At 41.9% G+C, this 142,123-nt stretch overlaps 3 protein-coding genes across 5 annotated transcripts; 1 reads left to right on the forward strand and 2 right to left on the reverse strand.

The window, feature by feature from the left end:
- Positions 1–18,929: 18,929 nt before the first annotated feature.
- THOC7 (THO complex subunit 7) lies at positions 18,930–29,675 on the reverse strand. Its single transcript, XM_066195811.1, has 8 exons — positions 29,471–29,675; positions 28,992–29,109; positions 28,044–28,171; positions 27,573–27,659; positions 26,859–26,916; positions 23,832–23,898; positions 23,638–23,707; positions 18,930–22,420 (listed from the first exon to the last, which is right to left on the reverse strand). The coding sequence occupies exons 1-8, from the start codon at positions 29,487–29,489 to the stop codon at positions 22,353–22,355; spliced, it is 615 nt and encodes a 204-aa protein (XP_066051908.1). The 5' UTR covers positions 29,490–29,675; the 3' UTR covers positions 18,930–22,352.
- ATXN7 (ataxin 7) lies at positions 29,568–116,376 on the forward strand. 3 transcript variants are annotated; one of them, XM_066195809.1, is made up of 14 exons: positions 29,568–29,702; positions 48,053–48,145; positions 55,762–55,968; positions 56,109–56,363; positions 56,886–56,954; positions 79,810–79,914; positions 104,269–104,521; positions 105,189–105,451; positions 106,183–106,265; positions 107,961–108,226; positions 108,629–108,827; positions 109,701–109,822; positions 110,106–111,057; positions 112,181–116,376. In XM_066195809.1, the coding sequence occupies exons 4-14, from the start codon at positions 56,120–56,122 to the stop codon at positions 112,196–112,198; spliced, it is 2,574 nt and encodes an 857-aa protein (XP_066051906.1). In that variant the 5' UTR covers positions 29,568–29,702; positions 48,053–48,145; positions 55,762–55,968; positions 56,109–56,119; the 3' UTR covers positions 112,199–116,376. The 3 variants fall into 3 exon arrangements, with proteins under 3 accessions (XP_066051906.1, XP_066051904.1, XP_066051907.1); XM_066195807.1 differs by lacking the exon at positions 55,762–55,968; XM_066195810.1 differs by lacking the exons at positions 48,053–48,145; positions 55,762–55,968.
- Positions 116,377–121,415: 5,039 nt separating this feature from the next.
- On the reverse strand, positions 121,416–127,929 carry PSMD6 (proteasome 26S subunit, non-ATPase 6). Its single transcript, XM_066195424.1, has 8 exons — positions 127,700–127,929; positions 126,419–126,624; positions 125,768–125,913; positions 124,544–124,763; positions 124,327–124,435; positions 123,134–123,302; positions 121,878–121,955; positions 121,416–121,731 (listed from the first exon to the last, which is right to left on the reverse strand). The coding sequence occupies exons 1-8, from the start codon at positions 127,842–127,844 to the stop codon at positions 121,635–121,637; spliced, it is 1,170 nt and encodes a 389-aa protein (XP_066051521.1). The 5' UTR covers positions 127,845–127,929; the 3' UTR covers positions 121,416–121,634.
- Positions 127,930–142,123: the final 14,194 nt, after the last annotated feature.

Below are 142,123 nucleotides of genomic sequence, written 5' to 3' on the forward strand. Positions count from 1 at the left end.
TATGTCACCTTCTGTGCACATCACGGATCGTACAGACCACATGAATCTACATAATCAATTTACTCACTGTGAAAAGCTGCAATTCAGAGGCTTGACATGGCCAAAACATGAAAACTCCCTAGAGAGGCACTCCCCACCATCTAGACAGCCAGATACCTGCAGATTCCACCCTTTCTCTGTCAAAATGGGTTTCCTTTGATGTTGCAGGTACAGCCCAGGGCTGTGGCATTCAAACAGTTTACATCTCTTTTAGCAATATGAAATCCAGTGTGTTAAATGATTTTCTCGGGAATTTAACCAAGGGGGGAAAATGTTATAAACATCTTTAGCCAGAGATGCAATCGGGGAACCTGACCCCTCTATTTGACATACAGGAGTCTGCTTGCCGTCATTTTAAACACAAAGATCCCCTGTGGAGGCAGAGATGCCTGCGGGGCTCCAGCTGCCAGCAGTGCTGTGTGGTGGGGCAGGGAGTCACTGGGAAGCAGGGGCAGGTGTCCCAGTTTGGGGAGGCTGAAGTCACAGCTCCAGCACGTTGCTGGTGGAGGAAGATCTGGAGGAATTGCAGATGGAGGAGGCCGGTGGGTGATGGTAACACCTCGAGGTGCCTCCCACGAGGTGTTTTGACCATCACCTCTCTGGTAAAGTCCAGGCAAGGCAGTCCCTGCTCATTGCTGGAACTTCTGAAATTTAGAGGTGTGTGTTTGTTTTCTCACCCTGTTAAATGGGCCCAGGAACTTTGCTGTTGCATGATCCTAAAATGAAATTGAATTCCCTCAACCTTGAAAATCCTTGCTTTAACTTCTTCTTTCTGGCCACAGCAAGAGGGGCTCCCCAGACTGTGCTTCCTCTGGTGCTCATGTGCTGCACTGAGCAGCTCTGCAAGCTGGGACACAGATATTGCAACTAAAACATTGAGGTGACAAAACGTGACATGTTTGTGTGTATTTGGGGAAGCTCTTCAATTCCCCTGCTGTGTTAGTAGGTTTTTTTTAAAAAGGATTGGCACAGTGCAGAATCTCCCAAAAGATAAAATACTGCTTTGTAGCCCATCCTAATTCACAATCCTTCCACACAGCTATCGTTTATTCAGGAAAATCAGATAGTAAAATGGCTGTGCCTGCATGCTTCAGAGTGAGTGATTAGAAGAATGTAACTGAGCTGTAGCAGAAAAGCTGAACAAGGATCCCGGAGTCTGATTGCTGGTTGTTCATAAGAATTTCTTTATCTGAGATTAATGACAGGAGGTTAGTGGCATCTTGCTCGAGACCCTTTTTTGGCTCTGGGACCCTTGCCAAAGTTTAGACTCCCATTCTGAGTGTTGACAGGCGGAGAGAGCACTTCAAAATGTGTTATGGACATAATTAGTTACTGTTATCACAGTTTTCTCAATTAGAATATCATAAAAAGGGGAAGTGTGATGATTTACACAAGGAAGATTGGAAGAGCAGCAATTCTAAAGACTAGAGACTGAATACCAGAGAGGAATATAAAGGTTATCTGCATTTGGGAAGAGGGATGGTGCTCACCTGGGACTTTCAGAGGTGCTCTCAGTATTGACTGAACTTTTCTTTTTTTTCAACTTTCCACTAACTCAGCTAAACTGTAGGAGCCTTTGTTCAGCAATTGCCCATCCATCTCCTGCAGGATGGCTCACCCCTACCAGGATCCTGGCAATGCTGATAACTTGCAAATGTTAAAAGGAAGCCTTACTTTTGAAAAGACTTCTTCCTTAAGCTACATTTTTCTTGCTGTTTCTAGACAACAGAATCCAAGACATCGAAGTTATTCATTCTCATAATTGTGGAGAGAAATTATAGCCCTTTTTAAAAAAAGAATGCAAGCAGCTAGAGAAACCCAGTCATTTTATCACTTTCTTGCCTGGCACTTCCTTATCAGGGCTGTGCCTCCCTCCCCAGCCATCCCAGCCTTTACAAAGGCAAGGTCCCAGCTCTCCCAGAGCACAGCTCAGGAACAATTGGCTGCTCCCAGCCTCCACACCTGGTTGAAAGCTGCTTCTCCAAGCTGTTTTCTACATCCCCTTGCCGGTGATGAATTCAGCCTGAGCTGTTTGCAGGCCTGGCTTTCTCTGCCACACTGAGGTTTGCTCTGCTGGTACAGGGAGGAGCATTTCTCCGGCTTTCAGGCCAGCACCCTGGAGCATGGGATGCCCTCAGTTAGTTCTTTGGGGCTATGGATTTAAGGCTTGCAACAAAATTTCCCCAAAGTGCCACAAACACAAGAGCTGTTTCTGAACAAGCTGGACTTGGAGAAGGTGCTTTGGAGGAGAAGGCGCTTCAATGCTGTTGCCACACTGCCTCCCGTGCGCCTCCCTGCCCTGCCACAGAGAAGCACAGGCAGGGGTGTAACTCACAGTCAATAAACCCGTTCCTTCTGTTGCATTAATCCTTTGTCTGCAAATAGTGATTAATTGGATCAGGCAGGGAGCAGCCCATACGCTGATCCCAGCTGGGTGTGTCAGAGGCCTTGTGCTGCACCTCAGTCAGATGGGGGGAGATGGCAGCTCTGCAGGGCCCCTGAGCCCTGGCAACAGTCCCTCTGACCCTTGTTCCTCAGGCAGGAGCCCCTAGCAATGACATGGAGCACTGTGCAATGATCAACACGCCTTGCACAGAGCCATGGTACCAGGATTCATTGGGATAAATTAATCCCCTTCCTCTTCCCTTGACAAGTAATTTCTGGTGCGACTGAACGTAAAATACCTAAATGAAATTCAGTGTGACTTCCCCCCCCCCCCCCCCCCCAATAAAGAAGTGACTGAATCATGGTTTTCTTGGAGGCAAAAACTATTCTTTTCCCTAATGGCATTCCTTGTGCATACGGCTGCACAAACTCTCCCCTCTCTGCCTGTATCCGCCCCCTCCAGCTCTGTGCACGCTCACGCTCACACAGGCACTTGTTGCACGGAGGAATGATGGTTCTGGGAGCCAGGAGGTGTCTGTATCCTTCAGAGGTAGCTGAGACTACTGCTACAAGTGTTTAATTGCTGGGAAGCTGGGATCTGAGAAGCAGAGGGGGAAGTGCTGGTTTTGGGGAAGTGCAGGTTGCCAGACACAAAACAACAAAAGTGTCGTGTTTGCAGGGACTTTCTCAAGTCCTGGGAGGCTGAAGTTCAGGCTGTGTCACAAAATAGTTACAACAAGGTATGTAGCCCTAGATGCTGAGAAGTGTCCTCTTGAGACTCTTCTGGCTCTTCAGGATTAGCTCCAGGGAAACATTGTCCCACCCTGAATGAGCGGTGGACTCAGTGTAGCTTGGTGGCAGGGGATGTTGCACCAAGTGCACAGGCCACCAGAAGTATTTCATGGTTTGTGCCCTAATCTTACCCCTCCAGTGGGAGATGAGCATGGGAGCAGGCTGGCTCACTCCAGCAATGGTGTGTTTCACTCCAACAGAAAATGCAGCTGATGGGATGGGAAGAGGAATGAGCAAATTTCTTCTTTACCTACCCCTTGTTTGTGCTTTCTCCTCAATAAGGTGAGCCCAGAGATGCTGTGGTGCTTTTTAAGACACCTTGGCATAAATCTGTGAAGAATTAGTGGTATTATTAGTAGTAGTATTAGTATTCTGTGAAGAATTAGTATTGTTCAAGCCTTCTCCCAGGGAAATGTCCCCTTTTGCTTTCTGTGCTGGGTGTTCTTCAGGTGTGGGCTACCACAGCCCCCCACCCTGCACAGCTGGCACCCAAATTACTGCAGCTGGTGATGTCCTGCAGCTCTCACCCAGAGCTGATTTGGGATTACGTGCTGTTGGTGCTGCTGCTCCAGGCAGCCCCATGCCTGTTGTGCCTTGGCTCCGCCAGGAAAGAATGGAAAATCAGGGTGGGTTAAAAATTCAACAAACTTTACACATTCATAGGGAAGGGACTGTAGTTTTTGCATTTAACACTCTGTTAGATCTAATGGAAAGCTCTGTAGGTGTGAAATTAACCTTTCAATAAAACTAAAAGCTATCTTGAGCTTTTTCAAGATGAAGTTTAAAATAGAGCAATTATGAAACTTGCTGAAAGACTGCCAAGTTTTCTTGTTGAAAACTGCTGCAAATGAATTATGTTTCCCTTGTGATTTACAGCACAGTGTGAAGGAACTATAGTTTGTATTTAAATCTGTTTCCATTAAAGACTATTTGCAGCTTATCAGCTTATTTAATCAGAAATTACTTTTTTTTTTTTTGGACAAAATTGTCAAACTCCATCAGAGAAAATTCCTTTCAATGTTTAATGCTACAAATTGCTAAACATGGCATTGTTTATGAGTGCCATGTGTAGTAATTGTATGCCTTGAAAGAATATTTTCTTTCTGAGTGAGGACGGCTGACACTAAACAAATTAGCTCAATTTCTTGTTGAGATTGCTGGAGGCAAGCAGGGGGATAAGGGTGGATTTTCTTGCCTTAAATCCCAGCAAAACTGGGATTTTCCATGCCATGCTTCCTGATCCTCATTTAGGTTAAAAAAAGAGAAGCTGAAACCACGTAGGTTTTGCACTCACACATGTCCAGGCACTCGTGGTGCCTGTGTAGGGAATGATGTTTGCCAATGGGATTGTTACAGGACACTGGAAAAACTCATTGAGTCAGCATCCTTTCTGGAAATGCAGCCAACTTTGCATCCTACTCCTAGAAACAAGAGATCAAATACGAATTAAAAATACTCTCTGCTCTCTTTCACTCAGTAGCATTCATTGCAGACAGCAAAAAAAGAAATTCCTGGGGATGTGGAGCATGGGGATGATGACTGGGCACAGTAACACAGCTGTAGTGTCTGGAGTGGAAGCTGCTCCATTGGCCAACTTTCTTGGAAATGAATTGAATTTTTGGTGAAATCCGGCTGATGGGTAGGAAGGATAGGAAAATCAGATGGGCCTGCAAAAGAGATTTTTAAATAAGGGTTTAAAATAGCTTAAAGGATTTTAAATTAAATTTAAAATATCCCTGTGTGGAAAGGCCTCATGTCACATTACAGATACCATCATTTCAAGTACATTGGCACCTGCAGCTTCAGTTGAATCCTCATAAACTCACTCCTCAGTGGCCTCGAAAGCTTGATAAAACAAACCAGACCTCCAGTTCTACGTGGTTGTTAAAAACATATTCCATACAATGACAAGGTGATTCTATGAGGTATTCATATCTGAGGTCAAAAGCAAAAGAGCATTTATGTTTGGGCCTTTTTAACTCTGAAAATAGCATGTTAGAGGCAATAATCAATCTCCTGTTCAAAGCCACCTCCATTCCCAGCAGAAGCATCCCCTTCCCCAGGTATCTCTCCTCCTTTGCCTGCTGCAGCCATGGATCCAAACCCTGTAGCACCAACTGCTCTGCACCACAGCCACCTTGCGTCCAGCTGTGTGTGGGCTTGGGTCAGGCTGGACACCACCATAAACCAGGTAGTTCTTTGCAAACAAGGCACTTGAGCTAAGTTTTACTTCACAGATGGTGTTCCCAGCCTTTATTTTGCTTGAAGAGCTTCCCCGTACTTGATGGGCTGCTCTGTGGCACAGAATGAAGTACAGCTGGGGACCCGTCCTGGTAAAGACACAAGCAGATTATTTGCAGTCACCCCTGTGGCTGTGCATCTAATTAAAAAGAAACCATTAACCTGTCAAAGTAACTGATATACTTGCAGTCTCCATAATTATCCTCCATAAATGTCTGTCAGCTGTACAAGGCTCATATTTTGCCATCCATCCTAACAGGGGACAGGCTGCTTGCCTGGCTTGTGAGGGTGGGCTCGGTGCTTGCCATGGCTTGAGCAAGGTGATTCTCATTTGCATCACTGGAAAGCTGTTCTGATAAATGTAATAGCTAGCAGGTAATTGATTTCTCAGTAAGATTTGTCTGAGTGAGTGTCATGATTCTTGAAAAACAGCAAAGCGGCTTCTGAAAGTGATGAATCACACTTGGGATTGCATTTATGTCAGTCTTGCATCAACCTAGTGGTGAAATATGCTGGCTGCAGGTTCAGCTGTTCTGGCGCTGAAGTTTAGATGGTTTAAATTATTAAAATTATTTAAATGATGCTGTGTCTCGCTCTGCTGCCCCAGAGCTGTCTGTGCAGCCCCACGAGGGGCCAGCTCCAGAAAACACAGTGGACCTGATTCACTGCTCACAGAGTCTGAGTGGGGTGAATCAAGCAGCCAGCACAGGTATTGAGGGTGGGCAGCAACTCCCAAAAGAGCAGGAAAGGGACTTTTGTCGTGGCTGTGTTGTGTGTTGAGTCAGATGACAAAAGGTGAGTCACTAACACTGCAGAATTAGAAGCTGAAGTGCAATGCTCACCATCAGTGCTCCAGCACACAGCTGTGGGCTCCTGGGGACTCAGCTTGACAGTCACAATTGTGCTGTGTAGGAACACTGGGAATTTTTTGGGTGTATTTTTAGCATGCACAAAATCACTTCAGGCTGTAGAGGAGAGAAAAACTGAAAGGTTTTTTTTTTTTTTTCTTAGGGGAAAAAAGTGGGTTTTTTTCCTCATGGAACTACTCTGCAGGAACTTGAGCTGTGGAAATGCTCCCTTCTCCACAGGTGTTCAGATGGGGAGGGTTCTGCCCTAGTGGATAACTCTGGGAAATTACTTGCTCTGCTGTCTGAAACTGTTCGACTGCACTTTCAACCATATTTATAAGTTGTCAAAAGGCTGCAACAGATATTGATATCTTGCCAAAAGTTATTCTTGGAAAATGAGCCATACCTGGGCTTGTGCTATAAACAGCAGCAAGAGTTCATCAGGAACTCCTCAGTATAATAAATATTGAAAACAGTGCCACACCAACAATCAGGAGCTTAGCAGCAGCCATGGCTTTGAACTGCTCCTGGTTTATGGTGCATTGCCAGTAACAGGGGGAGGTTTTGGCTACCACTTGATAATTGAGAGCTCCCCTGTAATACTTCTGTCTTCAGTGCTTTTCCTGCAGTCTTGTCAGAATGGCCAAATTAACTCAAAAAATAGGGAGAGGTTTTTGTGAGTCTGCTTTACCTGAGTATTTTGCTATTCGGGGATCCGCAGCTTCGCTGGGTAACCTCTCTTAGTGGGTCACTACCCTCATAATAAAAAACCTTTTTTTCTTTTTATCTAATCTGAGATGCAAGAGGGAAAAAATTTTGATGGATTTCTGAAATTACCAGATTCTTGTAAAGCTACTAATCTTGGAAGCTGATAAAAGAGATTAAAAATCCCATTTCTTATTTCATGGTATAACACTGTTCCTAAGGCTGTTAACAGCACAAGAGACATAATTTTCACAGAAACCTCCAAAGCTTTAATTTTTTTGTTAAAAAAGTGATATTTTCTTCAACACACCTCCTCTTTCCAAGGTACTTCAAAATTTCTGTCTGCATGAAAAGCCTTGCTCGATAGAACACAGTTGAGAGGTCTCAACCCACTCTTATTTTAGACAAATAAGTGACCACAACTCCCTTTACCCTGTAGGAGAGACTTTGGTATCAACTTACCTACTACTGCTGCCAAGTCTTTCTGAATTACTTGAGAGTATCTTGAGTTAGATGTGGCTGCCCCATCACTGGAATTGTTCAAGACCAGGTAGGATGGGACTTTGAGCAACCTGGTCTAGTAAAAGGTGTGCCTGCCTAAGGCAGGGAGATTGAAACTGGATGAATTTTAAGGTCCCTTCCAACCCAAACCAACCTGCAATTTTATGTTGACTGGTGCTTGCTTGGGTTATACTGTGTGAAGTGGAGCTCCAGAGAGGATAAGGGGTTGTGCAGTCCTTCACACCCACCCCTTGCACTGTTCGTGATTATTTCCTATTCTCACCACTGAATCCTGTCTAGATGCACTCATGCCACGGAGATAAAAGTTCTGCTGATTAAATTACGTCTCTGTAAAGTGGAGAAGAGAGTGTACAGTCCGAAAATTTCTAAATTTCCCATCAAAATAGGGGGCAAAATCCCAGTACCTACAGAGGTAAATGTCTGGCCCCAGCTTCCCAGCAGCAATAAGAGGCTGTTTAAGGAATTTCACGAGCTTTGTGGAGGTGGGATGACTATCATTATCAATTATTTCATGGCTAACCTTAGGGGAAAAAAAATGCCTGTTAAAAACAGATTAAAGAGAATAGGCTTCTATATTTAACAAGGCCAGATAATATTAATATGCAAGTGCAGAGACATGGCTAATGAATAGGATTTGTTATTACTAAGGCAATCTATAACTTCTTTGACTGCCACAAGTGGTAGGGAAGTCACTGCTGAAGTGACTGGAATTAATGAGCCGTCTCAGGAATTTTATCAAGTTCTCTATAAAAGTCTTTCCCTTGCTTCTGAGGAGATGGATATATTCAGAGAGAGGCAGAGAAAAATTTTCTTTGTATCTGCTTAAAGGCTGAATGATCATGAAGGCCCTGAGCTTAGGAAGATCTTCATGTTGAATTTTTATGGGGGCTTTGAACAGCACCAGGCCTGTTAACAAAGAAATACATCTAACCTCTTCAATCCGCTGGTCTACCTCCTACAGCTCCATCAGGACTCTCTGGTGTATGAGCGCAGCTAAAACGAGAGCAGTGACGTGAATAGACTAGACTGGACACAGGTTTTGATGTAGTTTTTTAATAAGGATTCTGCTCTGCAGCTTGCACAAAAGTTATTGGTTTGTGTTTTCCCAGGGCCAGATTGATTGAACCATCCTACACCAAACTGATTTTTTGTGTAGCAATTACAGGAGTTTTAGAAGAACACAAAAGCCTTAGGTTTTCAGTGTAATTTGTCAGTGACTGGGTCTCAGGAGGAGCTGCCTCCTATCTTTGTTAGCTACACTGAAAGTGAGGAAGATGTGAAACTCCACTCTCCTCTCCTGCAGAGGACAGCTGATGCACACAGTTGCCACAGAAAATAGTTACCCCTCCACATGTCCTACCTTGCAGTAATGGGAGGGTGAACGCATATTTATTAGAGTAGCTGTGCTGTGGCTGACCTGGAGACAACCTCTTCACATACCCACATCACAAAATTATCTCCTTACGTCTCTTTTGTTACGTGTTCTCGTATATCAGAACTCTTGAGGAAGACTGAGGTTCACCCCCTTTTCTGCACTCTTGGTTTGAGCGAGATGTAACAGGGGCTATCACACTTCTTTAAAAAGTATTTCCTTGAAGAAACGAAAAGGTCTCAAAGGTTCAGGGTGCATATTTGAGTGAATGTATATATGCATGTATTCATAATTTCCCGTGGCAACTGTCATCCTCTTTTTAATAAAAATTTCTCACACATATCTACAGATATATATAAATTGCATGTAGGAGTTGCTCTCTCCTGTATCCTAAGAAGAGTGCTGAATAAGTAAGGGAAGATACAGGACAGAAATGTGCTTTTCTGACATTAACACTGTGCCTGTCTTCAAAAGTGCCATCCATAATTAGCACGAGCAAAGAGCAGCAACCTTTGTCCTGGTTTTTGCTGCTCTTTTACACTCAGGACTCTGGGTCATTACTCAGCAAGTACAGGAACCTGGCAGGCTGCCGCAGGTGGATCACTGGCAGCTGAGGATCTCTGCTTCCTGCTGGGAAGTGATGCTAGAAGAGCTCTGCTCCAAATGCAGATGTGAGTGGAGAGAAGGCGGCGAAGGGCAAGGCAAGTTGCGAGGCAGGCCTATGCAGACTACACAGACATAAGCAGAGAGGAAAACATGCCCTTTCACAGGCTTGATTCTTGGTTATTTTTATTTTAAAAATATGAGAAAAGGGGCCTGAACAAAGAGCTGGAAGTAAATAAGTAAGAACCTTGAGATGCCTAAAGAGCTGTATGTGCAGAACAGATTAATTACCTCAGAGTTTTGCCATCAGTCTTTTTAAGAAGCAGCTTTAGGGTTCAAGGGTTTTTTCCAGTAAGGAAAAAAAAAAGCAAAGTACCTGTTTTCAACATTTCAAATTGTTTTTCTAAACCTCAGGTTGTTAAGCATGATTTCCTATACTGGAGAGCCCCAACACTGAATGTGCAGGGGTCTGTCATAGCATCCAGTACCTCACAAATCTGTCAGTTTACTCCAGACACAAATGAGTCTCTGCTGTCAGCACTGAGCCCTGCACAGGGATGACAGGTACATGTGAGGTTACCTGCTGTCCACAGACAAAGATAACCCCAGGGCCCAGGGCTGGGCTCTTCTGAGGGAGGAGGGGTCTGTCTCCCTTCCACAGAAGAATGCAGGCACCAAATGCACTTCAAATGCAAGCTTCTAGCAGGCACTAGTGACATTTAAGCTATAAAAAAACCACTTTTGTTTCATGCTGGAACCTTATGAACCATGATTTGACACCTTTTCCACAAGCTTTGGAGCTGTGGTGAAGGAGGGAGGGTTAGCCTTGAGGCAGGTCATAAGCAAGGACAGAAACTGGGGCTTGTTCATCACTCAGCTGATCACTTCTTATTCCAGGGCTAGTATGAGATATGTTAATTTGAACTGGCAGCAGATTTTGCATAACTACATCTCAGAACACCAGTCAGCCTAACGTTTGCCATAGAATTTTGTTTTCATATTATTAAAACCTTATAATGAAGTTTTACACTGTAGATCTTTGGTCAAGCTTTGCTGCAGTGGTGTTCAATGCTAGTAGAGAACAGACTCCCTGCAAAGGGTGAAGGCTGGAATTTTATTACTATTAACTGTCTTGTGCTTGGGCTCAATGTCTTCACAGTGCAGTACACTAAGAAATGGGGGGATTATGTCCATAGAACTTGCAGCATCCTTCTTCTCATGTATGTGATAGAACTACCTAGAGCTTTTATGCAGGAACAAAGTGTTTACTGATGATGATACTGGAACAATTTCTGTGTCATCTTCTTTTTGTTTAGAATATATGTATTTTAACTTCTCTTTGTAAAGGTAGTTCCACCAAAGTGGCTATCACTCTTCGAGGAGTCTTCTCTGGAGAGGTTGCATTTCCCTTCAGAAACCACAGACACCTGTGGAAAACATCTTCCTGTGTGCCTGTGGAGGCTGAGGCACTGCTGCAAAGAGCACAGCTTTGTTCCTGCTGTTTTATGAGGGAGCTGCCAGAGGGGAAGGGGATGCAGTGCCTGGGGAGGGCAGGCACACCCAGGCAGGAAGGCAGCAGCTGCTGGAGGAAGCAGAGTTGCAAGGTCTGGAGGAGTGGGAAGGAGCTGGATGAGTGAACTTTGTGCCCAGCAGCTCTTGCAGCTGAGGCTGATGCCTTGCCCTTGCCTGCTAAGCTCTTCTCTTGCCATCCAGCCAGATGTGGGGATCACCAGGGGGTGTGATGCCCCAAGGGAGAGGCTGTGGGTGGCAGCAGGGGCGTCGTCCATCTGAGGGACCCCTGCACTGGGTGCATTGTGGTAAACTCACTGCCTGACAGGCTTCACATCTTTATTTTCCCATCCTCGTGTTGGTGATGCTGGGAATACTGATTGTGTGTAATTGAGACACAGCATGTCTTGTTCAGCAGATTTTTATTCCCAAGGGTTGCCTCTGCTAAGCTCCCTGGGGACCTTTCCCCTGAGCCAGGCCAGCAGGATGGAAATGTGTTCTCACAAGTGCATGCCAGTGCGGGTGATTTTCCATGCAGTGAACATCTCTGTGGGAAGTGTGAGCATCCCTGGGTGCCCCTGGGCAAAGGATGAGGGAAAAGCCTGTATGCTGATCCTCACTGGAGAGCTGTGCTGGAAAAGGCAGGGAGATGAGGACATGGGGGCATGCCCTGGCTGGAGTTTTGTCCCTCCTGTAGCAAGGGCAGAGCTAACTGTGTAAGCCAGACAGCACAGCTCATACTGCTGGGTGCCAGGAGATGGAGGGGCCTGCAGACTCCTACCTTGCAGGCAGGTAACATCAGCTGCCATGAGCATTTCCTGCTGTAGCCCATATGTCCTGGGAGCAGCCAGCAAAATCCTGGGGTCTGGTACCTGCACACTCAGAGCCCATCAGTGGTGGCCTCTGAGCCATGCGCTGGGACTGCTCTGTCCCCCTGCCCTGCCCCACTGCTGGGTCCAGCCTGGGCTTGCAGAGTGGGAATCCTTGTAGGGACAGCCAGAGGGACTCCATGTCTGCAACATCTTAACACTTTGTCTGAAATCTTGAATGAAGAAAAATAAAAAGTGAACCACAGTTTCATTCTGTAGTGGCTTGGAAGCAGAAGCTGGGGAAGGGATAAGCATCATTCTGTTTTTAGTATTTTTAATATTGCAAACTGTTGAGTTCTTAGCCTTATTATGCTTAATGATGTTTCAGTGCATAAAATGTAGTTCTAAGTTTTATGTAATAACTAAACATATCCCCACTGGTGCTTGAGGTACCCTCTATAAAGGGTTCAGCCAAGCTCCATGTTCATAATGGGTAATAGCTTTGGACCAATGATTTGAAGGTGAAAAATGTTAAGGCAGCACTGAGCTGGCTTTAGTGTGATGGGGAAAGGCTGGTGAGACTTGCTGGCCTAAGGATGTCCCCACCCAATGCTGCGACAGAGGAATCATTGAAAGTGAAAGGAAAGTTCACTACTCATTCACCTAAGGACTTCACCAAAATTTCCCCAAAGCCTTTAACAAACAAGAAACACAGCTTAATAAGCAAGAAGTGCAGAAAACCTCCCTAAAAGCTTAATTGCTGGTCTGTAACTCTGGAACTGGCAATCTCACTTTTATCGGGTCTGCTGAACAGCTGGATCGTCAGCCACTGAAGATATTAATTTATAATTAAAATGCTGGCACTTCCTTAATTACAGGCACTGCTACAATATCATTCACCACTCTAATTTTTTTCCTTTCTGATGGGGAGCATGAGTAATTATTTTTCTTCAAGATTTTCAAATAAAATATTATTGGAAATGATACATTCATCGTGACGCTCTGCTAGTAGGAGTATGCCTTGCTAATACAATGCGCAGTGTGAGTGTTCAGCAGGTGATTCTGCAGGCAAAACTGCTTCACTTGGGGTGAGGTTTTCAGCCATCCAGTCTGATGGGAGAGCAGGATCTGACATGATAAATCCTGTAATTGGTCTCTCCCCTCGGCTGCTGAAAAGCTGGGGTGGCTGCACTGATGGTAGGCCGATAATAACATTTCCTGAGAGTTCAGTTTATGTCTTATGTGCAGCTCTAACTCTCCATCTCCTATTTTGCCACAAGGAAAACTAGAGCACAATCAATATAGGAGCTTTTTTGACCTGCTCAATGGTTTGTCTAAATGAGCAGTAGCAGACTTGTACTTTAACTTTGGGGGTTCAAAAAATTCCCCAGTGATCAAATATTGGAATCGGGACTCATAGAGGCAGTGGGACCTTCATCCCCAGGTTTAGGCTTAGAGCAGCCTCACCTAAATATGAAGATGGCTCTACTCTGAGCAGGAGGTGGGACTAGATACCTCCAGAAAGTCTTTTCAGCTGAAATAATGGAATGATCCTATATGGCCAGTTTAGGTACCTTATTTTTACATATGAGCAACGAGGAGCAGGTGCAGGAGGGGTTGGGGGGGGATGTGGAGCATCCACACAGCGAGTGTGGCTCCTGGTGAGCACACCAGGAGCTGCTGTGGAGCCCCAGGAACTGACAGCTCAGCGTGACTCCTTGTCTTTCTGGCTTCAGCACACCATCCACGGAGCTTTACAGCCTTTTAGCAAGCAAACACAACTTGCTGCCATTTCGCGCCCTGGGAATGGCTGCTGAAATTAATGAGCAGGAGAAGGACAGGGTGCTGAACCCAGCCTGCTGAGTCTGACGTGGTTAATCACAGGCACAGAGACTGGCAGGGAGCAATTTGGAAATAACACAACTGGGAATGTTTCTTGTCTCTTTTGCGCTGATGCATCCGTGCAATCAGTACATTTTGGTCGGTTGCTATTGTTTCTCAGCGAAATTGCAGCTCTCTGCTCCAAGTGCCCAGTCTCCTTCCCGCTGCTCCCCCAAGGGATGAGCAATCGGAAAGCAAACAGGAGGAGGAAGTTTGACAATGGGTGGTAACAGGGCAACGTGAAATAGCAAGGTAGCTGAACTTTCCAGTGCTTCCCCAAGTGTCAAGACAAATAGTACCAAGTATTTGCTTCTCCGCAGTGGCTCTGTGTTTCTGTTGTTGGTGGGAGCGTGGGAGTGGAGGCAGCAGAGGGGGCTCTGGGCTGGCTCGATTGAGAACCTGTGGTAGTGATGGGTGTGAGGCTGTGAGCTACAGTCAGAGAAAATGGGAGTCACTGAGATGTGCATGTGTTGATTTAATCAATTTAAGCTTTCAGATTTGCTTTGGCCCAGCAATCTGCAAGGTTCCCAGTTGCAGGGGGTGTGTGTGTTTGCAAATATACACATATACCTGCATATATGCACGTGGAGAGGCTATATGTCTTGTCCTGGAGAACGGGAATGAGGAATGGACAATTAACTCACAGTTCATTTGCTTTGCTTTTCCTTTCTTTTTGCTTAATTTCTGCTCTTCCAAGACAATAAGCGGGCTGGCTCTCATCCCTCCCATGGTCACTCCCTGCAGGCAGCTCAGTGGTTTGATGCTGCAGCCTGTCTTTGAGCACTCTGCCCTGAGCATTTGTTGTGTTCTAGCTGTTTGTCCCTATGGCGCTGTATCCCGTGGTTTCTGTTTGCCCCCAGCCAGGCTTGGTCTGCAGCTGACTACACGCAGGTTACAAGGGTTTTGAAATCCCCTGCTTGCTACTTGCATTAGCAGGAGAAAGTAAATATTCCCACTGCTTTTTAGCAATTCTCGTCCTCAGGCGCTGTTAGTGGCATAAACCATCTATCAGTTGGCAGCAGGCTGCAGCAGCAACTGACACAGTTGAAAAGCCCGTGACATTGGATTCCAAAGGATCCACAGGCCAAGTAAACACTGGCAGGACCTGGGCCTGTGGGAGCAGGGAGCAGGCAGCCTCGGGCAGAGCCTGCAGACCCTGGCTGTGCCACCAAAGCTGGGCTTGTACAGCACAGTCTTGCTGCTGCTCCTGCAGCCCAAACTGCAGGGAAATGCTGTGCCGCCAAACAACCCTGCTGCTTCCCTCAGGCTTTTGGTCTCTAACCATGCTGTGATGTTTTTGTTCTTTCTTACTTTTTTATTTGCGTGTTTTATCTGAATAGTTTTGCAGCCTCCCTGCACCATTTTCTGCACAGCCCCTTGCCCAGATTGCAGGAGCTGTGTGATTTCCTTCCTAAAACTCCCTTGTTGGGTGCTAGCTGCAGCCCTTATATGATATCTAGCAAATTAGCATCATGTGAGAGGCCTGAAATAAAGGTGATCAGTTTTCTTTCATTGATTTGGTGTAGGATTGGCACAGCGTTCTTGTAGAATTGGGGTCTGAGTTTAGTCCTTTCAAGCTTAGGAAATGTCTTTACCTGTATCTTGAGAGATGATGCTGTGGAGCACAAATCCCCTTTTTCTCTCTCTACATTCAGTAAATATGCTGGCTATTTAATATATCGGAACAAAATTACTCAAGGGTTTTTCCCCATGTGCCCTGAGATCCTTTGCCATTGTTTGGTGTGCTCAGTGCAGCAGCTGGCAGGTTTGGTGGGTTAGGCAGTAAAGAAGGGAAAAGGAGAGAAACTATCACAAGCTAAATACAAATATAATCTTTCTATTCAAAGAGGGATTTGCTGACTCTTATGCCATTCTCCTGAATGTGTAGTACTGGCAAGTCAAACCCAAACACATCCCAAATATGCCTCTCTGCTCCCTCAGCTTTTCAGCACTGCTTTTGTGCCCAGGCAGGTCTTGGAGAGCGGTGCCCATCTGGCCGGCACAGTTCCTGTCCCCCATCACTGCCACCCTAGGCCCCACGTACACAAGTAGGCATTGCCAGAGCCCATCCAGGGGAGAAAACCTTTCCTTCACCTTGCTCAGTGTTTTGGGCTGGGAAAGGTTGGTTGAAGTGCTGGGAAGAACCTGTTTTTCTATATAATAAATTGAATGAATATGTACCCCTGACAAAGCTGAGTCCCAAGGCGCAGCAGTTTTCTCATTCCTTCAGTGAATCCTGCTGCTGCTACATACCAGCAAAGAGTTTTGCTGCTCACACTTTATTTGACTGAGGCACAGGTCTCCCAGGGAAGGTTTCTGTCATCAAAACCACCAGTTTGCCTTCAATCACTCCTCAAGTCACCTCAATAACATGATGGGCCAGTATGTCAAAAGGGCAGAAATCTCACACAGATGTACAAGCTTTGAAAAATAACCAGCACGTGTCAGCCAGCAAGGGAAAAGCTCCAGCATGACCTGTCTCCTGACACCAGGATATTTGTGGGTGTGTGGGCAGGTAGTGGATGCTCCCACTGCAGGAGATGTTCCCAGTGTAGTTTTGCACCTTGCTGGGCACAGGGGACACTAATAACATGATGTGGTGGTCCCAGTGCTCCATGACCCTTCCCATCTCCTGCAGCCACAATAACGGAGCAAAAGAGAATTGATCTGAAAGCTGTCTGTGAATTCATGCAGAGTGAGTCAGAAGATACTGACATTAATAGGCACTAAGAAAAATACGAGACTTTTTTTTCCCTATGTTTTCTCTCATTTAAGTTAAAACATCTTCACCTCTGAATCTCCACTAGGTTGTGAAAGTTTCCTTAATGTAACTGGGAGAAGCTGCACAGGGAAGTGGGGGTTGTTTCCATGTGTTGTGTCTAAATTTGTGTCTTGTGCTGGGTAATCTACCAGAGGCTTCTGTTTTCAGCTTTGAAGCTTAGTGTTGTTTGGGAGATTTTAGCAACAATACAGCACTTTGGGAAAGACACATAGTTTGAAATAGGAGTTCATGCACGGGATTCTGGTGCAGCAAATGTGAATGTGGATTTCATTTAGGCTCATATAGGATTTAAGTGTAGTAATATTTTATGTAAGTTTTTGGGAAGGTGTCTGCAGTCAGCTTGCCCCACCAGATCATAAATTATATATTTTGTTTCTATTCCAGATGGGCTCCTAGTGGGGCCTATTTGTTACGTGCAGCACACATTATTATTTCCAGCATACACTTGTGATAAAACTTTTGTGTTGAGAAGAGCCAAATCCTTTCCTCCTTGGAGATAAACCATCATTTTAAATTCTCTTGATGGTGACTTTTCATTGTGAGCAAACTGGCAAAACTTAAAAAAAGGTTGTTTAGGTAATCTGCTTTTTATTTTCCCTTTATTGGGAAAGCAATTTAAAAACACATGTCTTTGCTGCTAAATATTTTAGGAACTCTCATGCACTATAATGCTTTTAGCAAACTTTTGCCAAGTTTCTCCCTGTGATGATGCAAATTCAGAGCAAACCAGTCTGTAATGATCCTGAAACAACTCTTGCCCTGGTTTCAGGATGATGGGGCTGGATGTGTTGGAGGCAGCAGAATCTTAGGTGCCAGAGGGTGCTTTGTTCCTGCTGCAAACACTGTCAGACTGCTCTTCCAGCCCTTGCACGGGAGAGGCAGCACAGAGGGTTTGGGATCAGTAGGAAAATGAAGTATTGGATATCCTTGTGTTACATCATGTAGTATCCCAAAGAGTACAGGTTTTGGGATTGCACCTTCTGCTCCTTGGCAGTGTTTTATGTGTTTTGGGGCATTTTAGAGAGAGGCTTTGAGATTCAGGGTTGTTCAGGCAAGAAATGAAAATGAAGTGTGGGGTGAGCAGGGGCTGTGCTGTGCAGGCCCAAGACTTGGGCTCCATGACCATTGTGGGTCCCTCAAGCTGAGGATATTCTATGATTCTGTAGGATTTAACCCCTCCAGACAGCGGTAGGACTGGCTGTGTGTGGGAAATGGTAACAAAACAAAATGAAAGGTCTGTAGAGGGCTCCCAAGGCTGGGAATTGCTGGGAACGGGGCCAGTGGGATGCAGGGATCCCGGGAAGGGCCGGTGGGATGCATGGATGGATGCAGGGATCCTAGGAACGGCTCGGTGGAATGCAGGGATGGATGCAGGGATCCCGGGAACGGCTCGGTGGGATGCAGGGATGGATGCAGGGATCCCGGGAAGGGCCGGTGGGATGCAGGGATCCCGGGAACGGCTCGGTGGCATGCAGGGATGGATGCAGGGATCCCGGGAACGGCTCGGTGGGATGCAGGGATGGATGCAGGGATCCCGGGAAGGGCCGGTGGGATGCAGGGATGGATGCAGGGATCCCGGGATAGGCCAGTAGGATGCAGGGATCCCGGGAACGGCTCGGTGGGATGCAGGGATGGATGCAGGGATCCCGGGAGGGGCCGGTGGGATGCAGGGATGGATGCAGGGATGGGTGCACGGATCCCGGGAGCGCACGGCCCGCCCAGCCCGGCCTCTGCTGCCCCCTGCCGGCGTCTCCCGGAGCGGCGCGGGGGCCGGGCACGGTCCCGGCATCGCTGCCGGCGCCTCCCTCGAGCCGCCGGGGTTTGTGTCCCCCGAACCTGCGGCCCCTCACAAAAGCTACACAGACACAAATGTAACAAGTATGGAAAAACGAGTCTGTTCCCGAGTTCCTTCCTCTTGGGTTCCTCGATTAAGACCAGCTCCTGCCACTCAACCAGCACCGGCTGCCCAACTCAACCCGTGCTGCCTCTGGCCAGGACAGACAGAGGTGCTTTTTTTTTCCATGAAACAAGCCCTCCATCGTTTCACCTGGCACAGAGGTGTAAGGCCCCTCATCCCTCCCTTCAGGACTCTGCTAGCTCACATCATACTGCATCCCCAGCTTTAGGATTACTCTTGAATATTTGTGAAACTCCTTGGTACAAGGAAGCTGAGTTTCCTTGGCTGGGATGTCCCGGTGTCCCATTCCCCGAGTGCCTTTGGCACATCACTGAGCAGCCTCACACAGCCATGCCATGCCAGCTCCTGCTGGATACCTTCCTGCTGCCAGCAGGCAGGTGAATCACACGAGGCCAGGGTGGATGAAAGCCAAAGCCAAACCTGGCTTCTCTTCCTGGCTGCTGTGGCAGTGCCCAGCACACAACAGTTCTACCCTTGCAGAGTGCCCAGCAACCCACAGCCCCGGGCTAACAAGTGGAGGGAATTCTGCAACAGTGCTAAGAACCTTTATTAAAACAGACTTGGGAAATGAAGGCTGAGGTAACCCAAGAACACGTCTGACAATCGGGGTGGAGCACTTCTCTTGCTAACTTGCTTTCCCCAGGGTCTGTTGCATATAGATCTACAAAATGGTTCATACACTGGATGTGTCCCTAATGCACCTAGTTGAGAAGGAAAAAAACACACAGGTTCTCAGAGCAGAACAAACAGTACTTGCCTGCATTTCTGAATTTTTTTTCTTAGTTTTTTAAACTCATATGAAAAGAAAACGCACCTGAGCCTTGAGTAAAGGAGGGAAAGCATGGTACAAGCCAGCCATGACATCTGAAAAACTTACAAGCATCTCAAATAACTCATAATTTCTAGCTCATAAATCTTTGGGATTTTTTTTTTTTCATTTTTCTTTGCTGGCAGCAGCTTTCTTCAAATTAACATGGTTTCAGAGATTTCCCATCATTTGACAGTGTGCCACGGTGACATTCTTTCTCCTCCTTCCTCCATCCCTTCATGAAGCTTGCTAAATCTGTCTTAACAAATCCTGCCCAAGTTACCAATTCTGTCCAATGTTCTACTCTCCCTCTGCTGCTTTCATTTGGACAGGACAGAAAAACAAGTCCTGGCATTGAAAATGTCAGTTTATCACTTCAGCAACTCTCTTTCTGCTTGTATTTTTGCGTCCACATGACAAGGGCACTGAGATGCACCATTTAGGCATATAATAATCTTTCAGTTTAGACGGGGTCAAGGCAAATCAAAAATTCAGAAAACAGCTTTTTAAGATAGTGTGGTTGTTGAGATTCTAAATTTATGTACCTAGGTTTTCATACACGTATATTTAGAGTCAATACAGGTAAGCAGCATGACAGAGGAGAGTTTCCTAGAGGGATGTAGCAGCAACCATCATGTGTGCCTTGCAAACATGACACATGGAAAACTTCTGGAACAGAAGATTAGAGGAGATGCAGATATTAATTTCCAGCATATGCAGGGCAGATTCAAAGCTGGAACCTTTCCACCTTCAAAGCTGGACATCTCGGTAATAAAGCAGGTTAAATATTGCCAGGTATATGAATTCCATTTGGTTTTGTTTCTTTTTTGGTAAAAATCTAATGTTCAAGAGGTTAGAGATACAGACACTGAAAAAAATAGGAGCAAATATTTTGGGTGTCCTACTGAGGCTGTGTTTGCAATGAATTGATGTTACTTTTTCCTTTGATTGGCTTGGTGACATCACTTTCTTGCTGCCACATTGCACTAGGGCAACTTGATTTTCTAAGGCAGTAGTTTCTTTTCAAGATTGCATCACTGCAATTTGAACTAGAATATATTTCTTTGCCATGCATTTGTATTGCTTCTCTTGTGTACAGCTTTATTTCTCTGTAAATACTCCTTACCAGAGGGATGGACTTAGGTGTTGGCATGTTTCTGGCCACAGCAGTGCAAGTTCTGAGGTAAGATACTTGAATGATCCAAGTAATTTCCAAAGAATTGTGTAAAACAATAACTGGAAAAAAATTGAGATTTTCACTGTTACAGAGACTGGTTTTAACTGGCATCATCCTCCTCTGCACCAAAATACAGTCCAGATAGCTCATGGAGACCATTTCAACCACCAAAAAAAAAAAAAAAAAGCTCTAAAACTGTCCTTGAGTCCTTGTCACTTATGATCTTCATAATTCATACATTCATGATGTTGACTCCTCCCTGATTTGGCAATAATTTTGTGTTGCTGCTTTACAAAACATTTTACCATTCCCTGTTGTTAGGAGGGGAAAACCCCATACACTTAATACTTCTTGATGGCGTACTTCTCCTATTAAATGCCTGTTGTTTGCTTAGCCACCCCTCAACCTGCCAAATTCGTAGTGCATGAGAAGCACTGCATGTCTGTACAGGCTCCATCAGGCAAACCTGAGCTTCCCCTGTGTTCTGAGCTGACCAGCTGTGAACTAGAAGACTTTTGACAGTTTATTAGCACAGCGCTGCACTGTGCTACTGAAGTTGTGTGACTTTTTATTCAGCTGGCTTACCTTTAGCAAACTTGGAATGTGAGCAAAACAAGCTCAGATCTGTCTGTTCAGCCTGATCCACATGGAATCACAGCCACTGAGAGTGGGAATTACAAAGCATCTAGCTTATATAGGGCTGAAGTCTCAATTAGGGAAATTCCCCTCAGCTGTCACCTAGTGAGACAGCAGTTCTGTTCTGTGTTACATTATTTCACTTAAACCACAGATGTTCATGGCACAGACTGTGTGAGATCCAAAATGTTTTCCTTTACCCAAACCACTGGAAGGCTTTATTTAGTGAGCGTTTTTATAACATGACCTACTACTGCCCCTTGTTCCTTCCCCCCTGCATTACAAAAGCATAGAGCATATTCCATTCTCTTCTCTTTTAGGGAAGGTTGAAACTTTTCCTACTTCCCAACAGATTGCTCAGACATCAGGATGATCCAGGTGGACGGACAGATTCCACTTTGCCTACAAATAAGTAAAGTATCTCTGATTCTCTAACATCATGATTATTGCTCTACTGCTTCAGTTTTTCATCATGAGAAAAGACGGGTTCCACCATCTGTTTCAGAAATTATGATGTATTTTGATAATAGTCAATTGACAGAAAAAATCCAGAAGCAGATTATAAATGGTATTGGGATTAGATTCCTGGTTCTTCAAGAACAAAGCTTTTAAATTGAAGTTTTAAACGTGCTATTTCAAAATGTGACTATTGATGTGGTACAACAAACACAACAGAGTAAGGCTTGGATCACTGCAGTTCTTTGCTTCACTTTGAGGGAAAAATTAAAGCTAGTATAGTATCCTTTTTGGTTTTTTATAACCCTTAACAAGAATCAATTCTACAGAAGTAATTTATTTTATATTAAACTATCAAATTCTAGTCTAGTCACAGTGAGTTCTAAAATGGCAGCTACTTTGAAAAACTAAAAGCCTACTTAGTTCAGATTTTGGTCCCATCTAGAACAGGGTATGGAAGCTGGGACTCATGAAAAGATGCACTGCCCTCAGTCTGATGTCATGTGAGAAAAGGAGCCCTTATTATAAGGCTCAATCCCCACTAAAAATAGGAAAATCTGTGAAAACACCTTTAATTGGCAAAGTTTAACAAACACCTTAGTTCACAAGTACAGTGTAAAAGCTCCATCCTTTGTGAAACAAAGTATATTTGTCACAAATGACAAAGTTTGTGGATTAACACTGACTGATTGCCTGCAAACATCTGCAACTTTTTTCCCCTGAAGCATATGTAAATCAGATTTTTCGTATAAAAGTTCACAGAAGTAGTAGAAAACTATTTCCAGCTTCATCTCTCTTACTGTTGATTTCAACAGAAGGTGAAGATACTTGGACTTTCTTAAGTAGTATTGTCAGTCTTCATATGCCATCTACTGCTTGGCCTCTGCTTCCATCTGAGTTTCTTGGGATTCCTCAGCTTCTGAAAGTTTTTCATCATCTAAAATTCAATATTACTGTTAGTCAAACATGCTTGGTCATATACACAGATTATACTGAAGACCTTTGTCCCACTTAGTATTTTATTTTGATTGCCTCAAATGTGTAGTTGAGTATCTCATTCTATAAAACGCTATGTTCAAACAAACAAAAAAATCCTTCGAAGTTTTTAAGAATGTTATTTCTAACAGCTGTTACTGGAAATACGGGGTAAATTTTATAGTATCAATTGAAGCAAATGGTACAAGAATGCTTCTAACCCCTTCCTTCTCTTTGCCTACTAATGGTTTATTCATTTTATACTGAAGATGTGCTTTGCACTAAACTGCTACCTCCTTCACAAAATCCTGAAAGGTAATCTCTATGTTCATATGAAAATGCATTTTCAAGACTAATACTTAAGCAAGTGTTAGTAACACATAATAACAATAACCTTCTGCTAAAGTGCACCTAGGATTAACAGTGCATTCCACTTAAGGAGATCTAGACGGCCTTAGAGAAGGAAAGTCTGCTCTTACAGCCATCTCTGCATTTAATCAGGTCATGCTCAGAGGCTGTACCCATTGTTCTGTCTTTGAAACACATGGCAAATATACAGCAAATAACATTTAAAACAATATTACCCGTATTAGAGCACAGAAAGTCAGCGTTGATTTGAAAATATTAAGTATTTGTATGACAAAAGATGAGTACAACTAATTCCTGAATTTAGCTCTTGTGTCTGACAGTTTTAGTCTCTGCTCTATCACAGATTCACAGTAGGTTGTCATTTACCTTCCTTGTATTTCAATTTTTTTTAGTAAAGGTTCAAATGATATCATGATAGCAGTGACATGTTCAAAATTACTGAAATAGGAATTATAAAATTAAATTCAGAAATAAGCACAAGAATAATTTTCTGTAAGAAATACTTTCTGTTAAAAAAAAACAAAACCAAAAAACAAAACCTCAAATTGCTATTCTCCCTCCTCACATTTGAAAGAATTCTGCTGCCTAGAAATTAACCTGAAGCTAGTCAGGAAATGGCACAGTGGGTAGCTTGTAGAAGAAAACCAGAGCAATCTCAGGCTCTGGACTACTACTGGGGGAAAAATTCTGCCAATGCAAGAGGTCACCAGCCTCAATTGCACAGAGCTATCCCCCCTGCTGGAAGTTGTGACTCTTTTGATCTGCTAAAACCTTACCCAGTTATACCCACTCCCAAAGAACAGCACTTACTCTCCAGGGTTTGCTGAAGTTCATGGATGGTGCTCAGGAGAACATGGAACTGCTTCCTTCTCAGCTCCAACTGGAATGATATAATACATGTTGTAGGAAACAGAGAGCACATACAGCCAAACAACACATAGCAGTCCCTACATTAATTGTATTCCTAATAGATTATTATATAACCATCTCTATGAAGGACCTACCTTATCTTCAACGTTTTCTTTAATGTGAGAAAGATTTTGCAGTTCTTTTCCCAAAGCTTCTAGCTGCCTGAAATGAGATTGTCAGAGTATTTTTTAAAAATTCTGTACAATTCTTGTAAAACAGATTTGTTCTAAGTAGAGGAGAAAGAACTGTAAAATAAACTGTTTACAATAAACCTGTAAACAAAACAAGTGAAGTTATTTAGAGGTAAGGTCACTTCATGTAATTGTTACACTATTACGTTCTAGACTTGTAATTTCAGGACTTTTACAAAAAATTAGGCCTCCAAGCTGGAACACAGTTGTACTCTGGGCATTTGTAACAATTCAGTCATGACACAACATGTTATTTACTGGACCCTACAATACAAGTTAAAGAAGCAGATTCATGGAGTCTTAGAATATCCTGAGCCAGAACAGACTCACGAGGAACATGAACTCCAATTCCTGACCCTGCACAGGATACCCCAAAAGTCACATCCTGTGCCTGAGAGCTTTGTCCAAATGCTCCTTGAACTCTGTCAGGATTGGTGCTGTGACCACTTCCCTGGAGGAAGAACTTTCTGCTGTCACTTCAACTCACCATGGACCCCCACAATCCTTTTAGAGGCTAAGAATAGCAGGCACCATAATATACCTTTCAAATGAGGATGGAGCACCAACTCTTACAGCCAAACCTCCAATTTGATCCTTCTAGTCTTAATGCCTATCATGATTTATGCACCATGCAATGAGAGCAAACCGCTCCTTTAAAGGTGAAGTGGATTGAGGCTGATCATCCCTGATTAATTAGCAGGGAGAGTCATAGAGGGGTCAGCAAGGAAATCAGCCTTTATTTCCTGAAGCCATTGACAGCTGCTGCAACTAGCCTGGACAGGGAACCACAGAAAGCCTTCCAGTCCTAAGTACCTCACTGTGGATGGAAAAAGGTCTATTTTAGTGCTACCTGAGAGTGTCTTGAGCCAGCATGCTTGGTACCTCAATGGGAATACCTGAGAGAGTCGTGTGTGACATTACCCCTTTCTTTGAAGGAAGCAGGCTAACAGCTTACAGGCCCACACACTGATTTTGGAACCAGTTGATTTCTAGTTTCTGAAAAATTTCCATTTGGCTAAATCTTGCTGTTTACACTGGGCTGTCAGGTGTAAGCAGACTGAGGATAGACTTTTTTCCTAGTAACATCCAAGCTACATCTGGAATTTTACTCCTTTTACTTTAAATTCCAGAGAATCTTTGCTTAGCCTTCTTACTTTCATACTTCCATTTCTAAGACTCATTTCTTGGTCCTCTGAACAGCTCTTCTGATACTGCATCTAATTACACTGTGGGCACTGTTGTTTAGTACTTCAGCTCCTATCACTTCCTTAATTGGCTCCTGTGCACCACTTGTGACTAAGCTGTTAACAGCTTCTTTTGTGCTGTATGACTCGTTGTTCCAAGAAAGACTCTTCAAAGCATGAAGTATTTTTCTAAACTTTGTCCTTTTGTGCCACATAACCTGCAAAAGCTATAAATGTAACTCTTGCAATAAACCCTTTCTGTTTCTTCTCACAAGAAGTTTTTTCAAGTGTTTTTAGTGATTAAGAGTTCCATGAAAAGTGTGACATTGTTAGTGAGGCTTCCTCTATTCTGAATTAAAGGTGGCCTTTGGTTCATTGTATCATTTTCTGTATACTTTCCTACAGACTGCATTCTTACCAGCCATAATTTACCACTCTTTCTAGCTTTGCTTAAGAAACTTAGGCTTGGATGTGTTAAGCAAAATTAGAATAATCCTTCCAAACCCAAACAATCCAGCATCCTCTAAGATGAAAAAGTATCATCTATCATGGAATTATAGAATAGTTTGCATTGGAAGGGACCATAAAGATACCTAGTTCCAAACCCCTGCCATGGGGAGGGACATCCTTCACTAGACCAGATTGCTCAGAGCCCCATCCAAACTGGCTTTGAACACTTCCAGAGAGTCACAACTTCTCTCATTTAGTTGTTTCTATTCTTAATTGACTGCATTTTCAGTAGTTCTTTAATAAAGCTTCACTTGATAAATATCATATGCTGATTAATGAAGTAAGAAGCAGTCAAGCCTCATGAGCATTGCCTGTAATAATCAAAGTTGGGGTAATGAAACCAAGGCACAGAAAAACAACATACAAGAAAGAAATGTGTGAAACATTGTCAGTGGCTTATAGCTATTAAAAATGCTATTATTAGAGTAATAGAATAACCAAAACACTTCCATTTGCTATGAAAGGCTTTGGAATATGAAGAGACAGCCTCCCTTGGCAATTTCACTGAAAGTGGGAACAGGATAAGTGCACAGCAGCACTTAAATGGGTACAGTAATCCCACACTGCATCTTTAATCAGTTTAAGAACAACAAACTCATAGATGCAGTAAGTCCTGGAATGTTTCTATGGCTCAGTAAAGTTAATCCCCCCAACAACTGCCCCAAAAGCACAGATAGTGATGCCAATCCAGAATGTGACAAGCAGCAGTGTGAATTACATGCAAGACAAGTTGGACAACAGGTAGGTCTGACCTGCACGCCAGGGCAGGTTATGTGTGCTGCACAACGCAGCCATTCATAACTGGGCATGCAGGAACAGCAACCAGAGGGAAAACATAAAAAAGAACCCCAGGAGCTTTCTCCTGCCTTCTCTCCTCCCACCTTGCTTGTGTGTTGAGTGACTACTGAATCTGGCTAGTGCAAGGTAAAGGACCTTCCACCATCTCCCTTTTCTGAGCAACTCACAGGTAAACTGGCATCAGATGTGCGTTTACATCTCAGTTCATTTATTCACCTTAACAGTGGAAAAATTTCAACTACAGAACAACTAGCAACGCTTCTGAGCCATACAGATGGGAGATTAAGGAAAGCTTATAAGGGCACAGAAACACAAGTTCTTATTGTGTCAAAGGAATTATATAAATGTGAGGAAAAGTCAAACTGAAATCAAGGAAATGTCAAGTCTGATGACTTCTAGTTTGCTGCTCTATTATAATTTAATGTAGTTTTATACTTACTTCAGTGTTTCATGTCTGTCTGGGTGATGCTGTATGACTTTGGCCAATGCATCATATTCTGAAAGACATTTAAATAGTTAATCTAAATACTTCTGAAAATACAGATTAAAGAACCCAAACTCAGGTACCAGAGAATGGCAGATTCTTTTTCCTTGAAAAACTGTTTTAATGTTTCACAAAACACCTTCAGATAGCTCTGCATTGCTGCACACTTAGTCTTTAGTGTCTGATTCCTAAACATTTGGTTTAGATACAATCAAATGCGTACGTACAGAAAATGGTGTTAATGTTACACATGAACATTAAAGATTTTTAAAAAAAAGTATAAAATGATGCATGGATTTTTTTTAATTTTTAGGATATTTTAAAAAAACTATTACACACTAAGAACAGTATTATGGTTATACAGGCAACTAACACAGCCATTTCCTGATAGTAAGACCATACATATGCCAACTACCTCATTTACCTGGAAAAATCTGTGCTGCAGACTGGATAGAACATATCAAAAAGCAATCACTTCAGACCTATGTTTGTGAAGATGTAAGAGCTCCACATTCCCACTGGTTAAGGTTATTTTAATTTCCAGTTGAGTTCAAAATTATCCACAGCATTGATCAAACAGTTGTATTTAAAATCTTTTCAATACAATGTATTTTAAAAGATAACAAAACAATGAAGCCCACCACTGTAAATATATATATGGCACCTTACCCTGGCGATTTTTTCGAATCCTTTTAGCTTGCAGGATTTGTTTTTTGCATTCAGATATTTTCTCATGGGCTGCAGCTATGCTATTTTCTTAAAAAAAAAAAAAAAAAAAAAGAAGAAAAAAAGATGAAAAAAAAAAGAAAACTATTAGAGTTATATTGAATTCAAAGAATACATGTAAATAAGCTATTCTGCTAAACTATGAGTGGTTTGTGGCATGGTGGCTTGTTAGCTCCATCAGTTTAAAAACTATATATGCTTCAATAGGTTAAAAAAGCTCTTGTTTATGTATTCTATATAATTACAAGAGGCTTATAATACATATATCTAGTGCTACCCAGTTGGGAAAAAACAAAACCCCAAAAACCTCCAAACCATTCATCAGATGTATATATTATGCTCACCATAACTGGCCTAAGCTTCTTCGTTAGAGAAACAATCAAACAGAAACCAGTAACATTTTCTCATGTTTACCTATATCCTTATAGATTTTTTCATAATTTTCCATCTCTCTCAGGTTCATGTCATACACCAGAAGAGTTTTTCCCATTGAAAATTCACACTGTGATAAAGTACTCAGCATTCGTTGGTACTGGCTGTATCTGAAAACAGACAAGATGTTTACTCCCAAACAGCATAAAAATAATTCTTAACTTTATAGACCAAGAAAACAAAACTTCATGTAAATAACAATTATTCAATACAGAAAACACTTCAAATATTCAGCATATAATTTTTTTGGAAGTGCAGTTAGAAACACTGTACACATTAATTCCACCATCATGTCCTTATCAGTGTAAAGTGGGTATTAAATCAGTGAGCAGTTTGACCCAGGGCTTATAAATTTTCCAGCTAGGGTTGGCTCTGTGAGCACCGAAACAGTATTTTAATAGTGCAGTGCTTCTCTGTATACACACTCATAATATTGTGTCCTCTGGGAATTTATACTATTACTAACAGAGACCCCACAGAAGGCTGTCACTCGTACCTTACTAACTCAGACTTAAAAAAAAACAAAAACAAAAAACCAACAACGACAGCAGCAGAAATACCAGCAGCATTTCCCTTCCCTAACAGAACAAACGCAGAACTGCCAAGCAAAATATCCGAGTCGTGATCCTGTTATAAGAGCGGGACTCGCGGCTGGATCCCGCAGCAGGCACAGCAATCCTGAGGCCATTCGAGCGGCGCTGGCAGCTTTCACGATACAGCCCGCAGCCTTCAGTGATTCCTGACCCGTCTGCAGCCCTCCTCTCCCAGCACAGTCCTCGGCGTTTGTCCTGGAAACACCGCAGAGCCAAAGAAAAGCAGCTGGGCACATTTTAACACGGATCCCTCCCAAATGGACCGAGCCCTGCTTTCCACTGAAACGCAAACTAAGCAGTTCCAAGACTTAAAAAACCAGAACAAAACAACAGATACCCTTCCTCCTGAGATCCGGAATTACACCACTTAATGAAACTCTTCACCAGCAAATTGATCCGCCTGTCATCACCAGCTCCATCGCCGTCGATCAGCAGCCGCTTGCGGATAACTTCATCTGAGGGAAAACTCCGGTTAGAGCCTCACGCCATGGCAGCCGCCTCCCAGCGCCGCGCGCGGGGCTCTCCCGGCGCCTCACAGAGCGGTTCCCGGAGCCGGAGCCGGAGCGGGAGCGGGAGCGGGAGCCGGAGCGGGCGGGTCTGCTGAGCCGCGGCGCGCATGGAGGGCCGGGGGGCCGCGGCCGCGATGGAGGCCCGGCCGCGGGGTGAGCGGCGCCGGGGCGGGCGCGGGGGCCGCGGGCAGCCGCTCCCCGGAGGGCGGGCGGGGGGCGCGGCGCCGCGGGGAGCCCCGGCGGGGGTCGCGGCGCGGGGCGGGAGGAAGGAGGGGAGGATGGCGAGAGGGAGGGAGGGAGGTCTCACCGTCGGTCACGGCCCCCATGGCGGCGAGTGCCGGAGCCGGCGGGGCGGCGGCAGCAGCGAGTGAGGTCAGCTTCCCACAATGCAGCCGGCGAGAGCGGCGGCCATGGAGGGGGAGGCGGCGGCTGCTGGGGCCTGAGCCGGCGGGCGGCGGACGCGCGGCCCGGGGAGGGCGGGCGGGCGAGCCCCGCGCCCCGCGTGGAACCGGCCCCCTGGCGAGGGGCGGCCCCGCCAGGTGAGCGCCCGACGGGGGAGGGAAGCGGCGGTCCCGCAGCCAGGCTCCACCTCCCCGCCCCCGCCGCCCGCACCGGCCCCGCCGCCCCCCGCCCGGCCGCCCCGCCATGCCCCCGGCACATGGTCCCGCGCCATCGAGGCCACCGGGGGCGGGCGCGCCCGCAGCGGGCTCCCGCCGCGGCCCCGGCTCGGGGTGTCCTCCCCGGGGTGCCCTCCGTCACCCTCGCCCTCGGTGGTCCCGACCTCCCCGCACAGGGCTCCCGCGCTGTCGTCTCCCCTACGGTGGCGGCGGCGACGGCACAAGGGAGCAGGTGGACGGTCCCGCCGCGGTGGCGATGACCCGGGGAGCAGGTGGACGGTCCGGTCACGGTGCTCGGTGACACGGACGTGGCGCTGTGAGGGTGGTGGGATCCCCTGTGGTGGCTGTCCAGCCCCTGTGGCTGGAGGGAGCGGGGGCGCTGGCTCCTCGGCGCCTCTTCCCCGGTGAGGGTGCGGAGGATGGTGCAGGTGTCAGGGTGCTGGGCTGGCCTGCCCTGGGCGCCCCTGGGCTCATCCCCGCGCCGTGCTGGGGGGACAAGCAGCAGGGACTGGGGCGTGCAAAAAAAAAAAAAAAAAAAAAAAAAAAAATCGTAATTCTTGTGATGCTTCCTGGTGAGTTTGACTATGATCAGCAGATAGGAACAATAGTTGTTTCTTCCAGTCCCGGCAAACTAAGCTGGTGCTGGAAAAAGTGGTTAGAGGTGTCTGAAGAAGAGATATTAAGGTGTTACCTTGGACAGTGCTGGTAATGTTACAGTAGTGTATATCACTGTACCTGAGGCGTTGCCAGAGTCTGACACCTTTCTATTCCCTCTTCGTTTTGATTTGGTCTGTTAAGTGGCTGATGGTCTTGTTCTGCTTAGCACTATTCATTGACAGTTTTGGGGTAGTGGGGAGAATCGGGGTGAGAACGTGCTGTGATCTGTTAGTTCCCGTGATTAAGAGGCGCTTTTTTGTTCTGGATAGAGGCATTTAAGAGCTCTTTACGGGTTTGTAGATTGTTTCAAGTCAGTACTTTGTCTTCAATAGGCAACTGGTATGGGCCTTTGGAGGGTGCTATTAGGAAAGCATTACTGGGAGTTGTCCTTAAAATTCCCCAGAACTTTTAAGAATAAAGCGTTTCCAACATAGGAAACTTGAATAAGTGGCTTCTGTTCTTGAAGTTTTTGTGTACTCTTATGTGATTGGTGAGTGATATAATTCTATATGAAAACCTAACCATCTATCCAGTTACCCAGGTTTGGGCCCAAGAATGGGCCATGCATTCATGAACTATGTAAGAGCTATTAAAAGTGCTCACTTTTATGAACTCTGATTATGTTGGTTTCACTGAAAACTTTGTTTTCCTTGAGGCTTTGATCACTATGGTACAGCCTAGTATTTTGCCAAAGGGTGAGAAGAAGACCTAGCTGCACTTCTCTATGCAAATTTTGTACAGTTACTGCCTTTCTCTCTTTATCCACTTATTTCCTTTAGAAAGTCTTAAGCATCTTGAAATATCCAGTTTAATCAGGACTTCATCTTTTTCTTACACCTCTCTGAGCTCTTTCCATTTTCTGAGCCCTTTTGGTTTTTCTCACAGGGAGAAGCTGGTCAGAGCTGAAGACTGTTGTAGGTGAAAATTCACGATTATTTATTTAATCATCTCAGAATTTCTGTGTGATTTTCTGTCATTTAATCCAATGCAATCTTTTCTCACTTTTTGTTCATCATTCCACTCTTGGTCAGATAGTCTTATTAAGCTCTCCACAATGACTAATAGATAGTCCTTGAGTAATTAATTTAGAATACAGCAGTACATATGACTAGTTAATAATATTTAATGACTTTTGTGCCATTCTTCATGTGTGTTACTAATTACGAGCTTCTATGAATTTTTTTGTTCTGAGTCTTAGGCTCATAAGAACAATTTTGAGAACAAAGCCATTATTTTTCTTTTTAAGACAGGGCTTTCAGGCATCATCAGTGTTCATTAACTTTTCTCCTTTAGAATGGAAGTAGAACTTGGTAAATACATCATCAAGAATCTCACTAAGGCTAGGTATTGATGCAAATGCCTGTTCTCTCTCCTGCTCTATTTTGATGTATTAAATATCCATGAGATGTTTTTGCCTGGGAGGGCAGTTCCTGCTTGCTGGGTTTCTGTATGTGTTTGAGAATTCACTGTGTCTTAAGACTTTTTGTTTTGCTTTGTTCCATTTCCAAGTAGAATTCCTCATCTTGTAAGTGTGAAACAACCCTTTTTTCTCGTGTGTGGACGGTGTTGCACTGGGCTGTATACAGCCTTGTCTTTGCCATTAATTCAGTGTGATTATGATGTAGACCTCTGGTACAGGATTGACTTACTCGTATTTATTTGTCCTTCACCACTCTGGCTATTCTGTGCAGATTCTATCAGCTGCAGTCTTTTATATAATCCTTCAACTGACCAGCAGAAACACTGAGTAGCACTGGACCTTCCCTGAAGCATCAGTAGTGGAGACTCACACAATAGGAAAAAAAGTCTTGCACAGGGGATGGCACCTGACTCTGTGCCAGCTCTTTTGGAATAAGTACCTGTGTGTGCTTTCAACCAAGCTAAAATGTCATGCAGTTTTCCCTCTTTCCTTGAATTCTTTTATGTGTGCCATATGGTGAGACCCTGGAGCAGCTTATACATAATAATTTGCTGCACATCTGTCCTTGTCAAAAGTGTTAAATAATCCTCTGTAATGTTTCCAGGTGACTCTGGATGCAAGAAGTATAACCTAGGTAAGTTTAGCACTGCAAGGTGTTACACGTGTGTGGAACTGGCTTTGATTTTTTATAGGTATACTTTTTTTTTGTTGTTCCTGAAAATATGGCTTTTAAGTGAGCTGATTTTTTTTTTAATTGAGGAAATCTGTTAATGCTGAAGTTTTCTTTCCTGAAAAACAATCTATGAGAGTAAAAGTTTCAAGTGACTTTATACCTCCTCCCTTTTTCTTTAACTGTGTGTATATATGGTTTTTTCCCAACCACACAAAAAGTTAAAGGGGAAGAAGCTTTTTATAGTATTCCAGGCTATAATGAGCTATGATTTTTAAGAGCTAAGAAAACAGCTTTAACTATTGACAAGGTGGATTTGAAATATTTTTCTTAGCCTCCCTAATAATTTCTGAGGTTGTTTTAGATTCCAGGTTTTCTTCATGTTGACTAACTTCTAAATCAGACTTTTGTGTAGCACTAAATCTTACAGAGATCTAAGTATAGTAGGTCAGAAACTGCAGGGTATTTTTATCCAGTCCAACCTATATTCTTGTCAGAAAGCCATACCAAATTTATTTAGCGAGACCTATTTTCTGTAAGCCTATGTTTAGCATTACTTTTCACCACCATCCTTTATTTTTCTGTTGACTATCTACCAGGATTTTGTGCAAGACTGACACCAAGCTAGCCTATCAGGCTGCTTTTCTCATTTTAAATTATGTTAGTGTTTTATTTTCTTTGCAGTCTTCTGTAGCCTCAGCATTTACTGAAAATTAGCATCAGTGTTCCAAGAGCTTGTCATTTCGTTCTGTAAAAATTCTAAGACACTGGCTGTGTAACTCTGCAGATATTAAAATAGTCACTCTTGGCAGATAAGCCTGAAATTTTTCAACCCAGTGATTGAGGTATAAAAAGTAGTGAGTGGTTCTTAGCCTTGTAAAAAGCTTTCCTGACATGGACCCTTGTGTTTCTGCAGAGCCGGCTCATTTTCATAGGATTAAAGCAGAAAGAGAGAAGGGAGGGTGAAAACACTTGTTGTGACTGTAGTGATAATACCAATAATTTAAAAATGCAACATTTTATTATCTGAGTGGTAATCAATTTTGCTGTCTACTGCCTGTGTTACCAAGATTGATTAAATGTACCGTTAATCCCATACTTTAAAAACCAGGCTCCTGTCAGATAGTAGTGCAACCACAAGTTGTGGTCCACAGTACTGGTTTTATTTGTTATTTTTTATTTTGTAACTGAAAGAAGCCTGTAAAATTCCAGAAGTTTTGACAGAAGCACTTTGCAAAATATTAGTCCTGAAATATTTTGTTCATTAGAAAGACATTTTATCACCACTACTTTTCTCCTGAAGGGAGAAAAGCTTATCTTAGCCATAAAAAAATACTGCTGCATGGTCCTTTGAAATTTTTTTTCCTTAGTGCGGGCTCTGTGTCTTAGTTAATCTCAATTACACAGGTGGCATTCTGATATTGTCCTCTTTCAGCTATCTTCACAGGAATTATGTAACAGCTTTCCAAATTTCATATCCGGATCCTACTGAATATTTATGAAGCTTGAGGATCAATTATTGTACATTTTAGGATGATCTGTGACTAATTTATTAAAGCTTGTCAAACTCAGCTTGAAATTTCATGATACTGGAAGTGTAGCTATTGAGTGTAGAAGCCAGAGCCTTCAGGTGCAGGGATGCAAAGGGAAGCGTGCCTTGTGTGTGTGCCAAAAGGGGCTCTGTCTGAGAAGTGGAATTAACAGGAGTGGCACCGTGGCTCGTGATACCTGTTCCCAAAGACTTGGTAGATTCCCACTTTGCAAGAAAATCAAGGTGTTTTAACAGATGTCTTGAGAAACTCTGTGTCATGAAGCCACTGCGAGACGGATTAGCTGGTTAGAATTTAAATCTAAAAATCATTAACACTGTAGGCTTCAGCTGCCTGTGCAAAGGCTTGGAGATTCCACATGATGTCTGCATTCTGTGATTTAAAGTGACTCAGGTAGTTTTAGGGTGGCATTTCATGCTGTTCAGTGGTTGTGTTTCATGTGTTGTTTAAGAAAGCAGACATTTATTATTTTGGAGGTTTTTTTGACAGGAATAGTCAGTTATCTAGCATTCTCCTAATTTGTTGGCAGGATGTTTTCAGGGTGAGTTTATTTTATTGTACTAAGGAAAAAGAGCGTATTTTTGGTTTTTCCTTCCTCAGTCTTTCAGTTCATAGCTGTGGTAGTGATCAGTGTGGTGCCAGGGTTTTCAGAGGAAGAGGTGGATGTTTAATGAGGTTTTACCACCGACTTAGAAGAATTTGTCTTTGCTGGCATTGGGCCAAATTGTAAATGTTTTTATTTAACTGTGGTTTGAAACATTGGATGAACAATGAGAGGGCTGTGAATATCATATTTACTTATATCAAGTTTAAATAAATAACTGTTAGTGCTACCGAGGTAATTTTGCACAACGATTACAAGGGAAAACAGGCATTTCCTCCTTTGGAAAGCAGCTCTTGCCCGACTTCAGAGCCGTGTTTTCTGAATCACGTGGCCAGATGCTTTGACTCAGCTAAGAAAGCTGAATCAGAGCTATTGCGCAGCTTCTGAGTCAGCTTTTTGGAGTTAAAAAAAAATTGAATGGTTAAATTTGTTTTCTTTATTTTTTAAAACCAGTCCTGAATTTTAAAAGAGGACATAGAAATTTTACAAGGCTTTGTGCTTGGCCACATCATGGAGACATGTTGAAAGAAAGGCCTCTGTCCCAGGAGATGGAGAAAGAGTATCAGGTCTATTGATAAACATCTGTTTCTTGTTTTAAATTGGGTTTATATTTTGCTTTAGATTATTTTATGGTTTATTTTCTTGTAATAGAGAAACTGCCAGTGGGTAATGTTCAAGCACAACTGCAATTTACAGTTCCCATTAAACATGGTACTCTGACACATGTTCTCATTCCTAATTTCTGAGGTACAAGCCTGAGCAGAGAAATAGAACAAATTGGAGGCATGAGTACATACTTGGGTGATGCCTGCTCAGGTCTTCGTTTGTAAAATATTGAATGTAATAGGGGTGGCACTGGTTGGGCCCTGGAACAGGCTCCCCAGGGTATGGTCACGGCCCCAAAGCTGCGAGAGCTCAAGGAGTGTTTGGACAATGCTCTCAGGCACAGGGGGGATTGTTGGGGTGTCCTAAACAGGGCCAGGAGTTGGGGTTCAATGATCCTGGTGGGTTTCTTCCAGCTCATAATATTCTGTGGTTCTGTGATTCCATGGTCCTGTGAAAACACTGAACTTTGTTTCTGACCACTGCTGGCCTATCGATGAGGGCTGGAAACAGTGTGAAACCCCAAAGTGGAGTTGTGGCCCTAGGAAGATGGCATATTCTCTTCACTTTCTTTTTCTGGTGTGCCAATATAGCTTCTAAAACTATTGCTTCAGCTGCTGTCTAAACAGATGGTTTAAGCAAATATTTCAAGAGAAATGTGATGAGAGGATAACTGGGCATTTTCAGCAGAGACTGTCAGATCCAGAAGGGACAGATCCTGGTTGTGGCAAAAGGGAAGGCTGGTCTGGCTGAGGGCAGTTGGGTCATGTTTCCATGAAGGTGGGGTAGCCAGATTCTTTAGTATTTGTTGGTGTTTCCTTAAAATTATACCAGCCAGAAAGGCTTGAAGGAGATGATGAATCTGCACATTTTCTAGGCAGTAGCTGAAGTAGGAACGTGCTTAAATCCTCCCTCTTTCCAAGGCTAAGCACCTTTCTCCAGGGAGCATTTTGGATTCATGCTCTCTTGAAATTAGGATCATAAGCCCTTTCTTTCAAAAAGGGAGCAAAGGTCAATCTTTGCTTTCAAAACCCAGGAGGTGGTGGTGCTTCTGGTTCCCTTTTCATCATTAGCAGAGCTGTTATCTGCTGGACTGCTCGCCACATGTGTGGGAGACTTCAACCCAGCTATCCTCCTTCCTGAGGGGATTAATGCCCGTAATTCTTTCCATCAGAGTGAATTTTGTAATCACCAGACTGTTGACTGTACACGGTGGTGTTGCTGTCAGAATGATAGACTGAACACAGCAGTGAAACCCAACACAAAAGATATTCAGTGACTGAGGACTAAGGTGTTTAAGGGAGTAATTCATAAAAGCAAACCAGTAATTTCAGAAGTGCCAGAAAAGAACAATCAAGATAATTTTTACATTGCAGGTCAGATTCTGTTCAAAGATATACAAGTGCCTCCCTGGTGATTTTTGTACTTTATTTTCAAGCAGGGATGGAATTTGAGCTTGAAAAGTGCAAGGAACAGGAAAAAAAACCCAACAAATTGTGGAATAAAATAATCTGCTTCATAAAATGTTTTGGTGAGTTACAAAAGGTAATGTTAAGCATTGGGAAAAAGAGGAATTGGACGCAAAATACATTATCTATTGTGTATATCCATATGTATATATACATACATGTACATTTTCATTTGAGGTATGGAAGGGGCTATATGTGTGCCCAAAACATTAAGCATAAGTGTTAGTTCTCTTAGTAGTGGTTATGAAAGTAGGTAACAATTGTATCTATTATATCTAATTGTATCTACACCTCACAGTGTTTTATTTCAAGTAGGTTACAAGGTAACTTCTTTGTATAATAATGTTTTAGAAGACACCTTATAAACAAGCATTCAGATTCTCTTGTTGGGTTGGTGGGGTTTTGGTGGGGTTTTTTTTGCAAAACATTAGTGCAGAATTCTTGAAAACAATGGGTTCTTTTTGGTCCTCTGCCTTTTGCTTTTATTTTAATAAAAAAATTAAATTTTGAGTATATATAGAGAGAATTGAACTAATAAAAGAGGCCAGGCAGATAAGTTGGATTTTATAACTTAGATTAATAAAGATTGGCATGTAGGAGATCAGAGTAAACCAAAGCCATGCTATTAATAAGTATGCACCTGTGATTTTGTGGTTCATGGTAAATATTTTCACTTCAGTTTCATTCCAGTGTCACTTTGGCAGTTGAGAGTTTATGGGGGTTTTTTTCATTTTTGAGAACTGCTTGTGGTTTCTGGTGTCTGCATGTATATCTATAAAGTTAGGATGGTGTTGAACAATAACATTTCCTGAAATAGAATTGTGCACATGTATATTAAAATGAAACATGAGATTTTTTTAAAAAAATGTCATTAGTTTGAAATTTAATTTTAGAAGTACCCAAATTGCACTTGAGCTGCAGCCACTGTGTCTGGATTGGAATAGGAGGATATTTATTGTCAGATTTTCTGGTGGAGCTTTTCTATCCTGTTGCTATGTGAAAGGCTTGCACAAGCAGGAGTGACTGACTGTAACTGTAGTTCATGTCATCAACAAATGGAAGGAAATAGCTCAAGAACTGTTGTTTTCAAATGTTTAAAGAAGTCTGTCCTGGTCTTACAAGCCCTTGAAGGGATTTTGAACCTTACTCATCCTCTTGAATGTTGGCATAGACTTGTGTTGATAATACAGGCAACAAATTTCCCAATGACTGGATTATTCTTATCGAATCTTGATTTGTAATTGCCTCCCAGTCTTTCTAGGACTGGCCTACTAAACTGGGCACAGAGAGTTTCAACTCTTAAGACAGCCATTTTGCAACCTACATTTTCTTCTCTTTCTGCTAATAACAGTTCGTGAAATTGCTGTTCTCCATCTTCTTTTGAGACAGATGCTATGAGAATGTCTTACTTCTTTGCAAAGGCCTCTAAAAATTAGATTGTCTTTGAATAAGCAGTTGTTCTCTGCTGGCTTCTGTGCAGGTGGTGTCTTTTAAGGAGCTGCAATAACTGTCATGGTTTGGGGAAAAATAAGTAACAGGCAGCCCTGGCACAGGGCACCCTCTGGGGGCTGTGGGTAGGGTACAGCACCTTGTGTTGTGGTTGAGAAATGTACAGCAATTAACAACAAAATGTATTTTTTTTTTTTACAAAACCATAGAAATAGGAAAATATTACCCTAACTATGTGTCAGTGCAGTTAAAGGAATGGTTTGTGCTAATCCAGTTGTCAGCAGGGCCCAGACTTGGCTACGCTCCATTATCCTTTTGGGAGAGAAAGGAGGAAGGAGTAATTGGAAATTCCATGATCTCTGGTGTTGAGTCAAAGATCTTCCCAGGCAAGTGTCTCATCGAGAGCAATGCTGATATGAGATATAGTTGTCTGTTGTTATCAGAGAATTTACAGCTTAAGAGTGATATTTGCCTTAGAAAAAGGAATACTTCAAAAAGAGAATACGTAACTATTGAGACTTTATGCACATAAATATAGTACTGAAGGATATATAAAAGAAAAGCTTTCATGTGGTCATATTTTTTAAGATTTACTTTGAAGCTTTCCTATCAATTTATGACTTTTTATTTTTCTTGCCATTTGATTAGTATTTTTCTGTGTTTCTGGTTTTTCACAGCTCTGCTTTGAGCACCATCTCTGATATCAATGGGGAACTGCATCGTTTTGTTGCAGGGCGATGGGGTCAACCTCCTTTTTATATTTGTGCTCACACCATAATAAGTGACGTTTTAGCCACTCATGAACAGGACTTGAATTTTAAAGTGATAGGAATATCTTCTATGTTTGTATTTGTTTTACTTAAATGTAAAATTCCTGCATAGGGTAGGGGTGCATGCTGTGTTCTAGTTGAGCTTCCTAAACTTCCTTAGACTAAAAAACCAAAGTAAATCTATATAATATTAAGGATCCTGTGTTTGTGAAAATAAGTCTGCTTGGTCTGCTTTAGTTTTGAAATAAAGTATTCATTAACTGCACACATGGAGGACATCGGGTCTATATTGAATGAAATTAGGAAAGAGGAGATGTGGAGATGCCAGTGCAGTTGCTTGAAGATCTAAAAAACCACGATGCATAAACAATGTGTGCCTGCCACAAGAATGCAATTCCTTACAGTAAAAAAGAGGGGGCTCAGAGGGTGAGAACACAGATCTGTTAGAGGTCATTGCAAAGCAGGGGGCTTGTGGCAGGTGGAGAAATAAATAGGTCATTTTCAAGCAATGAAGATTGATCATGGGCAAACACAATTCTCTAGTGGAAGTATTGAAAGGCTGGAATAATCACCCGTGGGACAATGGCTTGTCCATTGCCCCAGGTCTTTAAGAACAGGTTTGATTACTTGTATTGTTCCCACCAGGTAGCTTAGTTATCATGCCTTGGGGCTAGGGTTGGACTGGCTGACCTTCAGAGGTTCCATCTATCTCTCCATTGGTTAACAGATCTCTAACTACACATTGGTCACATTTTGACAGCATCATGCTGAAACCTATTCTCCAGCTCTGTAACTCGTTCATCAGTTCTATTTCAAGTGGAGTTTGTTGTATCTGTGAGAAAAGCTGTGGTAGTTGTCAAGGAAAGGTTGTGTTTTTCAACGGGTCTGAGATTTTTGGCAGTGTTTCTTTCATGTCATCCTCCAGGACAATTCTACAGTGAGTCCCTGTCATCCTTCTGTTTAAATATTCTTTTCTGCTGTAGTGTTGCATCTAGGCCAGTTGCAGAATTGTTATTCTGCTTGGAAGAATGATGGAGATTCGTGGAGTGCCTTGTGGGGGAAAGCATGTCCTGAGCATGGCTCAGAATGAGCAATTTTTCCAGCTGGCTGCATTCAAACTGTTGATTTCAGTAACCACAGCTTGACATTTAGTTCATACGAAGGTAACCATGTTCAACAGTGAGATTTCTAATTCCATTTAATTTAATTTTATCTGTGAACATGGATCCCCTTAGGAAAAATTAATTTCTTAGTGGGACTAGCAGTATAAGGAGGGATACTGTGGAACCTGGAGGTTGTGTATCTAATGGAATGATAAATGTGAGAAGAAATCCTCTGTTTTTCTAATGCTCCATTACCAGTCTGCCTGTCCATGAGCAGCAGAGTGAGGAAACTGGAGAACTGATTTCTTCACAAGGCATTATTAGTCATAGCTAATAAATTATTTTAATAGCTAAAGAATATGCTAACACTCACACAGCTTTGGCTTTGCATCTGTGTATAGTTCGCAGAGAAGGGAACTGCTACTGGGAATATTTAAAAATGCAAATTATTAAATTCTCCAGATAAATGATAACAAAAAAATCCTTCCTTTTATTCTGTTAAAGAGTATCTAGTGGTTGTTTGACTAAAGCTTGAGAACTAGGTACCTTATTAATAGTTACATAAGTAGTAGTTAGAAAAAGATATGATTTTATACAGTATAATAAGCAGCTGTGAATTAATACAGTTTATAAATATGTGTTAAGCATACATTGTGTCAGAAGTGCTGTTTGCTTGGGTGGGCTTTTGTAGACATTTAAGCTACTGGTATATTTGGGTCAGTATGAGTGTATTTTTAAAAATGAAAATATTAGAGTTTTTAAATTAAGTTTCATGCCACTAAAAAGACATTTCTTGTCTTATTAATATCACTAATGTCATGAATGTTAAAGCCTTATCAGCATTTTAACACAGGTAATCTTTGAAATTTCACTGTTGCATCGTTCAGCTAATGATGAGATTCTGTAGTCAGTTTCTTCACGTGGCCCAGGATATTTCTTAGGAAACAAACTGAAACACAGGATTTACTTGAAAAGCAGTATAGTGCCTATTTAATGTACATTTTCCTACATATGTGACTTAAATATGTATAACTAAACAGCAGTTTTCAGAGAAAAACAGGGAGACATGGGCCAAATGCTTATTGTTCTGAAGGCATGTTAGGAAGAGAAACCTAATGAATTTAATCCTGTAAGTTGTTGTAACTTTCTAGAGTGCGAGTTTTTGGTTTTGTTTTTTTTTTTTTTTTTTTTTTTTGGCTGGGGTTGACATTTTTGTTGTTGCTGTAACATTTCTGTCCTGCTCGTGTGAGGCAGTGCACTCCAGCTCTAGGTGGCAGTCACTGGTAGGCAAAGGGAAGACTCGTTCTGGGATGGATGCTGGGCTTGGTGCCTGCACTGATTGGCTTCTCCAGCTGAAATTTTTATGGTGTTGGACAGCAATGAAAATGTCACTTCTGCTTCTTTCCCTTCTGAACTGTGACAGAGATACTACGAAGAAAGGGAAAAAAAAAAAAAAAAAGGATAAAAAGGACAGAAAATGTTGCAGTGAAATATTCACAAAAGGGAGCTTTAGTGATGTTGACAATACAGAAAAGATTTCCATCAGCAGAACTCCTGTCCTAGATTAACAGACATAAATTTGTTTATAATGGAAGAAATACCAGTTTTTCACTACATTCACTGAATTCAGTTTTAAAGAGTAGAACAGATTGACCCAAGTGCAGTCAGGGATAATAGGAGTGGAGAAACGTGTGATTGTAATTTCATTTAATTGAGTGAGGATTTCCTCACAGTCTTATGGGCAAGTGTTGAAGGAGAAAGTGTTCTCTTTTTTGCTTAAGATCTTGTGTCTTCCACACTACCCCCTGCATCCCCATCCTCCTTTTTCAGTGTCCATCCTTTCTCAATTTCTAAGCTCTTTCCCATCATTATACAGGTAATTCCCTTCCTTCATATTTGTTAGCTGTCTGTCTCTTGATTCTCCACTGTGTCTCTTCTCTATAAAGTAAGAAGGGCTTTAAGGTTTTTCTTTCTTTCTTCCGGTATAGGTGCTGTTTGCCTCCCTAACTCCTCACTGCTAAACAATTTGATTGAGAGAGTTGCTGTTGGAAAAGGCAGCAGCACTCAAGCAAATGAGCAACAGTTTCTCACCCCTTGCTGTGTAGGGCTGATTGCACTTCATGAGATGAATGCTGCTTGATAAGAAAGTTGCTGTTATCATAAAATCACAGTTCAAACTCAGGATTAGTCTATACATTTTATTGATCTCTGGTTTCAAATACCATGCCAAATTACAGTCTTGTTTACCTATGTGCAAATCCCAAGAAACTCTTTGGAAAGAGCTGAAGTAATTCCGTATGTACAGAGATATACTTTAGATCATGCTTTGGCTTTCAGTTTTAAAGATAAAGAAATTACTTATTATTTTGCATGTTGTACTACCAGCTCTAGTAAAGGCACTCTGATCCTCTAAGTGCTTTGAAGATATTATGCAGGATATTTTTGGACTTAAGTAGAGTAACCAATAACCAAAAGATCTTGATTTCTGTTTAATACAAGCCTAGCAATAGGCTTTTAATTTATTAACCTACTAGTTTTGACTATGGAAAACTACAGATTTTTGAAAAGAAAGTGCTTCAGCTGCAGAAGAATAAAAAACCCAAACCACCAAAACAATCACCTAAAGATTTAATTAGTTGTGTATATTCACATGTTTATGTTGAAAAAGACCATTAACATTTCCAGAGATGAGTTTTGCAGCTCAGTCAAGTGCATTTCCAGAGCCAGTTTGAGAAATGTGGACCATCATTTGTGAGGAGGGAAAGCTTTCTGAGAGTTAGGAGTAATTTAGTACAGATTTCTCTGTGAAGTTCATGTGGAAGAAATACAAGGTAGAGATAATTCTGGTATTATGTCAAGATTATATATTAGGGTGACAGGTATCACAGTCCCTAATAGATTGCAAAGGACAGAGATAATGAAGAGTGATGCTTTGTGTTCCCAAGCCTGCCTTGGGCCTGGTACATAACTGGGCAAATCACTCCTTCCTCAGCTCCTCTGTCTGTAAAAATGATAATGATGATGTGGATTATTTTGTGTTTTGTTTTGAGATCTTAAGGGAATACATGGAAATGAAGTGGTAGGAGCATGAGAGGAAATACAAGGTAGTAAAATAAGCATCTGTATTGCAGACAGCTTTGTTCTGGCAACTGATTATAAAATTATTGATTCTACTGTTCTTTCCTTATTGAGGGCGTTTCTATGTACTTGTTCACAGGATTGCAGGAGAAAAAAAAATTTGCTATTTCTTACACTTGCCTATCTTTCAGCTTCTCATTCAGAATTTATGGTAAGGTTATTCTGCTTTTATTCTTGTCCATTACTACCCCCATGAGGGACAGTTAAAGCTGTAGTTGGTAGAGGATAAGGACAGCAAAGGTCTGTCTGTCTTTATTTTCTCTATCTCCTCCCTTTCTATCTCTGTCTCTCTTTGGCCGTTGAAAATGTAGGTCATATTGCATCACCATAAAATGGAACAGTCAGAAAGGTGTTTGAAAAATGCTGACATCCTTAGCCTGGGGTGCATGCCAGTGTCCTTTGTTTACATTGGGAATAGTGTTGTACCTGTGTAGGAACCAGCATCTCTGTTAAGGTTAGTGGTATGGTACCTGAATTATGAGTCAGATTTTAGGATTACTTTCATCTGCCTGCAGTAATTTAAAATTAGACAGATAAAATGCAGCTACTCAAAATAATGATATACACAAGGAGCTAATTTGAAATCCTTAATCTGAAATAACTGTGATGGTGTCGTTTGAATAATGTTACCTTTAACAGAAAAGCTCAGTAATAAATTTTGCAAATCATATTAATCATGTGCTCTCAATTGCCTTGATTAGCTCTGCCTTTCTGTCTTGAAAAGTATATTTATATTATGATTGTATGTTTTTCTCAGTTTTTTTTACTTCATTAGTGTTTTATTTCATGCACCCTTTTAAATTATCCAATCAGGATTTTTTTTTATTTTAGAAATGGAAAATCCTGATGTCCAGTGTCTTACTGCTAGCTACCAGGCTTTCATTGTTTGTGTTTCTGATGTAATACAAGTTGTAATTGGTCTGAAATATTCCTGTGGCTAAAAATGCAGAACATATATTTTTCTTCTCTACAGACATCTATAAATACCATTTTAAAAGAAATGTATAAATATAATTTCAACTGAGCATATTTATCTTAGTTTGCTGTAGTAAGATAATGTGTTTTAGGGGTTGAACTTTCAAATAAATAGTGGCAGAAATCATACTGCAAGATTGTGGGTGTTTTTTGAAATATAAGGCACAATACTTGCTTATAGACAATCTTGCCTTATTTCTGAAACAAGGTATGTTTTTTACCTTTCTGTTCAATGCTTTGTGTGGTTTTGCTTAAATTGTTGAAGTGGAATATGCAAAGGGTTCTTAAGACTTTGTTAATCTTACTGCTGAAGAAGACTTCTAATTTAAAAGAGAAATTGGTGGAAGGTAAAATCAGTGATGACATGATTTGTTGAGGAAGGTAATGAAAGCTGGTCTTTGCCTGTTGCCGTTAGACAAAGGAAAATTATAGTAGTCAAAGTAAAGACCCATCAAGTGCACTTTGCTGTGCATAATTATTTTGCAATTTTTATCAATTATCCAAAAGGTGTTATTGCTTCTCCACTGATTATGGTATTAGTTATGTACTAACTAAAATATTAGTTATTAAAGTTTGATCCTTCTTGCTATTAATTAAGATACCTATGCATGTTTGGAATAATTTCAGCATAACTTGTATCATTATTATATTGTACACCAAATATTCTGTTGCATTTCTGTTTGCACAAATAATAGTAAATATTTAGGTAATTCTGAGAAGCACTTGCTATTGGTGTACATAGGAAATACATGAAATCTTGAGAAGCTGTAATTTTGTAATTGATGTTTACAGAAGTTTGGTATTTAATCTCTGAATGGAGCTGGTAGTTATTTTTCAGTCTCTGAAGGCGTGAAGAATTGTGTCTCCCAGAGAGACTAGCAGGGCCAATTGTGCAATTGGTGGTTCTGATACCGTCTTTGCCCCCTGAGATTCTGTAGTTGGTGGGTTCAGGGTCAGTCTCCAGCACAGCCAGGATTAGCCTGGGGACTGCTGGGGTTTACCCTTGAGCAGCCCCTGGGCTGCTGCTGCCCCACTCCTGCTGCCTCCACACACCCCTGCTGCTCCTGCCTCTCCAAGGGGTGCAATGACACCTCCTGAGGTTATCCCAGACTTACAGAATGCCCAAGTGAAGCCCAGTACTGGGTGTGATCATACCCTGCATGTCCACATCTTTGTTTATATAAATATAGACTTTGCATTTTATCTTAAATTTGAATATTTAGTAGGTAACGTAGGGGAAAGAGTGCTCCAAAATTTAGGCATGTTCTTTGATGCGTATTTCTGGCACCTGAAAAGAAACAGAGTTAAAGGACCTTGGATAGCTGAGGCATTTGTTCTGATGCGCTCAAAAGTTAGGGATGCTCTTTCACATACATTTTCATTTTCTTTATTTTAATGAGTTGATTTGCAATTACAATTTCCATGTAAATGTGTTTCCCCTTAAATGGATAATATGCATTAGTAATTGTAACTCTGCCTATATTATATGTAATCTGTGTAGATACCATTTTGACTGGGGTACAGCTCTTGCTCTGCCAGGATGTGGTTTCCTGTCTTGCATATCAGTAACTCCTCAAAGTATTAAACAGCAAATTTGCCCAAGTTTCTTTGATAGTCAGGCAGTGAGAGTGACATAATGCTTCGCTGGTTTGGAAATGCAGGCCTTTTTCCTGGATTGCTGCTTCTGCTTTTTTTGTCATTTTTCCACCTTTCAACTACCTCTCCCTTTTCCAGGGTATCAAGGAGAGAGCTCCACCTGGCTTGTTCTCAATCATCCCATTACTTCCTTGCATTACTCTCTGCTGACAGTTGTGGTTTATCTGCTGTAAATTCTCAACAAGAATCATTCCTGTTCTCTGCCACCCATTATCCAGAGAAAGAGTTCTCTTTAAAGGGTCAATTAAGCTGTCAATTTATTCTTTTGAGACTTACTCTTGTAACTTCTTTCAAACTCAACTGCAGGTGTAATCCCTACAGCAAAATTTCCAGGTGGTGACTCTGATCTGTCTTATACAGGAATAAAATTTTTGCTTATCCTTCCTTCACTCTTGTCTTGTTCATTTCTTTACTATCCTATTTCTAGATCTCTAAGTCTCTGGAGACGTCTTCTGCTTTATAGTTTTTGTTTTCATTTTTGCATGAAGCAATAGAGCTTGCCTTTTATGAAAAAGTAGCATTTACATCAGGTTAAAAGAAAGAGGGTTTTGCATGCAGAGCTCTTATATCCCCTAAAGAAATTGGGGTAGAGATGGAAGAGTGAATTACTTCCACAGCAGGTAGGTCATGTGCTTGAAGGGCTTGGGACTTTGAGGCTAAACTTTGAATGATCTTCTGGGAAGGGGATGATCCATATCAATTCAGTCTCCTGTCCTAAACTAATAAAGGACACAAATGCAGTAAACACTGCATTGCATTTTCCTAGTTAGCAGCAGCAGGAGTTGAAGGGAAAGTTTTATACTGAAGTATTCAGATTCGTATGTGTAACAAGGAAATACGTTCTGAGACTTCTACTAGTGTAGAGATTTGCTAAGGATCACTTCTATTAAGCATAAAGCAAAACAGTGCCTACAGAGGGGAGAAAAAAAATACTGGACTTGCTCTCAAGTCTTGCCCATTGAAAACAAGAAAAATTTGGATTTTATGCAGTAACTAGAATATAATTAAGTGAGGATGTTCTTCTTAGGATCAGCTATGTCACTGAGCATAGTCAGTCTTAGAAATAGTAAATATATCTCTAAAGGATCTCAGTCAAGGTAATGTTAGCTGCTAAGCTGCAGTTTAAAGGAAAAAATGAAAAAAGGGTTTATCCTCAGTGCATAAAAAGACTTTAAAGATAGAAACTTAGTTGGCAGACGTCTTCCCAGAGGAGCAGCCAGAAGTCAGGAAAAACTTCATTCTGCACCTTCCACTGGAGCAGAGCCCTACAGACTGGGGGACAGCTCGGACGCCCTCTTGGACTGCATTCCTCATGTCTGGACTTTAGTCCTTTGAGGGGAAAAAATAGCTTTCTCTGGAGTGTCATCCAGTCCCAGTGCTAGGTTGGCTTATTTTTATATATATCTTCATGGCTTTTTAGCGATGAGAAAAAAATCACCAGTTTAATTTCAAAGCACTTTTAAAAATCAAGTAATTGATCTTAAATATAAGCTGTGCACAAAAATAGTTGAACTTTTTTCTAAGTTTTAACAGGGCTTTGGTTTAACTTTAATCCAGTTCAGCACTGGTTTATGCTAAACCAAAGGAAACTGGGATTAAGTTTAGTTTATGTAAACAAGTTTATAAGCATTGAATGGAAGGATCTTAAAAACCTGAGCTTGAAATGATAAAGGTCCCGTTTGTGGGAGGGCCTCAATCTGTACATTTCTCTAAATTCATCGTCAGTGGTACAGTGATAGTCCCTGAAGTTGATTATGTGAAGGATACCTTTCCATGTTCTCTGGCATGGCGGTAAAGCTGTCAATGGCTGCATCCTGAGAGCCTGTTTCTGGAGTCGTGCTGTGTTTTAGAAAAATCCTGTGCAGAAAATCCAGCCCTGTCGTATTTCCAGCGTGTGATACAGACACAGCCATATGCTTGGGAACCTGGTCAGTAGGAGTCGATGCAAGTGCAGTAACTGGGCTGAAGATTGAGGTTTCATCCAATGCATACCTTTCTGGTAATGTCAGGCTGCCATTTAGAGAGCTGCTCTGTACAGAGCACACCATAACAGCTCCCTGCTTACCTTTCAATTTGAAATCTATTGCACAAACTGTGTTTGTAAAACTGATAAAATGCTTCGTATTAGTTTTTAAACAGACACATCATTCGGAAACGGAGTTAAGGTTTCAAATGTCTTAGTGCTGTACTCTTTTTCTTTTCTTTCAGAATTAATCAGGTACAAGTTAGGAAAAGCTTCCAAAATCTGAACAGATGAAGATCAATTGATAAATCAACCCAGCGGTTCACCATACTTTCAAGGTACTGTGACATGCTTAACCAAATATTTTCCTTAAGCATAAGATTCTCATTCTTTAGATGTGAGAAACGTAGAGAACAGGATATTAGCAGGGTTGCAAAGCAAGTCTGAAGTGTTACCAGATGCAGTGGGGAGACTTTTTTAAAATGCAGATGTTTAATGTATGTTTCAGTGGGAAATAAAGTGATGTTACAGTTAACCTGAAAGGAGTTCAACTTGGCACTCAACTGCCAAACTTTAAAAGATAAAACTAAGCTGGATTGTATCTTTCAATCAATTAGGTGAAGTGATTTGGGAAAGTAAACTTTGGCAGGTTGGGAATATCGTAGAATCAGTATTTTAAATTTATCTATTTATTTTTTATATTTTAGAAGAAGTAATCTTCATTTTCTGAATAATTATTTTTTCTATTTCTATGTTTCCATATGTTAAAGCATTTGAAGGCTGTTAGGCCCTGGCATGTGCCATAGCCTACCTGCTGCATCAGTCCTATTATTTTACAAGTTCAGAAAGTTGAATTGTAATCTGAGATAAGACTGTACAGTTTCCTAATACAGTGGGTTTATTCTGCATGACTATGAACACATGAGTGGTCATTGCAGAATGTTAGAAAAAAGAGAAAATTATGATAATAAATTGAAATTTTTGTCTGAAGGGCTGCTAGTGCAGATTATTTTATCAGGTACTGCTAATTCATTGAAAGATTATCTGTTTCTTTCTCTGTTTCCCTTGCATTTATCTTTACTCTTTATCATCACGTGCATTTCACCATTTTGTGTATTTTTGCTTAACTCCATTAAAAAAAATACTTCATTCTTATGCACAGATATGAAGAATTCAGACTATTATAGCCTGGCCAGTATTTGCTGGACAAATAATCTTTTAATATATTGTAAAATAGATTGCAGCAGAAGGGGCCATTATGGTTAGCATGGATCTGGCCTGCAGAGCTTATTTAAATGGCAGAGTTAACTTGGGCTCAAGAATTGTGAGGAATGTTTGTTACTGTCGGGATCTTGCAATATGTAACATTTGAAGCTGTAATACCTGAAGTTTTTATAGCAAAATGCTTCCCTGGATTTTTCAGCAACCTGAGACATGACTGTCTTAGAGAACCCAGAGTGTCTGGGTTGCAAAATATGGCTTTGTTCTTTCTACTTGCTTGCTCCACATCACTGAATAGGACCACAACATCTGTCAGGTTTTCATGTAATCCTAGGAAAGTCTAGATTGGAGCAATCTTCTGCACTTCATCTGGTCCAACCTTCTGTTTAAGGCAGGTTATCTGAGGCCTGGTCAAGCTAAGGGTTAAATATTTTTGGCAGGAGAAAGTTCACAATTTTTCTGGGCAGCCTGTTCCAATACGTAATTGTCCTCACAGTAAATATTTCATTGTTGCATCTGGACAGAACTTCTGAACCAACTTGTGCCTGTTGTCTCTTGCCCTGTCACCTTGTTCCTTGTGAAGAGTTACCTCCATCTTCTCTATAATTATCTTTTACGTCTTGGAAGACTGATTACATCTCACCTGAATCTTCTCTTCTTTAGGCTGAACAAATCCAATTACTTTTAATTTTTTCACAAAATTTTCCAACCTTCTAATCACTTTGTGGGCTCTCTGCAGGACCCTGTCCATTTTTTTAATGTGGCTCGGTGATCCAGCCTGTCACAATCTCTGTACATAGGGACACTTTGGGTGGATCTATTTGTTTGCCAAGTTTTTGTGTTACCTGCACAACTTGATGATGGATTTATCCCAGTCATCCAGATGATAATTCTAAAAGATATCAGATAGGATTGAGCCCAGTATTGATCCGTAAGAAACTCTGTTTGTGACTGATTGGCATTTGGTTTTGAGCCCTTCCCACCCTCTGAGCACAGCAGTTTAGCCAGTTTGCTGGCAACCTCAGGGTCCCCATCTGTGACCTTTCAAACTAACTCTCTTAGCACCCTTGCGTGCATCCTGTCAAGTCCCACAGACCTGCCCGTGTCCAATTTGTGTAGTATGTTGTTGTTAACTTGCTAAGCATGTGGTCAGAGCAGGTGTCATCAGCAAAGCATCAGCAGGCAGCAGTCAAACATGAGAAGAAAGATTAAATTTAAGTTTCCCTGCGCCAGGGTTCTTAGGATCCCTGGTTTGATGTTAAAAGCACATCAGAGGTTACGGGGCCTCAGCAGCTTCCCTTCATAGATAGTGTGGCCTCAAGGAACTCGAGTCCTGTGGGCTGTGCTTGCACCCAGAGTCTTAAACTGGCAAGAAACCAGGCAGGTTGTGAAACCTTGCATGATAATTAGGTTCCAGCAGAAGATCAGTACTACCAAATTGTCCCCATCCCTTTGGTTTCAGTAAATGGAAATCCAGCATTGATGTTTTGTTACAATTGGCGTGAACAGCTGCATACTGGAATAATTCTAAGTTGTAATATCATATTCTCTGTGTATAAATGAGAATCTAAAAGGTCATACCTGTTTATGATTCCTCTGATTAAAATGATTCATCTGCACAGTTAGGTTGCTGAAATTGTTTTAACATTTCCAAATTCAAAAGGTAATTTCAGTACCTTATGTAAAATTAGTAAACATTAGTTTGATTTCCAGATCATTAACTGGATGTATTTAGTGTAGTTTTGCCTATCTACCTTTAACACTTGGAAACTTTGTATCACTACAGAGTGTTTCCTCTGTAAATTTCCCTCCAAGAATTGACAGTATGTGGTGTCATTAAGCAGGGCAAAGATCTGTGCTCCACTGTTCCTTATTCTGCTTTGGATCACTATGTTGTGAGTTCTTGCCGACATATTTTAAAGTTAAGTAAAGAAGGAAGTGGTTTTAGTCCTTTGCGAAGTTCTTAATGCATGATAATAACATTATCTTACAATTTGGGTGTAAAAGTGTTATTGTGATGTTTGGATAAACATATAAGGGCATCTGTTACATTCTCACCCTAATGCCAAATTCTTTGCAGATTTACTTAATAGTCTCCATTCCTCAATTCTTTCTTCTCAGAAAAGGATACATTAAGTTAGTATTCTAATCTTAACAATATTGTTCTTTCCTCTGTTACAGGAGGTTTGTAGTAGGTATGCACAATAATTTCTTTTCCAGCATTTAAAGTAGCTGTATTCCAATGCTTCTGAGCATCTCCAGTTTCACCTTTGAAGTGTTACTCATAAATAAAATTATACACATCAACCTGTTCCCAGGATCCGTGGGAAAAAGGATAATAGACTAGCATGATTCCTTATATAATATTTTATTGTGTGCTCCTTATGATTAGTATCATTTTTCAGGATCACAATCCTGTGTATAGTTATAAAGGGAGAAGTTGCTGATTTCCTGGATGTCAGAGTGAACTACAGATTACCATAGTGTGTTTTTCTTAGTGTATCAATATTTTTCTATAAAGTGGCTTAAATTAAATGGTCTGTTTGTTATGGCTGGGCAGTTCTGTTTTCGTCTGGATGTTTTGATTTATGTGAACTTTTTATCTCTTGCTTCCCTACTTGCCCAGTTATAGTCTTACATTTCTCATACTGGAGATACATTTTACAATACATAAAATGTACTCCCTATTCCAGTGTTTTCAGTAGGAGCTGATGGGAGGGTCAGGACTTCAGCATATCAACTGCTTGAGTTGTCACTTCATCCTGAATCCCACCTACCAACAAATAATGACATTTGATCTTGGTTTTTATGCCCTTCTTGGTTATTTCATACCTTTGACTAGAATTAACTTACTTGATTTCGTTTACTGCCATAATGCCCCTCAAAGCTTCTGCTTGGCAGACTTTTTGTGAATTCACTATTTTCTTTTCTTCTGAGTACTGATAAAGTGACACCCCCGTGGATTCTCCCTGCCTCTCCCTTTGCACTTCAGCTCTCACATCCTTTCACATCCATTGTGGAAAATCATCGGTGAATCGTATCATTGTACTTCTGCTCTTAAAAGAGTTCGGCTGCAGATTCATCCTTCCTTTTTCATTCCAGTTAAGAGTTGTCATATCTCAGGTCCTATGCAGAGGCTGTCATACAGATTCTAACTGAACAGCTGAAGTAGGTGTTCCCTGTTTGAACGGCTTTCCCGGACCACCTGGCAAAAGAATGAAACCTGCTGGTACAGGTGAAAAAATGCCTGCAGTGTCATGCCATGAAATAACCATCCGCTGCAGTTTTCAGCAGTTGCATGCTATTTGTAGGCATACATTTAATCATAGTGTTGCCAGCCATGTTTCATATATTGTTAAATCTACTTAGTGAGCTTTAAAACTGCGAGTTTTCTGTATGTTTTGTTTCCTATTTTTTGTCTCCTTTCTTTGCTTTTGTAGGCTGTGTTATATGTTTTGTTTGTTTATGCTTTCTTCACATCATTATTTGACTGTTTTCTCTACTTCATCCACTGTTTTCTGCTGTTTTCCTGCCTCATATTTTTCCTTCTCTACTTTCTCTTTGAGCTTAACTTAACTCCTCCTTGTGTTTTCTCTCTGTTCTCCAAATACTTGTTCTCATTTACAGGTGTGAGCAGTTCATGGTTTTTCACACATTGTCTCAGTCCCAATGCTACTGCTTGGGTTATTTTGTTTCCTCAGATAAGTCCTTAGAACCAGTGGCATTTCTGAGCTCCGTTTTGTTCTGTTAAAGAGAAGTATTGGCTTCTAGGCAGTTTTACACTCTTGAATGTTCTCCCCACTCCTGGCCAGGTTCACCCCACTTAATCCTGGATGTCTAATGCAGGTGCCTAATTTATGTGTGTGGTCATCCATGGCAACTTCTGTGGTCAGTGGAAAGAGAAGGGCTTCTCTTTCTCTCAGGAGGGATCAAACTGATCCCAGAAGTATCCTTTCCTCTCTACTGACCACCAAGGGAGCTTTGGATGACTGCTCTTCTAACCGGATGTCTCAGATTTGTAACAGTCACCTCTGTTAAAGTCTACTGCTTGTACATGTGTTTTCAATTCTGATCTCCTTTTAACATGATGGATTTTCAGGGATTTCCCTATTTTTGCCTAAAATAATGCATTCATGTACAGCATTATGGAAACAATGTAAGAAAATTGAACTAGTGTGCTTTAAAGAGCTTGAAGAACATACTCAGCCTAGTGACTTTGTGGGGAGAGAAAGTTCTCGCCACTTCCAGTCCTTGTAAAATTAGTTTTTCATCTGCCCCTATTCCTGCTGTCTGACTAATCAGTCTTGTGCACTGAACTGATGAACTGATCCTTCTGCTGCCACTTCCCTCCCTCTGCTGGAATACTGATGTACTCACGGCACAGTGAGAAAATATTTCAGTAGCGGAAGGTTTACTAAAGGACAGCCTGAGGCCCAGACTGCAGAATTAGATCTTGAGTGGGAATATATAGGGAAAGAAGAAAAGCTGTGAAAGAGGGAGGCTAAAAATGCAACAGCCAGATTGAAAGAGCAGAGAAGAGCCATAAAGGGGATAATCAAAGCTGTATGAAATAACAGTGGCGTGTGCTTTTACCTGTGTGGCTGGCACTTCTGAAGCAAGCGGCACTTCTGAGTAACTTGATGAGTGTCAACTTTAGAAACTAAGAAGTAGTTTCCGATCCATTGGCTTGTTAATGTAGTTAGTTAATCGATGTAATTTTGCCAATTTTTGCATAGTTTGACATAAATACATTGGTAATGTTTAAAGAAAAGAATCATGTGATGTGTGAACATGAAATTGCTCTGTCATGGTCAACTCTGTCACTGTTAAAGGGTAGGTGATGGTGTTCTATGACTCTGTTTGGTCACTTGTCTCTATATTTACTTTATGATTTATATAAAGTAAATAACAGAAAAACCCTCTATGAGTTTGATGGACACTTGGACAAATCAAAGGTTCTTTTTCAAACTGCGGCTGAGGGAGCTTTCTGACAGCTTACTCCAGGACAAAGGAAAGCTGCTTGAATGAAGTTTATAACATAAATAAGCTTATTTGACACAGAGAATATAAATCTGTCTGTAACTTGCTTTATCCTATGGCTGGAGTCTACATTCAGCTATGGATGCTACCTTAGACTCCATTTGTGAAGCACTGTGGAAGAACTAAGCTTGAATGAAACCAGGCATAGGTTTTTTACCTATCTGGTTTCTACACCACAAAAAAAAGCTGAGGTTCTGTTCAGAAACTGTTCAGCACCTCTCAGACATTTTTCTTCCAATGATGTTCTTAGCTTTAATTATAAGTAGTTCTCTATATTATAAAGTATGCTATTTGATAATTAATCAAACAATAATGTACTCCATTAATCTTTAGGCTCTGGTTCCATGAACACCTTTATTCACGCTCAGACTAAGAAGAGTTTTGGGAAGCTACAGACAGGGCAGAAAAGAGCCAGTGTATCTGAAACATCAGGGCCCAGTTCAAGAGGCTGATGGCCTTTGATAGTTAATCCTGCTGCAAATGTCTGCAGTAGAAATCAGTGTTGCTCTCTTTACCTAAATTTTATGGTCTTGGCCTTTTATGAAGGAGCTAAGTTAGACTTCAAGTTGATCAGGGGGAGAGAAAAATCACGCTAGCTGCTCTGTATTAGGTCTGCAGTTTTATGAGATACATTCTGAGCGTGACATAAATTATCAGTTGGGTGGAACGCTGAAACTGTTCTTATAATTACAGCCTATACTAGCCCGTATGACTATGGTGTGATGAGCTTGAATTTATAGATCTTTTATATGCATAAATTTGGAAAGAAACATCTCTAGCTTGTATAGTCCCAGACTTCTAATGAAAACAGAAAATGAAAATTAGCTAAGCCTGCATGTATATGCACCTCTGCAGGTTAAACAGATTTATTTACAGTTCTCATTTCTGCTGTGTGGTTTTGCAAATACATGTACGGGATCTGTGAGCAGTTCCACTGCCAGTGCCAGTCCCATGCTCTCGAGTACCTGTAGAGGAGGCAGCACATCAGATTTACATATTTCTAGCTGCTCTCCGAGGATGTTGTTACTGACAGTGGCATCAAGCGTGGCCAGAAATCGCTGCAGATCATGGCCTGACAGTTTGACATCGGTACTTGAACACTTCAGTGGAGAAGACTCTGTAATAAATGAATTCTAAATCCAGGGTTTTTTTTAATCAAAAAACTTGATTTTGCAAAGCTTAGACTTTGTAACTTGGAGTTAGCAGGTACGACAGCATCCTTTAATCCTCGCTTTTGACACGGCACGACGTCATCGCAAAGTTTAGGCAAGAAAAAAAAAAAAAAAAGCTGTTTAAAAAAGAAATGTGGAATAACAATGAGAAGGCCCTTTCCCTGGGAGACAAGTTACGGGTATAACGAGGGCAGCAGCGCGCAGGAAACTCGCTGGGTGTCCCCCCTGTGCCCGGGGCCGGGCGGTCGCCGCGGGCGAGGAGCGGAGGGAGGGGAGGGGATGGGATGGGAGGGGATGGGATGGGAGGGGAGGGAAGGAGCCGGGGGGGACGGGGACGCGCCCGCCCGGAGCGAGTTTCCTGCTCGCCGCTGCCTTTAAGGAGGCGCCGGGTTTAAGGTGGACCGGCGATGAGGGCGGGGCGCGCCCGTCCGGCTCCGCCCGCAGCGTCGCTCTCCGGTCCGCCCCCCTCGCCGGGGCAGCGGGTGCCAGGCGGGGTTGTGATGCGGCCGTTGTTTTTGTAGGGTCGCGGGGCCGCGGTGCGGGGAGAGCGAGGCGGCCCATGGAGCTGGGGTACGCCTGGCAGGCGGCGTAGCCGTGCCCGCCCCCGCTCCCTTCCGCCGCTTTGTTAGCGCGAACACAAGCGCGCCTCACCTACACGGTGAAGAGGAAGGCAGCGCTCCCCGCACAATAATGGGCACCCGGGCGCTGCCCCCCGGGCCGCCGCAGAGGTGAGTCGGCGCCGCCGCAGGGCCTCAGGTTCCCCGCGGGGAGGAAGCAGAGCGAGCGGGCGGGCTGACAGCGCCGCGGCGCTGCCTTAAGAGCGGGGCGCCACCTTAAGCGGCCGCTGACTTTTCTCGTTACATTGTAGCAGCGGAAAGAATGTCGGCGCGGGCCGCGGGTGACGTCAGGAGGGAGCAGCGCGGCGCGGCCGCCAGGCAGCGGCAGCGGCGGCCCCGCCACGGCGAGGGAGGAGGCGGAGGAGGCGGGAGCGGCGCCGGCCCCGCCGCCACCGCAGCGGCAATGGCGGCCGTCGGGGAGCGCAGGTCCCTGCCCAGCCCCGAGGCGATGTTGGGGCAGCCCTGGAGCCACTGGGTCGATGCTGCTAAACTTCACGGGAACGACGGTGAGTGGCCGCCAACCGCCGCCACCCCCACCCCCCCCTCCCCCCGCTCCTCCCCGGCGCACCCCGCGGGTGCCCCGGGACGGCCACGGCGGGGTTGCCGGGCCCGGCGGGGAGGTTGGGTCCGTTCCCAGCGCCGGCGTTCGCGGCCGAGTTCGTTGTCCGGTGCGCGCCCCCCGGCCGGGCTCGGGAGCGGCGCGCAGCGGGCAGCGCCTGCCCCAGTTCCTGTAATCCGGGACACGGTGCGAGGAGGTCGGAGCCGGTCCCCGGAGCCCGGCACCTCCTGCCCTCGATTCAGCCTCGGCGTGGGGCGGGGAGCTCCCGCCGCAGGTGAGGCATCCCCGCCGCTGACAGCGGCTCCCCCCGCTCCGGGGCCCAGGAGTCCTCGGTGCCTCCGCTCCTGTGTTTACTGTCGTGTCCCTGCGTGTGCCCACGGGGGAATGGGCGCCAGGTCACGAGCGGGGGGGTCAGCTCCTACCCTCTGGCTTTTCCGTGGATTGAGATCTTGTGGCTTTTTGGTTTTAGGAACAGCATTAGAAGAAAGTTTCAAGGAATACGGAAGAAACCGAGAAGCAATGCGACTTTGCCGAGAAGGTGAGTGCGATTCATTCTTGAGGAAAAGTGCACGAAGAAGTTTTCTTCCTCATAACTACTTAGCAGAGGGTCAGGTATGGAAAAGAGAAAGGATGAGAGTTTCCTATTGGATTGGTGGCCTGTCAGTGACTGGTGTAATTAGCGTTACTATTAAATTAATATGTATTTTGAAGACTACAAGTTAGGGCATAGACTGTCAGTTTACTGTGTTTTTATATGTTGGGAGTTTTTTTTCTTTAGACTAAAAATAATCCTGAGGAAGCTCTGTGACCAATACTGATAAAATCTTCTCTTGAGTTACAATATTTTTTGTTCTTGGTATAATCCATGTCAGTATTTCAATACCAATCCCTTCCTCTGTCATGTCAATGTGTTATGTTTATTGCTTGGTACTCTGCTAAATGAGAGTGACCTTTCACCTGTGATTAGCAAAAGCCCATTACGGCCTAGTTTCTTGCAAGAGTAACAGTGCTGCTTGGAGTTGTAAGCAGATGATGAATGAAAGCTATAGATGATTATTTATTTTCTGACAGGCAGTGGAAAAAAAGAAGCGATGAGTCTGATTTATTATGTTAATTTCTGTTTGTTTTTCTAATTTAGTGATTGTTTTAGAACAGAGAAAGTTTTAGAACCTTTCTTAATATTGTTGGTTCTTGGTTCCCTCTGACTGCCTGAGACATGCGCCAGAGAATAGGCCCAGCTGTTTTAGATACTAGAGCAGTTAGACCCAAGTCATTTATTTGATGTTGTTAGAAATGGAAGACTGAGTTTGTAGACATGGTTTACAATCACAGGAAGAAGAACTTGCCAGCGACCTTAGGAGATGATCTGATTCAGTGCTTCCCCACTTGTGAGCTGCAAGCAGCAAATGAAACCTCAAGCAAGGTGGCACAGGCTAGCAGGATTGGGTGGCAGTGATCCATATTGAGTCTGAATCAAAGTGGCTATTTTTTGTAGAATTCCTAATGTTGCTAAAATTTGGAAAATACAGTTTCTAGGATCAGAGTCGGTGGTCAGTGGCACAGAAAAAAGATGCAATAGGCAGCTGTGCTGCAACATTCAGATTCACCTGTGTTGTTTTGCCATCTTCTTAAGCGTATCTTTGAGTTCTTAGGCACTTGAAAAATCACTTTATTGCTTCATTTCCAACTTCCAATCTAATCATTCTACTGGATATGTAATTCATTTTTCTGAATAGGCAAATCATTCAAATGCTGAATAGCTTTTATAGCAATAAACTTACACATTATTCTTGTAAAGATTTTACCAATAAGGATTTTCAAACATTTGCTCTTATTTCTGCCTCTGAAAATGCAAGCATCTAAGGTTTCCAGATTCTAAAGATTAGCTGGCAGGGTAAAGAATAATCTATCCTATTTTTTTTTTCCCACTGGAGAGAGATCATGAAACTGTTTTTGCACAAGCAGATCACTGAGACACAGCTTTTCTGCACTGGCTCCAACCAAGTGGATGATTGGTAGGGTTATGAGTTGAAAGAAGCTCATAAAATACTTAGAGAATTAAAAGTGAAACTTAGTAGCCCTGTCACGCTTTCAGAAGTCTATTTATTTTGCTTGCTTTATGATACATGAATGAGACACTGACTTGGCATATACCTGTAGCTGGTCTGTAGGGAGCTTGGTCTGTTGCAAAATAGAGCTAAAGTAGGATTAATTAAGTTTAGATTAACTTAAGGAATAGGGGAGCAGAAAACATGCCAGTATACGTACGTGTTATCAAATAAAACTTTGAAAATGCTTTAAGTGATTCCTTTTCCCAGGAAGAATTTTGCATTCAGAATTGAGGAACGAACATGTATTAAGGAACTGGACTTTCTAAACCTTGGTTCTTAACAGAGAAAGGTGAACCTGAAGTGTAAATTTTGTCAGATCCACTTTAACCTCAAGACTTTTGTCGTGGCACCCCACAGTATTTTAATTACAAGTAACAACAGAACTCCTTGTGTAAGAAAGTTATTTCTCTACAGATTGGGAGTTGATTCTGAGGCCCGACTTCACAAAAGGATTTCAAGGTTATTTAGGCTAATTTAACCTTGCATTGCAACTCTTCCAGTGTGCATAAAAGAATTAAATATTCATGGCCTGGAGAGGGAGCAAAAGAAGGAACATGACTTTACAGCCCACATATTAGGATTGGGTTCAAAACCAAGAACCATTTTCTTTATTTAACAATTGTCAGGCTCCCACTGGCCTGTGTCCCCACCGGGGTTTGGGTGGTAGTTGTTTCTTTTCCCACCTGCTGCATCCCCTGGTGGGAATGGCCTCATCCTCAGCATGCCTGGTGGGAAGAGGTGGATTTCAGCCTCACAGGCAGTTGAGTCTGAGACTCCTGAATGAAGAGTGAGTGCTCTTGTTGTAACACTGTATTAGAAAAGGGGTTTAACATTGCCACCTTCTCCCTTTGTTAAGCCTTAAAGGCAAAGAATGATGCATGCTATTTCTTTGAAAGGAATAAAGGAGGATGTAACTGTGTAATTCCGGGGCAATATTTGCAAGCAGTGGAGAGAGGCAGGATTTCAAACACGCCTTTCTCAGTGGCACTTTCTATTTGCTGATCAGGCAGCTCCTCTCTCAGCATTTTAGAAGGTTGTAAAGCCTGATGAGTCCTTCATATCTGTTGATGATGTTAGTTCCATGTAGGGATCAGGAAACATGTCTCAAGCATGGTTTTTTTTCTGTATCTAACCCTCCTTGTCCTAACCAAGCTCACGTTGAAGTAAGAACTACAATTTGAATTTGGTCTTCCTAAACTCCCAGTGTTTGTGTCTCATACTTCCCTGGTTTTTTTTCACTGCTCTTGCATGCTTTCTGTTCTGCTCATACATAACATTAAATCATTCCTTCCGGGATCCTCACTGACCTTCATCAAAGTGAGAAACTCACTGGATACTTTCCTACATGTTGCTTTTTGAGACACTAACAATCCACACTGAGCTTTGATGTAGAAATCAGAGCTGCAAGAAATAAGGTATGGACCCAATGGACTTGACTGGCTCTTGGTATGGAAAATCCCCAGGAGATGGAAGTGAGAGAGGGATACCCAATGGGATGGGAAGATTTTACTTTAAAATAAACCTTAAACTTTACTTTGACTTTGTGCACTGAAGCCTTCTTCTGCTGAGCAATCCTATCAAGGTAAGAACGTGTTAGAAAGAATTGTGCTTATTAATTATTTTCATATGTAATCCATGTGACAGAATCTTTTGGCTCATGCAGTCACTTAATTACTTACTGCTTTGTGAACCAGCTAAAGGTGTGAATCCTCTGCCACTCACTTGTGCTGTGATGAAGCAAGGAAAGCATGTTGCATTGTAATATGTAGATGAATTCCAAAACAATAAGGCAGAAAATCTCATTATCTTCATGCATTTTTTCCTATATTTTAAAATGAAACTTTGCTGAAGTCTATCTTCCAAACTTGTATGATAGTGGGAGGGAGTGCCATTGGATGCAGCCAAAATGTTTTCAGACGCTCAGTTCACCTTGGAGATGCAGCAGGTCTTAAAAGGAGGTTGATGTGTCTGTAGTACCTGACACTGTTTGATTTGAAAAAAAAAAAAAAAGATTGTTCATATGAAACCTCAAAATCAGTGCTTGAAACAGTTTTTCAGGAGGTCCTTGCTAGCTTGTGCTGAATTTAGTTTGCTTTTAAGAAATTTTCTAGCCCATTGTTGCGAAGAGGAGCTCTAAATAGAACTGTGAGTACAGAGTTCATGCGTGGTAACTTTGACAGGCTTCAACAGAGGCAACTGTTGCTTCTTGCAAAATTTAACAACAAGTTGGCTCATTTTGCTCAGTGAAAGTGTAGAGAAGCTGTGGATAGAAACAGTGAGGACCAGAGTTGTTTATTGGGGCTGAGGCCCTAAGCCTCTCCCACCACCCAAGGAACTCTTTTGACTACCCGGAGTAAATTTTCAATTGCTAGAGGTTGTCATGAATGTTCTTTTAAATAAAACAAAAACATGGGAAAAAAATCCAAAATAAGAAACCCAAAACCAAGCCATCCCCACCCCCAAGTCTATATTGGAGAGTCAGAGAGAGACAGCCCATGTACATCATCATTACATACACCATTACTTATTAATTTGTGCAACTCTTTTGAAGTGGATAACAGTCTGTTATATTCTTATACTGACTCATAAAACAATTTTGAAATACTTAAAATTATAAAAATTATAAAAAAGGAAACTAGCATCTTGAGAAAATAAAAGCATGGGGAGCAGAAAAGAGATTTGGTTAGACAATTTAAATTGAATGTTTCTTTTTAATAGTGTATTCAGTGGATGCTGAAACTATGGTGTCTACTAGAGCTTAAGCACCTCATTCTTTCAGTTACACATACAGCCCCTTTTTTTAGTTTGTTTGGGTTATTTTTGTGTGTGTTACATCCTTTGAGAGGTGAATCCCTTGGTACTGTCTATTTCAAGCTATTCGAATAGAGTACTATTACCAAGTACTTCACTGGTACTGTCACCATAGCTTAGAGTTAACTGGCAACAAAGTAGAGGAGGAGGAGAGAACATCTGTAACTTGGGTCACAGGTCAGAATTGGTGGTGACTGTGGAGTGTTGTAGCACAGTACCCCAGTCTTCCAGCTTTTGACTATGCTGTCTTAATAAAGCAAGTGTTGAATTTTCTGTGGGAATGCAGATTGTCAGGTTTTGGTAGGCACTTTCAGAAGACACTCTGGAAGGTTTAGTGACAGTAGGAATCAGTCAGGAGAGCAGGTGGGAGCAAACTCTGTTCAGCATCATGTCACCTGGTAACAGCTGAACTTCTGGTCTTTGACAGTTAGTATGTCTTGGGGATAAAAAAAAAAAAAAGGCTCTGTGAACCTCTAGGGCATTCAGTAGAAGCTTTGAGGTTTGATTATATTAACTGCTATTAATGGAAGTTACCAGAGCTGTGGCAGTACTAAGAGCCATGCAATGAACCCTTGTTCTTCTTGAGCTCTTTCTAGGCTGGGTTGAGCAGTGAAATCCAGGCCTGGGAGGCTCACTAGAAGCATCTTTATCACATAGACCCAAGGTCTAGAATTTTCCCAGCAGCAGGTGCCATAAATAATTAAAGCATCTGTTCCAATATTAAGTTGTAAATACAAGTAAGAGACAGCATCTTATTTCCAATTTAAATTTGTTTTTATTCAGCCTTGGGAAGTGCTTCCTTGAGTTGATTTTTTGTTGTGTCAAATCATATCATAGAGTTGCTTAGAGAGCTCTGTAGTCCTTTACTACCTGCAAATACACTTGTGAGAGTATTTAATAGATTGAAATAAATATTTTAAGGTAGCAGTACAAAGTGCCATGCTTCTTTTTTGACATTCTGCGTAGCTCTTCACAGCCTGTAATCAGTTAAATCTCTTCTTCATTTCATTGCATTTTAATTGACTATTTACACAAACTGTTTTAGGGTTTTGTGGACTGGTTATCATAAAACAATTACAGGGAGACTTTAAAATTGCATTGAACTGTTTAGGAAAATTGTGGGGGTTTTATGAGATTGCTTGAAAAACATGCAATTTGAAAGGATGTTACTTCTGAAATTCTCTGCAGTGATTGGCCCTAATTTTTTCTTGCTATTCTTTTCTCTTTAAATCCAAGCTCTGTTTACAATATTTAATTATTTCTGGCGAGATGAGTCAGGTGTTATAAATAGAATATTGTGATGTTAGACTGCAAGTTAGAACTGTGTCATCTCATATGCTTTCAAGATACTTTGCAGATTTTAGGTATTACCACAGTGTTAGTGTGGTATTGCAAGGCCTTGGGGACTTTGGCTGGAACTGCAGCCACAAGACTGTCTTGATCTGTCCATAGTATGTGAGGAGCAGGATATTTTCTTTTTTATAAGAACCTTTTGAAATAGTTGTCTGTACACATACGTAACAGTCAGGAATTCACTGTTATCTAATGCTTCTTAAGTGGTATGTATGATTAGCTAGGTTATCCCTGTGCAGAAGAGGTGATAATACTTGGTTAAAGATTGGGTTTTGTGTCTTTTCTGTGCTATATTTAACAACAAAAACTCAGTGAGAGAAGAACAATGCAATAAATATGTAGAAATGTGACTTTCATACAAGGTGATAACTTTGTCATCTAAGTAGAGCAGGAAAGACAAAAAGGCTTAGTGAAGGATACTTTTAAAAAAATTGGGTTAAGAGGATGCAGATTACTCTCAATAAGGTAACTATTTTAGAGGGTGTTTCTTCCATTGCAGCAGATCCATAAAAGTGAATGTGTCCAATCCTTATAGCTTTCCTGGCTATGCCCAGCCTGTGGCTGGAACTGCTGAAGGTTGTCTGGGGATAGGTGTGATCTCTTGTCTCTTACCAGACAGAAAATACTTCATCTTTCACAAACCATTGTAATATTTGACTTGTGATTAACTATTCTAAATAACCTCTAGGATGCTTGAAAATTTTTTCTCTTCCTGTGTACTGAATGAAATAATCCACTGCTGTGGAAGTTCCCCATATGTATGATATTCAATGTTATTTCCTAGGAATTCTTACGGTGTAGGTGACAGAACAGAGATGAATAGAGCTTTGTACTTGCACTTCAAGTTTTTTAGCAGGAAGTGTTAAAATCTGACAAAGGGAATTCAAAGTCTAATGTAGCAGAGTAGCATGATTATAAAAGCAGTTGTCATAGAAGGCAATAAATCTATTGTAATCTGTGTTCCCACTGCTAGAAGGCTTTGCACAGTCAAAAGCTGTCCCTGCTTGTGCAGGCTGTGTGCAGCTGTGAGCCAGGACTGGTGCTGGTGGCTCTCACACTCATTCTTGTGGCGAGTCAGACACTCGTGGTAACCCCAGATACTACAGGCTATGACAGGATGTGACTTCATCAGAGTAAACTGCGCACGCAGCTGCTCCCACATTGCTTGGAGTCATGATTGCTAGGTTTGGAAATGGCAAATATTCTGGGTTATTGGCTCAGGTAGATTAGAAATACTCAAATGCTCAGTTACTTGTGTGTGCACATGCCCCTCAGCCCTGTGGAATAAGGTGGTGTGTGGTAACATGTTCCAAATGAGAAGGATTATTTATTTACAAGCTCACCCCCACCCTGATCTCCACTTCTGATAGATTTGGCGTAGCCCATGGATGAAATTCATTGGTGATATCAGGGGGAAGGGATAATTGGTTATGCCTTGTTTTCTGCTGGGGGGATTATAATAGGCAGAAAACATGTAGTGTTCTTGATCTGCTCTTCCTTCTGTTGCTAAGCAGGACTTGAATCTTCATCGACTGTCTGTAGTGCAACAGAAAATGCAGCTTTCTCAACTGACACCGAAAAAATAGGCACAAAAGAGCTGAAGGACTAAAATCCTGTAGAGTACAATTTTGAGCTTAAGTCCGTATTGCTTTGGTTCTGATATCTAGAGCTCTCATTGTTTCCTTTGCAAGCCAATTGGTTGGATGCTTTCTCACTGATACAGTTGCCTGGAAGTCCTATAGCAGCTTGCCTTAAAATGAAGTCTGGAGGCTTTAATGAGTTACATTTGAAAATCAAGTCCTATGATGAATACACAGTAAATTGGATATTTGCTTTCCATGGACATCATATTCTGTCATATTTTACCCTTCATAAATTAAACTTTCAGTCTATGGTTTTGTTCATTGACTGCATAAGTGGCATAGTAGACGCTGTGAGTAGGAAAATGGGAGTTCTGATGGTTTATTAAGTGTTATCTGGGGATGTGGGGTCTTGTGAGCCACTGAAGTCAGCAGGGTTTTTCTTGTGACTGGAAGGAGAACGTAGGACCAGGTTGTGGGGCTGAGTGGGTGAGAGAGGAGACAGCCATGTTCACTGCAACCTCAGGATCAGACAGACACCAAAGGTGCTTCACTCTGCAAACATTTAATTGTCCCTAGATATTATAGCTATGGCTTTGTCAAGGTGTATAAACCCTAAATTACACCCTCTGGCTATTGTTTCAGGTGAAACTACAGAGGAAAATCTGTATCAGTTTACACCTAGGGTGTGGTCTACAATCTTTTTTTTTTTTCCCCCTCCTAGTAATGCTGGATTAAGTAGCTCCTCTGTCTCTGCTGAGTGAAACACTTGTGAAATAATAGTTGTATTCTAACTGTAAAGTTGTTTCCAAAACAAGGTGATGGCTGCTTAAAGGAGAACCTTAATTTTCTATCCTATGTTTGGTCTGGAAATCTAGAATCCATTGGACTGTGCTTGATTATGTATCTTTTCAGAGTGAATCTGATCCAGTTTTTACATGTCTGCCTACAAGACTGTATAGCATAATAGATCTTGTATCTTGGTTATCTTTGAGTGTTAAAGATGTCATGTCGATGAATAACTGTAGGGTAAATCAGGACCAGTATAAGTGGTTCATTGTGAAACCTAAACAAGTAAGAACTAGTTGTTATTGTTATTAGTTAGTTTTTGGGTTTTTTAAAATTCCTTTTTCATAATTATGTCAGGAGGCCAGGTAGTAGAAACTGGAAGTTTTTCTAACATTCTTGAAGTGCTTCCCAGTAACTTTGTGAACTGGAGAAAATGCCATTTGAATTTGTGTTACTCTGCTGAACAGGACTTACAGCATCGTTTATCTCTTACTGGAGGGCTGTTGCAAATGATGCCAAAAGGAGAAAGCAGCATCATTTATACAGTATACATAAATGTGTTCCATACCAAATACTCTTTTTATCCCTTCAGAAAAAATCTATCATTGTGTGGAATATCCAGAAGCCTCAAACACTGCAAAGATGTGGGTTAACTGGCAGTATTTTTGATGGATATGTCAAAGGAAGAGAAAGTGTTCCCAATAGTCAGACAGTGTGGGTGTTGGATTATTGAGACAGCCATGTAAAATAATTTGGAAAGCACTTTTCAAAATAATACATTTTCCAAAGAATTTCACCACTTCTCCCAGGAAATGTTAAAATCTATTTCATTCCTGTTCAATTAGAATGACTCTTGAAATACGTTAAAGGAGTTTAACTTGCCTCTGACAACTAGTTGGCTTTGGTTTATTAGGAGTATAATTTTGGGATTTAGGATATTGTCGTGGTTTGACACTGGCCAAACTCCAGGTACCCATGGCAGTTGCTCATCCTCTCCTGCCACAGGTGGGCAGAGGAGAGAAAAATTTAATGAAGACTTCATGAGTTGAGATAAGAACCAGGAGAAAACATTCCAAGGGCAAAACAGGCTCAACTTAGAGGTACAAAGTGAATTTATTACTAACAAAGTCAGAGGAGGATAATGAGAAGTAAAATAAGCCCTTAAAACACCTTTTCTTCCCCCAACCCTTCCCACCTTCTCACCGACAGCACAGGAGACAGGGCAAGGGGGTTTGGATCAGTTCATCACCGTGGTTTTCTTCCCCTGCTCAGGGAGAGGAATCCTTCCCCTGTGAGGCCGTGGGGTCCCTCCCACAGGCACAGTCCTCCCAAAACTGCTGTGGCATGGGTCACTCTTCCCATGGGGTGCATCCTCCAAGGACAGGCTGCTCCAGCCTGGGAGCAGGGCTCCCTCTGTCCACTGGGTCTCCCACTGGATCACAGCCTCCTCCAGGCTCTGGCATGGGCACCCCCCATGGGCTGTGCATGGATCTCTGCTTCCCCCATGGATCCCCATGGGCTGTGGGTGGATCTCTGCATCCCCATGGATCCCCATGGGCTGTGGGTGGATCTCTGCATCCCCATGGATCCCCATGGGCTGTGGGTGGATCTCTGCATCCCTGTGGATCCCCATGGGCTGTGGGTGGATCTCTGCATCCCCATGGATCCCCATGGGCTGTGGGTGGATCTCTGCATCCCCTGTGGATCCCCATGGGCTGCAGGAGTGCAGCTGTTTCACCATGGTCTCACCACGGCCTGCAGAGGAATCTTGGCTCTGGCTCCTGGAGCACCTCCTTCCCTTCCTTCTCCACTGCCCTTGGTGTCTCCATGTTGTTTCCCTCACATGTTCTCATCTCCTCCTCTTCTCTGGCTAGGAAAAAACTGTGTCCCACTTTGTTTTGATTTTCTTCCTAAATCTGCTGTCACAGAGGTGTTACCAGCCTCTCTCACCTGGTCAGTTTTGGCCAGCAGCATTTCCATCTTCAGAGCCATCAGGGACTGGCTCTGCTGGACATGGTGGAAGCTTCCAGCAGCTTCTCACAGAAGGCACCTCTGTGACCCCCCTGCTACTAAAAACCAGGCCGTGCAAAACCAACACAGACGTTCAGATAATTTGTTTTTTAAAACATAGAATCTGTGTTTGAATGTGTCCGTTCTGCTCAGCTAAGAGAGATGGCAGTCGTCCTGCTCTCACTGGTACTAAATGGAAGTATTTGACAGGAAAGGCCTAAATTAATTTCCTGATAGGCAGCATTTGCTTCATAAAAGTACTTAAAGATAAATTCCCAAAAGCAATTCTGTTTTTCATTTCTGTGAAGTTGTGTTACTCAAATCAACTGCCTAAAAATCCTACTTGTTAAGGAGCTTCTGTTCCACGTCATAGTTTGTAATTTATAGGGGAGAAGTTTTGAGCCAAATTCAATGTATATGTTTTACCTACCAAAGGCAGTGTAATATGTGCTTATAATTTTTGTCCTAAATGCAAGGTTGGGGCTTTTTGTGGTCAAGTGATTGAGGGAAGACTTTGTGAAGATTGAGGGAACACAAGTTGTGTTGTGAGATTTTAGGGGAGATATCAATGTCTGAGCTGCGCCTGATACGGTTTGGTTATGGTTTATATCTGGGCTGGACAGAGCCCTCTCCTTGTCTGATATTTCTTCTGTAGAGCCTGCTTTAACAGCCAGCTGACTGTGCCTGGCTGTTTCAGCACCACTATTTCCATGTGGTGTTTGGAGAAGTCCTAAACACATCAGTTCTTGTTTGGGAAGTTTCCTTTTGGTTCTGCCTGTCTCCCACCTTGTGCCCTGAAATGTAGGGGCACAGACCACTGTGTCATTTGCTGGAATAAAACTTGTAAGTTGCTTTTCTTGTTTTTGCCTTTGAGATAAGAATACTACTTTTATTCTCAGAGTAGAGCACAGGAGTAAAATCTTCAGTGTGCTGTCAACATCTCATCTGAGGCTTATTTACAACTGCTTGGGATGCAAAAGGGGTTCTCTGTGCAACAGTGCAATTCTCTGTCCTCCTGCTGACGCCGTCCAAAATTCTCATGGATAACCACAACAATGTGAAGAAAGGTCTCAGGAAAGGGCAAAAGTCACAGCCTGGGTAGATGGTGCTCTGCACTGTGAAATAGGAAGACATGATGGTAAGGTGCAGCATCAGCAGTTGTGCTTATAATTTAATCCCTCCAAGACTTTTCCTGCGCTCGTGTGAGGAGTGTTGTGACCGAGGTCTCGCAGGAAGCGTGGCGTTGTTCGTCATGGCAGTGCCTCGGGGTGATGTCACTGACTCACGGGAGCATTTGGGGTGCCCAAACTGTTATGGTGGCCTGGCAATACCCTTTCCTGGACTCCTTTGGCATTTTTCCCCAAGTGTTCCACACTGTTGCTGGAAGCAAAAGCTTTTGAGCAATTTCCAAACACAAAGCAGTGCATTGTGGGCCAGCGCTGGGAGGACTGGATCAACAAGTTTGGCAGCAGCAGCTTTGGCTTCCTGCCTACCCTGGACAGGCACCAGTAGAGATTGCCTTATTCTCCCAGTGAGTTTGAGCTGAAGATCCCAGCCTAGGTCCTGAAAGTCGTGTGTGTGCAACTGCTGTGCCTGGCAGAGGATCTGCTTCTGTTGTAAACCGTGGTTTTGTTATCCTGGATATGTTTGCAGTAGTTATCTTTTATCTGCTTTAGGAAGGTGGATGTTCTGTTTGTTTTCAGTGTACTGGAGGGTGGTAAACTCTACAAATTTGTTAAAATATCAAAGGATCCTGTTTACCTTTCAGTTTTCTGTTGTCTATTTAATCTTCCTGTTTTCATCCTGAGTCATCCAGGGGCAGTTAACTGGTGTTCTGGAGTGTCCTCTTCTGTGTGTTTGAAATACCAACTCTGTGTTCTTTGTTGTGCCTGTTCTTAATACTGACCCTATATGTCTACTTCCCCTTTGCAAATAGGCTTCATCTTGTAACATCAGGACCACCACTTGAGGTCTGGGGGTTTCCTGGGGGAGCGGGACATTGTTTACTTGTGTCTCATTGCACAGTTGTGCTCTCATTATATCTAGTCTTGTATCTGCATAAGGATGACTTTGTCATTCTGCTTATATAATCAGGTTTATTGGGTCTATGTCCTTTTTGACATGAGATGTCTAAAAATTAAAGCTGGTGCCTATTTCAGTACTTTTCCCCAAAATTAGAGCATTTTGCCCCCTTGCTGGCCTAGGAAAGGGAGAACAGTTCTTTTTTTCCCCTCCCACTGTGTGTTTAGGTCCATTCATATATATCCAATACCTTCTTCCCAGGAGTGATGAGTGCTGTTATCTGCAGAGAGACAGGGGAGGAAGGTAGTCTTAGAGGTCTCTGTCAAAAATATGAGTTGGACCAAACCTACCAAATCAAAGCTTTAAGTAGTCTGAGCAAATTCTTCCTTCCTTTTATTTTGTTCTGCTGAAGGTGTTACCTTCTGTGTACATCCCAAGTGGGATGGTGTTCTGGTTATGTTAAAGAGGCCCAGACTATGAAAGAGCAGAAAAACTACTTTAAAACAGTTCAGTCCTTTCAGATCTTCTGCATGTACAATGTGATTTAAAAGATCTTAATTTTTTTTAATACATCTTAATTTAAAAATATTGAAAGTTGCAGTCCTTCTCAACCCATTTCTGTTAAAAAGTGATATGGGTGATTTCATTAGTGGAGAGCTAGTGCCAAATATGAAAGAATAATACCTGATGCAGATTTGTTCACCCAGTGTTTTCATATCATGTATTTTATGTGTAATGTTTGGAGATGGAATTTTGGAAGATTTTGTGAAGGCAGGCTCTGAAAATAAGGCAAATCTCTCCTAGCAGTGAAGAAATACATCTTGGAATAAGGATAGTGATGGGTTTATTCTGAAGAGAAGGTGACATGCAAGGACAAAACCTAAATTTCTTCTTTTGAAGAATTCAAAATTCCATAACAATAAAAAAAATTCACTTCCACCAAGATTTTTAGGCTGAACTGTGTTTGTGTTGTATCACAAATAACCAGCAGTGAAATTACTGACCTTCTTCTGTGAATGGGTAGCCTGATTTTTCTTCCCTGCTTACCTATTTAATTAATATAACTGTGTGTCAGAGGACAGCTAGCACAGGTTTAAAGCCTTAACCCATCTGAACAGGTGGGTCTGCTCTTGGAAGGAAAGCTCCCATGACAGTAGCTCTCTATGTGCTGGAATATATCAACTGTAAGAAGCAGACTCAGTGTTTACCAGTTCCTCAGCTAGATAATTGAAATAGTCATATTTCTTTGTCTAAAGGAATGCAATAGCCAAGTTCAAAATACTTTGTGTAACTACATGTGTGTTCAAATACATAACAAGTAGGTTAGCCCTTTTACTGCACTATAACAACAAAAACACTTTTTTATTTTCCACTTTCTTTTGATCTTATTGACTATCACAGTGCTGTTGGGGTTTTTTTTCTACAGTACATTTATATCCCTGTTGCTGTGCAACTTATATTATTTTTTTTAATTGTATCAAATCAAGTCCCAGTAAATCTGCAAAGCAAAGGAAGTAAATTTTAATGGAAAAACTAATAGTGCCTGCCAAATTGAGAGGAGTGAGTAAGTGTAAGCTGGTATGTGAAAATCAACATGCATCAGTTTCCTTATGACTATATGAGGCATGATTGAAACAGTCTTATTTTTAAGCTGGATGTTCCAGTGCATGGAGAATGGGAGTGGCAGGGGTGGGGTTGTTTTAGGTAGTTGGCTTGCCTAATAAAAGAAAATATTGATACACAATTCAATTGACAGGTCCTGTGCATTGTTTTCCTTTTTTTTTTTTTTTTTTTTTATATGCTGATTTTCTCCCTCAGTTATCAGGTGCATGATGTGAAAAGTGGCCAGAGTGTTCTTTGCACAAAGATGTGTTGTCTTTGCACAATTAAAGAATTAACACCATGCTGCTGTCACACAGGAGTTAGGGCTGTGGCCAGCAGGGATGAGAGGGAAAAGGTGGATAGATGAGCACTGTGCATGTCCCAGGTAGCAGGGTTTAAGGTGCACTTTATTATTGCTAAATTTGGGGGTGTTCTCCTATCACAAAAGATGTAGCATTGTGTTCCTCCAGTGCCTGTTAGTAAGGAAACGTGTAAATCAAAGCGGCTGTAACTGCTCTGCTCCATCAGTTACTGAGTTACAGCCAGCACCCAGTCACATGGCTGGATATGGACAGTCACACAGCAAAGTGGCAAAAATGCCACACATATGCCAGGTTTATTTTCCCTTAAAAGCATGTCTAGGTAGGAGATGGGAGAGGCTGAGAAGCCTGGAACATGTTCACCATTTGCAGTCACGTTGTATCAAAATACTTCTGCTGTGACGAGCAGTTTTATGTAAACTGTGAGTTTAGGTTTAAATAAAACAAACTTCCTTTTTCCTACTCCAGAAGTACAGCTGCTGCAGAGTACACGGAGTGCTGTGTGCGAAACAGGAGAAAAATACCAAACGTGTTGATGTTAGAACAATTCATAATTGTAGTGTGCTTCAGGCTGTGTGACTTAAGATACATTTTAGAATATTCTGTGGGTGATTTATTTCAGTTTAATTGAAGCTGTGTTTGACTAGTGACTTATTCAGAACTTTTCTCCCCCCTCATGGTAAGGTTTTCTGCAATAATAATTGAAGTGTTTCTGTGTACACTTTCATATTAGCTTAGTCCAGATTTTAATTTTACTGTGCAAATTATAGGGCTTTTATTCCCTGAATTCAGTTTCATTTTTGTGTCATAATTGCAAAACGCAATTCATTTTTGAGGGTTCCTTAAGCTATTTTAGCATTGTTTTGGGTTTTTTTAAACAGAAAAACATAAATAATAGTTTGTTGGCTTTCCCAAAATACAGCAGTGACACGATGAGATCATGGCAACTAAAAATAATTCATGACTTTGAATGAAGATATCTTATATGACAAATTACGTGTTCAACATTTGTGTAATATACAAATTGGTTAGAGAAATTAAAAAAATCTTTAGGTCTGTAAACTCATTAAAAAGTAAATGGGAATGGTTTTTGCAGATGACTGACTTCATTCAAATTGCTGATGAAAAATTGATGTAACAGGATACGATGTGAGTAGGGAGACTTATAAAGCTTTTCAGCAGATTAAAATATGCTACTTGTGTTTCATTGAGAAATTTACTCATCAGTCTTTCTACAGCCAATCTTCTGTAAGCTTCTTCACTGAAATTATTTATTATTCTGTACAATAGACTTAGAAAACCTGTTTAATAGTTTGAATGAAGAATTTGACATGCGTTTTGTGTCAGATTTTCAAATAAATTGTATGTAGATGAATTCACATACAAATAATTTAACTAAATACTTAGATGTCTACTTTAATATGCTTTATATATAATTACAGGAACATTGAAATCTTGGGAGCCTAAAATTAGAACTCCCAGCTGTACCCTAGGCTGCAGGTGCACGTGTGCATGACACACTTCTCTTTGGTATCTGCTGCTCAGTTTTTATCCTTGGGTACGATACAGACATTTCCCAGAACTGTTAAATTTTAGAGAACTAAAATTGTTTCATTCTGCATCCTGGCAGAGAGAGGGAAGAAGGGCTCTGGGGGAATTGCTGTGCCCACAGCCTTGCACAAGGATGGCTGTTTGGATTTGTCACCTGTGTGTGCACAGAGGAGTGTTGCTGCCTGCAGCAAACCTTTTTGCTGGAGGTGAAAATCGAGGGGATGATGCAGGAGATGGAGTTTTGGGAATACAACACAGCTGAACCTATGGAAAAGTGGTAGGTCATCCGTTGCCTCTTCACCAGGGCAGTCTGATTTGAATCTGAATTTGGGGAAAACAAAGTAAAATCTACAGAGCTGTAGCTTTGGTAAGACAGACTGTCATGAGTTTTGAAAGGAGACCAAACAGAGAGGACTCCCCTTTTAGAGATGCACCAAGCATTCTAACACTAGTAGAGATTTATGACAGTGATCAAATCTGGTAATGCAGCTCCTGTGCCTAGTTAAACCAGATTGTGGGGTTTTTTTAAGTCTTGAACCGAAAGTCATTTCTCTGAGCCAAAACTTTGAGGTTTGAGTATTCAATAAAATGCTGGGTAATTGCTGTATTTGCTGAAGTGGAAAACACAGTCAAAACAGTTAATCAAGTCTTCAGCTGTGCCTTCCTTCAGCTGATCAATCAGCAACTACTCAGTGAAACAAAGTTCATGCACTTGTGCTCAGAACCCAAGGAGAGCTCTGCCATTCAGATTTCCTCTGAAGTAGCTGGACTTCCAAAGCTGTACGTGCAGGAAATGTAAGTTAGTTAATGTACAGAGCAGAGGCAGCAAGGAATTTTAAGGGTGGGTTACCTTGAAGAAAATACTTCAACAGTGCTTCCCTCTGAACCTAAATGGAACGACTCAGATATGGGAATGTGCATTTCGTTTGTTCTTATTTTGTATTAAAAGGCTGTTTCGTATCTGAGGCAACATGAGCATAAACCTTATGGGAGAGACTGTTCTAAAACAGTGTTTCTGTGTGTAAATTTGATCATTTTATGTTTTGTTTGTGTGATTATATGTATGTTGTTTGCAGGCACAAATTTTTTAGGCCTGCACATATGGTTCATAAAATATTTGTGTTCTATTAATACCTAAGTGTTCATTACTTGAAATTTTGCAGAAAACACTCAAGTATGTGTGTTCTACCAGAATCTCTTACTTTGGTTCAAAACTTGTGTAAGTATTTCTATATGGGTTTAGTTATTTTGTTCACAATATCTGTTTAGAAATACTCTTCTTTTGTTATCATCTTGCATGGTACACAGTAAAAAAAGTGCAGTAGTTTAATTTTACGTCAGCATTGATAAGTATACAAAAACACATCTGTTCGTGAATGATAAGCACTTGAGTGTTTCTCCAAAATAGTTTGGAAGATATTGTTTAGAAAATAACGGTTTAGTTGCAGAAAGTGAAATATCTGTGTATAATAGGGAAGTTTTGAGGACCTAACTTGGATCACTTAATTTTTTTAAAATAAAACATTCATATCAGTTAAAATAAGGACCTATATTACTTTAAATAGATGGGAGCTTTACTTTGAATAACCAGGTTAGTTAAGATATATTGCAGTGCTGTTTGTAGGTGCCTCAGTTTGCAGCCAAGATCCTCCTTCTGCCTGAAGATCACTTGGTGTTGACAATTAATGTCAGCAATAGATTCAGAAGGACTTACCTGCTGTGCAGATTTCTTGGCAGAAGTTTAGTTTTTTGGGCCAGCTGCTAGTCTGGGGGTAACAGCTGAAATTTCCCTGGTTTTGGTACAGTCTGTTTCATGTGGTCCTCAGTGACAGCTGCCTTCCTTCTCCCTCCTTGTGCCTCTCCCTCAGATCACAAGCTCTTAAAAATAGTAATTTGGGAGGTTTTGTCTGCTTTCAGATACTAAATGATGCATTCACCAGAGCCATAAAGGGTAAAACAATAGGAATATTTTCATTACTTTGTCAGGATCTGACAGTACCTGAGACACGTGTTACAAGCAAATTATGGGAGTTATCACAAAATTCCTTTTCCTGCAAGATGTCAGCTACTTTCTTACTACAACTGTGGTGTTTTCTCCCCTTTTCAAAAATTTTTCACTAACAAAGAGGTGCTAGTGGAGAGTTGTGTTGTCTTAAATAAAAGTTCTAAGAGAAGTGTGCCTGTATTGAAAGAACTGTCAGTTAAGTTAAAACAAGGTGTACTCACATATTTTTTTACCTTAGTATGATCAAGACTGATTACCTTCTAATGAGTAGACAAAACCCAGCTAGTACAGAGCAAATGTATTCAAGATAGCTGTTGATTGACATAATTTAAACTTACTTGATCTGTGAAGTAAATAGTTCAAACAATCCAGATTCTGGCAACATTTCAAAATAATGGGATCTATTTACAATTTCCTTGGATAGTACTTCTGAAACAGTTCCCTGATATCTTAATGGAAAATCTAGTAAATTGATAAAAGTTGGTACATTTACTTAAGGTGGATTTGGATCAGACTCCACTAAAAAAAATGAATTCTGTGTTTGGGAGGTTGTAAAGATAATAGGGGTTTTATCTAGATTGTCAGTATAAATATAATAGCGTAGGGCATTGTGATTTTAATGCATCTAATATTAACTATAGTGATTAAAATTATTCTGGAACTATAGCGAGGTTGGTGTCGTGCTGAAGGCATGTTGTGCTGTTCTGTGGAGTCTTTGTAGCCAAAACCTTTTACTGTTCACATCAAGCATCAGCCTTACAATGCCCATTGTCAAATTACACTTAGTGGTGAGTAGTATGTACATCTTTGTTATAAATCAGGCTTGGACTTTAAAAACTAATCTTAATAAGCAGATGTTTATACTGAGAATGGATAGGGAAGAACGAGCATTAGCAATGTTCTGGCTTCAAAATATTTCTGCAGAGCTTTTACATACTCCTGTTGCTTTTTTTGATCAAGTTTTCTATTCTTTTGTCATAACCTTGACAGTTTGTTCTTTGCCCTTTCACCTCTCGGTAGTTTTGCTTTCGCTTCATCTGATTCAGTTTTTGCTCTCCTCCTTTGAATTGCAATTACCAGTTTTCTGGCAAATAGGAAACTAGTGTTCTGGTCTCTGCCTTTCTTTACTCTTTTCCTCCAGCATTTGCTGTCCTGGAGAAGATCTTTAACCTCACTTTTTTTGTTGATATTTAATTTCATTTCTAGAAGGAATGTTGTCTTATTATATACTAGGATAGATGGACTGTGCAGTGGTTCTAGTCTGAAAAGAGACCACAAGATTGGTAGGAAATTTGATAAATTTGGAGAGTTAAAAAAGAAAAATCCAATTAAAATACATAGCTGTGGTAGTCACTGAAATCTAGTGGCTAAATAAATGCAAGCTGCTGGCCTGTTCTCTGAGGTAGTTTTAGCCTGTTTTATGTGTTCTGTTGTGTGTGATATTAATAGAAATGAGAGTACACAGGCACAGTTAGTTTTAATGAGCATGAGTTTCTTTAGTGTAGCTGTCCTGAAAGAGAATGCTGGAAATATTCAGAAATGATTCAGTCATTTGTGTGCTTCCACAATGTGTTTCAGAGAAGAAGAGATGGCAGATCAGTGTAAGAAAACTTTGCAGATGAGGCATGACAAGCTTCATTTTACTAGATGTACAATATGCAAAATTATCCATTATTGCTTTTTCTTTTTTTGTTAGAAAATGATGCTACATTGACCATTTCCAAGTAAGAAGCATTTTCCTTATTACATGCTCATCAACTGATGCAGTTATCGCAGAATTGTGTATAGCATGGGCTTGTTCTGGTCTTAGTGAGAGTGCAGTAGTGCATCATTTAAAGTTATTTTTTTAAAAACTCAGTTACATTTGAAAGGAGAAGTGAATTCTAGAGATCACAGTGTCCAGAGGCCTTCTATTATGGAGGTAAATGAAGCTGTTTTCCTTTCTGGTGTTAATAGAATTAATATAACTAACAGCTCTTATAATAGTATCTCTATGTTGATACAATGAATACTGTATTTATGGAAAATACATGGAAAGTTTGAGGTCTTGATTTAAATTTTTAGTTTGGCCTTGAAAAATATTCCCAGATAGAGAGAGTTAAATTAGCCCAGCTTTGAAAGAGGAACATATGAATCATGGTTGCCAGGCTCTTCCTTGAGAGGCACAGGCGTTACACAGTGAAGTATTTCAAAAAGTAATCTTCAAACCCAGAGTAACAGTGCATTGAGATGACACTGGTGAAATATTAGAAACTTCATTAGACTTCTAAATAGAAAATGTGCATGTCATGAAGTGGATCAGGTATAAAGTATTGGTTGTTAGAATACCAACTGCATGATAGATGTAAACTTCCATAAATGGCTGATGGGGGACAGAAAAATTCGGCATCCATCACCTACTCCTAGTACAGATTTACTATGTTAAGCTTTGTTAAATTGTTCCAAATGTTTTCTCTAAAATTTTCATGGGCTTATTTGTCACTCCCTAACAGTGCCACATGGGTGTTTGTCCTGTTGGAACACAGAAAGAGAAGTAAGATTTCCCTGATACCTGCTCTTGCCCTGCTCAACTAATGACAGGCACATTAAAGATGTGAGCACTTACCTGCCTAAGAATGAGGCTCCTGGATTGGGAAGTGTGGACTTGGGTCTCTTCTCTTACTTGTTTGGATCACACTCCTTACAGTTTCAATGCCATTGTTAAATTGCATTTAGACCTCTGAAAAAAACCTTTACTACTCCCTCACTGGTTATATTGAAATGTTCTGGTATCAGCGCTGTAGGAGACCACTGTGGGGTACAGGATCTTTTACACTGATTTATGTGATCTGGCTGGAATCTTGTGCGTGACTTCCTTTGGAATCAGGTTGTGATTTTGTGTGTGCAGCAAATCCTTTTCTCTGTTTTAAGTGGTTTTACTCTTAGAATGGACCTTGTGAGTTTGTGTATTTCCTGGCATTCTGTCATTGCTTTCTGTCACTTGGAGCTAAAATTTTAAAACTGAAGGTGCTTCACAGTGTAAAGGACCTTTGTAAATTATTCAGATTTCTTGGGATCCTCAAACTGAAATAGGAAAACACCTGTGCTTACATCAATTTCTGTCAGTTTGTCTCAGTTGCCATTTAAAATTGTTGTATTGCCGGCAAATATTCCAAGGTTTCTTAGAGTGATGGCACATGGATGTGGTGTCTCTGACTGGTGTGAAGGAGTGCTTTATCTTACAATCCTTTTCTCCTGTTAACGATTCCCCCAGCATTCAGTACAAGCTGGTGTAAAGTCTGAGAATCCAGCACGGTCTGAAAGGTACAGCTCTGGGAACAGGTTCCAGGGTGTGGATTTACAGTTGCCTGGGCATCACTCAGGAGCAGATATGGGCTGTAACTCTGTGGACTATTAACAATGTAAATATCAGGCAGTGCATGCTGTTACTGTCACATCCATCCCAGTGTATTGGTGCTCGGGTGAAAGTGACCCTGCAGTATTTGTTCCTGTGTATAAATTTTGATACATGGGCATACTCAAAGAGATAACCCCTGAATTAATTATTAGCAATGACATTTAAGCTTATACTTGTTTTCTTATGTAGCCTAATATTGTATCACAGAAAGTAGATATTGAAAAAAAAGAAGTTTATTATTCCTATCTGATTCCCCCCCCAGCATATATTTACTAATTTTGCCTGGCTTGCAGTAGTTGGGTGTGCCACAGATTTTCATGCTGTTTTCAATAAATATCATATAAATAAATAAGCAAGAGCTGCTACCTAAAGAAGTGCAAACCAGATTATTTGTTTATTTGATGTAACCTCAGTTGTGAAAAGCCGTCTGTGACTTAGGTGAGGGCAGCTGTGATCTCTCTCAGCCAAGTTAGATGTCTTTGGTCATTGCATTTGCATTCAACTGTAAAATCCAGTTGGGGCTGTTATTGCAGGTGTCATGCTTAATTTTGATGTAGCACTAGTAAGATGTGTGGAACACGTGGGATAGAACTTATGTCTTCTAAATGAAAGTAATTAATTTTTAATGATGAAGATACTAATTCTGGAAGTAGCTTTGGTGTGGATATATTCCCTCTCTTGTGAGAAACAAGGTGGACAGGGCTTATGGTGTCTTTCTGTGAGGAGTTGCCTTGAATTACGGCACACTCAATGTGCAACGCACTCAATTTATTTCATAATTGCTGTTCTATTAATGAACAAAGCAGTGGATGTTGCTAAAAGTATACACAGTATAGACAAACTAGTAGCTGAAAAACAAAACTCTGGGGTCAGTTCTAGCACAAGAGTAAGTAAGTTTCACTTATTTTCTAAGTTTCTGTTAAGATAAATCTCTTACTTCAGGGTTTTTATAAGAAAATAACATTGCTTATGTCACTTCGTAACCTTTGAATAGTGTTACAGATCCTTAGCCACATACTATGTTTGCAGTTTCCATTTTTTTGTCTTTTACTGATTAAATAACATTTTTAGTTATATAAATGTAATATACCTTTAAGTTGTGTAGTGAATGCTGAATTTACTGCTCCAGTAGTCTCTGAATGCGGCTATAACTGTTAAATATATTCTTAACAAACTGTATTCTTAAAAACAAAATTGTAGAAACTAATTTTATTTGTAAAAGTCTCCAAGTATGTGTGTTATCTCTGCAATCCACACATGCTCTGACATACTGTTATCTCTGGTTCTCTCTCCTGTGTAGCTGTTCCATGGATCTCTGGCAGCAGATGGCTGGACTATAATGCACTGTTAAACAAATAAAACCATTAGGCATGTAATTCTGCCCAGTGAATGACTGTGTGTTTAAAATGGTTTAAAAAAATTAAATAGTAACTGAAGCTCACTTTTGAATTCATTTAATGACATTGGAATAAAATCCAAAGCCCTTTTCAGAATACATAAAACATCCCCTCTTATGTTGTGTTTGTCTCAATTGAAGTCAGTCTTTTTTTATTGCATTCTTGCATCTGGTATAAAATAATCTGTCCTAAATCAGTTTTCTAATAGATGTTTTCTACAAGTAATCGCTCATTTTACATTTATCTTTGTAGTGAGAGTTTTGCTTTTGTAATTCTCCAGCACAAAATTATCTAATGCATTATATGCTCTTTTTTCCTCATTTTCAAATTTGATACAAATGTCTCTAAAATTTTGATTCAACACTAGTGTCATCGCTCTGTAATTAAACTGTTTTTCTATAATTGTCAGCAGCTGAGAGATGCCATTTTGTCTTTTTGTTTTTAGATATGCCAATATTTGGTCTTTGCCCGGCTCATGATGATTTCTATTTGGTGATGTGTAACCACTGTAATCAGGTCGTAAAACCACAGGCATTTCAATCACATTATGGTAAGTGCTTAACTATTTTTAATAATTAAGGGTGAGGTTAAATCAGGATTAAGCCTGGCAATTTTTTTTAATTGATGGTAAATAGATCATTAAATTATAAAAAATGTCAAAGAACATAACCTGTATTTAATCATTTTATATACATTGTAATGCAGTTACATAAAGATCTTGTTCTTTTTAGTTTTTTAATGCTTTCTTGAAATGCTGCATAGCTGCAGTTCAGTTTCAACATGACATATCTAGTGTATTTCACAGCCAGTATGTATAGTGTGTTTGTGTCTCTGTGTCATTTCTCTTGTGTATTTATACAGATTATTTTTACATGGGTTCTGCTATGTTGTGAACTGTGAACTCGAATGAAAGCTAAACTTACAGCAAAATTTGTGAAATATAGTAAGCTTCCGATAGGCAGTAAGCTTGTTTGTTTATTTTCAGAATTATCAATTTGTATTTGTTTTACTGGTCCGGTGGTTTTGTATACAAGCTATGTAAGGAAGCTGTTGTGTTGGTTGGCCAGTGTTTAGAGAGGACTGGGAAAATGTGAAGTGCTACGCCAGTTCAAGTGCTTGGTTACTTCCTTCAAGCCTGACCGGGGGTGGTTGGCAGTTCTGCTTTTCCATGTTCCTCTCAAGACTAGAAATGAACCTCAAACAATTTAATGCCAATATTTGGATAGGAGGTTTTTTGGAATTCACCTTTTTATTTCTTAAGAAATTAATGTGATGTTTTCTAACCAACTCCTAATAAACTTGATGGACAAAGCATCTTCTGAACTAGTCCTTCCTCCCTGTGTGTACACTCTTTTCTCTAGGCCAGTTCACCTACTGGTTGGCGTGGTGTTTATAAGGATATGAGCTGGGTATGGGCAGGGAACCTCTTCGAGTGTTAGAAAAAGGGATAACCTTTCGTGCATCTTAAATAATCCAACTCATTGGCAAGAAAAGATATATTCACTTCTGCTACCTCGAGACTGGAGAAGGGTCTTTCTGGGCTGTGCTGAGGGTAAACTTCTTATCCTTTCCCCCTCTCACTTGGCTTTGTGTTATATTGCCTTATGAATTATAGCCCTACCCTTGCTGCTGGATCTTGCAGTTGTGTCACACAGTGTGACTCAGAGAAGAACCTGAATAGGTTTTGCGTCATAATTCTTAATAATTTGCTTGTTATTCTGTGGATGGCTGTACAAATCAATTTTTTTTAACCCACAGTTCTGTGGGTATAAGTCTCCAGAGCTGTTGGGACCCAGAAGAAAAAGCCATCTTGCTTTTCTTGCTCTTATTTGCTGTAAGCCTTTTTACTAGTCCAGAGCAAGTTTACCCCTTGCCAGTGACATTCCTCACGTGTCACTGAATATCAACTTAAGACGTCCAATAACTCCTTCTAAAATATCATATTAAACTAATTTTGACAGCTAAAAATAAATTTATGGGGGAGGACTGGATGATACCGAGTTCTGAGTGATGGCATATTGAATATTCCATCTTGAGGTCAGGAATGTCGCAGTGATGGAGAGCTGTGGATAGCTGCAGACACTGAAGGTTGTCTTTATGAAATGAGCAGGTGATCTCCAAACACTGTCTGGCCAACAGGTGTCTGGTAGGAAGCAGCATCGTGTTTGCCCTTACGGACAGGTGGCAGAAGCAGCTCAGGAGCTGAGTAGGTGCAGCATTGTGTCTTGAGCATGGACAGGTAAACATGGCATGTTGTGATGCCGCTTGTGCTGCTGTTGGACTTGATATGTGAAGTTAACTCTAGCTCTTCTGTAAGCGCTGTGTGCAGTTTAAAAGACGCAGAGTGAGCAGGGAACTGCAAAATGAAGGCATGGAAAGTATTCTTAAAAGTCGTAATAAATACGAACGCAATGTTTCCATTCAGTACCACTTTGTAGAAGTGTGATCTCTAAATGTGAATATTTCCCTAATACAAGCCTTACATCAGTGGCAGATTCATACTTTGAGAAGTGTGGAAGAAGTGGATAGAAATGATGAGGTTATTCTTAGTATTTCTTAAGCTTGTTCTGAACAATGAAGAGTCTCGGCGCGGGCTGTGGCGTGCAGAGGAAACAGGCGGGGTCACTCTGATGAGAAAAACAGGCTTGGGTGGGGTGAGCATCATTAAAGGACCTTAGTTTGCCAATCTAATAGCCTCAGAAAGGTAAGAAGGCTGACTTTGTGATTTTGTGTAGCACTTTGTAGTTCTCAAAGCCTTATATCAGCCTTCCCATTTTTTAAATCCTTACAGTTATCCCTTAATTTAGAAAATTAAATATGAAAGCTGATAAATGTGGCAGGTGATTGATTAGCAGACAATGATCTATTTTTTAAACACTGTATAGCTCAGGAGAAGGAAATTGCTGAAGTCCTCAAAACACATGGTTATTTTAAAGCAAAATATGTGTTATCGTAACAAGAAAGTAAAGCACCCTTTGGATTCACCACAGTCAGTTTACCCTGAATTAAGTTTTTTATTGATGGTATGATTTCAGGGATTGAAGAAATCTGAAAACTTGCAGTCCATCAATGTATCTTTTTGTTATATTCACAGGGTCTTTTATTTTTAATTGTTGCCGGAGAAGTATTGATCTCTTAAAATATTCTACAGCTCCTGGTGGTGTGTGTTGCTGTACTTGGTGTTCTTTGAAATTTGTCAAGTAGAATTTTGTTTTCTGAAGTAGTATAATATGCTCTGTTAAAATGTCACTTTTGTGGGAGGAAGACTAAACAAACTATTAGTAAAACCTAATGAGCTAATTAATTTCTTCCAAAGCATAATTGTGATAAACTACTTAACTAGGTAGGCTGAAAGTGCTTTGCAGGACATATGCTGGCTTTTTTTCTCTGGACCATAAGTAGTCAGAAATAATTTAAATGTAACCTTATTAATTAGAATATGTCAGGTTTTTAGTAAAGTACTTTATTGATACAAATGACAGAAGTATATATAACTGATTCCTTTCTAGCTCATTTATTTGACTAGAAAAGATACTAATTTAAAATTAAACTCTTCTTTTTTAGGCAATCCAAGCATGGGTTTGGACTAAGAATTTCCATTTTAGTAATTTATTCAGTGGTGTTGGTATATGTACAATGCCTGATTTGTAAAGTTCATATGCATAACACCACGTGCGGGTTTGTTTTTAGGAGCAATCTAATATAATGAGATATCTGAAGTCAGCTTGTGGCATTCCTTGTAGCCTGTGTATAGTAGCTGGCTGGCAGTGCAGTCCAATGGCTCTAGCCCCTTGGCAGGAGCACACCAGCCAGCCAAGGAGAAGTTGTTTCAAGATAAATCCTCTATTCTGTCAGATCACAGCTGTTTTCATCTGGGGAGGGCAGGCAAGTGATTGCAGCCCTTTATTGCTCCTGTTCCTGCTGTTGCTTTGTGAATGGCTACACTTTCATGGTATCAGCATCTTCCTTGGATGAGTCAAGATAGTTCAGAGGTGAAAGATGGAAAAAAAGATAGAATGTTCAGGCATTGAGTCTTGTGGGTGAAGCACCTGAGATCACTTATCACAATGACCTATTCCCAGAAAGTGTTTTTCTCCAGGAGTATTTCTCTACGCTCTGGATGATCATGTGGCAGCTGTCACGCTCCTCAGGACAGCGGGATGTGCCTGTCTCCCTTTGATTTCCATTCTTCCCTCCCTGGAGACGTGTTAGATAGTTCTTGTGCTGCACCCAAAGGTTGCTCTTTGAGGGAGCCATCGTGACAGTTATTTCAGGTTGTTCGTGGAAGCCCTGAAGTGCCATGGATTTCAGGCTGTGTGACCTTTTGTTGGCATTTCAGCTGTTCCACAGGTTTATCTCATTTCCCTGTGGTTATCAGCCTCCTGGCTAATGAGAGCTGCTTCTCTGCCCTGGTTGGGCTGCTCTGTGGCTCAGAGAGAACTCAGTTGTGTCAAAGTAGCATCAGCATAGAGGTGTGTGGGGTTTCTTCCTCTTAACTTTCCGTGGTTTGGTTTACTTTGGGTTTTTTTAGAGGGTTTTTTTTCCCTCTCTGAGCCTTAGTTTCCATGAATACAAAGTAGGGTTAAACTCTCAGCAGTAATAATGAAGGCTACCTGTAAAACTTACACTGAGAGTGCCTGTGACTCATGCGGTGATTGTGAAAACCATGAATACAGTACGTGTTGGAAAGAGATGATGATAGTGTGTTGGGCTGTTGAGTCATTAAAAAGCTATGTCAAGTGTTTTGATTAACTTCCATGGGTTTGGTGCGGTGGCAAAGGTGAGCAACAAGCATGAGCTTTGCCTGCTGCTGCTGTCCTGAGAACTGATGGGGAATTGCTTAAACATTTTGGTTTCCAATCAGTGCAGGTTTAAACCTGAAGCAGAGGAATCAGAGGCGGAGTTACTATACACATACGCCCATCATCTGTTGTGGTTTCTAGGAGATTGTGGAATTGGAATAGAGCATCACACAGCCTTATACTCGGAGGGCAGATCCTGGCAGTAGAGAAAGGGGTGTTTGCTGGTTGCTTGGGTCCATCCTCCGAGTCTGTTCGACGTCTTTTGTGATTCTCCTTCATCTAATTCTATCACCGAGGTCCTTCCTCCCTCAGCCAGGGCCCACACCCACCTTTCATTTGCAGGTCTCCACTTTGAGAGTCCTGATGGTTTTTGTTTTGTTTTTTTGGTGGGGTTTTTTTGTGGTTTTTTTTTTTTTTTTTTTTTTTTGTGTTGGTGTTAAGTGTCTGGATTCAGAGGGAACACGTGGTACTTGTGATTTTAATTGAGAAGAATGATCTGTTAACAACCTCTGTCGTGTGCTGATGTATTTTGGATGCATATCACACATAACTTAAGTATTACAGTCCCTGCAGTGTTACATGTTTGGGTTCTTGTCACACTGTGAATTGAATATAAATTTGTCCTACTGTATTTTTGTTAAATTTGGCTGCAGCTAATTCTGAAAAATCTGTCAGTACTTAATGTTTTTAAGTTGTTGTGTATGTGTTGCTTGTTTAGAGTAGAATAAGAGAGTGTGTTTAGCATGGATTCATGGATTACAAAGTCAAAGATAAAGTGTCTGTACAAGGCAACATTTGAAACTGATAAGAAAAGAAAGGAATGTACTGAATCTTGTTCCAAAGCCACACTGGACCTGAGGACTGCGTTGTTTCTTGCTTGGTTTTTGGGTTGGTTTCTTTTGTGGTTTTTTTCTCGTGGGGTATTGCTTGAGCTCATCCTCATTTTGGAGGGATAACCCTTCATTATGGCCTGCATACTTTCGGCAGCAAGCAATTTGTTTCAGTAATTAATGTCCACTGTTCACTAAAGTCTTTTTAAAGCAGTGTGAAAAGGTTTCTGATAAATCATAAGAATTTTCTTGGGTATCAGTGATCTTCTGTAGAAGTCTGAAAACCAAAATAAAACCTGAATATTCTGTGGTGTGTCACAGATGTGCTGGAGCAATCTGCCAAGCATATTGCCAAACATGCACAGGTGACATTTGGCATATTATGGCTCCAGTTAATGTATATGTTTTAACAAATTATCATTGGCAGCTTCTGTTTAAATGCACAGTCCTCTCACAGTAGTTCACACAGTCCAAGTTCCAGCAGCTGGATCTTAAATCTGTGGGTCCAACAACAGCTAGTTTAATTTCTTGGTAAAGGTTTGTGAAATTCTGTAGCTTTTGCAAGAATCGTCTTGGCATATAGCAGGGTCAGAGGTCAGCATAGGATTCGTTTCAGAAGGAAAAGTTTCGGCTGGCTATTTATTTAGTCATTTTTAAATAATGCATCATTATATAAGAAATTATTATAATGTGGAAAGAAACGCTGTAAACATATTTTAGCTTTGAAATGTGCACCCCCAAGCCATTAGCTGAATACTAAATGTGCCATGCAGATTTTACAGAGCGGTGGAGTTCGGTGCTGTGGTTACTTGTATCATCACAAACTGTTCATATGCAGAAGATTATTTTTGTACACAGAATGGCTGTGGTCTTTGTTTATTACATGAAAGCACAGGGAGTCTGTTTGAGAAGTTGATGGCAGTTTTCTAGTAAAACTTCCTCCTTTTTTGTGGGTACGTTTGTCAAGCTTTGGTTGAAGCCATAAAGCAATTTTTAAGTATCAACTAAGAAAAAGGGTGATGTTCAGCTTCAGATTTAAGAGATACTGATTATTCAGTTTACTGCTTCCCATGTAACTCGTTATTTTTTTCTACAGCACTGTTTGTGCTAAAATACTACTGACTTCAAGTGCTTGATGTGCTTTAGGCTGCTCTTACCTTTGGTTAATGTGAAATGAATTTTATGCTGTTCTGCCATAGCAGAAGACGTAGATGCAAAAATCCTTTTGGTTTAATATTGGCTGAAGAGAGAGTATATTTTTTTATTCTATTCTTACCGCAATGTTAAAATACTTAAAACAAGTCTAGCATAAAATTATGCAAGGGTTCCTTGAGAACCTTGCTCATTTATAGTGATCTCCTTGCTGGGTATTTGCTTGGACACTGGGACTGACTGCTTGCTTTTCAAAATAAATGTTAATGGGGAAGAACAAGGGGAAAGGAAGAAAGAAAAATATTTATTTTTGTGGGAAAAGAAGAAACAGTGCCATGTTCACTGTCACAGAAATAGTTGTCTAGCAAGAGGGGGAAAGTGTGTTGATCAAGAGGTTGGAGTAAGATCTAAAGAGAATAAGTAATTCCAATAAAAAGTTCCTATTGAGTGTATTTGACTACAGCTTCACACTGAAAGAAGCCAGGTGGGATAGTTGCATCAGAGCTACAATTAAAAATGACTGACAATGAGAGGACTTAGCCAGTCTAGAAGTCAAGGCTGAGTTTAATCACTCAGAACTCATTTTGTGAGAGGAAATGGCATGTAGAGCAGGACACTGCTCTCCCAACCATCATTCCTGATTTTCTGCGGGGTCAGGGAAGGCCATTCTGCACCAGCTTACATGATCCACATCCTTGGACTGTTTCCTTCGCAGCTAAAAGGGTTCTTTCTACCGCCTAAGCCACTCCTCCGGGCTGGAGCGCAGCCAGGGGAGGTGGCACACACTGAGGGCAGGCCATGGGCACGCAGGGTCTGGCACACTGCCCTAAGCTGAGTGCAGGAGAACGAAGCTGCAACCTGTTCAAGAGCTGGGGAGGTGGAAGAAGCCTGAGTTGAAGTAAAGAAGAGACTAATTTCTGCTGTTCTGGAGAGATGGGAATGTGTCAGAGCCATGGAGATACAAACTTGGTGTTGGAGGGTGGGGTTAGTAGTAGTTTAATTTCAAAAACTAACCACTTGCAGATGAGTTATTTATAAGTACTTTCTCATTTGTTTTTTTGGGGAGAAGTGTGTGTTCTCATGAACTGTGTAGATTATTCCAAGAACTGCAAACCTCAGATGAATACCACAGCGCTTTGTGATTCCAGGGAGGAGTATTCTGGGAAGCTTGTAAAATTGTTTTGAGTATTGAACTGTCATGAAGAAAATAATTTTTGGTTGTTTTTTTGTCTTTTATTTCCCCCCCATGGAAGTATATAGTTTCCAGTTGCCCAGACTGTACCCTCTCATCCCAGCATCTGACTCTTGAACAACTGCTGTGTTTGGGATGGTCTCTTTCTCTCTGCAAGCACAACTTCCTAGGTCAGATAGGAAATCCCATCAGTAACCATCATTTACATTACTTTCTGCAAAGATACCAGTGCACCCAGTACAGCCGGCTGTACAGTACCTGGCTGGGGCAGTGGTGCCCAGCTTTGGCAGAGCTGCCTCAGCACAGCTGGAATTAAGTGGTTTGCAGTCTGTTTGTGAGTGTGTCTGAGGAAGGGAAAGAGAGGACACTGGGGAATAGCTAAAAAGGGAAATGCAAAACAAAGAACTTGAGTAAAATACATGTAAAAAGAAATAGATTAAGACAATAAGGAGGAAGCTAAATAAGGAAGGTAGGACAAAATTACCTTGGAGGAGGGAGGATGAAGGAGGTACAGTGCTGGTTTTATTACTTTGTAACCGGGGTAAAAGTAGTAGAAAGGAGGAGAGGCTAAACAAGGCAAAACAAACAAAAACTTTTTCACAAGTTTTTCCTCTCTCACCGTTTTGGCAGCAGTGCTGTTAATATGGTTTTGTGTAATGCTGTGGCATTCTTGGATTCTGCACATTTTGGTGGGAGGTGAGGGCAACAAGAATGTGTCCTACTTGAGACATATCTCCTGGCTTTATCAGCCACTGAGCATCAAGAGAAGAGATGGATATATGCATGTGTGTGCACTTACTATTAGTTCATCTTTTGGTTTCATATGCATTGCATTTACTGTTTCTGTTTGCGTTTCTTAATGTTATTTCACAATTCTCATTTTCTATACTGTGAATAATATTTTTTAGACAGTAGGATGTATGTGTAGCCTTCAGCAGCTTTTGCCATTAGAAGAATGCCCCCCAGAGCAGATGAGATGTCGTGTACTAGGTTGAGGAAAGTTATCCATGCTGGGCCACCAACATAAAAACAACGTTTTGTAGGAATTTCATCTGCCACCTCAGAAAAGTAGGCAGCATTTTAAAATCTATATTCTCACCACAGTAATAGTGCATAGAATGGTAACCAGGCATTAGGCACGAGTCACACTTTTGAAAAAACTTGGGACAATATTTTTCTTACCAAATTAAAAGAAAACTGTAACATTTTGGGTTTAGGCACAGCTAAAAAGTAGCTGCTACTTACTTTAGTTGGGCATTATGTCAAGTAGTTCTCACCTGTTATTTGTTTGCTTTTGATCAGCAGTTTGCTGGCTTTTTAAAAAGAAAAATGACGCTGCCGTGAGGGTTTTTTTCTTCCAAGCAATATGATACACTTAAAATCTAACATATGATACACTCTAAGTCTAGAAACTGTGTTTTTGAGATATAACCAGAAGAGGGAGTGTATAACACTTTCTATACCATGAAACCTGTAAATTTATTGGTGAATAGCAATCAATAGCCACATGACTTTTTTTTTCAAGTTAAGAAGTAACCGTAGGATTAAATTCACTTTCAAAATAATACAATTAAGGCCACCTTTTTAAGCTTCTCATTCAGGCTTAATTCAGTTTAACACTAAATAATTATATCCAAGTAATGTAAATGGCCAAGTAATGTGAATGGAAGGCAATTCAGATTTCTAAGTGGCGTGTTGTGTCTGCCTGTAACAAAGATGCAAACAGCTTTTCAGTAGCAGTCTTTGATTAGCTCTTGCTTTATCCAACTCTGTGAGAGCTCCATAACAGTATGGAACAATTACAACTATCTTTAAAAAATGCAGAAAATAAACAGAAATAGATGAATATTATATGTAATTTTATGTAAGTTTGTGATATTATTGTCTATTAGGCCATCATTAGCTATCTCAGGCAGTAACAGCCAAAATACTCCCAAACTATTATCTCCTATTGATGAAACAAATACATAATACACAGTTTGTATAGAAAATAATTATTTTTTACTCTATAATTTGTGTAGATGTTCCCGCAGTTGTTGCGCAGCTGGGAAGCAGGATAATCTTTTCAACAATACAAGAAAAAAAATAGGAAAAAAAAAAGCCATCAGAATGTTTTATATGTAAATTCCTGATAAACTTCACCTGTTCTGGTGCCTTATGCAAGTTTTGCCGTGTTAGGGAGTGCTGCTGGCCACAAAGACAGCAATGCTGTTTTGTTTCACCAAGTTGTATTAGAGAAAGAAGGACCACTGTCAAGAGATTCTTTTCCTATTTTCTGTTTTCTCTTCTCCAGATAACGAGTTGCTCAGGTTGGTATGACACGCTCCCTCTGCACTGCTTTGTAAAGGATGCAATTAGACCAGACTCCTGCAGGGTTGAAGCAGTTCCTACATAACTGAGTTTTTCCTTGTTGTCTGGCAATATTGTCAGAACACCTTTATTTCACAGTTCTACACGAAGTAGCTTTCCGAAAGGAAGGCTTCTCTTTTAGCCAGATCACCTTCTTATGTTTTTACCCCACAGTATTTTCTCCCTCTGCCAGGCCAGGAGTGGTTTTGTGCTGTGTCCTCTCTGTGTGACCCTGCTGGTTGTAAAGAACCTGTTTGTCATGTCTGGCTCTTGGAAAAGCCCAGGTTTCTGTGGAGCATTGTGGTGAATTCTGTGCATTAGGTAGAAGGCATGCCTCTTTTCAGGGCACCCTTCTGCCTTTGAGCCTAAAACTTTTCTGATATTTGTGGATTATCTGTAGAGCTGGGTTGGAGCTGTCAGTTTTATGTGATGCACACTGAGAGTTTTAAGAGCTGGTCATCACTGTGTGATGGTACATATGGTATTCACATGGAGTTTGTGGCTCCTCTTGCTAAGAGGAAAATTGGCTGTTTCTTTTGTTACTAGATGGCTGAAGGTCTCACCTGAGTTCTTCAGCATTTTGGATTGCTGCTGAATTAGGGTGGGCTTCATGAAGTAATTTTTCTTACTTCTTTCACTTTTCAAGATTATAATGAGAAGCATATAGTACTCTGTTAAAGCTCTGGTCCTGCTCATCATTGGCATGGGACTAGCTAGCACTCATTTTCTTCAGTTTCATTTTGGCTTGCAGCCTCTGACAAGCCACATGTAACCGTGTATATGCCTGGAAAGATGCCACACTGGCCCTCTCCTGGCCTCTAAGGTCAGAGGAAAGGTTTTTAAACTGCCACAGTTCAGTCCCCTCCCCATCACAGTGACATGTACTGTTTGACCAAAGGTCATCCTGTGGGTCACAAAGCAGTCCACCAGCTAGCTTCTAAAAATACCTGGGACTGCTTTAATAGCCACAGAAATTATATAAACTTATCTATGGGTGTGGTATTGCAAGGCTTGATGCTCACATCTTACTTGCCACAGACTGAGAATGGCACCTAGTGACACCTAGGAACTGGTCAGTGCCAAGTTTTTCTCTCTGTAGGATTGGTCTCTATTCAGATTAAGGATGGACACTGACCTTTAGGGCCATACTTACCCCTTTTTCTGTGATTACAAGAACATATCTAGGGAGGCTGGAGCTGACAGATAAGTCAGGATGTGCTGAAAACCCTGTAGAGCTCCTGGGCTGTTCGCTATTTCCTCTGCTCTGTCCCAGTTGTCCAGGTGGCAGAGATTCACAATAGCTGTGGCTGTACACTTGAAATCTAATGGACTCAATGTCCTTTCCTGATTTTAGTCCCTGGAAATGACATAATTCTGTTCAGAAACCTTCATTCTATGTGTACACATGTGCTACATGAGTAGCAGTTATATTTTGTATTTCAGGTGTAAACAAGCATGTTGTGTAAGTGGAGTTGATACTAAGGCATAAATGCTGTCACTTGATTGTGCACCAACAAGCCTGTCAAGTTGTTCCTCTGTACTCGGTCATCTATTTTATTTTGGACTTGCTCCAGTTTTCTGAAACCTGAAGAACTTCTAAGCTTGCCCACTTGGAAAGGAAAACATCAAAACCAGTAATCTTGCCCAATATATTTGTTTTGTTCTGCAGCATGTAAAACACTCTCCAAAGTGGCAGCTGCTAGAGAAAAAAAAAATCCACGTATTTCAAAATCCATTGCCTTGTGGTTCTGGGAATTTAATTCATGCTGGTACTTTAGAGCACTCATTTCCAAATACAAGGCAGTAGCCCTACTTTTTTTTTTTTATTATTTTGCTGCTCCTTTACTAAGGCTGGCTTTGTGGTGTCATGTAGCAAATCTTTTCGTGTACCCCCCCATGGCAACAAAGCTGATTTTCTAAGTAACCACGCTGGAGTCCTCAATTGATCAACTTTAAGATGTTTGATGTTGGCTCAAGGCCCATTATTCTCTTCCTTCCAGGAAGAATAATAATAGTAGCCAGTAACCAAACAATCTCTTTAAAGCAAAATATTTACAACAAAATCATCTTAGACAGTACTAAATGTAAACATAAGCAGGCTGCAGTGTAAGCAAGCCCAGCTTATGCACTGTTGATATCAATCAGATGAAATTCCTTGGAAGTCTGATTTTTTTTATGTACCCCTCAAAGCTTCTAGGAACTGGCCAACTTATCATTATGGCAGCTCACAACACAGTTAATTTTTGTGCCCAAGTCTTACGCCTGCAGCCCTCTCCTTGGGATCAAATCACAGTTTAATTCTTGCTAGTCCTTGCTCAGTTCACTGCCAGCTTTGGCACAAGCAGGCATTTGGTTTGTGACACTGTGGGGCCTTTGAGTGAATGGTTCTGCTCTTTGTTGTGGACAGGGCAGATGGTGCAGAGGCTCAGACTGAGTGGTCAGGATTGGGGGAGAGGGCAGGAATGCTTTTTGCCTGTGGCGGTATTATCTTGCACCAGCCAGTTTAAAGTGGTTGTGAAATTGGTGCCTGAGTTTGCTGAATTTTGAGAAAGGCTAAATGAGTCTTAATATGCAGCGAAGACACTGAAGCCTGGTTGTCTGTGGCTTTGTCCTGTGTGTTTTGCCATCGCTCTCCCATTGCAGCCTCTCCTGCTCTGTGCACAGACATAGCTTCAGGTTTCATGTTGTGTTTTGCCTTTTTTGGCTGGCCAATATAATAAGACATGTGCACAGCTGGGCTGGAATGTGCTCATGGTGTCCAGCCAGCAATCTTCCTGCCTTCCTTCTGTAAGAGCACCAAGAAGTCTTACCTTTGCTGTATGAATGCTGCTTTTATTGTTAATGATAAACACCAGTGTCTTCAGGACATCTCCCAGCAGGGGGTGGGAGGGCACCATCTCAAATCCAGCTCTTCAGTTTTACTGAAATCAGCCTAATTTTGAAGTACGGAACATTATAATGTAGACAAGTAGAAGGAGATGTGATAGAACTGCATTTATCTCGCTTTACAAAACCAGACAAGAAAAATGCATGTAAAAGATTGGCTGGAGAATTTTTATTCTTAAAATCAATTTTCCTGGCCATGCAAAATGTGCAGGATACATCACCTTCTGGATTCTCTCCACTCCCTCAATTTTATTCTTGTTTGTCTGTTTTCAGTTTCTTGACATTCTGTACTCATTCATACAAGGGAACTACTGTATGTGTGTCTGTAGTGATAGCATCGCAATTTATATAAATATCTTTTTGTGTTACATGTGTTCAGTGAGAAAATTTAAAAAAAAAAAAAAAGAGGGGGTTGACACTATTCTTTATCTGGAGTGGTAGGAAGCAAACCTTCTTCCATTGCCATGGTTTTGGCACAGTTCAAGTTGTCCTCCATGGGTGATTGTGTAACACCAAAGACCTGGAAATTAGGTTTTCTGCAGTGATTCATCTCAAACTGCTTCTCTCCCTTGTGCACTGTCCTGATGTCAGAGCAGGAGTCTCCTCTCTGCAGCCTCATTCCCTGGGAGCGAGCGGCAGGTGGGTGTTCTTTGTGTATGGATCTGCACAGTGCATTATCACAGCTTGCAGGGCTAATTTTAGGCTTCTGAACTCAGGTATTAACTAATGGTATGAGTGTTTAAATTGAATCTATTGCTGTTGATATTTTGGGGATTTTTTTCAATGGCTTCAAGTACTGTTGATAGAAAATAAAACCTCTTGCAATATTTAGTACCAGGAAAAGAATTTACTCATTTCATTGGCTTACACAATGGGTTGCTTTTACTACATTAAGTAAAATTACTTTTGCATTTGTCACAGTACACTGGCAGCACGTGATTTCACTGTGCGACGTGCACAATCCATTTCAAGGTGAAACCTTGTGAATATTTACTGCATAGTGTTACTCAGAAGCCTTTAGACATTGGAAAAGAGTGGGTAAAAATGCACGGATTGAGGCAGTTGGCATAAATGATCTTGCTATAACATAAGCAGGCAAAAAATCCTATTATATTCTCTGTGCCATTGTGTGCTTTCCCATGGGCCAAGGCTGCTCTCTCCCTCTGTGCGTGTCCCGTCATGCCTCTCCCTTCCATTCCAGCTCCTGCCTTGATGCCCAGCTGCTGGGGTTTCTTAGCAGTTTTATTCTTTGTCCTCACTCTTACCCAGAAGGAAGGCAGCTTTCTGCATTGTTCCATGTGGGAATTACATTGCCTGATCTCGGTCAGTTTATTTGTGGAACAAGCAACAAATAAAACTTAGTTGCCCTCTTGTCCCTAAAATACGAATGGGCCAAATCAAAGACTAAGAATCCTAGTTTCTAACAAATACATCAGTGCTGGTTCCCCACACAGTGTTTTGAAGTCAAGAATTTTGTGAACCACTAAAATCTGTTGGAGACTTACCCAGTTTTAATTATGGGTGTGAAGTAGAAGTGTACAGGAGAAACAAATCCTCCAAAAACATGCATGCCTCATACTAATTTTAGTGGTGGAAGGAGTAGTGTTTTAAAAACAGCATAATCCAAGGAAATGTCTTTGTATTCCTGAGTTGTCCTTAACAATTAATGGGTCGGTGACATGAGCTGTCAACTTCTTGAAATTTGGAGCCACAGAGGAGCTGGTTGTTGTCTCGTATTCTGAGTGCACAGACATGGGAATGTTAGTATTTAGTATCTGTGGTTTAGGATTTAGTATTAATTTCTAAGCTTGGTAATGGGAGCAGTAACCTCCAGGCTTTTGCAAGTTTCTTTAAATACAGGAAAAAACCTCCAACCCTACCAAATCCCAGTCCGCTGAAATGGTACTCCCTTCTTCTGTTTGAACTTTCTTAATGGAGAAAAGTAGTGTGGTAACACACCGAGGCTAATACACAAAGGTGTTTGTACAAGCCAACTGCCTCTCTTCTTGGCAAACTTCTATTTTAGTGAAAAAGTAATTTGCTTAGTTTTAAAAATGAATTTGTGTGTAATTTGATAAGGGAAGGAAGACTGAAAACTTGATTATGGTATCTTAAAATATGAACAAAAGCCACGAACTGTTTTTTTCCTATTCCTTTTGTTAGCAGATATGCTGTAATTAAGTGTAATAAATCACTTAAATATAAGTGATTACTTAGGAAATGGTCCAGAAATTAATCATTTGGTAAAAATTAGATTTTACTGTCCACGTGCTGGCTTTGGGTGGAAATGAGACCTTGACAGACAGACCTCAGAGCCTGGAGACTTAGGATGTGGAGACCCATCTGGAAGTTCAGGCCAGTAAATACTGGTGTGAATTTTTGCTGCTGGAAAAGCCCAGCAGGAGTCTCCAATGGTGCTCTGCCAGGGAGCTGCAGCTCTCGGGGCGGTGGGTGCCCTCGGGCTGGGCGATGTCAGCTGGTGACAGGCACGTTGCTGGAGAAATCGTCCTGGAGCCGCTGGCAGGGCCTGGCAGCTCTCCGGGGGGTCACAGGAGCATCCCCAGAGCCTGGCGCCGTGGCTGCGTGTGGCCGGTGCCACCCCCGGAGGCCGCGGGGTGCCCGGGCCGGGCTGCGGCTCCCGCGGCCCCATGGGGCCGGCGCTGTGCGCGGCGTGGAAAATCCCACAGCCCGGGATTAGCGCTGCCGGCGGCCCCGTGAGCCCTTCTGAAATGTCACCGGAGCCGTCTGGCACGGCTCCAAAAGCTGGCCGCGGACGGGGACAAACCCAGGAGCTCTGATCCTCCGGAGCTGCAGGCCGGGCAGAGTCCGTGCCCCGACGGGGCCAGATGCTGCTTCGAGTTGATTCCCTGTGGAAACTAGAAAATCCCCAAAAGCCACAGCTCAGATGGGGAGGCTGGCAAGAGAAAAAAAAAAATAGCAGTCAAACGTTAGACGGCCGATTGCAGTCCTGTCAGGCCCTTAGATAAATTGGCAGCTGTTGATCAAAATGTTAATTAAAGAAACTAGTAAGAGCGTGTTCATTTTAGCTTGTTTTTCTGAGTGTGCTCGCCCGTGTAATTTATAAATCAGAGGACAAACGCTCCTGTTACAGCTCTGCGGATGGCTGGCTGCGGGCAGGAGGCTCTGCGCTGTTTCGGCTCAGCTCCGGAGGAAATGGGAAACGCAGGCACAGCCTGCATGTGTCAAGCGCAGTCATGTTTTTCATTTAAAAGGTTAAACTGCACAAACATTTTAGTTAGCACATCCTAATTACAGCATTGCTCCATTCTTTCAAAAGGAAGTGTGAAAAGGCTGGTAATATTTAATTTGAAAGGCGCTATTGTGCAGGCACAGTAGGTCTGTGCCCTCAGTTGACTGTATTAGTGATTTCCCTAGAATTTTGCTGCAGTAAATTTTTAATTAGTGTAAAGTTAACGTGGTCAGTGTTTTTAAACATGAAAATAGTTGTTTGATGCCAATTGTGATTGATCAGTGATAATGAAATAAGCATCAGTGATCCTTTTTTATCCTTCAAAACTTACTAATGCCTAAAAATGTTAAATTGGGGTAATGTAAGGGTTTAACTTTAAAGAAGAAACCAAGTTATTTGTTTTCCATTGATGTTGCACGTTGCGTGTTTACGTTTCAAGAGATTTCAAACTTTGAAAATTTGAAAAATATTGCAGTACCACTGATTTGCTTCCCATCACCCTTTTCCATTGTGAAAGTGTTAAAAAATTTGTGCTTAAAACCTCAGAACAGAAAAAGGAGTGCTAGCTGTGCAGGCAGAACCCCGTGCTGTTCTCATTTCTTGACGAGAGCAGGTGGACACTGCCCCTCGGTGTGGAGTGTCCTGTTTGCCAAAGGGAAGCACAGTTGGGGGTTGTCACATCTGTAGGTGTGCAGGTACGGAGACAGGCAAGAGAGACACGGGCGTGGCATCAGAGAGAGCCCTGGGAGCTCTCTCCTCAGTTCCGTCAGTCAGTTCCATCCTTCCTCCACTCTGCCCTGAGCAGAGAGGGGCTTTGTAGCTGGCCAGTTCAAATAGCCACGTACCTGTTTATATTTTAGTTTTTAGTCTTACAAAGCTCTTGTATCGTGGCAGTGGATGTCATGTCACTAGTTAGTCATGCAGTACATAAGGAAAATATTTGTGCTCAGTGTCTTTTTATCCTCTGGTTTCTTAATGACAAAATCAAAGAATGTGATTTCCTTAGCTGACATCACTATTTTCATGTACACCCTGTGATATTTCCTCCTATTTCTACGCTCAAAACAAAGTCAATTCCCTCTTGTTGGTCTCTTTTGTGTGGAGAGTTTTCCATTTCAAGGCCTTTCTTTTACACCCATCTTCAGAATTTCATGAGTTAGCTGTGTAGCCCCCTTAGTATTTTGATTCACTAACAGCTTTTAAGCAAGTTTTCATTGTCAGCATCTTTTCTTTTGTGGCAGAACTAATTCTGAGGGTCAACACACAAGATTTAAAGTTTGCTAGGTGTAAAGGAATAGCTACAGGGGAAAACCTTTAATTCCTAATCTGGCCCAAATAGAAGCATTAGGAAGATGAAAGCCAGGCAAGCATTTGGATAGGTAAGCTCTTCTGAAGTCATGACACAGTATTATACCATGTGATAAGGTCTTCTAAGGAACATTGTTGATGCTGAAGAGGCAGAACATGGTGTTAGAGATGTAAATCTGATTTCTGGGTAGGGAGTGGGCAGAGAGAGAGAAAAGCAGAAATTAGGTGGTGGTTCTTCCCTTTTTTATTTACATCTTTCAACACCCATTCTTTATTAATCTTTTGTTTACCAGAATTTTTATGCAATAATGTTGGGGTGTGGTATTTATTTTGAATTTGCTTTATACTTTTTTTGAAAAACTGAAGCTTTTCTGTATTGTCATTCAGGGTAAACATAAACAGCTGGAAAACTGTTGCTTATATTTTTGAAAAAGCTGATCCATACTGCATCATGAGGCACTGCTGATCTGTACTGTTTGATGCTCTTGTTTGTCGTCACTGTGGCTTTTCTGATGTTTTTTTCAGACAAGAATTATTTTTTTAAATAGCGAAAGAATGACTTACTCAGTACCTGCCTTTTAATCAGACGGTGCAGGTATTGTCATGTCATCAACAGGCTACACAGAGGTTGGTGTTCAGAGTGTGGATGTTACAATCTCTCCATGGCCCCATTACCATCTAAGACGCTCTACTGTCCTTCCATAATAACTTTGCCGTATTTGTATTGCAGTGCCTAACAGATTTACAGGACACTGTCTGACCACACCTCTTGGCAAGTTCACTGGGAAACCGCAGCAGAAGTTTGAGTTTGGATCTGCACTGCAGTCTTTTTGAGACGTTGTAGGCCTTGCATTTGGGTTTGCCTGAGCAAGGAGGAGGATGGGGTGAACATCCTTCTTTGGGTGATGAGGGGAGACATTCCAACAGTTGGTCTCCCGGGCACCATTTTTGCTTGTGGTTCTACACCATGAATAATTTAGTTTCCTGCTTCTCTCAGTTTTCCCACACTGTTCTCCAGAGTTTTACTGGTCTGAGGGGGCTCTGAATAGCTCAAGCAAACCTAATGGGAGTGTCCTTAATTCCTGTTTGCCACTACACAACACAGAAAACCCCAGTCTGTGTGCAGGCTTGGGATGGTACTATGCCTGCTGCTTCAAAGGCTATTTTACACTCTTGGGGGAAAACCTATATAATTAGGGAGGAGTTTTAAATCCTGTGGAAATTGATTACAGAACTACTTGTGTGCTGAATACAAGGAGGTTTTGAAAGGATTAGTAACAAATAAGGAAAAATGGAAAAACTGGTTATGAAGGGGCAGCAGTTGGGAAAGGGAGATACTTGAAGATTATTCATTTAAATGCATTAATTTATTGTCATATTCTTAATAACTGTATTTGCAATCTGCTCCTCACTCTCTTTCCTGTGGTGGCAATCTTGGATGTCAGGGGTGTGCTGGGTTTGGGGCCATTTTGCTGCAGGTACCGTACAGGAGATGGCATTCCTGCCCAGGTAGTGTGTGCTACTAGAGAATTAAAACCCATCCTGGCTATGCTGTAATTATACCATAAAAACCATAATTTATCCTAAATTATAGTTACAGCATTATCTTCTCTTTGAAATATTTCAAAGTACTGAAGTTGGCATTCAGAATCTTAGTAGTGAGGATGATCACTTTCCGTTTCTCCCTCTCTTTTCTTCAATGGCAGCAACAAAACTGATCCGTTAAATTATGCATAATTTAACGCACGTTTATCTAACATATTTTGCACAGTGATCACCTGTGAGTGGATTTTAGTTCTCCAAAATAAATGTATAGGAAAACTATAAACTTACTGTGCTGAATATTTCTCAAGTGAGGAAGCGCAAGACATATGGTTGCACCAGTATTTCTTGCCCATTTTCTGTTTAAAAGGTATTATATATGACTGTTTCTTAGTGCCACAAGCATATGTGACTATCAGTTGGCTTCTTCGTATGGTTTTGCCAACACTTAGTGATAAACAATATCAGCTGCTAGATGCAAACCACTGGTTTTTTATGAAACAGTAAGACAAAGCATCTCAGGGCATGGCAGATAGTACTGGTGCCCATCAGGCCTTGTTGGTCTGTCATAGTGGCTCCATAAATACTCTATTTTGTAACCTTCTTGCTGAAGTGAAGAGGACTTTGTTCAGCTGCTCTCTGTTCAGCTAAATGTGCACGATCAAACACCACACAGTGAAGATGGAGTGACCTCATCCTGACTTACAGTGTGCACAGAATTGATGGCATGATTAAAGGGACATCAGTAGAAGATTAAGGCAGAATCCTTGGTATCTAGGTCCCGTGATTAGAGCAGGATAATGAAGCAGCAATAAGTGAGTGAGCAGCAGTTCATGCTCCTGCACAGACCAAGCAGCTGCACCCTGCCAGGGTGGCAGCAAAGGAAAAGTAATTCGCCTGCTATGCCTGTGATTGTTTTAGCTCCCAGTTTCTCTTGCAAAATCCTCATGGACCGATTTTTTTTTTATCTTTGTCGGTGAGATCAGAGTGCTGTTGGACTAGAGCTGCAAAAGGGATTTTAGTTGCTTGCTGAGTAAAATCTGGAGGTATGTTGAGGTGCCCTTCCATAGCAGTGTCTGTGCTCTGCTGGCATGTCATGGATCTGAGCTTCCTGGAGAAATGGGAAGACCAAGTCAACTAGCTCTCCAAGTCAATTAGCTCTCCATTATTCTAGGAGTGAATACTCTTACTGACAGGAAATTAAATTTTTTATCCTCAGGTAAAAGATGTTTGCTTTAACAGGTCTGTCTAAATTTCTTAAATGGCAAGTCACCCAGTAGCTCAGTATGATAGAGAAAAGGACAAGTTTGTTTTAAGTTTCACAATTATCATGCTTATACTTTATGGTATAGACATGCAGACATGCAATAACAATTCCTTAAGCATAAAGGGGTTTTTATGCTTTGTGTCAATATACACATCTAATCCTTTAGTTTGAGGAGTACTCTTACACTTATTCTACACAATACTCTTAACCTGTTAACTCTTTTTCTGAATGTTCACTGTAGTTCCAGCATGTCTAAGTGAACCAAACCTGTGTGTGTTCTCCTGGGCGTGCTTCGTTTTCACCGCAGCTGCACCACCACTGACACTGGGCACTTTGACTTTTTGCCCAGTACTTATATAAGGAGTGGGTTTATGAAACTTGATCTGTACATCTTGTATTTGCTGCCCAAAGCTATTAATTGAGGCCCAGAGAGAATGAACAGCACAAAATACTTGCTGCCTTTTGGGAAATAAGCATAGACGTAGGAGGAATGTCTTGAAAATTTTTAAGAGTATTGTTGCTCTTAAATTAATTTTTTTTCCTAATTTTTTTTTGTAAGCATGCAGCAAAGAAAGTAGCATTTTATGAAAAATCAAATGCTTTTTTTCTATATAAGGGTATCATATTTTAATATAACAATAAGTTACGAATCACTTTAAGTTTAACTGTTTACTCATTGACAGAAGAATAAGCAGTAGTAGCCAAACTACTACTTCTACAATGAGAAGCTTTTTCTTTTCATTCTTTTTTTTTCCTGCCCCTTCCAGGTTACTTTTTTTGCATTTTGTCAGAGATTGCTGCATGCTTAGTAGGAAATAGACAATGGAAAATAGGATTTTGAAACCCAAGAAAATTGGCAGCCAGACTAAGGGCCAGGTGATACTTTTTCTAAGCTCTGGAAGAGATTTATATTACCATTATCTATTTTATCAGGAAGTCCAGTGTTCTTTGGCCTGATGCATATAAAATACTTGCTCAGCTATAGCACGGAGATGCTGTGTTTTTCCAACTTGGTAGTTAACAGTTTTCCTAGTCATGGAGCAGAGGCAGTGTTTGCTGGGGTGCCGTCTCTTTTCACAGCTTTCTAACTCTGTCCAGTCCTTCTCCATAGTGTCACAGATCTGTTGTATAAATGCAAAGATATTTAAGGAGGAGTTTGTCTCTTAAAATTTAGTGTTTAACAGAGCTTTCTTTTTAGATCAGATTCTTTCCAGCGCTGTGGCATCAAGGAAGACTTTCTGGTTCTTTGTCCAAAGCCGAAACTTACATTTTTTTTCATATTTAAAAAGCAAAACAAACCAATTAAAAAATCAACAGGAAAAACCCAAGCAACAACAATAAAACTCCTCCTTCCCCTAAATTTTCGAGTTTATAATCATCGTACACAGGTGCAGAAATGGAAATATCACTTTGATATGCTATATAAGCAATCATGACATTAAAAAATTGTTTTCCTCTCAAGAGTTATGTGAAGCGAAGGGATGTGAGTGCCAACCTTTACAGTTTGAAAACTGAACACCTGGAGATAGTTATATTTTTAAATGTTTTTGGGCTGAGACAGAATTAATGACAAATGGGAACTAAGTAAAATTGGCAAAAGATTTAGCAGAATTTATTATTGTAATATGCTTATTATCAAAAACATGGTGGTCTTGATTATTCAGTGACAGTTTGTGTAGTAATTTTTCCAGTAAAAACTCTGTCAGTCTGTCACTAACTATATTTATTAGATCAAATATGCAATTCTTAATGTGTCTGATTTCAAAAATAGTATTAGCTTTCTCTATTAAGATGAGACTTGAATGCTCTTCACATGGTTTGCAAAACCGTCCTTACGGAGATTTCACTTAAAACCATGAATGTTATAAAAGACTGAAACATTAAATATAAACAAATAGTAGTGGCACCCCTACCTCGATTTGTATGTATGTCAACAAAAAAAAAATATAGGTCTAGGCAGATTATGATAAATGGGCTGAAAAATCTTCATGTTTTGTTGACAGACAACGTAAGTCGTGGTTATGTGCAGAAGTGGTAGGTGAAGATTTCACAGCCCTGCACTGTTACAATATCTCTTTCAGAAATTGTCCCAGAATTCTAGGAAAAGTTAATTTGATGGGTTTTTTCCTGAGTGTGTGTGTCTGTGTATGGAAGTCCTCTCTGACAGGTAGACTGTAAATGTGTGTGTGATCAGCCATTAGCCTTAGTTCCCTTAGGTAACTTTTTTTGTTATCGCCAATTTAAAACCCTTTCTATTAAACTCACTTGTTTGAGCCTGGTGCTGTTGAACATTTGTGCAAATAGCAGTAGCATCTCAGTTTGGTACCCAAACAGTGCCAGTTACAGTTGCCAGAAGAGAAATATCCTTATCATTCAGATAAATAGCTGAGGTTACTATTTTGTCTAGTTTCTTCCTAATGATGGAATGCAGGGAGGTTGTCCATTTTATTCTAGTCCCTTCTTTTCATCTGCTAGGTATTTTCAAGAAGGTAATACTCTCACTTCCTTCAAAAAGCAAGTCATCATAACAAACTCCCAAGGATTGCGTTAGTCATCCACTGGCTTGTTGGAGGTTATTTGTAACTGTGATTAGCTCTTGGATTTTGAATTTTCTAAATATACAGAATGTGGAAGAGTATTGAGTAATGTTTCTCATTATCTCACAGGGTGTAGCATCACTGAACTCGAATGGCCCTCAAATAATAACTTAACAGAGCTGCTCAGAGATTCTTGCCATTGCTATAAAAAGCCATTTGGCAGTAAGCACTGCGTCATATTAGAAGCACAGGCATTTACTAGAACATAAATATGCTAAAATATTTCATTTACTGACTCTTCAGTGGCAGCTGGCTCTAGAAAACTAAGTGGATGATTTTCATAACTAATCGTTTTAAATACTACAATTTTAAAGGAGTTGTTCCTTGAGATGGGTGATAAGTTATTTGTTTGGTATTTTTGTCGGGCCTTCCACACTTCTTGACTTCTTAGTAATTACCCATTCAGAAGTGATGAGTATTTTGAAAAAAAATTGCAGAAGGTTTTTGTTAGGTCGTTTGCACCCATTTTTACAGTTATACAGAGAAACACTGGAGTTGGTTCAGTTTCTTTCTTAGTCCAAGCTCTGTATTCATTCATTATTTTTATCTTTCTGAGCTAATGAACATATTTCAAGTGCTCCTTCCAAATAGGTCATATAAGCAGAACACAGATGTACTAATTTCCCAGAGCGTTACAGGCTTCTGCACAGGTTGCGCTGGACTTGGCTGTCACTCTTGGCTGCAGCTGTAGCTTCATGAGTAGCCTGCTGCTTCCACAGTTCACTTAAGTCAAAATCTGTAAGGTGATCCTGAGATTGATCGCTGGTGGTTTTGGGCTCCTCTAACAATACTTGGCTGCAAAAGAGGTGTTACCACTGCCTTTGAACTCCCCTGACAAAGCTCTTTCTTGTGTGTCTTAGATCTGTGGTTTTCATTTACTTGACTGCCAGAAGTGCCTCTTAATTAGGGTTGATTACACAGATCCTGGAGGAATCACAGGTGTCCCACAGGTGTCCGTGTGTCAGTGAGCACACAGGCCGTTAATGTGTCCGTGTAGGCAGAGCTGGAAGCTGCCAGGTGTTTTGACAATTCATGGTTCTGAAGAACTACCTTTACAACAGACAGTATTTTACCTGAAATGGTGCTAGCAACATAGAAGTTTTTGTGGTTTGGTGTTAATTAAAAACAGTTCCAGTGACAGAATCTGACCTCTCTTAATTCAGATACTCAGGTTTTTGTAGAAGAATATCTGTTGCTGTTTTTGATGCTGCTGCTAAATAAAAAACAAGAGGGGAAAATACCCAACCGAACAAAAACCAACAATGCTCAAAAAACCCAGTGTAGGTCAATATTTTGAGCTGATGCTCTCAGAGGTGATCCGTACTGGAAGTCTGATAGATCATACCAGAAGTTTGTCATGAAGTAAAAGTGAAAATGTTATCTTCAATGTAATTTTGATGATTAGGAGACATACTTACAGATTATTCTTATCCTTTAAGGTAATATGATATTTAAGCTTGCCTGGCCTGAGGATAGGGGTCTCTTGGCTTTGTGTGTCTGAGGTCCAGAGCTGATTATTTGAGATGGAGGGAGAGCTAAGTTTTAGTGGCTGAGACATGTAGCTCTCAAAACTCAAAGAGATTCCGGTAATTTCCACCAGCATTGAGTGGAACCCCATGGATTACAGAGAGGCTTGAACCTTCTATGCCCTGTATGTGGCAGGGAACCTCCCAAGTCAATAATGGAAAAATGTTAATGGAGTAAATGACATAAAGTATTTACAAATTCTTTCTATATGGGAGCTTAAAACCCTTTTTCACTCTTTCAGAAAGAAGACACAGCTCCTCCAGCAAGCCGCCTTTGACTCCTCCCTCCTCTTCAGTATTTTCCCTCATTTCATCTTTCCCTTCAAAAAACAAAGGTAGCAGTGGAAGTGGGAGCAATCGTTCATCCAGTGGAGGTACTAGTGCATCATCATCAAATTCCAAGTTGTTGAAATCACCCAAAGACAAGCTGCAGATCAGCGGAAACAACAGGTTAATGCATTCGGTACAGCACAGCAAAGTTCCCCATGACAAAATGTGAGTATGCCTTTTGAAAGAGAGTTAAATGTCATTACTTGCATAGACACTGCTATGTGAAGGAAGTTTTCTTTTGTTTCAGAGCATTTTTGGTTTAGGAGATAATTTTAAACTCCTCCAGATCTTTTCCCGCAGCCTAGTCAAAGATTATCGTTAAGGCTCATATCTGTGTTGAAGAAGAACTCTTGCAAAGCTGCATCTTAAATCACTATGAATAAAGGTCATTTTATTAGAGGCTCCTAATTCTTTGATGTAATCTGCATACTTTGATCACAAGGGAGTTTAGCTCTAATTCAGGTGATTTTTAACCTGCATGTGTGAGATAACAGCACCGCTGATAAAATTTACTGCTACAGAATGGTGGATTTCTCACTGGACTTAATGGGTCTGTTGCAGTTCCTTTGGACAGTTTGCAGTGATACTCTCTGTCCATGAATGCAAATCATGTTTTCTGAAATCCCTGGACACTCTTAAGTGTCAGGGAAAAGAGGACAGAAGAGATGTCTGGATATTATGGGTGACATAAAAATGTGTAAAAATTAGAAAGATAATAGGAGAATGGTCTGCATTTATATTGGGAATAGATCAGAGGATTGTTGAATAATAACATATTTTAGCTTTTTTTTTTTTTTTCAATTTTTCTCTCTTTGTTTTTCATAAATAACAGTATGACTCCATCTGTCAAAGTGGAAAAGATTCATCCAAAGATAGATGGTGCCCAACTGAAAGCTGCTGTTGGTCCAACTTGTTCTACTACTGTGAGTTCCTCAATAAAGACTGGCCTTAATTGTCCCTCAATACCAAAGCCACCCTTGCCTTCCCCTGGACAGATACTGAATGGTAAAGGTCTTCTCTCTGTGCCTCCATTTTTGGAAAAGAAACCTGAAGAAAATACGAATAATAGGAAATTTTTGCATAAAAGATTGTCAGGTAATTTATTTTTAAATTATTATTAGCTATGTTTCTTTTAGTAGAAATATATATATATGGAAATAAGTACCAGAAGTAAAATAAAACTCCTGTAATACTGTAACTTGTAGTAAGACTTCTTAAATATTCTAATGCAAATCTATAATTTGACATACACTTTAAGGATGCAAACACCTTGGAATTGGCTTTTCCTTTCAGAAACCTGTACAGATTTCAAATGCCTGTCCGTTTTGACAGTTTTAAAATTACATTCTTCTCCTATCTCTAAAGAGTTTCCTTCCTTCTGTATGGAAGGTCCAAATGTACACAGAAAACAAAGCAACTAACACCTCATAAACTCAAAAAAGGAAACCCAGTCTGCTTTGTACACTTTTTAACACAATTATTTTGAGTGTTAGTAGAATGGTAGAAAGGTTCTTGACACCAAAGCCAAACAAGCAAAAAACCCACCATTTGTTTGTCACAGTCAATATTGGTGATCTCTGCTCCTAACAGGCAGCATCAAATCCTCCTTTGAGGTCACTTACAGGTGTTTGTAGACTTGAGATGCCATAAGCTTGCTGACACTAGAAAAAATCATTTGTACAATTTTATTGTGCATTTTTATTTGTACATTTGCCTGCACCATATTTGAAAAGTTTTCGGTATTATTAATTTTTATGATGAAACTAAATGTTAATATTTCAAAGTGTCTTTTTGGATAATTTTTCAATACCGTGTGTCTTTGACAGAGAGAGAATTTGATCCTGATATATACTGTGGTGTCATTGATGTGGAAACCAGGAAACCTTGTACTAGGTCTTTAACATGCAAGGTAGGATGTCTGAATCAGGATAAGATTATCTGAAGTTTTTATTCAAATTTTTGAGGAACATGATAGAAAACTGAGAACTGCAAATTTTTGCTGTTGGTGATAACCACTGTAGGTGGTGCCTCTCAAAACATCTTGCTCAGAACTAAGAAGAAATTGTTTTTGAAGTTCAGTTAGTTATTTATTCAGAAAGTATTTCTCAAAGTAACCTGGGGATTTGTATTTTTGTAAAAACTCTTTAAACATGGATGTTGACATGGGACAAACTGTGTTACTCCATGTGTGGGTAGCAGGGGTCCAGCACGTTCCTCTTTTTGGGGGGTAACCTTCCAGTTGTATATCGTGAATTTTAAAGTTCCTCATAAGCATTGAAAATATTGCTTATGCAGGATTTAAACAAATGAAGTTCTTCCCCTTTCACACCCTTTCCCCCAGCAGAGTCTGCAGGAGGTTCTTGGTAGGAATTTGTGTAAATGCTAATGCTGCTGGGATGTACTGCTACAGCCAGCTCCTGAAAGAGCCATGGAGCAGGCCTAGAGGTCAAACTCTAAATTAAACAATCATAAAAACTTCCAGTCAGACAAAATGTATCCTCTGGCTCCAGAACCCTGGGGAACAGAGGGCTGTCACTTTCTCCCAGGGAACCAAGAATCCAGATCCCCTGCACTTGTGCAATATTTTGCTGCTTTCCTACAAAGCAGCTCTACCCTCAGTTTGGGAAACGTCTGGTAAATAAACCACCTACAGAACAAAGGTAAATGAAGCTGGCACTAATGACCCAGAGGAACTGAACTTGAACACATTGCCCTTTTGGAATTACAGAGGGGAGGAAATTGTTTTGCTAATAGAAGAGGGAAAAGCTGCAAGATTTTACAAGAGAAACAGGCAAATCAGAAGTGAGAAAGAAAGAGTAAAACCATTTCTCAGCAATTCTTTAGAATATATCACTCATAAAATAATCTTGGAAGTGTTATTTGTGTCTGAATTATGTGATAAAATTTTTTACCTACTAAAAAGAGCCAAATCAAGCCCTTTGTGCCATAATAAAAAGGTATTATTGTGTGTGACTTTACCAATTCAGAAAAATATTTACCATTTACTTCACCTTACTTAGAATTGGTGCCATTTATACACATACACATCCTACTGTCTGTAGTGTTCAGGACACTCAAAGAACTTTGACTCTGGATTCTGCTGGATGTTTCGAATTCCTCAATATCTATTTGATTACATTAATTTTCAAGGAATATATTAGTTTATAGAAGGCAGCACCGTACTTTTATAAATATTTTTCAGGTCTCCCATTAGAAGTCTGATTTTAAACATTATTTTGTTGAATATTTTTTTTAAGTGGAAGTAAATATTTTCACTTTTTGGTTTTGCAGGAGTTGGCAATTGATATACCAATGTAAAACAAGGTTTTCAATTCTAGTCTTAACCTTATTTAAAATTTGGCAATTTGGTTTTTAAAAAGGAGTTTGAAAGAAACCTTTTTACGGAGCTGCTGGTTTTGTTACTGTGTATCAGACAAAGATATAATCATCCACCAGGCAATTTTAAAGTTTGTTTTCCAAGTCATATTTCCATTTGTTTACTAAACCGGGACTGTGATGATTTTCTCTGTTTCGGAGCGTTTTGAATGTTTGACTTCCACAAATGTCATAGGCTGGGATTAATGATTTATTCCTGGTTCTGCAGACACATTCCTTAACCCAGCGGAGGGCTGTACAGGGTCGAAGAAAACGATTTGATGTGTTGTTAGCCGAGCACAAAAGCAAAACCAGGGAAAAGGAACTTCTTCGACATTCGGATCATCATCAGCAGATGCCCCCTCTCAGGGAACCACATCCCTCACCTACTAAAACTTCCCAGGAGCTGCACCAAAATTCTCATGGAGTTACTCTTACAGAATCAAAGCCTTTATTACCTAATAAACCCAAACCTCACCCCCCCAGTCTTCCAAGGTAAGGAAAATCTGCAGATGCAGTGGTATGAAATGAATACTGGCAGCTTGATGAGGTGGATTTTGAGGGAGCGATACGGATCTGTTGGATGGGGCAGTGTGTTTGCTCCAGGCCTGGTGCCTGTCTGCAATTAACAATTACCTGCTGAGGGTAACTCCTGCGAGGAGGGGTTGGTGTTTGAAGTAGTAGAAGCTGGCTGGCAATCAATGGAAGCAGTTGAGCAACAATTGGCCAACGCTGCTTTTCCAGGGGTACCACCATTCTCCTGGCAGGTTACAAGACCATGGACAACACCACTGTTAATATAGTTTTCTTTTCTCTCAGTTATAGTAAACACTTAAAGGGTGGAATTTTTAGCTGGGCTTGGTTCAATAACACCTGGTTACTGCTTGCCTTGCCCAGGCCTCCAGGCTGTCCAGCCCAGCACAGTGGAAATGCCCCCAGCGAGTCTCCTTCTGTCCACGAGTCCCCACACCCTCCCTTGCCTGCAGCTGAGCCAGCATCTCGGTTATCCAGTGATGAGGGAGAATGTGATGAAAAAGAAGAGCCTGTTGAAAAACTGGATTGTCATTATTCAGGTCATCATCCTCAACCAGCCGCTGTACGTTTTCAAAATTAACCTCAGTCTCTCTCTGACTCTCATTGTGTAAACAAGATACTTTGGGATTTACAGGTGGTTTTCTGTGGGGTGTGTGATTTTTTTTTTTTTTTTTTTCATTTTCTTTGGTTTTTTTCTTTTTTTTTTTCCCCTCCCTGTATTTTGAGAAAATTGTTTTGTGGCCTAGTAGGCGGTGAAGTTGCAAAATAAACATGCTAAAAAAATGTGTTCATAGCTCACTTCCCCAATCCAAAAGAAACCAAAATGCCAGAATACTAAAGATGAAATTGGTAACTGCTCTAAAGGGCTGTGGTTTTGGAATAAGGACACGTAAACAGTCTTTTTGGTGCGATTTTCTTATTGGACTTCCCTCTCCACACCCACGCACATTTTTTATTCAAGTTACCAACATCGCATTAAAGGTAGCAGTAAGGTATTTTAATATTTAGATTTTGACAAAAGTTAGTTTGTATAACTGAAAGTGAATTTATTGCCCATCCTGGATGTCAAATTATATCCTTTTTTTAAAAAAAGAGGCTGATAACTGATAGGTCCTAAGAAGTAAACGTTACATAAATATGTGTGTGTGTATAACATTTATACATAAACAGACATACTGCTAACCTTTTCTGTTTAATCAGAGGAGTTCAAATTTTGCTTCTTCTATTAAGTATGGGAGTATCAGAAGACAAAACTATCTCAATATAGCAAGGCCAAAAATTTAGAATAGTTGTTGGGCCATAGACGTAAAAACTCTAATTTATATTTTTTTATCCTCTACTTAAACATCGAAAAGCGTATTTATCATAAACAAATTTTTATTCAGAGAATTGTCATTGAAAATAGAAAACACCAATAAAAATCATGTCGTTTCAGTTTTGCACATTTGGTAGTCAGCAAATTGGAAGAGGTTATTACGTGTTTGACAAGCGGTGGAACCATATTCGATGTGCACTTGACTTCATGTTGGAGAAGCATCTTAATTCACAGATGTGGAAGTGAGTAGAAGTGAAAGAGTTCTTATTCTTTCTTGGTGTTTGTAGAAGTATATGGAACTTTGTGATTCTAGTTAAAGAACAGTAATTTTGTGTTCAGACTGAGGATTGATGGTCCGTGCTTTACATTTTTTGCAACAATTAACTGTCAGTTTAATAAAATCTTTCAGAGGCATTAATCAACCCCAAGATGCAATCATTTTAAGGCAGCATTATTAGACTGGGTATCAGTCTGAAGAATGGTGCCTTTGTGGGGTTTTATCTTTGTTCTTCTGTTCACCTGCAGGAAAATCCCTCCAGCATCCAGTAACACAGCGTCAGTCCGTGCCCCACATCGGACAAACCTGATGCCTGCTTCTCAGCACGGTGTCAGTGCAGCAGGGTTCCTCTTGCCCACCACGGTTATGTCCTCGCCAGCGTTGGTCTCTCCTTCCTGTGTGTCTCTGAACAACAAATCGGTACCATCCCACGGGACGACACTAAACGCCAACCCCGCTGCTCTGGGGGCAGTGGATCCTGTCTGCAGTATGCAATCAAGACAAGTGTCTTCTTCCCCTTCAACACCTACAGTGCTTTCCTCTGTACCTTCACCTATGCCCAGCAAACCTCAGAAAATGAAATCCAGCAAATCTTTTAAACCTAAGGAATCTTCTGCTGGCAGTGGCACCTGTAACAGCACCGGCAGCGTCAGTAGCAGCGGCGGCTCAGGAAAGAAGCGTAAAAACAGTTCCGCACTGCTCGCACCTTCTCATTCCACAGAGTCCTTTAGAAAAAACTGTGTGGTTAACTCTGGAAACTCTGGGACCTCCTATCATCCCTCAGTGACAGCTTCGTCCCACAGCGTTGGCCTCAACTGTATGACTAGCAAAGCTAACTCTGTTAGCCTCAAACATGACCAATCAGGGAGGGGTCCTCCAACCGGGAGCCCTGCAGAATCCATTAAGAGAATGAGTGTGATGATGAACAGCAGCGACTCCACGCTCTCCTTAGGGCCATTTGTTCATCAGTCTAGTGAGCTGACTGTAAATTCACACAGCAGTTTTTCACATTCACATACTTCCCTTGACAAATTAATAGGAAAGAAAAGAAAGTGCTCACCTGGTTCAAGCAGCATCAACAGCAGCAGCAGCAAATCAAACAAAGTTGCCAAATTGACATCGGTGAACAATGTTCATGCAAAACACACTGGTGCAATCCCAGGGACGCAAGGACTGATGAACAATTCTCTGTTTCATCAGGTAGGAAATCTTGTCTCAAACTAAGCCAGCATGAAATGCCTCCTCAGGTGCTTACGGTACTTGTGTTCTCCTAAGTAGTAGATAGCCAGTTCCAGATCCTGCTCAGGTAAAAGGGAGTTCTTCTCTTTGTCCAGTACTCATTTTGAGTGTTCTTATGGGATATCTGTGCAAAACTTTTATAAACGTTCTAAATAAAAAAGCTACACTTTAGGAAAGAAACCTTAAATGGGATATTTCAAATTCCTTAGATGATGTTGCCTGTGAATTACTTTCAGACAAAATTCATTCCTCTTATTTTTAAACTGCAATTTTAAAAGTGAATCTTGCCAGCCGGCCATGGAACTGAGCTGTGTGCCTCAGCCTGACTCCTTGTTTCTGTGTCAGGAAAAAAACATTCTACAAAGTGGAACATAACGATGCTGATAACAGAACTGTGATACTGTGATGAAATAAGCCTATTATCTCAAGGTGTCATTGACTCATTCTTAGTAATAATGAGATTAAATATAATAAATCAGATAATAAACGTTTTTAGTTGGTAAGGCAAACGGATATGCTATAAAGGAAGCAGATCTCATGAGTATGTAGGATCCCATTTTAAAAATTAGTTTGGGGTTTTTTTTTTTAAACAAATCTCACTGGAAAAGTAGTGCATTCATGATTAAAAATCCAAGAAACTTTCTTTTCTCTGCTGGTAAAAACTGAAATCTCTGTAGCTGGAGAGCCAGGAGATCAGTAAGAACTTTTTGAGAGTGGTTTCTTAATTTTCAGTTTCAGCCACAGAGGAGGATTTTCACCTATGTGTGTTTACTTAACCAAAAAAGCACCTTCAGATGGCTGAATATATTTTTGGACTTACCTAATAATTTCTATTTCAGCTATGCAATATAAGCAAAAGAGAAATATAATTTGAGTGAACTAAGGAAGGCATGCTTGAAACCATGATAACTTTGAAGAGGCTTAGTTGAGGATTTTCAAGTCTCAGAGCGGCCAACCTTGTGTTATCAAGGTTGCTTTGTGCCTGAGGTTTTCCCCCAGACATGCCCTTGTTAGCCACAAAATCTTTTTGCAGTGCCTCTGAGGGCCTGGCTCATTGATGATTCTCTGTTTTCTTGCCCCCAAGCCGAAGGCCCGTCCCTGATCGCTGGAGGCACCACGGTGAGAAACAAACTGGACAGTTTTCACTACAAGCAAAACCTCCATCTGGATTTCTGGACTCCAAGATGCCTTGAGTTTTCCCAACTTCCCATGGTCCTCAGGTGTGGAAATCTACTGGACTGTCACTTAAACAAGGAATTTCCCTGAAGCCATGTCTGTAGCAGTGAATATACTAGAAATGGACACTGGATGAAGTTCAGCCACATAATTGCTCTTATCAGTGTTAACAGTGGTCTGGACTGTTTGCTACAAATCTGTGAGATTTTCCTTACAGGAGTACATCATCTTGCCACTATTTGACATAGTTTGGCTGGGCAAACGAATGTTTTCTGGGGGGAAATAAACATTACTGTGGACTTATTTTTATACTGATGGTGTCTTTTGTAGGTGATAGCTAACCAGACAGACACCCTCAACGGAGAGGACCCCGTGACAAGGGGAAAAACGTGTGAGGCACAATGGAAAGAAGCCCTCAAGAAGGGAATATGGCTTTAGTGTTTTTATAGCAATGTTCCTTTAATGGAATATAAAAAATAGCACAATTCAAAAAAATAGTCTGTTTTGCCCAGCCTTTTGCAGGTAATTTGGGATAAGAAGCTATCAGGAGTTTAAAACAAAACAAACCTAACAAAACCAGAAAAACTTGTTTGAGGCCACTGCTCAGAAAACAAGTATAAAAATGCCGTATTTGTGTGATACAAAACCTATTTTCTATTCTTTTGAATGAGATTTTATTGTGGAAGAAAAGTTAATTTTGTTCTTTAAAAATTCCAAAAATATCAAACAGACAAAGGCAAATAACCTCTAAAACTCTATGCCCAAAGAACGTATTTATTGACCTATACTGTATACCACAGGCCTTTGGTTTTTTAACAAAAATAACTGTATTGGTGAAATTAGGCTGGATTTGTCTTCCTCTTCCAGCTGATAAAATTAGCCCTTTTAAAACCAAGTTTTTAAAATATTTAAGTATTTTCTAACTACCATAAAAGTCAGTTTCTTTCTGCCTTGTTTGTGTAACAGAATTGTCGATGTGTGATGCCTTCTACCACTCAGTAAGGTTTCTTTTTTTTTTTTTTTTTTTTGAGTCAAAATTCTGGAGTAAATGCCAATTTGTCAGCAGAGTTCACTGTGAAGCACTGGTTTGTGCATCACAGTCATCCCAGGCCCACCTAGGCTTTATGAGCATGGAGGGCTTTACAGTTTTGTATAATCCAGCCAATTTTTATGAAGTATTTTGTCTTGCTTCAAGACACCTCAAAAATTAATTCCGCCAAAGGGCTCATTGTATTATGGTTTGACTCATCTGGATGTTTTTGTTACGTTTTTAAACATCAGGTAAAGGCTCAAAACTGACTAAACTTTTATTAAGGGGGCAAAGCAAAGGAAGGTGAAATCCTAACGAAGAAGATTTTTATTTTCTGCCTTAAAGGGGCATCAGCTATTGCTGAGAAGAGACAATCTGAGCCTGTCCAACTGTTCACGTAGCCCAGCCTTCTCCCCGTTCTGGTGGCAAGTAGTAAGTACATCAGGGAATCCAAAGCCACTCTGAGTAGCAGTTGCTTAGTTGTTTACCTAACGATGCTTTCAGTTTCTCCTGAACTTCCTATGAAATCATTGTTATACAGCAAAACAACAAGAAGCCTCTATGCAGACACTTTAGCTTTGAATTGATACAAAAGATCACACTGAGAAAGCAATGTACCTAGAGACTCTTATTATGCAAACTTCAAAAAAACAAACAGTAGACAACTTTTCAGGAACAAAAGGATTCGTATTTAATAGGATGCCCTGTTGAAAGGATTGTTAGAACTGCCATTGGTTTAACGCGAAAGGAACCAAAGCGAAATGCCACAAAAAGAAATCCAAGTGTATTAAATCCTGCACGTTTGGAGAGAAATCCGTGCTCTGATGAAGTCCCTGGGGCAGAGCTTCCACTTCAGGACAGCGTCAGTCACAAGTGCAATTTGACTCTTGGTAGAAACAAAGGTAAAGGAAACAAAAATACAGCAAGATTGGATGCTGACGAGTTTGTGATTGAACTGTCCTCTGGTTTTTAAGGTTCTGTTGATTTGAAAGCAAAATGGCAAATTTGTGCTCCTTCAGTAGCATGCAGACGTGTACAAAGTGAATTCCTGATGGCTGCTCCTCCAGAGCCACCTGCGCCATGTGGGCTTGAGCCGCTGGAGCAAAGAGTCCGAGCATAAATTCTGCCTGCCCTAGACCTGCTCTAAATATTATGTTTTAGATCTTGGTTATAAGCAGAACATTGTTCCTGAAGCTTTTATTGTCATATAGTTCTTACTGTAAATAATTAAGGAAGCTTAAAATTAATTTTCCTTGCAAAATTGAATTTGCAGTGGCTGGGTTGTTTCTAGACAGATTTTGGTATTAATTTAAGAGATACAGTTTTTATAGTCTTTCCAACTTCTCGTTATGACTCCTGCAGTTTTCTTAACCTAAAAAATTGCTGCAATGATGAACAAAGAATTATACAAGAAAAAAAAAACATACTTTTGTATCTTTATTTTGGAATTTCTTGTTCTATTATAAATATTGAAGTATCCCTATTTCAGAAGACATATTTTGTTAATTGATTGTACATATTTAAATATGTATTTTTGCACAGGTCTTTTTTTCTTATATCCAGTTTTGGTACAATTGAGAATCATCTAGTATTTATTTATTAATTAATTAAAAAAAAAAAAAAGCAAATACCTTTTTATAATTTGAAGTGGTTCACTGCCAAGCCAATAGTTAACATGCCTACTTTTGCAATGTAAGGGATGCCTCCGTTTTTGTGAAAGCCGTGTCCCTTTTCCCTGTCTCGGGAGTGGGTGGATCCAGGCCGAGGGCGGCCCCGGGAGCCCGGAGCCCACGTGGTTGATGTGGCATTTGCTTTATCAGTTGCCTGACTCCCAGCAGATCCCTTTAGTTCTGTGACACACTGCTTCTCTTCTCTCGGTGTTGGTGTGTGTGCGTGCGCATCCGTGTGGGTCTCTTGTGGTTTCAAACTAACGGAAAAACTGAAAGTGCCTGATATTACTAGTTTTAAGCTTGGACTGTTTAGACAGCTTCTCCTTAAAAGACTTGAATGTTCAGTTGAAATTTTGGAGCTTGCTTTTTCCACCTATAGATAATATATATGTGTGTGTGTGTATGTATATCTATACGCACACACATGCATATATTTATATTTCTGAAATTATTGAGATGGGTTGACAAAAGAAAGCAAATTATGCTGGTAGCTTTTGTAAAATCTTTTAATTTGAATACCTTACGTTGGAACAATCCCATTGATAACTCGTATTTAGTGTAACGCCAAGGGTTTGAAATATGGTTTTAACCAGCAGTTTATTTAACTGTCTCGTTTTGGGAAGGGTGGGGGGAACAATATTCATTAATCAAATAATTTAGAAAATGTTCAAAATTGTTGGTATTCCAAAACAAAGATAAAACCCCAAGTAAGTACCTCTTAAAACCATGAAAAAAAATAAAGATGTGTTTTCCAAATGACATTTCTAAGGCAGTTGTCTTCCTGTAAGAGTTCTCTTGCCAAGAAATCTCTCGTCTTTTACTCATTCTGTCCTGGAGGAGGGAATTGGGCTTAGAAAGATTCTTAAATGTTTCACTGTTCAGCAGAAAATAATCATTTTTACCTTTTGTGCAAGATATTTTATGTTTTAAAGATAATTTTGAAATGAGCACTACATAATGTCAATGTGAATGTAGGCCTTGGAAGCATCTTGCTCGGTGTTGAGCCTGGTTCTAAAAGCAATCTCCTGTGTAAAATGTGTGAATAGTTTGATAATTTGTATACATAATCAAGAGCATCTGATCAGCTGAACTCTGTGTTGGCTGCTGTATAGTACATGAACAAATGTCATGGGATAGAAAAATTACTTTGGATATTTAAAAGAAAAATAAATATATAGTCTATTTGTTTTGTAACAAGTTTCTGTAAATAAAATAATTTATACTATTTATAAGAAAAAGTTGTGCTTTGCTTCATGAAAAATATTAGTTTGTTGAACAAACATGTTACTAAACAAGGCAATAAAATTAGGACTTTTCAATAAATGAGGTTGGTTGCATGGAATATATTATATGTTTCTGCTTCATTATAAAATCCTTCGCTATTAAAGGAAAACATTATCTGTATCGGTGCCTACGTGAACTAATTTCAGAGAATTGGATGTGGTCAAATTCTGTCATTGTCCCTTGGCATCACAAGTCAGCCCGGTAGGTTTGGAGCTTTCCATCCTACAGGGGGTTGGTACCTGGGTTTGAGCAGTGCCTGTGTCACCTCTGCAGCATTTTCCCGTGCAAACGGCCTTCTGGTACTTGGGGCTCACACTTTATATTACTTTCTAGTCAGAATAATGAGCAGCAGCCTTTACAGCCCCAGATGTGGTTATGTTGAGTCGTTGTGTTTCCTGGATTTTTTTTTCCTCCCGAAACAGTGTCTTCCGTGTTTTCACAGTTTGAAGATCCAGTGTGTGAATTCAGCAGGTTAAACACACTCCTGCAGAGCTTTTCTCTGCATGGGACTTGGGACTCAGGACTTGTGTGTGATTTCAGAGCAGTTTGTAAAACCAGTAAAACTCCTGTTACTGGGGCAGGACTTCGGAGTGACATGTGGCTAAACTTCCTTTATTCTATTTTGTTTTGGTTTGGGTCTTCCCCCCTCTTACAACAACTTTTTCTTACTATTTGGAATAAATGCTACAAGATACAAACAGGCTTCAGACAACAGGCAAGTTCTGCTTTGTCTTTTTATAATAAGCACCTCTAGTAGTTGTAAATTTACATTTTGCCTTACTGAGTAATTTTTTTTTTTTTTTTTTTTTTTTTTTTTTTTTTTTTTTTTTTTTTTTTTTTTTTTGGCTTGCCTTCTTGGAAATCCTTTTCTTTCTTCCTGGTAGTGATTTCTCCCAGCTGTGCCATCTTGCATGAGCTGCTGTTCCTGCAGAGCTGCAGGAGTGACCACAGCCCGGAGCGCGTGGGAGTCGGTGTTTGCAGCCCAGCAGAGCTCAGTGCTTGGCATCGTGTTCAGGCAGGTTCGTGACTCTCAGTGCTTCAACACTCCAGGAGTAACTCTGCATGTTACTGTGTTTAATACAGGGTTCGGTGTCCTCTAAAACTGGCAAGGTTAAGAAAGGGAAAAAAGGTGCATTGACCCTGTGTAACCCTGAGCTCTCGGAGCTCTGTGGAATTGGAGCATCCTCCCTCTCCCCTTCCTTTGCTGCATTGGGTGCAGTGCAGTGCCAGAGCCCTGACCCTGGGCCAGAGCAGAGCTGCTCCTTGGGTTCTCTTCTGGAGACTGTTCACTAAAGGAGTTAGTGATGAAAAAAGCTTCTGACCAGGCGCTGAAGTGGAACCCAGTAAGCACAGGTGTCCCTGAACTAGGTGGAAAACAGTTTCCCTCCCATCAGTGACAGTCTCGTAGGAAAATACTCCAGTTTATATTCGGGACAGTTACTTGGTGATGTCGGAGTCTGCCAATGCATGCAGTGAAACCCCAGGCTCAGAGGTTCCCTTGTGCAGGCTTTGTGTATTTGTGCATCCTGTCGGTGCCCTTTGCATTTAGTATCAAAGCTGCGGAGATGTGCCCCGGGAGCCCGGAGTTGTTTGGCGGAGCAGTGTGGGGCTCAAAGGCTGCAACGTGACTTTGGCAGGAAATCTGCCCCTGGTTCTGCGGGTGCAGCTCCGGCTGAGGGTGCGGAGCTGGCCGGGTGCCCTCGGGCTCTCTGGAGGCCGGAGCGCCGCTCCGTGGGTGAGTTCTTTACACCGACTACCAAAACAACCCGGAGGAGGGCTTGCCCTCTTCATTTAAATGCAAATTCCTGTTGGTTCATTATTATCACGTTCTGCTGCAACAAATAATCAAACACATGTGGCTTGTAGGATCCACCATGGGACTTTTTATTTTGACTGCATGCTGTTTTCAGTGCTTTGGCTCAGAGCTGTGTTAGCTGCTGGATTTGTTCCTAACAAGCAGCATGGGAGCTTTGTCATGGAAAAGTGGCATATGCTTGGGTTTTTTCTGACCCAACAAACTTTGAAACCCTTTAGGGAACTTGTTCAAACTAATGTGGATTGAAACTTTATTGCCAAGGAGGAAAACCAGCCTGAGAAATGCAGTCAAAAAGCTTTGCCCAAGCCTGTGAGAAATAGCTGGTGTTGATACTTGTGCCCAAATTGATACAAAAGTTTTCTTCAGCATCGGCAGGGACTGTGTTGCTGCTTGGGTTTGGTGGTCTCTGACAGTGCTGGAAGTTTTTTGTCCTCCATTTTGCAGTGTAGGTCCCTTCACCCGAGTCCTTCCCTGTCCATGACAGGTGACTTTTTCCTAAAGCCAGTGCCTTGTCCCTTGTCTGTGCAAGGCTGGGCCTTGAGCTCTGGAGCCCAGTGTTCAGTGAGAGACGCACCAGAGGTGTTGGCAGGTGAGGCAGAAACTGCACAGGAACATTTTCAGCTGCTTTGTAGCAGAGCTTTACTAACAAATCCTAAACCACCCCATCTCCTGCCCGTCCCACCTGCTTTCCCACCATTAATGCAGGGAATGAATTGCAGAGAACAGTTCAAGCTGTGGTTTGAAATCCCTGTCTGGTTCTGGCTACCTTGTAGCGGGGGTGAAGTCAGCCTTGCAAAGCGAAATTGGAGAATGGCATTAGCTCAAGGAACTGCCCAAGCTTAAATTACAAGAGAGAATGTACAACTTTGGCATGTGGACTATAAATCCATGGAAAGGTGTCAGAAGCGAGGCATGAAGGGCTGCGTCTGGAGGGCTGCTCACAATCAGAGTTAAATAAAGGGACATCATGAGATCAGATAAACAGAATATAAGACTAACATGATCACAGGACAGTAAAAATCAACTTGAAATTACTTCAGGAAGTAGAAATTCTAATGCTTCTGATTTGACATGGAGATGGAAGAAGGCAGTTAAAAACAAATGAATAGACAAAATTATGCCCTTGATCAGCTCACGGCCTGACCACCCTGGACCCCTCAGCATTCCTACTCTTTGGAAAACCTGTGTATCAGATTGCTTTTTTTTTTTTCCAGGAGAACAGTGTGAACAGCTGCGCTGGCTAAACTGTATGCCTCCAGCTGTGGGCTTCAGGAGGTGCTGCCTTTCACCTTTCCCAGAATTTTATCCCATCACTATTTGGCATGGCTGTGAGGCTGAACTGCTGCACAAAGCCTTAAAAGGTTCGACTAAAATTGCTGAACTTTCCTGCCAGGCCTTGGCACAAAAATCTTAGTCCAGAAGGTCTCCAGGCGCTCTCCCTGGATCCTCTTTCACAGGATGTATGCTGAGATCAGGAAATGTGAAGGCAAGTTGGGATCTTTGAAGGGGGGGGTCTTTGCTCTAGTAGGATTGTACACTTCTGGTTGGAAGATTATTTTTCACCCACCTCACCAGGAATACCAGATTCTGAAATGCTTGGCTCCTTGGCTCCCACAGGATGATAGCCATGGTTAGGATAAAATGGTTGATAGCTCTGCAAGTATCTTAGAGCACCAAAACTCTTTTGCAATGCTTTTATTTTCCACACAGGGTAGGGATGTCCATTTTTTTTCCGCTGCTCTTACCTACACTAAGAGAGCAGCAGGATTTCTCTGGAATACATGAAGCCCCTGTTAGCCTCATTTTTCTTGACTAGATTTCTATTCTCTTTACAGTTAAAAAAATACACGGTAGTTCATTTGCTGAATGAAAACTTTGACGTAGTTAATTAAGGCAAGTTCATGTATAAATATGCTGGAAAGGAAAATTTATTTGTGCACCAAACAGAAATTCCTCAGGTCAGTGAAGACATGAAGACAGAAGATGTTCCCAAAAGTCAGACTGATTAAAGCCTTCCTAGCTAGCTCTACTTATCTGGCATGGAACAGATGAAGAAAAACAAGAGAGGTTATTGTAGGTCTGAGAAGTCTGAATATTGGGTTTTCTCAATTAAAACTTTGTAGGAAAGGGTATGTGTGTGAACACAAAAAACAGACTCAGAGCTGACCACATGGTAAACTAGAGTTCTTGTTTATTACTCTGCCTGTTCTGAAGAAAGATCAGAATTTTATTCTAATTAGTACTGTCTGAAATGTAAATCTTTAAACTCTGGCAAAATAGCTGCTTCTTGGATGGGGAAACAACCAAAAGAGCTTCCAATAAGTAGTAAAAAAATGCCCAAATCATGAAGTGGTATTTTGGATATCAGAAAAGTTCATCAGAGGATAGTAATGGCCCCTCAGCACCAAGAGGTCCAAATCGGGCAGGCAGCAGCAATTCCAGGACAGGAGACCCTCTGTGATCTTGCAGTGGGAGGGACGGGCAGGGGAAATTCCAAGCTATCCCGTCTGTGGCACGGGAGCTTCCAAATGCCAGGATTGCTCTGTGGGTACACCTACCTGCTGGGGTTCCTTCCAGCACTGAAGTTACACACAGGCTGTAAATGTTCCAAATGCAGTGGCATCAAAAGCTCACAGAACTCCCTCACAGGCCTTCTTTGGGAGGAGGGGAAAAAACCCCTCAAGGCAGGCCAGCAGGGTAAACAGCTGCTGCTGGAGGCTCTGCCACGAAGAAACCATGTGTCATCAGCATGGCAGCAGCCTAGTGAGACATTCATTCCTCAGCAGCTGTGCAGAAAGGAACTGTAACCCCTGCAGTACCTGATCAGCTCTGTCAGACTGCAGTAGTCCCTTCCACAGCTCCCACCATCACTGACAGCTGCAAATCTAACTCAGGCAATAATGACAAATGTAATGCTTTTTGCTCACATGCTGCCTTCCTTTTCAACAGTTTGTAAAAAAATAAAGAGAGAGGCTACTTCTGTTACAGTTGTTCCCAAAGCTTTAGTCCTGCTCTTTCTGTGGTTTTATTATTGCTTCACCCCAATCACTTGCATCCTTATTCCTTCTCCCTTAAGCTGTAATCCCTTCATTGCAAGACTGTCCTGTCTGGACAGTGTGCACTCTTCACTAAAATGTTTGGCCACTTTACTGTTATGCAACTGATTGTTTTCACGTCTAATTCCAATACAAAAGTCTTAAAACAGCAAGCATAAAATGGCATAAAAAGCTTAAAACAGCAAGCATCAAATGGCCATGAGTTCTCTGTGTTCACAGGTTGTGAGCCTGCTTTGCTGTTCAATATGGAACGCTGGATATACAGACAAGGAAAGGAACAAAGTCTATTACAAGAGATCACCAATGGTATCATACATTTAATAAATGAACTGGGTTCCATACACCAGAACAGAAGAGTGTGTACATAATGAAGTGGAAAGTAAAAACACTACCTTTCTTGCTAGTTATTTTTTTCCCTACAGTATACCAAGTTATGCAATATATTTATAGGTTACTCCCGAAATGTTTTAAACATCTAAATTTTGCATTCCCTTGCGTTAAAAAAATTACATATTAATTACTCGGGAAAGTTTCTGAATTCTGTTTAGCAGCAAATCTCCTTTCTTGATGGTTTCTTGGTACTGCCAATTCTTGCTGTCAGGCCTAGGAATCAGGGGGGAAAAAACCAGGGGGTTAGAACCAAGAATACAATTTATACCAAAGCATTAAACATTTCTGTAGTAAATGTCATCAAAATATATAGAATTCAACTGGTCTGTTAAAAGGAACCTGTAGGAATTGTTACATACCTGTTGGTTTCTACAATCTCGTTTACTTTGTCTATTTTGCAGTGCAATCGCCCAGCTGCAATAAATCTTGAAAGCTCCCTAAATAAAGAAAAAAAAGTTGGTTAAATCCTCTTTCACCAGGGACTTGTAGACCTAAGAGCACTGAAACTGCTGTTACCCCATGCTGTGTTTCTGAAGCAACAGCCTACAGATCTTCATAAGGCATCTGATGTATCTTCATCTTATTAAGGCTTGGACACTGCACCCAAAAATAATCATTTTAGTGACCTGAACACAAAACCTCTTAGCTCTCTCTTCTCAGGCCAAGTGTTGTACTTGAGTTAGTGAAACTCATCACTGAGCTTTGTATCAGCTACTCTTCAAATGCAAAGGCAGCAGTAATGCAGTGCGGCTACTTGGAATTTGTCCTGAGATAAGTATCTTCGTGCCAGTTAATTAATCAGAAAAGTATCTCAAGAATTTTTTTTTAAAAAAAAATGCTTTAAAAATTTTTATTATTATTATTTTGTTTAATCAACGGTGGTCTACAACACTGATGGTAGAAGAAAATATTCCTGTGCTCAACAGTAAGATAAGTTACAACTCATAATGGAATGTGTAAGAGTTAGTATGACTTATAAAAATTACTTTTTAATTGAATGGTATTTGGTTTCTCTAGAAACACTTATTAATTTTTGAATATTTCAAGCAGTTTTGTATTTCTGTAAGTTTTCTATGTTAGAAAATTTAAAACCTCTGAAACAAGAATAACTCTTGTGAAGACATTTGAAATAATGTGCTTCAGTACACAGAGTAAAAGTCAGTTTCTCACTTCACTCACCACTTATCATGATCGAAATCTGATAGTTTTATTCAAGAAAAGAATTTCAAATTGGGACTGCAGGGTATGTTCGATTTAAGTTAAAAACATCAGATCCTGTCCATGTAACAGAAACCAAGCAAAATGAGAGAGGGAGACTGGCAGAGTACAAAAAAAAAGTGCAGATACCCAAAGTTGGAACAGCTCAGTTTTTGCACAGGTGTGAACTAAGCTATCCAAAATCTAAAGTTTCATAGCACATGGAGGTCAATAAATACACCAATACAAAGAACAAAATAATTAATAAAACACCAGCTTCTCACACTCTTCATAGAAACCTAACTTGGCATATTTAGAGTACAGGCGAACAAAGATTTTTACTCATAAGGAGATCATCATAAATGTTTAAAAGGTATAAATGGAGATCCCTAGGAACTGAAGAGGCCAAAGAACTTACTGATCTATGAATTCTACGCTGACTCCAAAGGCTTCGGCCATGTACCCTAACGTCAAGGAGCGGTAGGACTCGAGGAGCTGGCTGTAGGCGTGGATCCGCATTTCCCGCACGTAGTATCGGTAGTGGGGTGCAAACAGCCAGTCTTTCTTCATCTCTTGCTCTACAATAGCTGAGAAGGAAATTAAAAAAAAAAAAAAAAAAAAAAGAAGCAAAAAAAAAAAGTCAGCAATTTCTAAGGAATGTCAAATATCAGTTATGTAAATAAAACACATGGCACCAGTAAATATGTCATAGGCGTGACCATAACTACATTGTATTCTTGCACTCCTCATGATATGAAAGGGATTCTGCCCTTAAGAGAAGTAAATTCATGTAATCTGTAACAGTTCTCGAACCAGAAGCAGAAAGAATATGCAAACAATATTGTGGCAGAGCTAATGGGAGCCTGTAATCAGCACAGCATCCTTCTTTCGGGGGGGAGAGGGACCACACTGAAGGCAAGACCTGGATCTGCTGGCTGCAGGCCAGAGCTGGGTAACAAGCAGAACTGGTATGTAACTTCTTGAAGAAACATTGTTACCCAAACCTGTATAAGGATATAGGATTAATTTTCAGCTTCTAGCTCTTAAATTAGCTTCAAGGATTTCAGGGCACTGAAGTGATTTTGTTTTCCCTGACAGCATCGGTTCTGCAATAGGAAGATGCTGCCCTTTAACTCAGTCTCATTGGGCCTAGTTTTCCACCAAATCAAGGGTTCTTCCTTACCTTTTCTAAACATCTTATTTTCTTGTATTCTAAATCTCACAGAAGAAAAACAAGCAGTCTGAGAACTGGCAAGCATGAGGGTTTTCTGAAAAGCTTTTCTTTGGTGTCACCCTTTTACACAGAAAGCTTTCAAATCTTTCCTGATCTGGCTCTTCAGGTAAGATGGTGTTTCATAGCCATTTTCAAAGTGCTTTTTCACCTGATCAGATGTGACCTTTCACAAAGCTCACTGGATGAGAAATTTGTCTTTCTTTGTTTGAAAAATCACAGCAGAAAATTTCAGGTCACTGTTAAAAAAATCCCTACAGTACGTTTTTTCTGCACACAGGTCTAGTTCTAGACTGCAGCTACTCCACAGAAGTTGTGTATGATCTGAAACAAACAACTGGAACACCTGAGGCAGTGCTGTGGGACACAACCAGCCTTACCTAGGGACTGGAAGAAGGCTGCATAACGACATTCGTAAAGAGAGAAGAGGTACTGCCGTACAGCTGGCAGACTGTGCAAAGCCTCCAGGATCTCTGCTCCTTTAATCACCTGGAAACAAACACACACCTTTAACCACCATCCCTTCCAGCCTCGAGATGAACAGGTCAAGGAAAGGCTCTGTCAGTCTGCAGCAGTGCTCCCATGTGCTCTCCTTACCTTCTCCCTCAGGTCAGGCCTGTCCAGGGCAATCATGCTGACGTAGACAGTGTATGTTACAAAGGTTTTGTAATCCATCAGTTCATAGGATGTAAACGTGGAAACTGTATCAAGGAAGAGCTCTGCTGCTTGTTTAAAATCTCGAATGGCTACACAGTAGAGGCCCTGGTACACCTTGAGACGGTTTCTTCTGTCCCAGTCTCCGCCTTCTTCTATTAGACTTCAAATAGAACAAAGAATATTTACTTATGTAGTAAGTTACATGAAATAAGTACAAATCAACTGCTACCATGGGATTAGAGAAAGAATAACTTGGCTTATGTTACAGTTTGTTGAAACAGCCCAGGGTTTGTACACCTGCTGGTGTAGGAAAGTGCCTTCCTTGGGACAGGAGAGGCCAGAGGCTTTTACACAGAGCAAGCTTCAGCTGAAAGGAAAAGTTTACAGCCTCTTCAGCTGTGACAACAGTCTAGTGGATGTGCAGGTAAATATTACTGTCAGCCTGGACTGTGGCAACCGATTTCCACTGCCTTTGCTGCTAACGTCAAAGCTGTCCAACCAGCAGCATAGAAAAAAAGATATAAGTTGCCACTTTTTAAGGATCAGCACAAAACTGGTGTGGCTGTTAGAAGGGCAGGGATGAAACAAAACTGCTGAGAAGGCAACACAAAATATCCCTGCCCAAGGAAGAAGCTAAAGGGGAACCTCCTGTGCCTTGGTGTCTCACGGCAGCAGCAGAGAGACTGGAACCACAGCTTTTTACAGGAACTGCTGAGGTTCAAAACATTGGGAGCGCAGAGACACTGAAGCTACCAGTGGGAACATGGGAAGGGAACCAAAACACACCATGCTGCTCTTGCTTCTAGAGGAAAAGCTCCTTCTTGACAGAGCCAGCTGGGTGCCACTGGGAGCAGCTGGACTTAGCTGGCAGAGACACAGCCCAGTCACACCTAAAGTGGGAGTGGGAGCTGGGCTACAAATACAAACTGAGCCAGCTGCTAGAAAACAGCTACCACAAAATCTTCACCTTTCTCTTACCCCCCCCCAAAAAAAAATCCAGGAGTAGGATGTGCTCTAAAACAAAGTAACACCCACCCATTGCTCTGATTCTCTCTCACAACCACTCCCAGTCATTTCTGGACAGAAAAGGTATTTATCTTCCATTCCTTTTGTCACAGCTTGTTTCAAAAGTGCTTTGGTGCACTCAGACAACCCAGGCAGTACCTTTTTGCCTTTTCAATGTTCCGTGTGATGAGGTCATTGTCCATGTAAAATAAGCCAATCCTTAGCAGGTAGAACACGATATCCAGGCGATGTCCCAGGGCCACGGTTTTGTCGTAGGTCTTGCGGAACGCAGTCAGGGCTCCCTCCTGGCAAAACAGTATTTGCTGCTGTAAGAATGTCAAAGGCACCCAGAACATTCACAGAATACCTGCTGTAAGAACACCTGTTGTCTCCCACTGGTAGTTGTGACTTCCACATTGTGCATTCTGGATAATCTTAACGTATCCAAAAAAAAAAAGCTGTTCCTCATGTACCTTTTAAAGCTAAAGATTACAAAAATCTACCTTGTAACTTTAAATTCAGCTGCATGATCTAAATAGCTTGGAAAAGTCTAAAGGCACAAGGAAAGTGAATAAAGGTCTCTGCAAACTTTTCCTCTTGTCAAGAAAAAAGTAGTTTTCTTTCAAGGACTCTTTTCCTCCTAGATAATTTCTATTTCAGTAAGACCCTCCCCTATCTGCCAGCCATGTGTGAGCTGTGCCCTAGAGAAAATGCTCTGCAAGTCCCCCAGCACTCACTGGGACCTGCCCAGCTCACAGGGTTCCCATGCAGTGTTTTCTACGAGTCCATAAAGCTTTTGCTGTCACCAACCTTGTCCCCAATCCTGCACAGATATTCAGCCTTGGCCATCATGGCATCCCGGATTTCGCTCTCCCCCAAGATCTTTTCTGCATCCTCTAATTCGTTGTCAAGACGTTTCAGTTCCTCCTCATTGGCTTTCTTCATTTTGTTCAGCAGATCCGTGTCCATCTGCCACTCAAGAGATTTGCACAGGGCTTCATAGTATGGAGCCATGTCTGAAAGAGAAGCAGGAAGGGTTCTGCTGATCATTGCTGCAACCAGAGTGTGTTTGTTCCCAAAAGCACAACATGACTGTCAACTCACAGATGTCCCTTCTATGACCAGGCACCTGCTGAGTCCAGACACAGCACAGCCACTGTTTCTGCAGGGCCTGCCCCTCATGTTTCCTTCCATTGATCTATTTTCATCACTGCTCCCATTTGCACTTTCTGCACTTTCCCTGCCTTGCACTGGGGTGGCCTCACCTCGAGTTCTGGGGGTAATTTTGGGCACTACAATACCAGAAGGCCATTAAGCTGTTAGAGGGCATGCAAAGGAGGGACATGAAGAGGATGAAGGGTCTGAAGGGGATGTATGAGGAGCAGCTGAGGTCACTTGGTGTGTTCAGCTGAGGGAAGAGGAGACTGAGGGGAGACCTCAAAGCTGTCTAAAACTTCCTCATGAGACAAAGTGGAGAGTCAGGAGCCGATCTCTGTTCCCTGGAAACCAGTGACAGGACTTGAGTGAACAGCATGGAGCTGTGCCAGGGGAGGTTTCTGTTGGATATCAGAGAAGGTTCTTCCCGCAGAGGGTGGTCGGGCACTGAACAGGCTCCCCGAGGCAGAGCTCACAGAGCACTCGGACAGCGCTCTCAGGAAGAGCGCTATTGTTGGGACTGTCCCGTGCAGGACCAAGAGCTGGACTTCGATGGTCCTTGTTGGGTCCCTTCCAGCTCTGGATGTTCTGTAATTCCCTTTATCCCACTGCGGGCACAGCAGCCCGCGGTGCTCAACTCACAGCTCTCACAGCCGCAGCACGATGTGAGAGTGGTGGGAGCCGGGGACAGGGCACGGCACAGGCGCGTCCAACCCTGGCCCTGCCCCGCTGCCCTCGGGCTGCCCCGGGGGACTCAGTCCCGGCGGCACAACTGCGGGGAGACGCGTACACAGCCCCCGCCCGAGGACCGACCACCGCAGACAGTCACACGGCTGCTCCACGGACACCCGGCCGGAGCCGGGGCGGGCGAACAGACAGACAGACCCCCCCACACACACACACACACCCACAGAGCCTCCCCCGGGCCCCACTCACTGTGCAGCCGCACCGCCGCCATCAGCTCGTCGCGCGCGGCGGGGTCGGGCGCGCGGGGCCGCAGGCTGAGCAGGAAGCGGAGCTGGGCGATGCGGAGGTCGGGGTTCTTGGGCAGCCCCTCCTCCTCCAGGTTCTCCAGCGGCATGGCGGCGGCGGGACGGGGGCCGCGGGGCCGGGGCCGGGCAGGACGGGCGGCTCGGGGCAGCGGGCGGGCGGCGCGGCGCAGTGACTCAGCCGCGACGGGAGGAAGCGGTCGCGCGCTTCCGCCGCGCGGCGCCCCCTGGCGGAGCGGAGGCCCCCGGCGGCGGCGCGGGAGCGGGGCGCCCCCTGGCGGCGGGAGCGCGCGGGGAGCGGCGGCGGCGCATGCGCGGAGGGAGGGGGCGCCGCGGGGCGGCGGGGACGGGCCCGGCCGGAGACACGGCGACGTGGGGACACAAACGCAGAAACAGCCACAAAATCACAGCCACAGGTTGCCCAGGGAAAGTGGCTGCCCCATCCCTGGAAGTGTCCAAAGCCAGGTTGGAAGCGGCTCCTGGTCTACTGGAAGCTGTTCCTTGCCATGGCAGGGGGTTGGAACTGGGTGATCTTCAAAACCCCTTCCAGCCAAAACCAGTCTGTGATTCTGTGATCCCAGAGCGCATGGTGCAGGGTTGTGTTCAGACAGTTCTGGGATTTTTCTGGTGAGGGAGACTCCGCAGCCTCTCTGCACAATCTCTTCCTCTGCGTGGTCGCTGCACAGGGGAGTTTTCCCTTCTCTTCAGGTGGAACTTGCTGTGCATCACTTTGTGCCCCCATCACTTGCCCCGGTGCTTTGGCACCACTGAGCAGAGCCTGGTTCATCTTCTTGGCACCCTCCCTGCAGACACGGACAGACATCGCTGAGGTCCCCTCTCAGTTGTCTCTTCTCAAGGCTGAACAAGGAAGGGCTGGTCTGGTGTTTGAGCACAGGGGGAGGACACAGACCAAAAAGGGGTCACAGGAAAAATTTGGTTTGCGGCCTTTGTAGTTTCAGAAAGGAGCTCGAATGTGTTACACCAGAGCTTGTGGCTCAAAACAAGTAGAAGGCAAATAAAGGGGTCTCTAAATGGCCCTGGTTTCAGTTGTATTTCATCCAGGACGGTGGAGAAGTCATACCTGACTCTGGCCTGTGTTCATCTACTTCTCATTTTGATTTTCTTGATGTTTCTCCATCTGTTTATTAAGTATCTTTGATTTTGTCTTTCCTGACCTCACACAGCAAACACTGCCAGGGCTGGAGCATGTTCCCTCCCTTGGGAATGTCTAGTGGAGATGGTGGCAGAAGGGCTGGGTGGTCCCCACATGTCCCCTCACCCCACTGGCCCTGGTCCTGCCCTGCTCTCCCTCCTCACCAGGGCTGCCCACAAATTGTCTGTGCCCCATGTTATAGATGGGGCAACGCCTCCATCGCCCTGTGTGTGGAGTCCTTGAGGTTCATCCCCAGTTGATACCTGAAGTCAAACCCCTTTTTTATCCTTACAACTCTATCAGTCACTGTATTCCCTTGGAAGCTGGCAATAAGATAAAAACATAGTTGGTGCTTTTGGAGTGCAACACAGCTGGGTGTTTCAGCAGGCACAGGGTGCTTGGCTCCTGCAAAGAGCACTTCTGGGTGCCCAGGGCTATCCTGTGGGAGGCAGGATCCCACCCAACTTCCTGGACCACGCTTGCTGTACAGCTGAGCTCCTCCAGACACATTTTGATGTTATTTGTTGGAATTGGGGTTTAAGTACAACGCTTTTGGCCAGTGCCTCTGTTTTGGAATTGTGCTTTGCATCTGGGTGATGGGAGAAACAGCTCCCTTGACTGTTTTGGCACTGTGTATTCCCAAGATTGGCTTCTGTATATTGGGCATGAATTATTTAGGAGATCACTGGAAGGAACAGTTGCCTGCTGTGTTTTTCATAAGTGCTAGTATTTTTTACATTGATTCTGACTTTTCCCCCCTTCATTTATTGGCTTGTAGTTATAGTATTTTAGAACATAAAATAAAGGAGAAACTGTGTTTTAAGTAGGGCTGTTCCTTTGTTTCTTTGAGGAGCAGTCATTTTTTCCTTTGTCTTCTGTTTCTCTTTTTGAGCCGCAATCACTTTTGTATCGATTGCGCAAGGAGCAATGGCTTTGATGCTTTGGGGGGAGCAGCACGCAGATCTTTCGCAGCAGTGTTTATGTTATTTGTCTGTTGGCCTTTGCATTTGCTCAGAGGCCTATTAATTAGTTTTATTTATGACAAACACGTTTAGGCGTCTTGCATGTTGGGTTGGTGGTTTTTTTTGCATCTTGTCCCCAGCTCTATTCCTTAGGCAGCACGCTCTGGAGCTAAGGAATGCTGTTTATTCTTTGCGTGCCTTGTTTGGGAAGAAAATGATGGTTGGCGTTTTTTCTGCTAAGTAAGGCTGATGTTCCAAGTGTTCAGGCATTGCACACATGGGTGAATGTTGCTTGTTTGAGTGGCTGAGCTGGGATTAGCTCACAAAAATTGAAGATGAAAAAAAATTGAACCAGGTCCAACGTACAGTTATTGCTGACAGTCCCTCCAGCGACGGGTGGAAGGTGGAAAGTATGTGCAGCTCCCTTGTAAGCAGATAACCTGGCTGTCACCATAGCTCTTTTCCTAATCCCTAATAAAGATTGGTTTGCAGCCACAGCTGGAGGTCTGCCCTCTTCCAAAATTCACATCATTCGTAGCCATTATAGTTCTGGCCATTCTCACTGTCCATAGAAACACCCACACCCTGTCAGCCTCGCTGGGTTTGGTATCCTCAGCTCATTGTGGCAGTAAAAGCCACAGATTCATTATGTACTGTGGGAGAAAAATTTCTTCGTTCTCTCGTTTCTGGATTTGCCACTTTTTAATTGGCTACAAAATAAGCTACTAGGTGTGAGAAGAGTAAGGGAACTGAGTTTTAATTTTCCTGGGTTTAGTTATTACTGAAATGTTGTGTTTTGTTTTGTAACCATATGAAACCTGATTTAATTACCCCACACAGCATTTATTGCCTGTAAATATTTGCCCATATTTTCGTATTTATGTGTATTTCAGCAATAACAGGGAGAAAAGGAGCTGGGTACACACCTGTGACATTCACTATTAAATGTGAAAAAAAAATCAGGGAGAATACTTATATCTTAAATATTTATATGATGAAATAAGGCCTTGTGGTGTCTATAATTTAATGTGGCCTTACAGCATTCAAATGGATCCAAATAACTTTTTTTTTTTTTTTTCAGAAAGGATCTCAAATTATTGTTTCCTTCCTTACAAGATGCATCAGGGCAGTGAGGAGCCCTGTGATGGCCCCTAGTATCTCTTTCTTGAAGAGTGACAGCATGGATGTGCTGCATGTGGGGCCCAGACCCTGCTCTGCTTTGGTGATGCTCACACGCATCAAAAGGTTTGTTTACTCCTTGCAGTTTCCTGGGTTGGACACATCTTGTGTGGTCAGTGCCCTAGACAGTGATCATGGGCATCCCAAGTAATGCCACCCTCCTCGTTATCATTTTTCTAGCTGTGGGAGGCCACAAACAGGGCTGGAACTGCAGCTACAGATTTCCAGATCTCCTCCTTCCCCAGTAGCAGCTGTTCGTTACTAAATGCTACCCAGAGCAAGGTGGCTTTCTATGCGTCTGTATGATGTTGTTCCTGCTTGTGTTCTGCTCTTGGAGCCGTGCCCAGGCCACCCCGATGTCCAGCAGGACAGCCAGACACAGCTGGGGCTGAGCAGCCACAAGGTGCCAGTGTTTCAGAGCAGTAACTGCACGGTGTCTCTGCCTTCTGAGTGCCTTGCTGGGCTGTTTTCCCCCCTCAGGGTGCCAAGTGAAGCCCTGCTATTGCTGAATGTTGACTGAAACCTCTGGGGACTGCCAGCCTTCTTCAGGGGTACAGGCCACCCAAAAGCTGCAGTGTCCCTTCCCCAGCCTGGTTTGCAGACCCCTGTATCCAGCCAGACGCCACTTTGCCGCCGGCAGGGATGTGTAACATACCCATTTTGGCAACATCAGGAGCCGAGTATTTTGCTTGCCAGTGACATCAAGGGAGCCAGGGACTGGGTCTGTCCCTGATCCCTCTGCTTGTCCAGCCCTGCTCAGTGCAGGGGCTCCTCTCTCCAGCCCACAAAGGAAAAAGCTCCCATCACTCAGGGTATGTGTCTCTTTCCATCAGCAGGTCACAGAGGACTCCCCTTTCCTCTCCAAGGAGGTCCTGCAGCCTTACCTGGCTCTCCTGGGTTTTAGAGACAGGGACCACCCTGGCACTGTGAGCATCCTCTGCCCCCAGGTCAGGATCTGGGACTGGACCCAAGTGCTGCTGAGTGACTGTAATTCCCACTGCAGAAGGCATGAAGGGCCCTGGGAGCTGTTGGACCTGTCCATGCTGTAACAAAAAGCTCTTTGTGCGCAGCCACCACGCTGTGAGCTGCAGGCTCACCTCAGCAATACCAATTACGCTTTCTTACCTTGCTGTCGTCCTCAGGCATCTTCAAGGCCAGTGCATTTGTTTCATTTGCAGGGGTGGTTTAGCTAACTTGGGAGAAGATGGCACTTGAATCATGCCTGGCTTCATTCTTCACCCTTCAGTAGTGGAAGTGTTGACAGCAATACTCACAGTGGCACTGTATAAGCATACAAGTGCTAGGCATTGATTTCTTCTGAATAAGCTCCTAGAAATTACCTGTTTTCCTAGGTAATTATTGTTGGCATAGGTATGGCTGTTGTCTCAGGAACTCTGGCTCTCAGAAACTACAGTCTCTGTCAGCAAGGAGTGAAAAGCACAGGGTGGAGCCCTCTGCTAGTGCAGCTCCATGGGCTAGCTGGTGTTAAACAAGCCCTGGCACCAGCATAAGAACAGCTAGAAAATGCCCTTGGAGCAGGATTTCTGCATCTCGTGACCTCCCTGATATTCTTTTGTCATCCTTTCCATGTTACTAATTGCATCTGATCAGCCAAGTATTTGTTTCACAGCAATTAGTGTCTTTTCTTCCCTTGCATATTTTCAAATCAGTAAATCCTTGTTTTGAGGGACAACATTTTACACAGTGCCCAAGTTAAGTCTTTTGCAGCATTAGACTCAGGGTGTTCCAACAAACAGACGTGTTGGGAGAGTTTATTACCTTGGGAAGAGAGGGCTCCTGCATCACTACTTAGTGATCTGAAAAGCTATTAATGTGTAATGGCCATGAGAAATCAAACTGACAGGTAGGGGCAGTGGAGGAGCCTCTTCCTTTGCTCCACACCTCTGGCAGCCCTGAGTGCAGGGAAGGGTGATGGTGCACTGCTGCCTTGAGGCTGGATATATTTAACACTATTGCCCCAGGAAATCTCGGGGGACAAGCTCTTTCTGAAGAGGTGAGAACCCAGTGGATTTGGTGCCATGAAGACATGCAGCAAGTGGCAGCCCCTGGGTGAAATGGCTGTAATGGAGAGTGGGAGAGAGCACTGCTGGCGCAGGGAAGTGAAATCCTGCTCAGTATCTGTCCCATCATCAAACCAAGAGACAGTGAAATGGCATTTATGGATATGTGTAAATATACACACACACATATGTGTTATGCTTGAGCCTTTTGTTTCAGATCCTGTGTTCCAGCTTGCCTGTTACAGTGCAGAAAGGGGGGTCCATGGAAGATGGTAGCCTGTGAGTCTAAAATCAAAGTGAGGTCTGTTTGTTGTGTCTTGTCTCCTAAGTATAGATTTCGTTTCAGAAAACAGATACTCTAGCCCAACCCACTGATGTGTTTGTTTCATACACAGCAACAGCACCCAGTGTTTCCCATGATAAATGGTGTCAATATTATCACAGGCTGGTGCCCACATGGAGCACAAATATTGATACCGCCTCCAGACTGATGTGACAGTTTTAGGGGGGTACCATGCACAAGGTAAGGTGTGCTGCTGTTTAAGGTGTCCTACTGCATGTAGAAATCCACAAATCTGCATTAATTTGGTGACTCCAGTTATGTGTCAGTGTCTGTCTTTGTTTTATAGGTAATCTGTGCTGTACACTTTCATCCCTTGATTGCTTTTATTGTATATGGATCCTTCTGTTGGGCACTTCTCTGTTGACTATGATTACTACCACATCAATTGAAAATGCTCCTGTACTGTATAATTAACTTTATCTGCTTTGCTACAATGCCTCTCACTGGTAATTACACACACTTCAGCTCTTTCACTACATTTCTAAGACTTTAAGAAGTGCTGATTACTCTTGCCCAGCCTCTGTCCAAACTGGAGGGGTTTTACATGCCTAAAATGATATCTTTTTACTTGCAGCAGCCCTGGCATAATCTGAATATTGATTGTAGTACATATAATGTGATCTTTAAATAAACCATCTGTTTGGAATACGTTGGGGTTTATATGTTCTGGTGGCAAAAAGCTTATTTAAATCCTCAGGTTGTTGGCGGGTTGATGTGATAGTTATCAGTTTACTGAGATAATTTGAAATGAAGAGCAAGGAATTTGAAATCTTTCAGTCCCTTGGGAAGCTACTCCATTTTATTCCTCCTTAGCTCAGCCCTGTCAGCCCTCCCTGCGGTTCCAGAGTGACTTTTGTCCTTTGATGATTTTTTTAAGCCTCTTTTTCTCAAGCAATAGTCTCATGCAATTACACCCTCTGCCATCAGCCTGTGTTTCTGTGCTCTAATGCCTTTGAACCCCTTGGTCAGCCTGAACCAAATCTGATAGATGTCATGAGCTCTTAGTAACATCCAATTTCTCGAAGTTACGTGAGATCAGGGAGGGCAGATCCAAACTGGGAGGATTAGCATTCTGCTAACCCACACCATCCTGCCCTGCAGTGAGTGGATTCCTGTGCCTTTTGCTCAGCTGGTGTTTAGGGAATGTGGCCAGCAGTGAAGATTGCTGTGTGGCCATTGCAGGGTGCATGAAAGGGTGGGAAATAACATAAGAGTGAGAAGCAGAGGAAGGAAGAGCTGGGATTCTCATCGTAGTGGGGATGGGGCAGAGTGGTGAGAAGGGGTGTGGGATCCATGGAAAAGCAGCCTTCATCCCTGACTGCTCACATAGCAGCAGCTGCCACTGTAATTGCAAATATCGATGTATTTTCCACAGCTTCTTTTCAAACACACAGCCTGGGTTTTTTGTTTGGGTTTTTTTTTCACTCTTTATAACACAAGTGATTTTCACATCATGCAAGGAAAAGCACTTGGCTGAGAAGTGTTGAGTACTTCTCAACTTCTATTGAGATTTCACAGCAAACCGGGCACACATTTATTAATTAAGGCAAAGGGTGTTTGACACAAACAATAGTGTGACGATTTAATATTGTGTTGTCTTCTAAAATAAACCCCGTGTTGAAGTAACCACAGTCTGAATATCCCAGTAAGTTCACAGGACAAGGCATTTCTCTAAAATATGTGGGAATTTAGCTCTGTCTCTTTCTGCAGGCTGTTGGAATACCTCGAGAGCACCTGTGAAATGCCCATTGGCTTGAACACCAATTTAACTGAGGGAGGTGCTCATTTCCTTCTTCTGAGTGTACTTTGAGTCCCAGAGTGAGTGGGATTTCAGGGTACACACAGTGCTGTGCCCTCGTGCCCAGGCACTGACCTCCCTAAATGTTTTGCTTTTCGTAATGGGCAAGTTGTTAGCCTGAGAAACTTCATATTTGGTGAAAATAGCTGGATTGTTAGTTTAGGGGGTTTTATGTTGGTTTTAAAAAGTGAGCAGAAAATTCAGACCATCTGGAATTGAGAGTCTATCTCTGTGCAGTGCTAGAGGATCCTCCTCAACTGATGGAAAGAGCTCTGCCATTGCACTGAGTGACTTTGGGAAGCAGAGAACTCAGCTTCCCTGAAAGATAAATACCTCCAGTATATTTCTTTCTTTTATTTGCAAGACTATTTCTGCTTTCACAGAGTAGGAATATCCTTCACTCGGCAGAGGTGAAGAAAACTCTCCAGATGATTTACGTCATGTCTTGTGATCAAACCTTCAAAGGTCAGAGAGAAAGGCCTTAAGCAAGGAAAGTGTGATTTAGCCCTCTATAAATGCTACTGTTATTAGTGACATTACGTCAATGTAGGTGACTGCTGCTTGCGTATTTAATCTTCCTGAGCTGCGACTTGACATTACTGAGTAAAAAATCCCATGTAATTAATTCCTTTTGGTGTCTTTCTATGTTGTAACCTCTCAGAAGTAAAGAAACCTGTGCCTCATGGTATTTCATAAATACCTGGTTCATGCCCTGTAAAGCCCTGACTGGCTGCAACATCCAGCCTCTGCTACTGTGGCAGTTTTCCATCTGTCCCCATGGCACACTGCTCTGCAGCTGGGGCTGTGTTGAATTCTCTCCCCCTGTAGCAGATTAAAATTGCCTCTTACCTAGGGTTACTTTTCTCTCCATTTCCATTTTCCTTTCACCTCTCCCTTGACCTTCCGCTCCTCATCTTTCGCTCTCTGGACCTTTGTTTTTTCCCAGTTCCTTGCACTTGGGAGTAGCAATCACCTCTGGTGAATGAACTGGTTCTTCTGCTGTTGCCTCCTTTTGGGGGTGTCATTTGAATTACTGATCATTATATTTTACATGGTGGGGATATGACTAGCTGTCTTGGTTTGAAAGACAGGTGTTTGCCAAGGAAGGTGGGAACCTCCCTTGAAATGGAAAATACGATCCCTTTCCCTCCAAGTTACTGTGACTTTGAAATTAAGGGGCTTTCAGGCAAAGGTACGGGAAAGGAATAACAGCTCTTTGCTAGTATATATATCTGTATAACAAGGCAAACAAACCACAACACCAGCAGCTCCAGCAGACAGAACCACAAACCCAGTCCAGCCTCTCTCGGCTGCGGCGCTTTCCCCGTCGGTGCAGTTCCGCTCACGGCCAGCAGGGGCGCTGGTGGCTCCCGGCCGAGCAGGGGCTGCGCTGATCCCCCCGCGCCTGCAGGGGGCGCTGTGGCGCGAGCTGGGCCGCCTCCCTCAGGCGGTGATGGCGGGCACGGCTGGTGGAGGAGAGGGACAAATGGGCTGCAGCCGGGCCCTCAGAGCGGCAGCTGGGACGGCAGAGGCATGCACACCCCACAGCGTGGCAAACAAAAGGTAACCAAAAACTCTGCAGCCTTAGCTGGAGCCGTGGGGGTGGACACGGGGTGGTGGGTTAGCGCAGCGAAGAAGCCCAAGGCAGCGGCAGAAAGCAGCGGGGCCGGGCAGTGGCAGCCAGGCTTCTCCGTAGCAGCTGCCGCACATGGGGAGACGCGCCCTCCGGGAAGGGGAGGGGGTCGGGATCCCAGGTTTTTCTCCTAAGGCACCCGAATAGATGGTGAGAGTTCTTTGCAGTTAGTAAGGTCCCGGTGCAATGGCTGCTCGCTCCTACAAGCAGAGGCTCCCCCAGAGTAAGGAAGCAGCAGTACAGGGCCAGCTCTGGCAGTGGCAGTGAATTCTCCCCTCAGTAAGCAACAGTTCGATTGTCTGATGCCGATGCTGAAGACTGAGTTTGGAGCTGTGCCCAGCCCCTTGCCCCCAGACCAAAATCTCACAGTATCTCTGCCCTTCCCAAGAGAATGCCCCTCAGCTATACTGCCGCCAGCTGCACCTCTCTCCCTTGGCTGCATCTTTTGTGTCTCTTAGGTACTGATCATTATTATCTCTTAGTGATGCTTGGGACAAAATTCTATGAGAGAAAGAAACCAAAGGAAACGTCCTAACCCCCAACATCAACCTCTAAAATCCTCTCCACAACTCACATGAACCTGATGCCAGAGCACCTCTGGTACTCACCTTGAGCTCTTTTTGTCTTGCCTGCTGAGACACACTGCTTGGCACTTACTAGGGCATATATACAATTTGCTGTCACAGGATTATTCCTGGTTAATTCACTGTTTATTCCAGTGTGGCACAAGAACTGGGGTGGGATTATCGTGGCCCCAGCCAGCAGCAAGTGCTGCTGAGTGATGTAACATATATTCTGCTGCTTCTTGCATCTTCCAGCTAACACTTTTCTCTGTTACAACACAATTCATTCCTCTCCGAGTGCATAACCCCCCCTTTAATGTTTTCCTAGTGTGGCCTGCATGACAGTACCTCTACATCTCACCTGCTTTCCTGTGTTCACGCTGAATTCTGCCCTGTCATTCCCAGCACTAGTACATGGAGGTTGTACTTGCTGCTCCACTTACTGGACTGACACCCTTGCTCCTTCCCCTGTGCTTGCAGCTCCTTGTACCGGAAATTTTGACTGGAAGAATATCCCTGGATGTGCCACCATCCGTTTGGCATGGGGAGGTGTTCCTTGGAGCAAGGAAAAGGCACTTTGTGAAATGCAGTTTGCTGCTTTTTTGAGCAGAGCTGAAGGTGTCTGGTTTGTGGCCATGTCTGCTTGCTGGGAATTGCCGGCTGCCTCCCCGTCGGCTGGAGGCTCCCTGGCACAAATCCATTCTGCTGTCGGGTGCTGGATCTCACCCTCTCTGTGTGTTTTCTGGTCACAGCCATCCTTGGGCAGATGCCATTTAGACACTGGTCCAACTCATCAGACAACTTGCTTTCCTCCTCAAGGCCTTGGACTTCAGTCAAGTTAACCTCTGAGAAACCCTCTCATCTTCAGTTGGATGCAGGAAGGATTTCATTTGTGCTGCCTTCACTTTTCAGTATGGTTTTTTTTCCAGTATATATATATTGTGTATACATATATATATGTATGCACACTCTGTGAAGTCAAAAATATGCACTATGTGCTCTGTGTAATCACACACACATGCATTCGTTTATCTGTCTGTCTATACATCTGTACGTATGTGTATTGTAACTCTTGTAGGAGTCATACTTGCACTCATTTTTCTCTCAGAGATTTTTTTTTCTCCTGGAGTGTTCCCTGAGCCACAGTTTTGTGGTTTACCCCATTTTTCCCTTTAAAATCCATTTTCCAAGAACATCTAAAATTACTAAGCTGTTTATTCAGTTGCCTTTTAATGTCTAGAACCTTTGCAAAGAAATATTCCAGAGCAGCTATTTTCAGCTACCTTTTTTCATACCTACTTGTGTTTTGTGCTACTTTACTTTTAGTTTCCATGACAATTATCCCCAGAGTTAGATGCAGCCTTGCCCTCAGTTGCTGTTTTGCAAAGCAGCCATTGCTCTTGCCCATCTGAGAATCTGACTGCAGAAGTTCATGTTTAATACAAGATTTTATTTTCGTAGCTTCTCTATATCCCAGTAGCACTACTTGGGTTCTGCAGGTTGCTATAATATATGTTGTATCCTGCCTATTGTGATGGGAATGATCTGGAGGGCAGAGACATCCCATCCTCAAGAGGGCATCAGCACATTCTGGCTGATGGAAGAGGACGCCTTGTCCACAGAAGGACTCACACAAAGGATTAGCTTCACCTGGTGCAAGGTATCCCACTGCCCAACAGGAACTCCCCACAGTGCAGTGGAGCTGGGTTTGGTTGCTGGTAGGATGGAAGAGGAGGGTGGGCACAGCAGGTTTGTACCATGTGTGGTGCTGGTTTGTACAGAACCTGAGCCCTGGCTGGCTCCTGCCTCTGTTTGGCCACATCCTCCCTCCCGGGCACAGGATGCCACTTTCTTCCTGCACAGCTGTTCAAACATGAAAATAATGTATTTTTAATATTTTGAACTTATACTGTTCAATATATATTTCAATATCTTTTAATGTTATTATCATCTTGGTGTTTTCCTCTCACTCATTCCCCTTTTCCTGTTTTCTCCATCCTAGCTCTAGTGACTCACAGCAATTTCTGAAGTGCCCAGCAGCAATCCTTTGATTATCCTTATACATTTCCTTATTATCCTTATCTATTCAGTCTGGTACATGTAACTCTGTACTTTCTGTATGATCTACTCTCAATCCTGCCAATACCTCCTCACCCTTTCTGGACATTTTTTTTTCCTTTAGTTGACTGCTTTCTTCCAATTTTCCATGTGCTGCCTCCTTTCATTCTTACCTACTTGCATCCTTTCCACCCACCACCCCCAGCTTCCTCTCCTGAATCCACTTAAGTGTAATCTAAAACATACTTCTTGAAAGTGGAAGCCCAGAGAAATATTTGCTCTGGCTCTCACTAGCACCTCTCAATGCCAGTGAGCTGTGGGACAGTGGATTCTCAGCCCTGCAGTAAAATGAGCTTTTCCTGTAAGTTTAAAATTTGGTTCTTTCTCACAAGCTACAGTCAAAGTGATTGTCAGCTCAAAAAGTACCTTTTAACTAAATTCAAAGGAATGCATTCAGAGCAGATTTTTGAATTTCCACATGATAAAACTAATTACTATTAGCATCTTGTTACTGAAACAGAAAACATCCAGAATGCCACAGTATTTTAAATTGTATTTTAAGGAAAAAACACAGATCTGAGAAAAAAGCTTCAAAGTCCAAACTGATTATCTTCTTAAAGAGCCTTAATAGTTTGTAAGATAAATGGGAATGAAGAGCTAAGGGAAAGAGAGCTCTTGCAGAGAGAGTGTGATCTGCCACAGTACATGAGCTGTGAGGGATTCAGTACTGAATAGCCCCAAATTACCAACTTGCCCACCCAAATGGCACCACTGACCAATGGCCCAAATGCCACCACTGACCAGTGGACTGACTTGGCTTGTAGTGTGCAAGGGAGACTGAGAGCTCCATTTCAGCTGGCTATGGAATAATGGATGCAGCTGCTGGTTATTGAGAGCAGCTCTTCAAAGCTCCTGAAATGTTTGTTCTTCCTTGTATTTGCTGTTACTCAGCCTTAGTCAGATGAAATGCAGGGTTTTGCAGTCATGTGGGGTGAATTGCTGGGTGAGTTCCTTGACTTGTTCCACTGGCTGCTGGAGGTGATCTGCATGGATGCACTTTGTCAGTCTGATCCTTGCACTGTGTGGCTCACTGTGAGATCCAGCCCAGCTACAGCAGGATTTGAGGTATTATTCCTCATCTGATATGCCTCACCAGAGACACCCCCTTTTGGGTACCTTTGGCAGTAAGGAGTTAAGCTCCCTTTCCTGAGGACCATTCATGTTTGATGTTCTCCTGTCCCTGTCCTTGGCTGTGTATCCAGCCCCAGTTCCTGGGTACAACCTTGGTAAGAGCTCCATTTCCGAAGTGATCCATGCTCAGGGCTGTACCCAGCAGCTGGTTGTGCCAGGATGCCCAGCTGGATTCCTCCAGTGAGTGGCTGGTTGCCTGATTTGACAGTGTCTATCCACAGCTCTTCCCAGTCCAGCCTGGCCTGTTGGATGGGCTATGGGGAAGTACAAGTGGTGGCAGAGGAATAATTAGAGGAAAGAAGGCAGCGGAGGACCAACCTCCTGGTACATTCACCAGCCCCCACCATGCACCGCAGATTTGTCTCAAAGCATTAGCCAGGAGTGGGGCCGGACCCCTAAAAAAAGGGCTAGAGTGAGTAATGGGGAGACAAGAGAAGGGGAAGGTAGCCAGGCTGGTGAGGTGGGCCTGGAAATCACATCTGGAACTGAAGCTCCCAGACTGCATCTTTCCCTGTGTGGCTGGACTTGCCGTGGTGCCCCAGGGATGTGGATTTTGGAGGCAGTCATGGCTTGCTTCTTCCCAAGCTGTGGTGTTTATGGCCTGCTGTGGTTTTGGCACACAGTTCCCGTTTCAGCTTCTCACCAGATGCATGGTTTGGGTATGAAGGTTCCCTGTGGCACAGGGATCTGCTCCCAAAGTCTGAGGGCTGTGCGGGCATTGTCACTGGTGACTTTTCCAGAATCCCTTTCCAAGGAAGATGAAGCCAAAGTGCGGCCGCCCTGCAATCCCTTCTGTTGGTATAAGGCAGCTGATATTTCATTCCAAGTTGGACTAATGATGAAAATGTTCTGGACACTGGAAAGAGATGTCTTGAGCACACGAAGCAGCTTACAAGCCTGAGAAGCAAGGAGGGACTTTTTCATTTGGCAGAATAACACGCATAGCAAGCACTCTTGTTTTTAATAAGCTCACAAAGCTTTCTTGAAAGCTAAGGATTTTTTTTCCATCCTGAACACATGAGGTATTTTCATTTCATAATGAATGTATGTTATGTTCAACTTCCAGAAAGCCTTTCACGTGAAAAAAAAAAACCAAACCAAAGAATATTTCAGATGCTGCAGTGAACAGGGTGGAGGTAATCATGAAACAAAATCCTGGAATATTTGCTCTGTGCTCAGAGATTGTGTGGCATCTTGTATTGTCTGAAAGAGCACCAGATAATAATCATAAGTGCAAATCTCTCAGGCTGGGGCAACAGGGAGAGGAGCCAATCTCTGTCTCCATAGAGCTGGAAGAAATTTCAGATATTTCTGTTTGTCTGCAGAACAGCTGGGGACTTCTCAGACATGAATCTAATTAAGCATATTCCTTGCTACAAACACTTCTAGTCCTATTTCTGAGATCCAAATGTCTTTCCGAAATGAAGCCTTAGGAATATTGCTTTCATGCAGCCTGCTTTTTCTAATTTG

Source organism: Chamaea fasciata, unplaced genomic scaffold (genome assembly GCF_029207755.1).
Source record: "Chamaea fasciata isolate MVZ Bird 193981 ecotype frontalis unplaced genomic scaffold, bChaFas1.0.hap1 SCAF_13, whole genome shotgun sequence".
Taxonomy (NCBI): domain Eukaryota; kingdom Metazoa; phylum Chordata; class Aves; order Passeriformes; family Sylviidae; genus Chamaea; species Chamaea fasciata.

Coding starts and splice junctions, on each gene's coding strand:
- THOC7 (XM_066195811.1), bottom strand. Junction 23,708..23,831: donor AAGAAAACGTTGAAGATAAG/GTAGGTCCTTCA, acceptor ATATCATTCCAG/TTGGAGCTGAGAAGGAAGCA. Junction 22,421..23,637: donor ACTTCAGCAAACCCTGGAGA/GTAAGTGCTGTT, acceptor ATTGAATTTTAG/ATGATGAAAAACTTTCAGAA.
- ATXN7 (XM_066195809.1), top strand. CDS start 56,120: ATGTCGGCGCGGGCCGCGGGTGACGTCAGGAGGGAGCAGCGCGGCGCG. Junction 79,915..104,268: donor GGCATTTCAATCACATTATG/GTAAGTGCTTAA, acceptor TCACTCTTTCAG/AAAGAAGACACAGCTCCTCC. Junction 108,828..109,700: donor ATCATCCTCAACCAGCCGCT/GTACGTTTTCAA, acceptor ATGTCGTTTCAG/TTTTGCACATTTGGTAGTCA.
- PSMD6 (XM_066195424.1), bottom strand. CDS start 127,844: ATGCCGCTGGAGAACCTGGAGGAGGAGGGGCTGCCCAAGAACCCCGAC. Junction 123,303..124,326: donor AGCCTTCTTCCAGTCCCTAG/GTAAGGCTGGTT, acceptor TTTCCTTCTCAG/CTATTGTAGAGCAAGAGATG. Junction 121,956..123,133: donor AGCGTAGAATTCATAGATCA/GTAAGTTCTTTG, acceptor TTCTTTATTTAG/GGAGCTTTCAAGATTTATTG.